The sequence below is a fragment of the Fusarium tjaetaba genome, assembly GCF_013396195.1.
Source record: "Fusarium tjaetaba strain NRRL 66243 chromosome Unknown NRRL66243_c0000300, whole genome shotgun sequence".
In the NCBI taxonomy this organism is placed as follows: domain Eukaryota; kingdom Fungi; phylum Ascomycota; class Sordariomycetes; order Hypocreales; family Nectriaceae; genus Fusarium; species Fusarium tjaetaba.
Window position 1 is genome coordinate 39486 of NW_023501496.1, and position 123446 is coordinate 162931.

At 49.4% G+C, this 123446-nt stretch overlaps 40 protein-coding genes across 40 annotated transcripts; 21 read left to right on the forward strand and 19 right to left on the reverse strand.

Annotated features, from left to right (window-relative positions):
* Positions 1-5461: 5461 nt before the first annotated feature.
* On the forward strand, positions 5462-7231 carry FTJAE_11740 (cell pattern formation-associated stuA; the record flags this gene model as incomplete). The annotated part of the gene is made up of 3 exons (XM_037344715.1): positions 5462-5801; positions 5854-5986; positions 6052-7231. The coding sequence occupies 3 exons, from the start codon at positions 5462-5464 to the stop codon at positions 7229-7231; spliced, it is 1653 nt and encodes a 550-aa protein (XP_037201186.1).
* A 1283-nt stretch (positions 7232-8514) lies between these two features.
* Positions 8515-10644, forward strand: FTJAE_11741 (kinetoplast-associated KAP; the record flags this gene model as incomplete). The annotated part of the gene is made up of 1 exon (XM_037344716.1): positions 8515-10644. The coding sequence occupies one exon, from the start codon at positions 8515-8517 to the stop codon at positions 10642-10644; it is 2130 nt and encodes a 709-aa protein (XP_037201187.1).
* Positions 10645-11117: 473 nt separating this feature from the next.
* FTJAE_11742 (amidohydrolase family) lies at positions 11118-12209 on the reverse strand (the record flags this gene model as incomplete). Its single annotated transcript, XM_037344717.1, has 2 exons — positions 11118-11509; positions 11561-12209. The coding sequence occupies 2 exons, from the start codon at positions 12207-12209 to the stop codon at positions 11118-11120; spliced, it is 1041 nt and encodes a 346-aa protein (XP_037201188.1).
* A 1045-nt stretch (positions 12210-13254) lies between these two features.
* Positions 13255-14220, reverse strand: FTJAE_11743 (GTP-binding protein; the record flags this gene model as incomplete). The annotated part of the gene is made up of 1 exon (XM_037344718.1): positions 13255-14220. The coding sequence occupies one exon, from the start codon at positions 14218-14220 to the stop codon at positions 13255-13257; it is 966 nt and encodes a 321-aa protein (XP_037201189.1).
* A 3414-nt stretch (positions 14221-17634) lies between these two features.
* On the forward strand, positions 17635-18258 carry FTJAE_11744 (ypgQ; the record flags this gene model as incomplete). Its single annotated transcript, XM_037344719.1, has 1 exon — positions 17635-18258. One exon carries the CDS (start codon positions 17635-17637, stop codon positions 18256-18258), a length of 624 nt encoding a protein of 207 aa, XP_037201190.1.
* A 477-nt stretch (positions 18259-18735) lies between these two features.
* On the forward strand, positions 18736-19263 carry FTJAE_11745 (uncharacterized protein; the record flags this gene model as incomplete). Its single annotated transcript, XM_037344720.1, has 1 exon — positions 18736-19263. The coding sequence occupies one exon, from the start codon at positions 18736-18738 to the stop codon at positions 19261-19263; it is 528 nt and encodes a 175-aa protein (XP_037201191.1).
* Positions 19264-19754: 491 nt separating this feature from the next.
* FTJAE_11746 (beta endoglucanase) lies at positions 19755-20607 on the reverse strand (the record flags this gene model as incomplete). Its single annotated transcript, XM_037344721.1, has 2 exons — positions 19755-20486; positions 20545-20607. 2 exons carry the CDS (start codon positions 20605-20607, stop codon positions 19755-19757), a joined length of 795 nt encoding a protein of 264 aa, XP_037201192.1.
* A 6228-nt stretch (positions 20608-26835) lies between these two features.
* On the forward strand, positions 26836-29889 carry FTJAE_11747 (uncharacterized protein; the record flags this gene model as incomplete). The annotated part of the gene is made up of 1 exon (XM_037344722.1): positions 26836-29889. The coding sequence occupies one exon, from the start codon at positions 26836-26838 to the stop codon at positions 29887-29889; it is 3054 nt and encodes a 1017-aa protein (XP_037201193.1).
* A 547-nt stretch (positions 29890-30436) lies between these two features.
* FTJAE_11748 (U1 small nuclear ribonucleoprotein C) lies at positions 30437-31521 on the reverse strand (the record flags this gene model as incomplete). The annotated part of the gene is made up of 6 exons (XM_037344723.1): positions 30437-30705; positions 30757-30825; positions 30877-31020; positions 31073-31244; positions 31311-31450; positions 31500-31521. The coding sequence occupies 6 exons, from the start codon at positions 31519-31521 to the stop codon at positions 30437-30439; spliced, it is 816 nt and encodes a 271-aa protein (XP_037201194.1).
* Positions 31522-31707: 186 nt separating this feature from the next.
* On the forward strand, positions 31708-32510 carry FTJAE_11749 (endoplasmic reticulum vesicle 25; the record flags this gene model as incomplete). The annotated part of the gene is made up of 3 exons (XM_037344724.1): positions 31708-31917; positions 31974-32097; positions 32188-32510. 3 exons carry the CDS (start codon positions 31708-31710, stop codon positions 32508-32510), a joined length of 657 nt encoding a protein of 218 aa, XP_037201195.1.
* A 1076-nt stretch (positions 32511-33586) lies between these two features.
* On the forward strand, positions 33587-35115 carry FTJAE_11750 (tryptophanyl-tRNA synthetase; the record flags this gene model as incomplete). The annotated part of the gene is made up of 4 exons (XM_037344726.1): positions 33587-33708; positions 33776-34273; positions 34325-34649; positions 34705-35115. The coding sequence occupies 4 exons, from the start codon at positions 33587-33589 to the stop codon at positions 35113-35115; spliced, it is 1356 nt and encodes a 451-aa protein (XP_037201196.1).
* Positions 35116-35514: 399 nt separating this feature from the next.
* Positions 35515-36229, forward strand: FTJAE_11751 (EMI5; the record flags this gene model as incomplete). Its single annotated transcript, XM_037344727.1, has 2 exons — positions 35515-35728; positions 35784-36229. The coding sequence occupies 2 exons, from the start codon at positions 35515-35517 to the stop codon at positions 36227-36229; spliced, it is 660 nt and encodes a 219-aa protein (XP_037201197.1).
* Positions 36230-36809: 580 nt separating this feature from the next.
* On the reverse strand, positions 36810-38485 carry FTJAE_11752 (kinetochore mis13; the record flags this gene model as incomplete). The annotated part of the gene is made up of 3 exons (XM_037344728.1): positions 36810-37245; positions 37296-37464; positions 37519-38485. 3 exons carry the CDS (start codon positions 38483-38485, stop codon positions 36810-36812), a joined length of 1572 nt encoding a protein of 523 aa, XP_037201198.1.
* Positions 38486-39810: 1325 nt separating this feature from the next.
* FTJAE_11753 (transcription factor atf1+) lies at positions 39811-41694 on the reverse strand (the record flags this gene model as incomplete). The annotated part of the gene is made up of 3 exons (XM_037344729.1): positions 39811-40126; positions 40176-41361; positions 41616-41694. 3 exons carry the CDS (start codon positions 41692-41694, stop codon positions 39811-39813), a joined length of 1581 nt encoding a protein of 526 aa, XP_037201199.1.
* Positions 41695-47138: 5444 nt separating this feature from the next.
* FTJAE_11754 (hexamer-binding HEXBP) lies at positions 47139-48841 on the reverse strand (the record flags this gene model as incomplete). Its single annotated transcript, XM_037344730.1, has 8 exons — positions 47139-47329; positions 47381-47557; positions 47606-47685; positions 47729-47771; positions 47824-48372; positions 48420-48550; positions 48590-48703; positions 48756-48841. The coding sequence occupies 8 exons, from the start codon at positions 48839-48841 to the stop codon at positions 47139-47141; spliced, it is 1371 nt and encodes a 456-aa protein (XP_037201200.1).
* Positions 48842-51275: 2434 nt separating this feature from the next.
* On the forward strand, positions 51276-52326 carry FTJAE_11755 (Fe-S cluster assembly DRE2; the record flags this gene model as incomplete). The annotated part of the gene is made up of 2 exons (XM_037344731.1): positions 51276-51963; positions 52019-52326. 2 exons carry the CDS (start codon positions 51276-51278, stop codon positions 52324-52326), a joined length of 996 nt encoding a protein of 331 aa, XP_037201201.1.
* A 382-nt stretch (positions 52327-52708) lies between these two features.
* On the reverse strand, positions 52709-54676 carry FTJAE_11756 (carboxypeptidase D; the record flags this gene model as incomplete). Its single annotated transcript, XM_037344732.1, has 3 exons — positions 52709-54019; positions 54070-54430; positions 54492-54676. The coding sequence occupies 3 exons, from the start codon at positions 54674-54676 to the stop codon at positions 52709-52711; spliced, it is 1857 nt and encodes a 618-aa protein (XP_037201202.1).
* Positions 54677-55856: 1180 nt separating this feature from the next.
* FTJAE_11757 (carboxypeptidase D) lies at positions 55857-56703 on the forward strand (the record flags this gene model as incomplete). Its single annotated transcript, XM_037344733.1, has 5 exons — positions 55857-56175; positions 56239-56256; positions 56312-56422; positions 56477-56595; positions 56647-56703. 5 exons carry the CDS (start codon positions 55857-55859, stop codon positions 56701-56703), a joined length of 624 nt encoding a protein of 207 aa, XP_037201203.1.
* Positions 56704-57441: 738 nt separating this feature from the next.
* Positions 57442-58718, forward strand: FTJAE_11758 (methionyl-tRNA formyltransferase; the record flags this gene model as incomplete). Its single annotated transcript, XM_037344734.1, has 4 exons — positions 57442-57703; positions 57760-57830; positions 57891-58006; positions 58055-58718. The coding sequence occupies 4 exons, from the start codon at positions 57442-57444 to the stop codon at positions 58716-58718; spliced, it is 1113 nt and encodes a 370-aa protein (XP_037201204.1).
* Positions 58719-58921: 203 nt separating this feature from the next.
* Positions 58922-60996, reverse strand: FTJAE_11759 (mediator subunit med1; the record flags this gene model as incomplete). Its single annotated transcript, XM_037344735.1, has 2 exons — positions 58922-60571; positions 60622-60996. 2 exons carry the CDS (start codon positions 60994-60996, stop codon positions 58922-58924), a joined length of 2025 nt encoding a protein of 674 aa, XP_037201205.1.
* A 360-nt stretch (positions 60997-61356) lies between these two features.
* On the forward strand, positions 61357-62193 carry FTJAE_11760 (uncharacterized protein; the record flags this gene model as incomplete). The annotated part of the gene is made up of 2 exons (XM_037344737.1): positions 61357-61560; positions 61621-62193. 2 exons carry the CDS (start codon positions 61357-61359, stop codon positions 62191-62193), a joined length of 777 nt encoding a protein of 258 aa, XP_037201206.1.
* Positions 62194-63144: 951 nt separating this feature from the next.
* On the forward strand, positions 63145-63854 carry FTJAE_11761 (palI; the record flags this gene model as incomplete). The annotated part of the gene is made up of 2 exons (XM_037344738.1): positions 63145-63344; positions 63401-63854. The coding sequence occupies 2 exons, from the start codon at positions 63145-63147 to the stop codon at positions 63852-63854; spliced, it is 654 nt and encodes a 217-aa protein (XP_037201207.1).
* A 268-nt stretch (positions 63855-64122) lies between these two features.
* FTJAE_11762 (caffeoyl-coa o-methyltransferase) lies at positions 64123-64992 on the reverse strand (the record flags this gene model as incomplete). Its single annotated transcript, XM_037344739.1, has 3 exons — positions 64123-64462; positions 64518-64695; positions 64782-64992. The coding sequence occupies 3 exons, from the start codon at positions 64990-64992 to the stop codon at positions 64123-64125; spliced, it is 729 nt and encodes a 242-aa protein (XP_037201208.1).
* An 801-nt stretch (positions 64993-65793) lies between these two features.
* FTJAE_11763 (cyclin-dependent kinase inhibitor 1c) lies at positions 65794-67272 on the reverse strand (the record flags this gene model as incomplete). Its single annotated transcript, XM_037344740.1, has 1 exon — positions 65794-67272. One exon carries the CDS (start codon positions 67270-67272, stop codon positions 65794-65796), a length of 1479 nt encoding a protein of 492 aa, XP_037201209.1.
* Positions 67273-68018: 746 nt separating this feature from the next.
* On the reverse strand, positions 68019-68784 carry FTJAE_11764 (ORM1-like protein; the record flags this gene model as incomplete). Its single annotated transcript, XM_037344741.1, has 3 exons — positions 68019-68066; positions 68183-68541; positions 68631-68784. The coding sequence occupies 3 exons, from the start codon at positions 68782-68784 to the stop codon at positions 68019-68021; spliced, it is 561 nt and encodes a 186-aa protein (XP_037201210.1).
* Positions 68785-70997: 2213 nt separating this feature from the next.
* On the forward strand, positions 70998-72899 carry FTJAE_11765 (AIR2; the record flags this gene model as incomplete). The annotated part of the gene is made up of 1 exon (XM_037344742.1): positions 70998-72899. One exon carries the CDS (start codon positions 70998-71000, stop codon positions 72897-72899), a length of 1902 nt encoding a protein of 633 aa, XP_037201211.1.
* Positions 72900-75561: 2662 nt separating this feature from the next.
* FTJAE_11766 (uncharacterized protein) lies at positions 75562-77541 on the forward strand (the record flags this gene model as incomplete). The annotated part of the gene is made up of 1 exon (XM_037344743.1): positions 75562-77541. The coding sequence occupies one exon, from the start codon at positions 75562-75564 to the stop codon at positions 77539-77541; it is 1980 nt and encodes a 659-aa protein (XP_037201212.1).
* A 193-nt stretch (positions 77542-77734) lies between these two features.
* On the reverse strand, positions 77735-78534 carry FTJAE_11767 (uncharacterized protein; the record flags this gene model as incomplete). Its single annotated transcript, XM_037344744.1, has 3 exons — positions 77735-78344; positions 78409-78429; positions 78488-78534. 3 exons carry the CDS (start codon positions 78532-78534, stop codon positions 77735-77737), a joined length of 678 nt encoding a protein of 225 aa, XP_037201213.1.
* Positions 78535-78815: 281 nt separating this feature from the next.
* Positions 78816-80084, reverse strand: FTJAE_11768 (splicing factor; the record flags this gene model as incomplete). The annotated part of the gene is made up of 1 exon (XM_037344745.1): positions 78816-80084. The coding sequence occupies one exon, from the start codon at positions 80082-80084 to the stop codon at positions 78816-78818; it is 1269 nt and encodes a 422-aa protein (XP_037201214.1).
* Positions 80085-82054: 1970 nt separating this feature from the next.
* Positions 82055-83057, forward strand: FTJAE_11769 (Sts1; the record flags this gene model as incomplete). The annotated part of the gene is made up of 2 exons (XM_037344746.1): positions 82055-82133; positions 82228-83057. The coding sequence occupies 2 exons, from the start codon at positions 82055-82057 to the stop codon at positions 83055-83057; spliced, it is 909 nt and encodes a 302-aa protein (XP_037201215.1).
* A 1515-nt stretch (positions 83058-84572) lies between these two features.
* Positions 84573-86236, forward strand: FTJAE_11770 (DNA repair and recombination protein RAD52; the record flags this gene model as incomplete). The annotated part of the gene is made up of 3 exons (XM_037344748.1): positions 84573-84580; positions 84635-85335; positions 85386-86236. 3 exons carry the CDS (start codon positions 84573-84575, stop codon positions 86234-86236), a joined length of 1560 nt encoding a protein of 519 aa, XP_037201216.1.
* A 437-nt stretch (positions 86237-86673) lies between these two features.
* Positions 86674-88289, reverse strand: FTJAE_11771 (uncharacterized protein; the record flags this gene model as incomplete). Its single annotated transcript, XM_037344749.1, has 2 exons — positions 86674-87862; positions 87913-88289. 2 exons carry the CDS (start codon positions 88287-88289, stop codon positions 86674-86676), a joined length of 1566 nt encoding a protein of 521 aa, XP_037201217.1.
* Positions 88290-88706: 417 nt separating this feature from the next.
* FTJAE_11772 (DAP1 Damage response) lies at positions 88707-89303 on the forward strand (the record flags this gene model as incomplete). Its single annotated transcript, XM_037344750.1, has 4 exons — positions 88707-88797; positions 88900-88934; positions 89009-89066; positions 89122-89303. The coding sequence occupies 4 exons, from the start codon at positions 88707-88709 to the stop codon at positions 89301-89303; spliced, it is 366 nt and encodes a 121-aa protein (XP_037201218.1).
* A 3698-nt stretch (positions 89304-93001) lies between these two features.
* On the forward strand, positions 93002-95543 carry FTJAE_11773 (Sex-determining transformer 1; the record flags this gene model as incomplete). Its single annotated transcript, XM_037344751.1, has 5 exons — positions 93002-93588; positions 93642-93914; positions 93990-94733; positions 94785-95373; positions 95430-95543. 5 exons carry the CDS (start codon positions 93002-93004, stop codon positions 95541-95543), a joined length of 2307 nt encoding a protein of 768 aa, XP_037201219.1.
* A 3352-nt stretch (positions 95544-98895) lies between these two features.
* FTJAE_11774 (uncharacterized protein) lies at positions 98896-99374 on the reverse strand (the record flags this gene model as incomplete). Its single annotated transcript, XM_037344752.1, has 2 exons — positions 98896-99147; positions 99342-99374. 2 exons carry the CDS (start codon positions 99372-99374, stop codon positions 98896-98898), a joined length of 285 nt encoding a protein of 94 aa, XP_037201220.1.
* Positions 99375-99589: 215 nt separating this feature from the next.
* FTJAE_11775 (PR domain protein) lies at positions 99590-101305 on the forward strand (the record flags this gene model as incomplete). Its single annotated transcript, XM_037344753.1, has 1 exon — positions 99590-101305. The coding sequence occupies one exon, from the start codon at positions 99590-99592 to the stop codon at positions 101303-101305; it is 1716 nt and encodes a 571-aa protein (XP_037201221.1).
* Positions 101306-101707: 402 nt separating this feature from the next.
* Positions 101708-103627, reverse strand: FTJAE_11776 (uncharacterized protein; the record flags this gene model as incomplete). The annotated part of the gene is made up of 1 exon (XM_037344754.1): positions 101708-103627. The coding sequence occupies one exon, from the start codon at positions 103625-103627 to the stop codon at positions 101708-101710; it is 1920 nt and encodes a 639-aa protein (XP_037201222.1).
* Positions 103628-104822: 1195 nt separating this feature from the next.
* On the reverse strand, positions 104823-106379 carry FTJAE_11777 (DUF124 domain protein; the record flags this gene model as incomplete). Its single annotated transcript, XM_037344755.1, has 5 exons — positions 104823-104867; positions 104919-105092; positions 105147-106204; positions 106264-106293; positions 106352-106379. The coding sequence occupies 5 exons, from the start codon at positions 106377-106379 to the stop codon at positions 104823-104825; spliced, it is 1335 nt and encodes a 444-aa protein (XP_037201223.1).
* A 10453-nt stretch (positions 106380-116832) lies between these two features.
* Positions 116833-118656, forward strand: FTJAE_11778 (WetA-like protein; the record flags this gene model as incomplete). Its single annotated transcript, XM_037344756.1, has 1 exon — positions 116833-118656. The coding sequence occupies one exon, from the start codon at positions 116833-116835 to the stop codon at positions 118654-118656; it is 1824 nt and encodes a 607-aa protein (XP_037201224.1).
* A 1747-nt stretch (positions 118657-120403) lies between these two features.
* FTJAE_11779 (calcium spray) lies at positions 120404-122727 on the reverse strand (the record flags this gene model as incomplete). The annotated part of the gene is made up of 2 exons (XM_037344757.1): positions 120404-120437; positions 120491-122727. The coding sequence occupies 2 exons, from the start codon at positions 122725-122727 to the stop codon at positions 120404-120406; spliced, it is 2271 nt and encodes a 756-aa protein (XP_037201225.1).
* Between the last annotated feature and the right edge of the window lie 719 nt (positions 122728-123446).

The following is a 123446-nucleotide window of genomic DNA, read 5'->3' on the forward strand; positions in this document are numbered from 1 at the left end:
GTGATTCATTCGCCAGACGCTTAAGCATGTGCGGCCGAGATACTTTTTCAATTTTAAAGAATCAGATTTACGTGAACATTCTAGATGCAACGGGCACGAGAGGCATATGGCAGTGTCTTGGCCGAGGTTTTCGGAAATCTATTACTGACTAAAACAGAATCTATCATGAGTGGGGTGTGAGGTTCATTCAGTCTTCGTCGTTGGGTTAGTTGCAAGTCTTCTCCACATACTCCGTATTCTCTAACGCGATCGAAATAAACCCCAAAGGAAAAAAAGACTGAACGAGCCAAGCCAAGCCAAGGGATGACGTTCCTACGGTTCAGCCTCGTGGCATTATGTGAATCATATGCATCGAAGAATATCATACATCCACTTATGCACATCCCAGGACCAGCTTCTTTATGTATGCATCGATATGCACCTTAAGAGGGAGTGGCAGCCTGGCCCTGTCACGCTGGCACTGGTTGGTTGAGCTTCTTGTACATCTTGCATAAGGTCCCGGTCAACGGTGCGTAAGGACCATGTAGACACACATACAGTACAGTAGTGCCGGCTTGGTGGCCAGCATAAGATCTACACCACAGACTCGCTAAGTTTGCATATCTCGAGGATGTTCGTTTCTAGACCACTCTTGTCAGATGTCTGGTTTTCAATCTCCATCATCACGATTATCGTGGTCGGGAAGTCGAGCCGCTCCGAGAAAGAACCATGAAAAAACTTGTTCTTCTCACTACTTAGGTACCTAGTAACAAGAGATCCCCGCCCGCCCACAAACGTACCACCCTGGTCAAAATGGTGTTAATAAACCCAGCTTCAACACCCTTTATCGGTGCCTCGGTATGATGTGGTAGGTACTTTTGGGTCTTGAACAATGGATTGTTGATAGTTTTAGAGTTTGCCAGCTGGATTAATACTCCGAGCAAGACCCTTGACCTTTTGTGTTGACTTTCGAGATATTCGCTGGGCACAAATAATGGGCCAGACGCAATTGAACGGAGGTGCCACTGCCTCTGTGCTGGGCTCGTGATAGTCATACGTAGGAAATAGTTGACGTAGGAGGCTGCTGGACAGTGGCATCGTATTCAAAGGCTTGATAACAAGTGTAAAGACTTGGAGCGAGGAAAGCAAACACCGGCGTCTTGACAGAGAGAGAGGCTAGGAGAGGGCAGGATGAACAAACTACGGTACTACTTAAAAAGTCACATGTCTTGGGGAAACGGGTGGCTGAGCCGGTGCCCAAGTTTTATTGATTGAGTGGAAATTATGAGAAAGACCATCGAAACTTTGTATCAAGCTGAAGCAGCCGGTCAACTGTCAAGAGCTCAACAAAGGCGGGAAATTCTGGGCCCGAGAGAGCTTGTGCCTACTTTGTCTGAGCGTCGGTAAATCTCGCGGGAGGCTACCTTTCCGCCGAGTCCTTTCCAAGGGAGAGAGAGGTAACAGTAGCAGAGATAAAACTGATCTCAAGTGAGACATGATACCTGGCAAGTGGCTCGTCGAGACCGCCACAGCGTAACTCACAGACCCGAGGACATTCGGCCATGGATCAGGAACCGTAAAGAAGCTCTTTTATGAATAATAAGAGACCCCGCTGGTAATCCGGCACTGTGCTCGACTGCGGCCCTCAGGCCCTTCATCGTTTTCTTGTGTGTAAGACATCCATCATTGGTGGGCCATGAAGCTCAGCCACGAGGACGATGACTTGATGTTCAGCTATGCAGAATAGAGAGAACGGAAACTCCACATATGCCTTATCAACGAATCAAACTCAATAAACACCAGCAGCGGATGCTTGTTCCAACATCCTAGTCAAAGAGGGGAAGTCCGGGCAGTTCGGAGAGCGGCGGCGACCCATGCGATTATGGCAACATGGGCCATGAGCCTTGCTGAACTTGCCGGGCTATTAACGGACTTTCGTACGAACGGCCGTGGGCTCGGGCTTGAGCAACTGTACAGTATGTATGTACAGAGACCGGGATGCTGATTGTGGCCATATTTCGCTCAGGCAGGGTTGGGAGGAGGTTGGCAGAACAAGAGCATTGACAACTGTAGACCAATGATCTTGGGCCGGAACCAAAGTCATTGAGCCTCTTACAGAAACTAAGTCTGACTTGGTGAGTCTCTGTTCAAGACCTCTCCCTTCATCATCGGTGGCTGTTCCTGCGTAAGCGAATCTCGTAGTTAGAACTTAGTGAGAGTACACAGCCTTTCCGCTCTTAGTCTGCATGATGCCCCCATTGTTGAATTCTCGGCACTATGGAAAGGTCTTTGGTCGCGTTTGGTTTCTCAACTTATCTCAATACGAGTTGGTAGTTGCACAGAAATAATGGTGCACAGGCTGTCCCGGCACTTGACGCAATACAGGGAGCCCAAAGCAACGGTCCCGTAGTGGTTTGGCGCACCGTTGAGAACTACGATTAAGTAGGTATGTAGTTAACCACCTACAGATCGATCATTCGGGGGTAAGAAGCAGAAATATCAGAAGCGCCGAGAATCTGGAAGCGCAAACTCTGATGCCATTATCCTCTCCCTTCCTTTGGTCTAAATCTCTTCTAGTTGGTGTTCGAAGTCTTTGATTGGATGAACCTAGTTGAAGAGCTCTAGAAACTCAATCGCAAATAATTACAGCCCGTACTTCACATGGGGAGCAAAGTCCTCGGGTAGTTTGCACAGTGCTGTGCCGCAACTAAGAGCTAGAAGGAAGGAGAGTGCGAAAGAACCGAAGTCAACCAAGAGTTGAAAGCCGACGAATGGCGTTAAAGCGACAAGAGCACACAATAACAAAGACAACACGGCAGCGCAACACACTACTAGCACATAACACGACACTGACACGACACGGCCACAGGAAAGCAATAACACAACCAGATAGACAAATGAGAAACGTCCAGCCCACAACAAACTGACGCGACACAAAGGCAACCTGAACTCTAGCGCAGCCGTGGATGACACCAGATAGACTCACAGCCGTTTTTTGGATGCTCTGATAACTGTTGTTCATAGCCTGAAGAACTACTGATGAAACAAGGGCATGAATGATTCCTAGCATCCGTAAGCCTGTCGGAAATACCCAGAGAATGCTTGCAGTTAAAGAACCTGGCCAGTATTACCTCAATTGTGTATGTATGTACATACACAGGCCAAGCATCTAACCAGGGATTGATGTGATTGAGTGGGAAATGGACAACAACAAGGTCCGGGAGGAGAGCAAAGACCAATCAAATGAATCCTTGTAATGTGATCTACGTAGTCAATCTCACTGTTTATGAACAACTTATGATCGAGGTGACTTGGGTTTTGGATGAATTGACGAGCCGAAGCCAGGTATCTGAGGCGCAAATTCAGAGATGATCATGAGCAGGGTATCACCTAATGGAGAATTTGAGTAGGGCTTCTCATGTTATGACTTACTCTCTAGACGTCTCAAAGTTGTATCTTGAATCGACGCTGTGTGCGGGCTTTTCCTGTCGCATCAAGCGGGTGCTGAGGTGCACTGTGGGTGCACAGTAACTGCTGGCGCGAGTAAGCGGAGTTTGAGCTGCCAGGGGTTAATGACACCAAGCATCGCTCCCGTCTGTTCCCCTCCCGGATCCTTCATCCTTGCACGCTGTGGCCTGGGTAGCCCTGCCGGCCCCGTGGCCTCCTGTAGCCACTGGGATTCTGGGTGACCGATCACTCTACCCAGGGAGAGACCCCAGTACGAACAACCGCTGAGAGAAAACCCATGATCAACTCCCTCCTCCGCCCAACGCACTTTGAGGTGGCCTGGTGCTACGCTGTTCTGGCTACACCCAAATGATATCCCTCTGCCCCTGTAGCCGCACCCCTCGCACCACCCACCAAAGTTGCTGGGAGCGCTCTTTAGCTTTCAACAACGCCCTACAGAGAGTCCTTCCTCCACCGAGTTTGTGTGCAGGTTGCGAGCTGGATGGTCCCCTGGTTCTGTTGTGCGTTGACAGGAGAGTGCCCAGTGCGCATACGACAAGCGGAGGGACAGCCTGTATATTTCTCTGGCCACTTCTAGACAATGAGATGAGGAGGACGGAATATTTCAGGAATAACACGATGCATCTAGGTCATGTCTGGTTGTGTGCTCATGGAAAGACGAGATATCATCAAAAGCCTTCAATCCTGAGGATAGCGGGTACCCAAGCATTGAGTCTCAGCTTCAAGTTGAACCCAAGCATAACACAGTATGTATCGTACCGTGCGTGGCCAGGCCAAAGATAGTATAGTCTATTTCATGATCCACGCCAGCACACACCTGAAAAAGTCAAGGGCGATGTCGGCTCGTACGGTGAGAAGGGTTTTCAAGTTCATTCTTGAGATAATTCATTGTTGACCATTTTGTATACCGGTATTTTGGAAGTCAAAAAGACGATAGACTCGCTACTATTCGTATCCACGAACAATTGCGAGGGAGATCAGCCTTAGAAATTAGGTGTTTTCTTTTCCTTTATCGCTTTGGACCTTATCAACCGTGACAATTCTGTGCCATGCACACAAACCTGTGAGGTTCAAGGTACGAGCAGAACATGCAAGTGGTCCACTGCACCCCAAATAGACTCATATTGGGTGCGTGTGCATACATAGGTACTGCATGGTCGTTCTTTTTAGTGCCACAGGCCGTTGAGCATGATTTCGTCAAATGAACAATACAATTCAGGCCTTTCAAAGCTTTTGCATACCGAAGACGCAGTCTTTCCTTGATTTTGGAATATCCTCTATCATTCTCCGCCCCCCACCTGCTCATAGAAATGGCTTTGGACTTCATCTGTGGATGATGTTCTTCTCCTGCCTCTCGTCTACTCTTGAACCAGACTAACTAAACTAAGGATCAACCCCTCTTTGCCCTTGATAGGATTAAATCTGTGGTGGATATCTGCCACACCCTTTCGTTCCCTTCTCACCAAGGATGGATTCTGATTCTGTTTCTTATGCCCCACACTCCCTCACACTCCTCACCAAGCCAAAGTGCACTCCCCCATCGTCTGTCTCCTCCCCCTCCCCCCGTCCCGACCTGCCTGCCTGAGGGGCGGGTATTGCTCAAGGCCCTGAGGGTACTGAGGGTACCTCTACCACGGCCATTGATCAAGCAAGTTGAGGGTACGTACCTCGCACCTGCCTCCTCTGTTCCTTTCTCTTCATTCTGCCCTCACCACCAAGATCCTGACCTTCTCGGGATTTTTTCCTTTTCCTTTTCTCTTCCTATTTCTTTTCTCTTTCTCTTTTTTTTTTCTTTGCCGGTCTCTTTCCCTTTTGCCGTCCACCTCCTCTTCCTTCGAGTTTGCAGTCATCCTTCCTCGACTGCTTCCTCTTCGCAATTGTGCTGCCATATTTATGTTACGACAGCCCTACCTCTCTCTATCTCTCGCAGAGAGTGATCAACCGCCGTATCTCGACTGTTGAGACCAACCGCACCCCATCATCCCCCATTGAAAACAACAACAACACCTCCGCGATGAACCAAGGCCATCCCCAGCCAGACATGTATTATTCACCTCATTATTCGACACCACAGTACGGCTATGGCTATTCTAACAATGGTGCTCCAACTACCGCGGTCTCCACTCCTATGCCAGCGCCCCAGAATGTATTGCCGGTACCTTCAGCGCTCAGCAACCAAGGAGCAATGCAGCAGCCAGGTTACAGCAACAGCAGTAATAATGGCGCTTTCGACACAACTGGCCAGCATAACCCCCCCGGAATGAAGCCCAGAGTCACGGCTACCCTCTGGGAAGACGAAGGCAGCCTATGCTTCCAGGTGGAAGCTAGAGGTATATGTGTAGCACGGAGAGAAGGTGAGAATTGTTGTCCCTAAGCGCCCTATACACCAGCTGACCTCAAGTATAGATAACCACATGATTAACGGCACGAAACTATTAAATGTCGCTGGCATGACTCGTGGTCGAAGGGACGGCATCTTGAAAAGCGAAAAGGTTCGCCACGTCGTCAAGATTGGTCCCATGCACTTGAAAGGTGTCTGGTATGTATCCCCATGTAGTTGGATCTGTAGGTCCATTGCTGGATGTTGAACTGACCATGGCCTAGGATTCCTTACGACCGTGCACTAGACTTTGCGAACAAGGAGAAGATCACAGAGCTCCTGTTTCCCTTGTTTGTTCACAATATCGGAGCACTCCTTTATCATCCGTCGAACTCGAACCGCACCAGTCAGGTCATGGCAGCTGCCGAGCGCCGCAAGCACGAAGGACTCGGTGGTCAGAGACCCCCTGCTCCTAATGCTTTGCCTTCAATTGGACAGCATCACCCAATGATGCCTGGCCTGCCAACCGGAGGCTACGTTCCTCAATCCCTTGCAAATGCTCCCCAGTCTCTCGCAAGCACTCCCCAGCCTCTCACAAATGGTTCCCAGCCCCCCATGCCTAATGGAGGTGGCATGCTTAAACGAGGACGAGAAGAAGAAGAAGATCTGCACCGACCAGTCTCTAATGGACATGATCATATGAGTAACATGCACGCAATGTCTAATGGTTACCCTCAGCAGCCTCCCCTTGCGAATGTACATCAGCCTCCTATGCAGAATGGAGGAGATATGCTCAAGCGGGGTAGAGAGGAAGACGATGAGGTTCATAGGTCAGCGCATAATGCACACGACACCATGAACAACATGCCTGGTAGCATGCCTGGTATGTCGAATGCATATGCTCAGCCTTTACCAAACGTTCATCACCAGCCTCTTGCAAATGGAGACGGAGGTATGCTCAAGCGAGGTCGAGATGAGGATGATGACGTTCACCGATCAAGTCCCAATGGGCATGATTCCGCAGGCAACTTCGAAGTAAAGCGGCGTAAAACCATAACATCGAATGACAGCATGGTTTCTCCCGGCGGATTCTACACACTGCACAACGGTTATGGCCAGCCTGGTGTTATGAATGGCATGAGCCCATACAAACGACGAGATGATGAGGCGGAGACGCCACGACCTGGCCCAAATGTACATGACCACTTGAACAACTTCGATCTGAAGCGACACAAGACCATGGAGACGAGTGTCCCTGCTCCCCAGTATGACGCCATGAATCGCCCTCATTCTAGCATCGGCACATCTCCCTCCTATGCCCCTGCTCCTGTTTATGACAACTTGGCTCGGCCTGCATCCACTGTTGCTGCGTCTCCTTCGTATCCTTCTGCTCCGGTGTACGATACTGCCGCTCGGCCTCCTTCTGCCATTAGTGCTCCCCGAAGACAGCAATCTTTCGGTTAGTTTTCAGGACTGATGATGACTCCCGGTGTTTCGTTGTCGACGTTTTACAAGGAACAGTGGCATCTCTCCCGTGCACTCATTGAACAGTGCAAGCGAAAATTATGATACGTCCCATCTCCGACGAACAGGGACATGAAAACACATTCTCTCAATTTCCTTTTTTCTCTAAAAGAACTCTTTTCTTTCTTTTTTGCTGGGCACTGGAGTGTTCCTCATCGGAAAGCCCTTGATCGCAAAGATGATGCCGACGAGTTCACGACACGACTTCCGATTTTTTGTTGATCTAGCATGCTCTGTCACGGATATACAATGACTAATGAGTCACGGTCTGCATGGAGGCTTAATTTCTGGAAAGAGTCTCTGCAGCAAGGTTTTTCCTTCGATGATTTACTCCGAAATGCGATATGATCGCATACTATGGGACAGTACTGCCTGTAATGAGCCCAGGCGGGAATGATGAGTTTGGACTGGACCCTTGTTTACTGAGCTGTCTTGGCTAGCCCAAATGTTGGAAAGTCAAGACGCCGAAGGGAACCTATGGGAAAGGCTCTGAATTATGAATTACGATCTTACATTTCTCATTTCTTCACTTCTTTTCATATGTGCTCGCGTTTCACTGTGGTTCGGAAAACGCGGGCACAGACGATGTGTGTGTTTTCTTTTTGGAAGTGTTGCTTTATTAGGTAACGAATTATGAGGGAACAATAAAAGCTGTTTTTTTTTCTCAAGAATAGATACAATTAGAGAGTTGGATCATATGTGCCAAGATTCCTGTGCAGATGTGTCATGGCGACGATTGTAACACAATGTATGGATGTGAGAACAAGTGTACGAAGCACTTATATGGGCAGAGGGGTGCTCAGGTTCCAAGCCATTCTGGCAATAACTTTGTGAGATAAAGGAACATTGACATGTCATAACGCAGCCAAGCAACGGTAAGTGAAATGAATGTTATGCCCTCTTGCCTGTAATTACTTACGCTGGTATTTATTTACCTTAGAAACCTAATATTAACATTGAAGGTAGGTAGTTGAATGATGATCAAGGTATGTATGCTTACCACGTGAGAGATCCACTATTAGTTGTTGTCGGGTCAACTACCTAAAGTCAACATATTTGGTGTTAGCGTGCGACCGTTGAACTTGACTTTCTAAACAATTATCACTGCTCAAAAGTGGCTTGAACCAGACTATCAAGTCAACGATATCCCCCGCCAACTAGAACAGTGACTACGCACATTGACTGTTTGATTATCCCATTTCCTTGATTCAGCGTGCTTCACAATGGAAACACCACTGTCGCCCGCCCAAGGTTCAAATCTCAATATCCAGACACCAGCTACTGCTCAGCGGTACGACTCCTATGAGGTACAAACAGTCTCTGCGTCCTCCGAATCACAGAGTCAGCCCTCTCAGGGATCATCCCCTTTCGTGTCTGCCCTCAACGATACTGCACTTTCCGATCAGGAGAACCATTCTCCCTCAAAATCACGACACTCCCGAGTCCTCTCCGGCGCAACTCTGTCACCGTTGAAGATCCTCTCAGACCAGCGAGAGGTGAGGGACGGAAGACCGACAGATAGACTGAGCCCCAACGCTCGCAGCCCTAGAAAGGTGTCTCCCGAGAAGCGTTTTCCTGTTAAGATTAGCAACCCCCTCGGCACAACCCGCGCTGCCTCCCAAGAGAGCACGATGAGTCTAGAGGATGCAGTGCGGCAAAATGAAGGCCTCAAGCGCGCAATTGAGATCTTTGAAGATGAGCAGAGCGTCCTGGAAGACGGCCTGGACGATATGGACGTCACTACCGGCACCATCAACGTGAACCCTTCTGGGGAAATGGACGTCGACGATTCTGTGTGCCCTGACGATACAGCTATCAGTACCTTTAGTACCTTCTCGGCTGTGCCCAACCTAACCATGTTTGCCAAACTCGGCCAAAGTCCTACCAAGCTGTCCGATATGGGTGGTCTCACGCCTCGGGCAAACACACGAGGTGATCCCTCCCCATCACGAACGTCGCAAGCCAGAGCGAGACACGACTCGGGAAACACAACGAATCTTTTGGACTTCACAGAGCAGCTGCGTTTTCCTCAGAGATCACCCCAAAAGTCACCGGCCAAGAGCCGGCTTTCTCCATCTCGCACAGCCCCTGATATGACTGCAACGCCTTCTCGTGGCGGATTTGCCAACCTCATCGACTTTGACATTCCCCCTATGCCCACACCTCGAAGCGTCCCCAGCATCACCGCGAGAGAACTCGAGTCTCTCAAATCAAACTTTCTGTCAGAGATCAGCTCACTCAAAGCTTCATTGAGTGGTAAGGAAGCCGAAGTGCAATCGCTCAAGGCTGCAGTTGGTGATGCAGAGAAGCGGGTGGGTGAGTCCCAGGAGCAGCTCCGCGAAGAACGATCTATCAAAGAGCAACTTACTGCCGAGAAAGAAGGTTGGGAGAACCGCGGTCGTGAGATGGAACATGTCTTGCGGAAGGCCAAAGAAGAAATCGAGGAGAGCCAAAGAGAACAGGAAGAGCTCGAACAGAAGCTGGAAGAGAGTGAGAAGCGACGTGAGGCAGCCGAGATGTTGCACCAAGAGGCGGAGAGTAAGATGGCGGGTATGCGTGCCGGGAAAGACACCGACAAGTCGTCGCCGGAAAAGCCCAAGAGCCCAAACGACACCAATCACGAAGTTGAGATTGCAGTCGAGCGGGTGGCTCGTGAGCTTCATGCTCTTTATAAGAGCAAGCACGAATCTAAGGTTACTGCCCTGAAAAAGTCATACGAGACGCGGTGGGAGAAGCGTGTCCATGAGCTTGAAAGCAAGATCAGAGAACTTATCGAGGAGAACGAACGTCTGCGTGTCTGCCGAGATACAACAATGGGCAGAGTCGAGCCCGACAACATTGAGGCCGACGAGCGCAAGGCCCAGGCAGTCCGAGACAGCGCAGCAATCAAGGAGTTGAATGCTGATATCCAACGACTTGAGGCAGTTGTCCATGCAGTACAACTCGACAACGAGTCACTGCGCAGTATGCTGGAGAAGGAGCGCGTAGAGAAGGGAGAGCTTGTGCAACTTGCCGAGGAGATGATGAGCATGCAGAGCTTTGTTGCGCAGACACCAAAGCCTCAACCTCAGCCACAGCAACAAGCTCAACAGCCTCCGTCTGCGTCTCGTTACCCTCATGAGAGACAACATGACCGAGAGCCTGAGACTAAGACGCCAAAACGAAGTGCAGATCACTTTAGAAGCAGTGTCAGTCGTGCGTCGGGACTACGCGCCCCAGGTTCGGGACTCCGAGCACCTCACGAGCGAACAAAGAGCGCAGGTGGCTTGCCTCGTCCAGGTGCTATGGCCCGTAGCGGCATTATGAACTCCATTGAGAAGATGGGCAACTACCGAGGACGTGGAGCAGAGTAATATTGGATGGGGAGAAACACGATGAGCCTCAAAGGGGCAGATGGACGCGAAACTAATGACACATAAAGCTGTATGACTGGAGCCTGTTTTTCTGCATAGCATATGCTCGGGGGATGCCGCGAGCTTGCTCTAGATCCCTGACATGGCATGGTTTATTGACGTTTCTACGACTGATGGTCATGGGAGCCCGGCGTTGCATTTTACAATGGATGTTAGTTGTAGATTGGAGTTTCTTCTCGAACATAGTTGATTTTCTTTTCCTTCCTAAGATTTAAAGTTTCTATCAAAAGGCCGGATATAAAGCCGTCTTTGAATTCAACCATGAGATTCGTTAATATCGAGAGTTGCGATTATTTTTCTTATGAGAATTTCATTTTTTTTACACTCACGTATCTCATTAATGAAGTTTTCTTTAGACTAATATATATATATATATACATATAGTATTTGCCCTGACAATGCCGTTCCTCGGCTTAGAGGCCATAAGCCTTCTTGGCCGTACCGCCAAAGATCATTGCGCGCTCTTCATCACTCAGCGTAGCCATCCAGCACATGCGTTCAACGATGCTGCGCCATCTAGGCCAGGCATTGTCGGTGTTGACAGTACAGACAGGCCAGTCGCTGCCAAACATGATACGGCTGGGGCCAAAGGTGGCGAGGACAATACCGAGCCAACCGAGAGTAGCCTCGAAGATGTGGTTGGGGTCTTGGTTTCGCAGGGAGTCAGGCATCTCGGAGAAGCCACCGGAGAGCTTCATATAGACGTGAGAGTCTTTACTGAGGGTGTAGACGGCAGTGCGCCAGGCGTGGAAGCTGGGGTCTGATGTAAGGTTATAGATGCTGAAGTCGGGTTTGCAGAGGTGATCTAAGGATAAACTTTTAGAATAAAGTAGGGGAAAAGAAGGGCTGCACGAACTTAGCACCAATGTGACCTTCTCCTCCTCTGGAACACTATCGTGAACACGGTCAACAAATTCGATCACTTCATCGAGCTGCTTCTTTCCACGTCGATGCTGATCAATGCCAACATCGAAGGTGAATCCTCGTCGACCGAGAAGCTTGACGGCCTCGATGAATTTATCGTCTAGCATAGTGCCATGAGGCTTGTCCTGCAGTAAGTAGCGGAACCCTTTGATCTTAGGCCAAGCATCGCCGGCCTCCTCTTTCACTCGATCAAGATAGCGCTCTAGAACCTCAGGGCCGCTTGGCAACGGCGCCCATGGCACAATACCAAGGCATAACTTTGCATCCTCGGGGCTGTGGCCCTCTCCGTCGCGCGGCTGGCCAAGCGCAACACGCTTGAGCCATGAGACCTCAGCCAAAGGCTGCTCCCAGCCGGAGCCATCGACTGCGCCAGACTCAACATCATTCTTGCGGTCTGTTTCGACAAAGACGAAGCCTAGGAGAGACGGTGCGGAAGAGGTAGCTTCGCGGTATTCTTCCAGGGAATGTTGGCCGGCCAGAGGCCCATCGGGGGTGTACCAGGCGAGGGAGTCGGTTTCGGCCGCTGGGTAGAGATGAATGTGGGAGTCGATGATGGGGAGTATGATTTGCTCGTCGGACATATTTGCGTTGGGTGATGCTATACTTGAGATCGTGTGAAGTGAAGCTCGACGAATGAATGAAGGAAGGAATGAAGGACGTGGAGCAAGGTTGAAGAAGAATTTGAGACGCACTTAATTAGATTTGAGACTAATCACTGGTGATCTCAGGCCTCGTCTTCCATAAACCAGAGATACAATGCAATGTTATATGTAGAAAAGACGTTACAAGTACGGTGAAGATGAGTTTGTGATACTACCGCTGGGCAATACATGAATGTCCAATAGATGATAGGGAGTTACCCCGCCATAAGATTGGACCCTCGCCTCCTGAAGGCCTAGAGGCCCTCCACTAGAGAGGTACCTTACCTTAGTACCTTGGCCTGTTAGAAGTATTAACATGATGGGGAGTAACATTGAACCGAAAGACCGAAATCGATAGCTTTACTTAGTACATCATCACGTTGCTCTATTACTCAAGGCCTCTCATCTCGTTTCATGAATAGATTCAATCGTCATCTATCCTAGACAGCTAAGCTATTTCATTCATTAAATCGTTGCTCATGACTGTCCTTGATCATCCACCCCATACTTCGTAATGGCTGGTCTAGACCTTCACCAATCGCCAGGCCCTGAACCACATCCAGATATTGTCTGCAAGAAAAGGGATCTCATCATCAGGACAGATGAGATTTCTCATGCGTTGACATTGTTTGCTTCTGGGGCAGCCTCTTTCGAGAACTCCCAGCTCACTCAGGAACCAACAGAGTGAGGAATAGAAATTACGTCTGCGCAGCCACGAGAGGACTGCGCCGAACGGCCGCAGCATCGACCTAGCTAACGATCAGCGCATCGTCGCGGTGGAACGTACGAGACCAGCTCGGCGTACCATCCACGTCTGACAGCGTGACGCAGGTCGGAACAGAAAAATGATTGCTGATATTACCACAACAACATAGGTCGAGTCATCCCGGCGCGAGTGTGCTGCCAGGGGATGCCCGATTTAAAGAATGAACGGCTAGAGGTTCTCTCAACCTGTTGCCACAGAGCCCTCCGCACACTGACGTATTTATGCGACCACGCCGTGGCGGCGAGAGCTGGTGCGCGAGACGGAGGCTTCTTCATACTCATACTCGTCTTCACTGCCACTAGAGCAGATGGAGTCACTGTCGTCATCGTAGCCACAGCGGGATCCGCCGCAGTCGAGCTTGACACGCTCGCCCTTGCGAGTGATGCCATAGCGCTCGCAAGTGCAAGAGCTGACGTCGGATCCGGGAGTGCTGTAGCCAGAGAGGGACGAGTTGGGTGAGGAGCTGTCGGAGCGGTAGGACAGAGAAGAGCCACTGGAGGAGATTGGCGATGTGCTGAAGTCAGTGATGAACTCGTCCTCGATGTTGGCGCTGCCGAAGCGGTCGGCAAGCTCCTCAAGTTCCTCGTTGTCGTAGTAGGAAGCATCCAAGATGTGCCTAGTCGCATGGGGAGACATGGGCTTGGGGGCCTGGATCTGGGAGATTGATAGGGGGCGGCCCTTGGGGATGTCAACTGAGAGCTTAGAGCTGTGGCGTGAGGATCGCGAGGATCGCGACTCCTTGTCCTTGGAGGAGTGAGAAGAGCTCTTGCTGCTGGAGGAAGACTTGTGCGACGATGACTTGGATGAGGACTTGGAAGAAGAAGAAGAGGAAGACTTGGAGGAAGACTTGGAAGATGAAGAGCGGTGGGACGAAGACTTGTGGGAGTCGGTGGGAACGTCAAGAACGTTCAGCTCACGGCCAGTGGTGGGCTCGATGGTTGAGGTGACGCTGGGGTTGTGGGCAACATGGTAACCATCGATGATGTAGTAGTACCAGTATCGTTGGCCAGCCTCAAGAGTTGAGTTTTGGAATCGAAAGGTGCCCTTCCAGGAGCCGGACTTGGAGGAGGACTTGTCCTTGGAGAGAGGGAGCTGACCGACGTAACCGTCCCAAGAGCCGAGAAGGTGGACAGTCTTGACGCCAGAGGAGACGCGGAGAGAGAAAGAAAGTTGAACAGCCGACATTTTGCTTTGAGTTGATTTGATTCAATTATGCGTTTGAGTTGTTTGGTGAGTCGATGATGCGAACAATGAAAGTTTGATCAATGCAATATTGTTTGATAGTTGGCGCGAGCAAGTGAAATCCGTGATTTCTGTAATTAGATGATTATAACAGGCGGGACGAGCAGTAACAAAAAAAGTAGGATAATCGTTAAAAGGTTGATGTCTCTAAGCTGGCCAGCAACTTATTGAGTAGGCTTTGGAGTTGACGGATATCTTTGATTAGAGACAACGAAAATTAGAAAGATAGTAGTAGAGACCGGCTCCACGGTGAACAACGAAAACACAAACGGGGGGAAGGGTAAGAGACCCAAGAACAAAAACAGGATTTGCGATTGAAAAGGACTTGCTGAAGAAGAAGAGAAAAAAGAAGAAGAGAGGCTTTGGGGGTGGGTGTTGGTCCTGTTTATAAGGAACGGCCGTGTACAGCGGCCACAGCCATTCTGCATGGATCCATGGATCCAATATCCATCCATCATCATGTGGATGGATAGATAATTGTGATGGACCCGACGGGATGTATTGATTGACAATAACATCTGTTGCCGTCCGTGTGAATTACGAATTACGCACACACATACACATACACATACACACAGATTTACAAGAAGCAAGGACTCTTCAACTACAGAGACAGCCAATCACGGGCTGCAGACAAGGAAATGCCGAGTTCATGTCATCTACTATCACTCGACCCATCACAATTGAACGGTTCCCTCTTCCCTCCCGGGACAAGCGTGGGCGGTTAAGCAAGTGTGGATCAAGTAAGTGCGTGCATCAAAAGTGGGACACAACCCGGGCATGGATGCTAAAATTCAAATGCTGCGATATTTAGAAGCAGCCCCAGAGCGGGGAGAAACACTGCGCCAATCAGGAGCCCATCACCGCTAAACAGGCCCAAAGAGCGACCCCCGTAGAGCGTCTATTCCAACGCCGTAATTGGCTTGTGGCACCGCTAGATTCAACCTCTCGTCACGCTGCAGGCCCGGCCAATTACCAACAGTCGTCAACCACATCTCACATCAACCACTTGCATTTCAGCCATGCAAGGACGCAACATCAGTGTCATTTCTTGTACGGCCTAGACACCAGATTTGTCGGCTCTCGTGGCCTCAGCAGCACATTGTAATCTATGGATCATGCAAAGCCGACTTACTGTATGCTCATCGCACATCGCATCGCATCGCATCGCATCGCATCGCCTTGCCTTGCCTTGCCTCGCATCTGCCGTAATGTTCTGCCTCTCTGACTTGCACCGCACCGCTTGACACCTCTGGCCATTATTGGGCCGCTCTCTAGTCGGGCGAACTGTAGTGCAACCCTCGAGTTCATGCGGCCGGCTTGAAGAATTGGACGAGTCAATAATTGACTCACTACCTCCCTACGTAGATGGATATGCTCTCAGAATCACGGCGGAACTGTATGCTCCGCTGTTGTCGTATTGGCGGTAGTATGTACGCCATATCACGCTTCAGATGCAAGTCGACAATGGTAGTGTGGATTTGCCGCGTCTGCGCTACGCTTACAGAGGTACTGTACATGGCCCAGAAGAGAGAGGTATGCGAATTGGCGGTGGCCTTCACCTACAAGGTACATACATATCGAGGCCTCGTCTATCTCTATCCCCCTACCTACCTATCCAGCCACCTCTACTCGCATCCCTTAAAGGCTCTTTATTTGTATGCAGACTGAAATCTCTGATAACAAGCCACGGGCCATCATTGAGGTGACCTTGGCTCACAGAAAAAAAATGAAATATGCCAAGCCAGGTTCCCGTTCGATAAGCATAATGGGTCTAAGCGTACTATCTCCATCTCCCCCTCTACGGCCCGTCCGCGTGTGCCAGATGCCTTCTACCTTCCCGGGTCTAGCATCGGTAGCATCGGTCCTCTCTAATCCATCTCCATGCATGCTATGCCTTTTAGCTTCGGCGGGTATGTGAGGTCCGTCACACTTACACGAAGTCACCCACCACCGAGTGACTCTATGACTGAAGTCCCAAACGACAAAAAGGCTCAGATTGTATGAATACAATCCAGTATGGTTTCAGCAGGCACTTTGGCCAGTTTATTTCTGCCCCCTGATATAATCACCAAGGTACTTATGTAAGTCTTCTGACACCGCGAGAGGCCAGGGCAACCCAAGTTGTTCCCCGTGATAGCTGCCTTTTGAAAGAGGGGGACTCCTCGATAGGCACAGCTGAAAGTTCCCCGTTGCGGAACCTCGGTCAGAGCGTGACCTTTCCTCTCCTTGATCGAATGAGTAATCGGTCGGTATGTCGAGCGGTGAGTCTGGGCTCTTGTCATTCTAATTGATACTGCATCGACAGTATCGTAACTTGCTTTTCCACAGCGCGTGGCAATCACTTGGCAGAAGGTTACACTTAGATGGCCTTGCATGCCACGAACTTTCTCTCAGATAACACTTTTTTGCCTGTATCGATATGTTTTTGTCCTGGGTGCATGAAGAATAATACCCACACATGGATACGCTGCATGGCACAAATTCAGTGTATCTAGCATACATAATCATAACAGCCTACGAGTGACGAGTAATGTTAGACTTTGACAGTATACTGGATACCTATTATTAGACATTTGAATCATGTTTCAGTTCAGTCAATGCCTATATCGTGGCACGAGCTGATATTCATGCACTCATATACAGGACCTGACTTGGTACATATAGATACCTACCTGTAGTACCCAGGCCGCCAGGTAGTAGGCATTAAAGCAAGCGGTGAAAGGTGGTCAAAGGGCTGCAATTCCAAGCAAAAACTTTGTCTTCCTGTCGATCATGTTTCTCAACGGAAATAGAAGAAATAATAGAGGTGCTAGTAATCGTCAGAGAGACCTCTGTCGAATGGTTTGTCTGACGGGAACCTTATGAAACACAGGTGACTTCATTCATGAGGTACCTTATATCAGAGAACTTCTTAATGCAATAATGAGTCCCGTTTTGGAATTTCGGTGGCCTGTCACGTGGGACCCGTTTTGTATCCAGATTATCTTTCATTCACGGCGGGCCATCGCGTCCTACATTCTCTAGACAAGCGTCATATATTCGACCTCAGGCATCTGTTTGGACTTCGTCTCTAAAGATTGCGTTATACGATCCTTACAGGAGATACTCAAATCAGAGTGCTGAGCTACAAAGGCTGGTAGGAGTTCCATTTCGTGTCTAGGGTCAATTTTCACGGCATAGAATTTTAGGGTCTTACTTTCGATCCTCCACTATTCCGTGCTTCAGTCATCCTCAGGACAATTCCAGGTCACCATACGGAGTAAGATATTGAGACACGTTTCCTCTACTGGAACACCAAATCTACCGTCTTGCTTACAGACATACCTAGCCATCTCCGATTACAGACTTCACATAATGACTACCCAAGACTGGTCAGTTGATGATGCCCTTATTGGCAAAGTGACAAATTATGTTGAGGAATATATGTCCAAGTATGACGCATCGCATGACTTCAACCATATCAAGCGTGTCCTCCGTCTCTCGCAACATATCCAGTCTCATACCCCCTCAACACGCCAAGATCTGGTCACGCTGGCCGCACTGCTCCACGACGTTGGTGACAAGAAGTACCTCCGCCCTGGTGAGGACCCTTCTCGCATGGTAGCATCCGTGCTCGTGTCCTTTGGTGCACCGCAGGCCCTTGCCAACACCGTCCAGGCCATCTGCCTCGGCGTCAGCTACTCCTCCGAAGTCAAGGACCCGGCGCGGACACAGGCGCTTGTGGGCAAGTATCCGGAGCTGGCCGTTGTTCAGGATGCCGACCGCCTAGATGCCATTGGCGCCGTAGGCATTGCGAGGACGTTCGCATTTGGAGGTGCCAAGAGTCGGACATTGGAGAACACTATGGAGCATTTTGATGACAAGCTCCTGTTGCTTGAGGGCATGATGAAAACGGAGGAAGGGAGGAGGATGGCTAAGGAGAGGACGGAGAGGTTACGTTTAATGAAGGCATGGTGGCAACAGGAGACTAGCGAGTAATGTGGTTTTTTTGAAGAAGTTATGAATATGACCCGAAGTCAAGGAAACAAAACACCGCCTTAGTCGAGTACAGTACAGTTAAATATGAATGGCATCTTACACTTCTAGACTTCCCATACCTAGGTATAGACTAAAAGCACAGTCAGTCTGGTCGGCTTATGTCCCCGCAAGCCTTACGAGAACCCTTACGAGAGACCTTGCGGCTTACGAGCCAATTGGCTCTCTTGTGCTTGACCAAATCGGTGGATCTACGTTGACTGTGTTGGCTGTCTCACTATGAGAACCTTTACGGATTGGGAGTTTGCAGGACAGCTAAGACATCAGGTCGGAAGATTATTAGCAAATAGGAAGGTAGCAAGACATACCTAGCCATTCATTATCGTGAAGGTTACCGCTTCTGTTTTTCATCATCCTCGTCTTCACTCACTCCGCATAAGGTACTTGACGACACAGTACCTACCTACTGAACCCTTTACGATGGCTCTCCTGCGGCCCGTTACAATGGAAACGCTCCCCTCAGAGATCGTTATCCAGATCCTTGACAACCTCCAAGCCCCGGCTCTTAAGCAAGTCCGTCTGGCGTCCCGGTTCTTCAACACCATACTTGCAAAGAGAACCTTTGAAGTACTTGTGTCATTTCTTGATCCGGTCGTTGCTCAAGACACTCTTATGACGATCGCGCGAGACCCAGAACGACGCCGTCGGCGACCGTCTATCTGGTCACCAAGATGCGGCGTGCCACAGAACCTACACATTGACGAATCATTCCTAATGGCGCTGTGGGCTGGCTTGCGTGGACAGTCATGGGCTGTGGAAATGGGTGCAAATGGGGTCAAGTTGGATATAGATAACTGGCAGATCGGAGTGGGGAGAAGGATACGCAAAGAGGAGTTGAGGGAGGTCCTGTTTCGATATGCGCTTTACTTGAGTTACATGAGCGACTGTGAAAACGAACAAGACGTGCCACAGGCCTGGGTTTTCAATACGTTCTGCAGCAAAGCATAGCACTGAGTCGTTGGCGTTTTAGGTTTCATGTTTACCGAATGCTTGGACCTTGGACGTAAAATACGAGACAGTATCCTCAGACCCAGTAATGATTTTATGTTTCAGATAAGTTTTGCTTTAGTGCAGCAAATCAAGATCAATGGAACTGTGGAAATAGTATATGTGTCTTAAGCAACCGTCTATATTTTAAAAAGCACCCTTTTAGGTATAATGTGAATCAAAGTCTAGTCTAAATGAATGGTCGCTAGTATTAAATGTAGAAATTAGTATATAAGTCGTGTGCATGTGCTTTCGGATCTCATATAATGCATCCCCAATCCCGTCATCGCTAGGCCCAATCCATTGGTATCCATAGCGGAAATAACCCCAGTGTGTAAACGCCGTTCGCTTTCGCAAACAAAATCAAATCATGCCCAAATGCTATGCTTTCATGCATCATGTAAGGATCGTAAGAAGTTTGTAGAAGAAAAGGTGTGGTGGTTAGAGCCATCTTAGATCAGATAGGCGGCGGCGAAGCCAACGATGGCGAGAAGGCCAGTGACGGCGTTCATGTGAGCTCCAGCAGTTTGGACAGTCTCGGGAACATCAGAAGAAGTCGAGGGCTCGTGGTCCTCGGATTCAGAGCCACCGTTGCCTCCCTTGCTGCCGCTGCTGCTGCCACCATGGGATCCGCTGTCAGTGCCATCATCGTTGCCGCTCTCTTCACCCTGAGGAGTCTTTCCACCATGGTTACCGGGATAACCGGGCGTGGTTCCATTATGGTAGACGGGAGCACCACCAGTAGGAACAGGGTGATAGGTATGAGGAGGAGGGTTGACAGCAGTAGCGTTGTGGCCATGGTCCTTGGGGACGGTGTAAGTGATGGTCTTGGTCACGCTCTGGCCAGGGTTGGTAGGATGAGGGTAGGCGTATGTCTGAGTCTTGGTGATAACTTCCTGGCCCGGATGAGTAGATACAGGCTCATGAGGCTTGGGCTCAGTAGGGTTGGGGTAAACAGGCCCATGAGGCTTGCTGGGCTCAGTAGGGACCTCAGTGACAGGGCAGACAGTTGTGGAAACGGCGATGGTCTCGGTAGTGACATGGCCCACGGGGCAGTCGACAACAGTAGGGCGGCACTGAGTGATGGTGTAGGTCTTGGTGCTGTAGACCGTGCTGGTAGTGTACTCAGTAGGCTTGGTGACGTTGGCTGGGTGGGTGTAGACAGTGGTGAAGCCAACAGAAGGCTAGGTCATGTAAGTCAGTACAAGTTTCGAAGCCTCAACAGTATCCATTGCAACTTACGTTCTCGTAGTGAGCGTTGGCGACAGCAGCCGCAGCAGCGACGATGATTCCTGAAGACCTCATGATAGTGGTTGGTGTTTAGTGGTTGTGGTTGTTTAAACGAATGTACTTTGTCAAGGTATCTAGATCCTAGATCGACAGAGCTAATCTTTGAACGAAAGACGATGGTGTATAAGATGATGAGAGAAGGGGCTGAAGGCGAGGCAGAGCATTTCTTATATCTCGTCGACCTGGTGGCCTAATTTGTTGGGTAGGTAAGCGAGATAGAGCGGAGCCGACTAAAGTCTTCGTCAACTCGATTCTATTCCAAGCCAATGACGGGACTAGCTCTTGTGAGCAGGGCTGATGATAAGCCCATGGCGAAGTGGCTGTTGAAAATGGCGATATGGATACGAGGTGTGGGTTGTCCGGTGCCAAGACCCTGGATCTCCGTATTGCTGACAGCTGTAAACCACCACCATTCACGGCACTCCCCCCATGTCCCAAAGAGGAAGACAGACCCAAAAGAGCCATGTTGCTTCCTTGGCTCTCGTTATCGTCGTCAACCAGCAGCGGGCCATGCCATGTCCACAGCTACTGCACCTAGCAAAGTCTAGAGCAAATCTCTGCATACAGGACCCACGGTGATGGCTGTTGGGCTCACCAAGCTTACAATTTCAAATTCTGTCTTGACCTGACCCGTCAAGAGCAATCCAAACACTTGGCTGGCAATGCACCCCGGTTGGAGAATTTCGTATGTACAGTACAGCGGTCGGAGGGTCCAGAACGGAGTGGCATAACCAGAACCCTACGCGCATGTGTGGCTATGTCAGTATGTAACGATTCGATCTCGTGGGAAAGCTTAAACATCCAGTTGACGATAGCGGACGTAACGTCGGGTCAATCAGATGTGTAAGGCTGCCATCACGAATTGACAAGGGCTATTCTTGGAAAATGGCGCTCTGTTGCCCAAGCTAGCGGTCCGCCACATGCCCTATGCCCAGCGCCGGGGTTGCCGGGCCACGAGCATGGAGCCCGCCCATCTAAGCTGAGCCTCAGAGCAGGCTGGCAGGTCCCCGGATTGCTGGTAGAAGCAACCGAAATAGCTGGAATGTTTCAACGGCCTCCAGCGTCCGATGACTTCATCGTGGTTTAACCTCCGAATCTCGTGCTCTCCGAATCCAAAATTGGATTCTGGATCCCCCAAACAGATCTCCATGGGTGACCTAGGTATGTTTAATCGGGTGATTGAGTGACGCAGTCTGGAGATGCATCGGTTCTTGTCATCATCCATGCAAATCAATAACACGACCAATTGCTGAGTGATTGTGACTCAGTGGGCAAGTGACCATTACCAATAGCCCAATAGCCAATAGCCCTCTCTTTGAAAACCTCTCTTTGCCCTTCCCTTTTACAAGGTGCGGCCGTCTATTCCATCTCCATTCGGACATCAATTCGATATCAGTTTGCTGATTCGTATTGATCACACCCTTTCTTTCCCTTGCAGTATCTTTAGAAAAAGAAGAAGAAAACCGGCGACGGTCGGCAACTCTCATTGGCAGGGGTGCGCAAAAGGCTAGCAAAAACTTTCCCAAAGTAACGTTGCCAGGGTTGTGCAAACTTACCAGCTTCAATGTTACCCGTCGGGACCTAGGGCTTTGTGGCTTGCCCTTAGCATCGTAGCCACAGCCTCATCGGCACTCAGCCTCAGATTCTAGCGTCAGGCCCCATCTACCAGTAACCTTTAGGGAACTGGGCCTGGCGACGTTGATAAATATAACGTGAGCCTCCGTTCGGGTTCGCAACAGGGCCTCCGGCTCTATTGTGGGAATCGGCCCATGGAGAAATCCGTGATGAACAGTAGGTTTGACTTCACCATCGGTTCGCAAACGCCACATAACGTGAGCTGTTCGTCTAGCCTTTATTCAGGTGACATCGGCGCGTCAACATTCTGCGGGTATGGCCAGGACAGAACTAGACAACAAGGCATGATACATACTAAGTTGAGGGAATTAACAAGGCTGGCCATACAAATTCGACGGCGGCTCGTATCTTTGTCGCCATCAGCGCACCTCGTCCCCGCACGCAGTTACTGCAAGATCAGGCTGAATGACCACTCACCTCGATTCTTGCGATAATCAGCCCATTGTGAGCAAGAACAGATAACGAACGCGACGGTGGCCATCATAGTGGTCGGTGACCCTTCTGGATCTCAAGATCTCGTGGGAGCGAAATCCTGGCCAGAGCCCTTCGTTGCGGGGATTTGCTGTTGAGTCCCAGCGACTGGAAAAGCTCTGCATGTTTGCACTCTATGTAAGCTTATCGAGCTGCCTGTCGATTTGGCCCAGGCTGCATCAGTGAGTGGGGGTCTATCAACCCGAGCAGCCCTTTCGGCGTACTGTCATGACGCTCGAGCCTTGCAAATAGTGGGTGGTCTGAGAGCTGGAGCAAGGAAGTGTTTGGCTCAAGTGTAGATCTACGGTGCTGCAGAAAATTGTGCCGCTACTCTACGGTGAGATGGAGCAATGGTTTTCTCATTCTCGCACGTGGGTTATCAGCATGTTTGATTAGGCAAAACCGGCAGATCATTTCTCATCCCAAACTATTGGGGTTTGTAGACTGTCGCATGGATGCCGGCGTGAAGGCTGGTAGGTGGTATTCTGGTCTCCAAATACAGTCAACGGGAGGCAATTCTCCTTGTTTCGTTTCATACACTGAGGGATCTATTGCTCATACATACAACACAGCGATTTGCACTGCTTCTTTTATCAGTGACTGTTTAGTCCAGAAACCTCCCGGGCTTACTGGATATTCCAAAATGACGATCGTTCAACTACAAGTATATGACTACACATGCAAACTTACAGGTTGTCGGATGTCTCGCCTACTACGTCGTGGTGCTAAGTACCTATACACGTTATGTTAGTATGTTGAGACCTTCGCAAGCTTTCAAGGAAATGCGAGGATCTGGGAATGGCTGCAGGGTAGTCTGCTCATTACCGAAATGATAAACAATGCACTGCTACCCGTAGAATATTCATAATTATTATGGATAGCTTGAGAAGGTATATCCATCCTAGGGGAGGAAGAGAACTCGGGACCTTGACACTAAGCGATGAAAATATTAGGTAAATTTAGCCTGATCTTAGGGTGCTCTTGGCTAGATTTATTTTGACACCTTATATATCAAGGTTTGGTGTTATTACGTTGTTCGACCTATGGGAACAGCTATGATCACTTATGTCTTTCAGCAAGGCTGTAGGTTTCATGTACTGACTACCTATTCATAGGCATATATGACTCTTCAGTAATATCCTTCCAGTACCTGGGGTTTATTGGTTGCCGTGATGCATTATCTTCGCTCTCTACATAGTACCTGGGCAGTAATGTATTCACAGGCGCGAAACGACGACTTTATAATATCATGAGGACTGGTTTTGGGTATATTCTGAATCCCCACCACACACACACACGCTACTGTAGCGTCTCATCCTATCGTGACGTTATGTTCTTAATAATGTATCAAGAACAAAGCTTCGTATGTCTGTGGTAATATCGCTCTTATATGTTCCAGGGTAACCGCCTCTCATAGTCGTCATTCATCCGAGGCTATAGGGGCTTTGATCAACAAACACCGCTTGCAAGACGCAGGGGCAGGAACTAGTCAGGCACAGAGAGTCCTTGTGATATCATATCGTCAAAACCATTGGCATGCGCTCATGAATCAGCTACGCCGACGTCCACTTGCAGGGCTGGATCTGAGACGTGTGAGGCCAACGTATTGAAACCTGTCGAGACTGTTTGTTAGAGCCTGCTCTCCTAAGGGGTGCATCGAGCATGTCTGGGCCCTGTCAATAAAATGGTAACTCGGTCACGGCGAGTTGACTGAGAATCAGTTATTCGTTGAAGTTCACGTGTAAAATCAAGTGCAGGCTCAGACATTTGACAATCTACCCAAGCAAGAGTCGATGGATGGAAGCAGTAAGCCGAATTACCGGCCTAGATATCTTAGTGGCCCATGATAAGACGCAAGACTGAACAAAGAAGAAGAAGAAGAAAAAAAAAAAAAGGCTGGTAATCGCTCTGGTTGCACGACTTGTAGCAAATGATCCTGATTCGATTATTGAGACATGCAAAGGCAGGTGAGTGAATGGGGTGGGAGAGGTGCTTTCGATCCTGAATGGCTGGTCAAGGCAACACTTATGCTGTCGTGCAGAAACTCAAGCTGGGTTGTCATTCATCCATTGTGGCTCTGTCACAAACTTGGCAGGGTTGCGCTTCAGCACGGCGAATTTGTCCCCGAAAGCATGAAAAACTCGGTGCTGGTGTCATGCGAAGCACTTAAGTTGACTTCCAGAATTGCGATTTAGTCGGCATGGTCCGTTGAAAGGAATATAGAGGACAAAGACAAGAATGCTAGGGCAACCGACGTGAGGATATCCAATCGCATTGGATCGCCATTGATGAGTCCCAAATCAAGACTTGTATGTCAAAGAGACATTCAGCCAGCCATCAATCGATCTGGACACCCTTAATTGGGGCTAGGTACTTATTCCACCACACAAACGATATGAGCAGGCAGGCGGGGCACTCTGCCATTCTTCCAGCACTCTTGATCAAGCTATGATCCTTGCATTTTTTCGTTATTCGGCAATCAAGGAAAGGCGTGTGAATACCACTGACTGTACGTCTTCCAACTAATGACAAACATCGGCCCTCAAGGAATATGTAGTATTCAATGTATGAACTGCTCGTTTTACCACAAAAGGATACTGTTCCTTCAAGGTCTCCTCCGTATCACAAGCCAATGAGGTTATTTCGAGTGCTCTATTATTAATACTGTTAGGTTCAGTCCCACGATGCGTCCTATCGTTCTTTTTGGCCCCAAAGGTGCCTCTGAGTTATGAGGCCGCATACTATGTATACCATAATTTCATCCATTCAACTTTCAACTCGTCGCACTGTCTCACAGTGTGAGGAAACGCCTCAAGTTCTAGGCTTTGACTGAGACGCCTGACTCTGTCCAATAGAACGTTCATAACGGCACAATCCAGCCAGCCAGCTTTGCCGAGCTATAGACAAAGAACTCAATACCATCCCTTGCGTATGTGGAAGCGCCCTTGAAAATCCAGACGCTCTAGCAAGATCCTATCCGCTTATTCAGTTGACCCCTCGTAAGACTCGGCATTTGCGCTACGATAATGTGGACAGTACAGCCTCCATTATTGCATTGAATTCCCCTGCGCACGAACCAGTAAGCCAAGAGACCTCAACTCGAAATAGAGGTCCCAGATTTAGCTAACACTCAGGAAACGAATTGGATCAATCCAATGGCTCCTCAAATGGTCCCCAGGGGCATCTTGTGGTTGCGTCAGTGGTCCAGCGTCAGAAACCAGAACCGCCAATCCTCACTGAGAATGGAAGGACTCGACGACTCGCTCCTTCCTGCACTGGGTGACTCGACCTCATTGAATGTGGAGTGGAGTGGAGAGGAGGGAGGGAAGGAAGCGCGCCTGTTGGCCCGGGCCGCTGGGCCACTGCACGCCGTGAAATGCATCACTGGGGCCACTGAATGTGTCTTCGAGACCACTGAGGGCTGCTAGAAACTGGCCCGTTAGCGTGTCCCGCAGCTGCCCCCCCTCCCTTCTTCTCAATCCTTGACAGGCTACCACACGGGACTTGCTTCTTCTGGGCTTCTATGGCTGGGTTTCTCCACTCTCCCGTCATCTAGGTTAGGTAGTGGGCAAGGTCCTCCTCCAGGCTCTCGGTGCTCCTGTTCCTCAACCAGCGCCTCGTCAATTCTCTCGTTATCTCACCTCACCTCATTTTCTCGTCCCTGTTCCATCTTTGGCATTCTTCCTCTGATCTCCGTCAGTAGTGACTGGAAGCTAAGATCATCCATCATCTTATGTGCCGACTTTGACGTGATTCTAACTCGAGAAATTCTTACGGCGCCCATCTCGTCCCAGTATGCGCACTCGACTGTCGCGCTCGACACTCAACGCAACTCTGTAAGCCACGTTTGCGATTATGTTCGGGTGCTAGTTCGCGTTTGAAGCTGCTCCCAACTCTGGCTCTGCTTAAGACCCGTCGTTCTTCAAGCGCGTCGCCTCCCTACTTGCATGTCTCGGACTACCGTCTGACCTGTTCCTGTTGTGTTCCGCAACTGTTCCAAAACCCTGCTTCCTGTCCGATGGCAGCCAGCATGCCAACACCAAACCGTTCCAACATCGTTGCCGCGAAGTAAAAGTTCTAGAAACCTTTTATCTAATAAAAGACATGCTATCAGCACACTCTATTCCATCGCCAGTCATGATGGCACCTCCCGCTGATCATCCGCTCCAAACACAACATGAGACCAGCCCAACCAGTCAATTACAATTCAAAAAGCACAAGATTCTTCCACGACCTCGATCTGAAAGGACCTCCGAATTACCGATTCGAGTTTCTAGCCCTTCAATCAGATATGACCTGGCTACCAATTCTTCTGTTTCCGGCAATGGAAAGCATCCATCGAGCCCACGAACTCTCAAACATCAGTCGCGAAGGATAAGTAGTGGTCCAGATCTACCACCAACCCCACCGAGACATTCGCGCCAGCCCTCGGAGAACTCTTCTGGCAAGACAAATAGTCCAGCTGCGACCGATATCGCTTTACGAACTCCCCAGCCATCACATCTGCGTCCACCCACCACGCCTCCTAATCAGAAGAGCCCGCCTACGCCCGATGTGACGCCGCCTCATTCCACAAGTCGCCCGCAATTACTACGGCCTATTGCTAGTGACCGTGCTGGTTCAAGTACTACAGCTGGTGAATCCCAATCTGGTTCCTTCACAACTGCGCGAGAAGAGCCTTTATCATCCGAAGATGAAGACAAGCCTGTTGTCAATCAGAACTCACGACCAACTGTACGCAAGATCTTTGACCCAAATTCTCGTATTGACAGGCCTGGAAACCTTGGACTGGCTTTGGGCAACCTGGCACCTCACTCGGAAGGGAGCAGTACGTCCAGGTCACCAGCAGGGGATTGGGCTCATAACGACAGCGACTGGGGCTCTGTCAGTGAGGTAGAGCAGGAATGGGATCACAATTTGCAAAGACTGGTGACTGTGAAGAAGCGACCTGAAGCACTTATTATGCCTCGTTTAAGCCCAAACAGGGCGAGAGTCGTGGAGCCCAACACAGTCATACCGACACAAGCAGCCAAAGCTGTGCGAGGCATGCCTTTGTACCCAACGACAGAGACACTGACGGAGACACTTCCGCGAGGCACCTCGAACCGTGATATTCCCCCCTCGGCGACATCGACAACAATCGCGACTTCTGACCCACGTAGGATGTCGGCCATCTCTACTAAATCCACTACCTCGACTGTTGTGGAGGCTTATCTTTTGGACACAGTCCCCAAGAGGCAGAGGACACTGCGTCATGTGCGAAAACAGACCATTCTGAGAGACTCGACCAATGATTCCTCCACCTCAACCGCAGTCTCTCTGAAGTCGGACAGATCGTATGCTGATTCATGCGGTCGAAACCGTTCAACTGCTCCAAAGTCAGAAAGTCAATACTCGAACGCGACACATAATTCTATCTCTAGCGGCAGGGCTCGACGGGAAGTCTGGAAAGCAGGGGGCATACCTGTGGTGGTTGTTCCTAGTCGGCTATCATCACACAAAACCAAGTCTAGAGAGCCCTCACTGAGGTCGCACTCTAGCCGAAAGTCGAGCCGTACCACCAGCGCCAGCCCTACGCTGAACGACAAATCAATGAAAGATGAGCCTCCCATTGTGCGGCGTCAATTGAGAGGTCGATCTTATTCCATGTCCGAAAGCTCTGATGAGAGAACTATGGACTACCCACCTATGGTGCCTGCTCGCTCGTCCTCTCTATCCGCTCCTACTAGCCGTAACGGTTCAAGAGCCAGTTCCCTGACAACTGAGAGTATGAAGCTTCATAACGCCTTGCAGGAATATCTCAACAAGAAGAAGGAAACACCCAGGGTGCCCGACCTTCGCTTCTCAGAAGACACGCCAGGGGCACGAACGTTTTCCAATGCCTCAGAAAGCCACCGTCGGTCAGGTTCCGATCGCCATGACGACTTCTTGAACACAAAGGGATATGGCTCACAAAACACTCCGTTTTCGTTGGCTTCGGTCGACACAAATGGGACCAATCCTGTGGTATCAGAAGCGCTCGCAGTGCAGATGTACCCACACCAGAACTCGTCCCTATTGATGATAGATCATTCGACAAAACCCTCTGAGTCGCCAGATGAGACTCAATCGGAGACGGAGGGAGATCTGGATGTGCCAATGCCGACAGATTCCTCGGAGGACATTCCAACCACACCTCCTCAGCCAAAGTTTTCTCTTGACGATGTCGACTCTCCTCTCCGAAATCCGCGAGCGCCTCCCGAGCCACCTAACCACCCACCAGTCATCAACTTCATTCCTGCCACCCCATCAGGAACGACTCCAGCTCATGAGAAAATGGTACAGATGGGCAACTACTTTGAGTCAATGAACGAAAAACCACCTCGTCGTCCTTCTGTGGTACGCCGTGCTTTCAATCGTACACGACGCCACTCGGTTGATTATACACCGTCAACCCGAAGACCTTCGAGCTTCTTGTCGCGCACTCTGTCCCTTTCGCGCACTGGAAGGATCAGAGGGATGCCCACTATGGAACGTGAACCAGCGCATCTTGGCTCCGACGACAGCCCCGTGGAAGAAAACAAATTGCACCCTTTTTGGCGCCCCCAATGGTCTAGTGAGGACTCAGACGAGTGCGATGGATACTGTGACGATGACTGTGATCTGCACTGGCCGGATGAACTCGGTGATCAGACCTACCAATATCCTCCGGTAGACAACCGACCGAAGGGACCTCAGAGAAGCTTCAGTTCCAGGATGAAGCGCACATTTGCCGTCCTCCCGCCTCGTGACGGTTCCTACTACACCAGCTATGATTGGCCCACTACTGAGCGTCGCACTATTGGGCGAACTCCAAGTGGTAACCTCAGAGTCATGAGACATCGGTCTAGTCTTGAATCTCTACGACGAAACTATAACGATGATGACAGGCCACATTCGGCGGATGGCGAAGTTAAGAGATCATTCTGGCGAGCCAATAACATCCACAGGCGTGCTAATAAAGAAAAGAGAAGGCTTTCCCTGGGAAGCAAGTTAGAGGAGTTGCAGAACCTCCCGCGCAAATTCAGCGAGAGGCGGCGTGAGAAGCGATCACAAGAGCTTCGCAAGAAGATAAGCGGGCCAAAGGAAGTTCGTGATGGGGTTGGAGAAGTCATCAGGTCGAGCGCAGCTCGCGATCATTACAAGCCTTTCGATAGGACCTCATCACGCTGAGTAACTGATTGGGTTTACTGGTGCAGCTGGCATTATTGGTGTACCAGGGGAGGTAAACGATTTCCACTGCTCGTTGCAGGAGATATAAGACAAAAGGCTCATGACTGATGATTCACGCTTTACGACATGAATGATGGAGGGTTATGAAAATGATATTGCTTATGATTTGCTATCTGGGATTTGTTTTTGAAAGAGATTCTATATGGGAACTAGTTGGAGGATACTTTGACATTGAAGAGAGTAACTCTCATGTATGATAATTACCAGTACACACGCACGCACATGAATATACACACAATATTTGCCTGACTAATGCGGCAGTAACGGGACCATGTATTCCTGTAGCCATCCAAAAAATCGAAATTGATAGACGCCCTTTGCTCATCCCGTGCTCGGGAGCCCACATCATATTAAAGAAAACATATACTTCGCAGTATCTCCAACTGGGAATACTTTCCATTTTCCCAGTTCTTGTCTAACGCCCAATTCGCCAATGATGCTATGGCTGTAATCAGCCCAAACTTCATCCTTGCCATAGGAATGTCACTCATCGCTTCTCATGTCCGGAAGCTCCGGCTCCGGGAGGAGCGAATCCGTGTGGTGGAAATCCTTGGCCGGGCGGAGGCATGCCAGGCATGCCAGGAAAAGGAGGAGGGGCACCACCGGCAGCACCAGGTCCTCCTGGGGCGCCCGGAGGAGGGAACGGGAAGCCGCCTGGAGGGGGAGGAAATGGAAGACCGTTAGGAGGGACAGGCATGCCATTGGGCCCGGGGAATGGGGGCATTGGGGGCATGCCTCGACCACCGCCAGGAGGGGCTGGATTCTGTCAGAAATGGCTTCGTCTTTGAGGGTAAAAGGTGTGCTTACGAGGTAGTCCTTGAGGGAATTGTCCAGGAGGCGCACCTGGCATCCCCGGGAAAGGCGGAGGAGGGATACCTATTCATGTGTAAGTACTCTGCCTAATCATCATGGTATCTGCATTCTTACCACCTGGGAACGCGAAGGGAGGTGGCGGAAAGCCGTGTCCAGGTTGATTTTGAGGAAGCATAGGATTTGCGTGTGCTTGGCCTTCAGCAGCATAAGAAGAGGTGATGGAGTCGATGACGGATTGAGCCTTCTCGTGGCCGATTTCTGCGAAGGACGTCAGTTTCGTACTATAACATGACCTCCAGGCTGGACACACGTTGGTAATAGTCAACCACGTTTCGCAAATGGTTTCGACCACTGTTGTGAGCCTTGCGCACGCTCATGGAATCGTGCGTGAGGTAGACATCGCAATAATCGCCTGGGAGCAAGTTGTCAGTTGGAGGGGCCTTTGTTGATTCGGGCGCACGAGGGACGGGGCGTACAGAAGACTGTAATATAAGTTAGCGAGTGTTTCCTCTTGGAGGCGTGAAGTTGGTGAGAGGGTAGGCTTACACTTGGGCATCTTGGAAACCTGTGCGATCGCTCTTGTTGAGGTAATCAGCCGGTGGTAGTGATGGTTTGTGTGTTGAGACTGTGATGTTCAGGCGCGAAAACGGACTGAAGTTGACGAGGCTGGACCCACACGTGATGGAAGCTACAAGGCAGGTGCCAAATTCATATCATTGGTCGCAAGTTAAACTTACCTAGGGGGGGCGTCTCCCGCATGTGGGCCACAGCTCAACTGGGACACCTTTCAGTTTAACTAGACCCAAGTTCAGGTGCAAGCCCCTTGTCTGTCTTCAAGAACTACTTTACGTAGCCTTTCCACTCCGACTTGCCATCCACGATCCGATAGAATACGATTGTTGGGAAGGGAGACCAACTTCTACTACCAAGTGTTTGACCACGGCAATGGCTCTCCAACAGAGATTGGTGCAGTATATCTGCAGCGTTCTGCTGCTTGTTAGCGCTGCCAGCGCTCTGAAGTTCGACCTGATCGCACAAGCAGAGAGCTCAAAGAGGGAACGCTGTGTGCGCAACTTTGTCGGAAAAGACACACTTGTCGTGGTGACAGCGACTGTCGATGGCTACAAGGGCGACGGCATGGTGGTGAACCTCTACGTACGTTGCGCATAGATGCATGCAAGTGACAAGGCAAAACTGACATAGCTTTACAGATTCGAGATGCCGTTGGCAACGAGTACGGCCGACCCAGAGACGTTGTCGGGGAATCCAGGACCGTCTTTACATCACATGCTGACGCTGCCTTTGATGTTTGTTTCGAAAATATTGTTACTGGTTGTATGTGATGGTCCCTGATCGTAGCATGTTTGGTGGTTTCATTGCATGCTCTGCTCTATTCTATTGTTTAACATGCTGACAATTCTTCAGCCCAGCGAATCAACAACCCTACCCGCCATGTTGAGCTCGATATCGACATCGGCGCCGACGCCAAGGACTGGTCTGCTATCCAGGCCACCGAGAAGCTCAAGCCTGTTGAGGCTGAGCTCCGCCGCATCGAGGAAATCACTGGCGAGCTTGTCACCGAGATGGAATACCTCCGCGCACGAGAGCAAAAGCTTCGAGACACCAACGAGAGCACCAACAACCGTGTTAAGTGGTTCGGCATCGCCACCACTTGGTTGCTTATTGGTCTCTGGGCCTGGCAGATCATGTATCTCCGTGCCTACTTCCGATCAAAGCATCTTATTTAAGAGACTGGTTTTGTATGCGTGCCATATATTGGGTCGGGAGCCTTCTTCGAGCCTCGAGCAGTCGGCCATTCCGGCCCTGAAGACCTGTTTAGGGCGTTGGAGCTACCTATATGATCATGTCCCTCGGTCTTGATTTCGAATGTTAGTGGTTTCCAGGCATGCTCTTGTTGGAATCCGTAGCATGCAGGATTAGGACTGGGAAGCCTAGGCAAGGGTTGGGCCTTGGCAATTTGGGGTCTCTGTGTTTTGAAGAGTCATGTGTAACAAAAGTCATGGAAAGAGCAATAATTTTACGTACGTACATGAGGCATTGAGCCAACAGAACTGCAAGCGACTCATTGATTCAATGTTGTGAGGTCTGTTCAGTTGAGTAAACACTATTGGTATCATGATAAGACAGTACTTAAGCAACACAGTACCAAGCTTAGGCACCATGAAAACTGAGCCTGTAATGAATGCATCACCTCGGCGTTTACGCCATTAATTCTATGCTTTTTTCACCGGGACTTTCCAGCTGGCATCCGTGCAGTTACTTTCAAGGTGCAATTGTGATAGCCAACTAAATGATCCAACCTACCATAATAAAGCTTTGCCGGCTATAGGAGACATATCTGTTTAAACTCCTTTAAGCTCTGAAGATGTATGGATATATATTTTTCGAAGTTGCCTAACTTATACTTTTGTTTAAATACCTAGATAGAAAGACCATTAAAAATCAACCGATCCTTTTTAGTCACATATATACCTAAGATAGCTGTACTTCCTTGAGTGACTGTGATAGACGACTAAAGCCTCTCATCTTCACATATCTAGGTGAGGTACCTACCGAGATACCTTTCCTACTTTAGATACCTAGGTAGCCATCTTGGGAAGGAATCGAGTTTGCGACATGTACGAGATACATAGCATGTCTGGGGCATCATTCTGATTGGTGCGCTGTCATTTATCCCACATCTGAGGATGGTGCCCCTCCAAACCCACTCCTGTCATTGTTAATTGCAAGACCCCGCGGTGCCTCCGATCAACTTGACAAAGAAACGAGACCAACTCGAAACTACTGAGGTAAACTGCACAACATGGCGGACCTCAACCCTCCCAAAACCGCCGTTCAGGACCAGGATATCAATCCTTGGTCAGTCGAGGGAGCTCAGGGTGAGAATGGTGAAGTTGCTGCCATCGACTACGATGCCATCTGCTCGTATGTGCTACCCCTCTTAGACTTGACTACCTAGGTTCCCAAGATGTGACTAACACTTTGAAAATAGGAAGTGGAATACCTCAAAGATTGACCAAGCGCTCCTCGAACGATTCGAACAGGTGACTGGCAAGAAGCCTCATCGCTGGTTACGACGCGGCCTCTTTTTCAGCCACCGCGACTTCGACAAGATCCTTACAAAGTACGAGCATGGCGAGCCCTTCTTCCTCTACACTGGCCGGGGACCTAGCACTGGCAGTCTTCACCTTGGCCACACGATTCCTCTCGAGTTCACAAAGTGGTTGCAGGATGTCTTTGACGTGCCATTGGTTTTCATGTTGACGGATGACGAGAAGGCTTTATTCAAGGATAGCCTGTCATTCGAGGACACCCACAAATACGCTCTGGAAAACGCCAAAGATATCATTGCCCTTGGCTTTGATGAAAAGAAGACCTTCATCTATAGTGATCTCGAGTACCTGGGCCATCATTTCCTCATGAACGCCTACGAGTTTTCCAAGCTGGTAACTTTCAACCAGGTCCGTGGAGCCTTTGGCTTCGACGGGAGGTGCGTCAAATCGTCCACATATCTACTTACCACAACACTAACTGAATACAGCGCCAACATCGGAAAGATCTTCTTCCCAGCAGTGCAATGCAGCGCTGCTTTCGCTACATCATACCCCGAGATCTGGTCTGATGACCCTTCTCCCGATCGCACCAAGGCACTGGGCAAGATCCAGTGCCTCATCCCCATGGGTATTGACCAGGACCCCTATTTCAGGCTCATCCGCGACAACGCCCACAGGATGAAGAACCCGTCGCCAAAGCCCGCTTTGATCCATTCCAAGTTCCTCACCGCACTGCAGGGTGCCGGTGGCAAGATGTCATCCTCAAACCCCAACTCAGCCATTTTTATGACTGACACAGCGAAGCAGATCAAGGTAAGGCCCCATGCCATACAATTGAGGTGCAGAAGCTAAATTTAATTTACTATAGAACAAGATCAACAAGTTTGCCTTCAGTGGTGGCCGCGAGACGCTCGAAGAGCATCGTGAGAAGGGAGGAAACCCCGACGTAGATGTGGCCTACATCTACCTCACTTATTTCGAGGATGACGACGAGAAGCTACAAAAGATCTACGACGACTACAAGAGCGGCACTCTTCTCACTGGAGAGTTGAAGAAGATGGCAATTGAAGCTCTGCAGTCTGTTGTAGAGACCTTCCAAGACCGAAGGAAAGCCGTCACCGACGAGGTCCTCAGGTCGTACATGAAGCCTCGAAAGCTCCAGTGGGCTGGAAACCCAAACCCAAAGCCTAAAGAGTCGAAACCAAAGGGAGAAAAGAAGAAAGAGAACGACGAGAAGAAGGCCGAGTTGCCTGACCGTACTGCAGAGAAGTCGGCCTAGACATTATGCCAATAGCAGGTGATTGTCCGTTGTAGAAGAAACAAAGCTAGCATTGTCAAGGATAAAATGGAGTTACGTTTATCTCTGTGTATATGTATTAAGGCCTCCTCTTTGCTGTGAAAACTCTTGTTAGTCATTTCTTCATGAATGCATTCCCTGTGTAAGTCAACTACCGAACCCTGTTCATGACATGTTTCCCGCGGACCCACCCGCTCCGGGTTAGAAATTATCATTCGGCCGCGGCTCTTAGAGTCTCGGAACCTCGACGTCAACGACAGACAAGCGCTTCTTATTTGCCACTACTCTCCCGATTTATAGTCCTTTGCCGACTTCATAAGACAACAGCATCACCCTGCTATATTTCCGTCGCCTGACAAAACTCTCTTGGAAAAACCCGCCATGGCCTCCCTCATTTCGCGCACCATGCGCCCGGCCGCCCTACGCCGCATTGTCTCCGTGCCCGTTAGACTACTCACCACAACAGTCTCACGGCGATCCGATAATCTCTCATCCTCGGAGCTCAAGGTGGGTGAGCTTCAGGGTGCCAAGTTCAGAGTCGAACCTCTACGCAGGGTGGGTGAGGATGACGCTACCAAGCGGGCTCGCCTTGTCTGTACGTTTTCAACAGTCAATTGATCAAAAGGACTACTGCTGATTCCACTCAATAGACCAGTCGCGAAAACGAGGTACCTTGGAGTCTGATCTTCTGCTATCCACTTTCGCAGCCGCCCATCTGCCCACGTTGTCCCCAGAACTTCTCGATCAGTACGACTTACTCCTCGACGAGAACGACTGGGATATTTACTATTGGGCGACGCAAAAGGAGCAATTGTCCACGACGAATCCTTCGTCCGCCCAGTCACCATCTACCGCTGACATTGACATTGACGCAAAGCCTGAAAGCGATCAGATTACCCGGCATCCCCCTTCGGGCGAATGGGCGCAGACCGTGGGCAATTTCAAGCCCGCCTACAGGCCCGTGCCTGCGCGCTGGAAGGACAGTGAAATCCTTGACAAGTTGAGGGCCCATGTGAGAAGCCGGAGTGTTGACGGTGGCGAGGGTGGTGGTATGGGTTTCATGCCTCCTCTTGAGCCCCCTGAGGTCAAGAACTAGAATTTAAATGGGACATTCAGGAAGAAGTTGCCGAGAACTGTATTTCAAAGAATATCACGCAAAGTCATTGTACTATACGTCTAGCATCATGTATTATCATGTCCATGGGGTCCAGATTTTTAAATCTCAAGATAGGACCTCCATGTCGCTTGGAGAAGCACTGAATACAAGCAGGGAACGAAATGAATGTGCGAATTCTAGTGAATTTTCAATCCGCTGAGCCACGTACGCGTGGCATCTCATCTGCATACTCGCAACTAATGAAGCAAGTATAGCCACTCCTTCCAAACTCCTCATGCCTCCAACCAGGTTCGCCAACTCCGTGGGATATCGCCTCATGACCTCAGCCCTAGAACGAATGCAAAAAAGAATGAAACCACCAAATGGGAATAAAAAGCGGCGCAACAATTACCTGAGGGCCATGACAAGAAAGAAACGGGAATGAAGAAGGGGGCGCATAATCTTGTCTTTTCTTGTCTCGTTTCGTCTCGTCATCAATATCGTAGGCTGAAGAAAAGGGGTTCATGAATAAAAACAGAGGGTATCAAGCCGTTCATTCCAAATTCAAGGTGTTGCACCTTCACCCACCTCCTTCAGGCAGAATGTTCCCTAGACTCCTCAAAACTTCAATGACCGGCATGTCCCTTGTTCCCACACTCGCCTTCTCTCGTTCCTCGCGCTGTCGAAGACGGAGGGCGCTCACACTGAGAACCTTGTCCGCTTCTTTGCCCGCGACTACAACCCGCTGCTCGAGCTTGTGAACGTTATCGGCAAGTTCGTCAATCTGAAACTCGAGTGATGACTGGATAGTGCGCAACCTTGATTCTGTCTGTAACCTAACAGCATCGAACGATGCTTTCTCATCTGCAAGAAAGCCTCTGATTTTGCCTTCTTCTGAGTCCAAGAGATCAAAATCGGGCAGAACAATAGGTCCGATCTCGTCTTCAGGGAAAAGAGGTGGTTGTTCCGGCTGAGGTTTCCGTATTGCTTGCCACGCTCTCTTCTCATCTTGCAATCTGTGAACGAGGTTAGTCGAGAGTCCGGTCAGTTGCCCAAATAGATATACCTCTTAATGTTGATTTCAAGCTGAGCCAATTTCTCGTCCAACTCCATGTTTCTGGGATTGGGTTTCAGCACAACAGGCGCTTTTGGGGCATCGTCCTCTCGGCTAAACCAGTCCGAGAATTCGGATCTGGCCGCAAAGTCTTTCAATAGCTGATCCTGAATGGCACGAGCTATTGATAGTCAGTATTCAAGCATAACATAAATTATCTCAGAATGGTACTCACCACCGAGAATGGCGTTAGAATTCGGTGTGCCATGAGGAGGCTTCCCTGACAGCGCGCGCTCGCCACACCATGTTAACAACTGCTTCATACGCCGAGGTTCTGTCAGGCCTTCGGCTTCAATGTGTTTATAGAAATCCGCCGGGTTGACCTCTCGATGAGGTATTGCTGTTTGTCCACTCTCGATTAAGGAGCTCGCCCTTCTTCCACGATTACCAAGGCTGCTCCGCCTGTTGGAACTGCCTCCCTTCTTTCGCATCTCTTTATTCCGGTTAATAATGGGTGTGTCGCTCATAGGCAGGGCGATCGTGGCCGACTGCGCAGGTAGTTCGCGTTGCGGTGACCTGTCCCAATCCGGGGGCGGTCGAGTAGACTTTGCACGGGTCCCCCGTTTCTTGGATGCTCCGTTGACACGGGGAGCTGGTGCCGGTTCAGGCATTGCCTCTGGTTGGGGCCCAGGATCGGGTTCTTGTGCTGACGCTGCTTGAGGAACTTCTTCATCCTGAGAATCCCCCGACCTCCGCGTGCTCCTCCTTGTCGATGGTCTTTTAGGGGCATTAGTTTGTCGCCCTTCTGACGCGTCAACACTCGCTTTTCGTCTACTACTCTTTCTTGTCGCAGGTTTCGTCGTAGCGCTCATTTCGCTCTCTGCAGGCGCCTCCTCCGCAATAGTTCCATTTGTTGTCGGTGCCTTAGCAGCGCGTTGCTTCGGAGGTCGTCCCTTGGCATTTTTCTTGACAGGCTCCGCCTTTGGCTCTGGCTGTGGTTCTGGTTTTGATTCATCTGACTTATCCGTCTTGGGTCGTTTCGATTTTCGAACAAATGCGAAATCATCGTCATGCTCATAATCTGTCGCCGCCGCTGCATTTTGACTGTCAGCGGGTCGTCTCTTGTGGGCGCCATCACCTTCGTCATCAATCAACCTACCAGCGAGACGCTTGCTCGATCGTCGCCCGTGCTCGTTGCTCATGCTCATTACTTGAAGCGGCCGCCGAGTCGTCACCAGAGTCGTCATGGGTGGCGCATTCGGGACCGTCGACGATGCGATTTTTTTTTTTTTAAATTCTGGGGTCGTGATGCTGGGGATTCGTCGGTGCGGGTGCGGCACTGATGGAGATGCTAAACTGTCGCGCAGGGTCAAAGAGGCGCGTCGCGTCGCGATTCTCGTGTACTGGCTACTGAAAAAACGCTGTGTGGGAAGGCTTAGGTGCTATCGCAATGCAATTCGTGACGGTTTGATCTGTTTATGGCTTCATAGATGGTGATGGGTGGTTCGCGACGTGGATGTGACTGTTTAAGCGCATCGCCTTGTTTACATGAGAGGTGATTTGGTTGTTCAACGCTAGACCCGATTGGACTGCTACCAGACCCCACCTCGAAATCCTCTCACCAGGAGGTTCACAATAGAGCCAGTGGAGCAATTTCAAATAACGTCAATGCATTTATCTTTTACTACTGAGTAACTCGAACAGCTTGGGGCTATGAATTATCAAGCTGGCTCTATCTTCCAAATCTGGACGGGGGGGGGGAATACATCTAAAAAATGGCCTTACCACCACTTATAGCATCTTCAATATTAGTCTCACGCCTCAATTGGCTTCAAGAAGCGACCATTCAAGTAATGCTACTGCCTGTGTGTAAAGCAAACATATCAATTCACAAGTGAAACGGCATCATAGTATATACTCTTCGTGTTTCATGTTGCAACTATCGTTCATCTCAATCGCAGCTTGTGTTGCTTGCAGCTACGTATAAAAGCACAAAACCAAAACACCAAAGAATTTGATCTCCAGGAGCCGAATTCCCCAAAACGCCCTCCACCCAAGTTGGCAAAAAGGTCAACCTGGCCAAACACCTTTTTGAACTGCGCGTTCCGTGTACCTTGCTGGGAAATACTTTACGTACAAGTTAAAAGTTGTAACGGGCGCTGCCTCTAGTAAGAAACGCTCAAGATAGAGCGGCCTCCTCGCGCAAAATAAGAGCGTCAAGTGATCTCCAAGTGAAGCTCGACGAACTCCTGGTCTCAAACATCGCCTCCGTCTGGATGCTATGTTGCCTCCGATCAAGTGTTGTACAGCTCAAACGTGAAATGAAGTTGTGAGCCGATGGGCCTCCGGTGGAATAAACCTAAACCTTGTATATGCATATAATAAATAATTACCTCGGCGAGGTCGAATGGTGTCATGACTGAGGAAAGAAAGGGTCGTCAAGTCCCTGTATTATGTGGTTCGATGGAGAAGCGTGGTTAGGTTGCTCTACCTCGACAGACTGCCCTAACTGGGGCTGTAACTCGTTCTATGAGAAACGCCGCTGGACACCCTGGCCAGCCATAACTTGCTGGTTTGGCATAGGTGCTGCCATGCCATAAGGGTTAATCTGAGGGTTGAAAGGCTCAACAACCTGGGACAAAAATGCACCGTGTATTCCCTGCTGCTGAGTAACTGGGCAGTCCTTGTGGGCAAGAAGAAGCGTCTTCAAATTGACGACTTCTTCTCTGAGTTGTGTTATCTGCGCCGTCAAGGCGTCGTTCTCAGTGCTAAACATTTCGACCTTGGTCTGTAAGTTGGCCAACCATTGTTTCTTTCTCTGGCGGCATTTAAGGGCAGCGACACTGTACAAAAATTAGCGACAAATAATAAACGATACCATCATAGACATACCGGTTACGTTCAAGAAAGTTCTTGCGTTTCTCCTCGTCGGTCATCTTGGACTTGGAACCACCATCTTCATATTTCATCTTGGATTCGTCATCAGACATATCCATATCCATAGGCATGGAATTGTTAGCCTTGGACTTCTTATTAGCGGGAGCCTTAGAGGGAGGCTCATCCGCTTTCCTGCGACCGTTCGTGGCTGGGGGATTCTTCTTGCCCCGGCCACGTGTATTAGGTCGTGCCTGTTCACTCTCATCCGACATCATGCTTCCTTCACTCATACCACGAGCTGAGCCGATAGAGCCACCGTTAACGCTGGACATTTGAGGTGAGGTATTCATATTCTGAGGCGCGACAGGGGCAGGATGAGCGTGGCCAGGTGCACCCGACGTCACTGCGAATTGGTTCGCGTTTTGAGCTCCGTTTCGACCCTGGGCTAGCATAAAAAGGCCGTTGGCAGCGTCGTTATCGTGAGGGTCGAAGGGCCCGGACGCAGGCTTCGCTTCGGTCTTATTGGTTGAAGCACCGTTGGGCATTTCTTGGGGTTGGGAGGTGACAGAAGGCTGTTGGGGTTGCTGTGCTTGGGAAGTTTGCTGGGCTTGAGGACGTGGAGCAGTGCCGTTTTGGTCACGTTTGGCCGCAGCACTCATCGCAGTGCGATGGAAATCGAGTGTGCTGGGTGTTGCTCCGCCGCTGGCAAGCTGAGCGAAGAGTGCTTGGGAGTTAGGGCTGGGAGCAGGGAACATAGAACCACTGCCACCTGGTGTCAAACCCGTCCTCAAGGAGGATTCGTTGGGAGTAGGAAATCCGCCACGAAGATGATGTGTATCGCCAAAATAATCATTAGCCGGACCAGAAAGCATTGCCGGACTCAGAGGGCCGGTACGTAAGGAGCCTCCTCCCCAATTGAAAGGTGTCGCGTTGCTACCAGGCAGAAGAGAGGACGGTGATGTCAATGCAGCAACTGAAGGTAGCTTTGTTCCCCCTGGTGTCTCTGGAGCGCCCCCGAAGGACTGCTCGAATGGATTAGGCTCCAGACTGAGAGATCCGCCGGCCTGAACCGCGAAGTAGTCCGGGGTGTTGCCTTGTTGTTGACCAGGTCGAGGAGGAGGGGCAAGAGGTTTGGCTTGTTCGGCATTGGCAGCCTCTAATTTCACGGGAGGATCGGCTGCCTTCGTTTCGGTCGTAGTTTCTGCGACAAGGCAAGATGTAAGCAAGCGTTACAGTCAATCGAGTGCGAGTGAAGGGGCCTTGGTTTGACGATGACGGAGTACAAGAGATGGAGAAGGAAAGCGATGACGGAAGTGGACAGAGATGAGGATAGAGAGGGATGATCGATGTCAATGACAAGCATACGTCATGCAACAGGATAGGGTAAGGCACAAGGCATGGAGGTGTAAAGTCGACGTTGTGATAAACAAGAGGAGGGGAAATTGAAGAACATACCAGGCCGAGCAGGAGAGCTGTTGGATTGCTTGGGGGACTTCGACTCACCTCCAGCAGAGGCTTCAGTTGTAGTCCCCATGATGACGATGATGTATTATATCTGGGGCTGGCAGGTTGAACAGTGCTGGCTGGATTGGAAGTGTGGGGGTGGGTGGCAGTAGAGCAGCAAAGATGGAGGAAGACGAAAAAGTCAAATGAGGTCAGAGGCGAAGAAGAACAGAATAGCAGCGCGGCAGCCGTCTGAGACTCTACTATAGGACGGGCACGGTTTTAAGAGTTGGACCAGGGGCGATGGCCGCTTTTCGACAAGTCAATAGCGCAGGCAGCGCACAGCATACGCTCTGAAACCTCTTCAACCAAGGGAATGCGTCCTAAAAGCTCGAGCGTAGATGTGAAAGGGATATTTGCTTATACTCGGCACTCGGCGTCAACGAGACAGAAGCAGGAGTGAAGAGGCGCGCGCGTGTCTCTGCTGTAGACAGAGACAGACGATGTACTAAGCGAAATATTGGTTAAGAAAGGGGATAAGGATAAACAGACGCGAAGGGCGTTCGTGGTGGAGTTGAGGCTCGTGCCTCTCGAAGCAAAACACACACAAAAAAAAAGGATACGATGGATTTGCGCCGTGTTTCGAGGAGCGACAAAGCGGGCGTTGCTTTGCTTGCGGGATTGCGTCGTTGGACGAGGATTGTGAAAGGATTAGATTGAGAAAAGACGTCAGAGATGACGTTGTGGGCAGCGAGGAAAGAAGGCGCAAAAAAAAAAAAGACGGCGGCGGCTGGGCTCCTGAAAGCAAACTCAAGAAGGCCTGGGGGGCGAAAAAAGAAGGGAAAGGACTTGACTGAGGGGACACTAGGCCGGCTGACAAAACCGACAGGCACTGGCCTCGCACCTGGATACTACTGGATACACCCTAGGCATTCTGCTTCACACTGTAGGCACTGTATTTGACTGCATCGTTCGATCCTCCCCTCCAGAAAAAGGTCCGGGGAACCAACCAGACGAGTGCGTTTTGGGCGAATCATTTTGGTTGAGTTGCAGGGGGGACAAGGGGCAACGTTTCACTGATTAGAAACGCAGCATTGAATCTGTAAACAGAAGTGCCATAGAAGGAACCCAGAATGAAAGGAAAGAAAATCGATCGTGATGGCCGAGCATCATCCCACGAATCGGTGATTGCAGCTTAATGCCGCCGAGCTCTCTCCGCATCATGTGGTTAAGCCATAAGTTATAATGGTATTCTGCCGGTAAATTGTCTTTGTTTCCCCTCATGGCTTGGAAATGTCGGCAAAACAATCTTTCAAATACCTAGACTTAACGTTGGAAGTCGTAATTGATTACATACTTTTTCCAAGGTTTCAAAACGGGTCCAAATCATGAAATGAGATAACCAGGCTCCAGTACTGACACTGTGCGGATGCCAGACGTGCTAGCATTTTCTCTGTCTCCACACCCCATTTCCAGCAGGAGCCAGTAAAGCAAGTGGGCACTTAGACCGGAGCATCACCGTCATTCCCACATCAACCAATCCAATTGGCGCATCTTTCTGTGATGACGCAAGGAGTGGCCTCGTCAAGCTCATCTTGACAACAACAATAATTCCTTCACCACCCTCAATCTTGGAAATCTCGCGACTGGATCCGTTTTCAGTTCCCTGACTAAACCCGAATACTGACTGTCTCAATCTTGATTGATATTTTAGATCAATTAGATTTAAGCTGAGATTGGATATCAGAGCCAAGCTTGAAGCCCCATGTTGCTGATTGAAAAGCTCCGTGCTCTTGGAACTCTGTGTTCCAGTCTGGGGGCACGCTCCCGAGTCCCGCCCCTTGTCTGGTCTTTCATTCTGGAAACCGAGGTTCCAAAGTCACGTTGCTGTATCAGACTCTTTGCTCTAGGCCGGTACTGACCCCACGAGTCTCTCATTTCTGCAACTTTCTACTTTTTGAGTACATACAAGTAAGTTACTTCAGAACCCCTCCCGACTTTCATGGATTTATAAGTCGGAGGCGTCGTTGAGGGATCGACGCTGGTTGCAACACACCCCCTGAACTCTACTACACACCTAACTCGCGACGAGGAACTGGTTGTCGCGAGCCTCTTCTGATCAGACGCGCTCTTGTTCGTGTCATTGTCTATCTCGATCAGCACCCAGCTTACAGGACCATTCTCTTTCATCCGCCCGGAAGCAAAGCCCTTTTCTTCGCCAGGGGCGAATTAGCAATGAAGAACCTGGACATACAGGTTGACACACTGAAGCTTTCACCAGCCGACGTTCCACTTTAGAAATCAAGGCTGCACGCTAATGGCATGACCCCCTGGACTGGGTTGGGTCCTCAATCCCCTCTGGCCATTCACAAGCAATATCGCATTGTGTTCGCGCACAAGTGTGCGTTGTCCTGTGAAGTCGTCTGTGTCTAGAGGTATTCTCGCATCACGTCAAACTCTGATGGCGTTCAAGTTTTCGGGGAGATACAAGAAGTGCTTCGGCATTTTTGTGAGGGCTACATGCGTAAGTGAAGACTGGGCTGGTGATAGGCTTTAACAAGACAAGAGCAGGCGTGATAATAAATCCCATCATGCAAAACCTGGCGTACGGAGGGGAACAAAGATACACTGTGTCACCTTGAAGTCAGACATGCTCGAGGACAAAACACTGTGTCAGGAACTCGTACAGCAGTCAGGTAGGTGATTCAGGCGCCATATGACTTGCCCATGACGTCAGCTCTTTCAGCCAGTCACAGTTCAGATGTTCGGGTTATCAGGTACTCAACGGCTTCGTTCCTGTCATTGTTAGTTGCATTTACGCACGCATCAAAGTCAACGGATTCTTGAGGCAAAACAACACACACTGGACATCAGCTGCGTCGACGAACTAGAGCACTCACTTACTTTTTCCGACTTCTCCACGGTCTAATTTGACAACGGGAGATATGTTAGTCTGTTCCCTACTCGTCCGCAGTTAGACCACCATGTTGAACATATAAGGAATGCTTCGTAAGCCTCCGTTACCGTTACTGTCCTATTTCAGTTGAACTTCCTCCCATCCTGTTCAAGATTGGTTGTTCTAAGACCTGGATTTTTTTGAAGGCTGGTCGCCGGGTACTACCTTGCATTTCTCGACATCCATTTCCAAGCTTTTCCACGGTCCCTAACACTAATAAAGCCCCAGTCGACTTCATAAGCTAGCACTGGCGCCGATGCGCCTACCGGGGTCAAAGAAACGATGGATGAGAACAGCATGTGGTTGCTACTCGTTCTCTTCTGGCTTGCAATACTTGTAGAGGTAACGAACAGACAGACTGATTTATCCATATACGATGGATTACTCGTACACTCACACGTTCATGCAATTCATCGGCCCATGCAAGGGCCAGGGATAGACTTGTAAGTATTGAGTTATGACGAAAACGCAGCCTGTATGAGTTCCCTCAAATGTGACTTGCAGACAGGTAACCAAGACAACCCTATCACTTAGTAAACTTGAAACTTGGCCAGTAATTGACATTGTGTATGTCAAAATGGATATGTAGCTCTAACCAATTTTCCGGTAAATATTGAGGTTGAATACTCCGGGTACCCAGCAGAGCCGCTTCCACAACTCTAATTTGATGCCCCATGTCCTAGCATGACGTTTAAGTGGACTCGGCCGAGCCAAGTAACTACCAACCATTTCAGTGACACAACAGCATCCTGCTTCGCCTACTCCCAATGTCTTCATCTCATATCAATAGCTTCGCGAATTGCCATTTCTCTAATAACCTGACAACTACGAGCGAGGTGGTCATGGAATGAATGCTCCGTCGTCACGCTCTGCCCCGCCAGACCGTCAGGTACTGAGTCTACTGACCGCCCTTGGAATAATTCCATTTCATAAAGCGATCGACAATTTGGTGATAATCGAGATCCAGATGGACTGTTGAGATATGATCGAGATTGGGCCTTGCATTCAATGTTGGGGGTTGCCTCCTGTTTGCCAAGCCTGGTAGGTATGTTGCTTAACGTATATACGACGTCCATATATAGTAACTTTGCTGTGATTCTGACGTATAGCAGCCGTCATGATATATCATAATGGCGGGAATTCCATACAGATCTGCTGCCCTAGGATAACTCGGGTTTTTTTAAGCCCACCTACCTTAGCTTGATCCAACAACACCTTAGATCTTGGATCAGATACCTAAGATATTATGGTTGGTTACCCTATATGATGACTTTTCAATCTGCATTAGTAACCATGAAATAGGAGACAGGAGACAGAATAGCAGCCATATCATTGACAGGCTCCAACCTATTGGTCTAGTGTCTTGCCCATCGTTAAGATGTGCTTTCCTAGCTATCCCAGGCACCTTCGGAGGAAGTAAGATGCAAAAGACATCCTCGTACATCGGATGTGGATTGCAATACAGCACATGTTTTCTTGACTCAGGTGTAGAAGCCCATCGTCGAACAAGGAGAACAGTGCTCCCCACGGTTATGGCCTACCAGACACAAAGTTGATTATTCAGTTTATATTTTGACCATAAGGTACAGGTAGTCATAATGTGTATGTAGTTCGATTTGCAAGTTTAGTAACAGGAATAGAAACACTGCCGAGACGGTTATGACATGTTGAAACATTAGTAGATCTTCAGTGGTAGGGCTGAGGTACGCCACGTCTTTATTCTCGTGTTATTTCCCACCGCAGTTCACAAATTCAGCTCAGCCATAACCATCAAATGGCCGAGTCCTCCAAATAACAACATTGTCAGGTATCGCCAGAACTGGGCTGAGCTCCGACCATGCCGAGCCCAAGACAACATATTCGCTAACAATATCCCCGCAACCATCAAACAACTGAAAAACAGACACTGGTACTGGCTATTTCCAGGTACCATCGAGCTGGAGAGATGCCCTTACAGCCCCCCGTCACCGGAGGCTTATGAGGCATCATTGCTGCCAACAACACCGTAAAGCACGAGTTGCCACACAGTTTCGACCTGTATATGAGAACAGATCGCGATCAAAAACCTTTGTTCCCAGCCTCCATCGCAGCCTTGGGCTGAACTAGTATATTGAGTAATGAATACCTAGCAACACAAAATATGTCCGACTTAAGGCCCTACCGCAGCATGATACCGAAAACTTGAGATTATTTGTTGCACACGAGAAAATGTGAAACGAATTAGCTATCAATGGGAAGACTGGGGATATCTCCCAATGGACACAATCCTAACACCTCAATGGGTCTCCATGATTTGATGATACCTGATCTCACCACATTGTAACCATTTCAAGCATGTCACGAAAATCTTAGCTAAGTGATCAAGACGGCCAATATTAACGATTACGACCGCTCAATTGATTAGGCATTTATATGGGAGCATGGATTAATTACTTCCAACGGCCAACTTTTGACTAAATCGCTTCCAACGTCACCCTTTTACTACTTCGTTTCGTCTGTTAAATGCCACCCACCGACCATACGCATCAAAATCGCAGAACAGTCTGCCTTGCAGGACAGGTTCATGCCATGAATGGTGTTTACCACCCGTCGTTGCCACCAGTGTTCTGGTTGCTGTAGCCGTCACCACCTCCCACGGCATCAGCGTTGGACCATCCACCGTCCCCGTCACCAGCAACGCCAAAGCCGTCAGCCTCATCGACAGGAGGGACCTTGCATCGAACTTTGGTGTGGCCGTACTCCTGACAGTTGGAGCACTGAACTTTAGTCCCTGGACACTGGTCAGTCACGATTACGACAATAAGCAACGCAAGTAACTCACAATCCTTCGGCTCGGGGCACTCCTTGCTGAAGTGTCCTTGCTTCTCACAGTTGCGGCAAGTCACAGTCGACATGTCGCGAGGCTGGTCACAGTCTTTGGCGATGTGGCCCTCCTGACCACAGTTGCGGCAAGCACGGCTGCCACCGCCCTGAGGACAATCTTTGGCAAAGTGACCCACTGCGACAGTTAGAACAACGACAGTGAAAACGTATCATAGAGACTCACTCTCGTTGCACTTGCGACATTCGACATTGGCGGGGTTGGGGGGCTCCTCACAGTCAGCGGCCCGATGACCAGATTGACTACTGCTGTCAGTTCACAGTTCCAGATTCTTTGTACAAAGCTTACCCGCAATTCTTGCAAGCATTCTTGTCCACACGAGGCTCAGGACCTGATGGATTAGTATCATGTTTAGTTGACGGACTACCAGTAAGTCGACTCACAGTCTCTGACGCGGTGGCCATCTGCACCGCAGTTGAAGCAAGAGATCTTGACCGCATCGGTACGTTCTGTCTTCTCCTGAGTACAAAACTTGGAGATATGTCCAAGTTCCTTGCAGTTCAGGCAAAGAGGAACACCTCGATCCACGACTTCGCCAGCGTCATCCAGACGAGAGAGAATTTCGTCCCGGCTCTTGGGCCAACCTTCGAGCTCACGAGGACGATCAGCATGCTCGACAAAGCGATAAGAAACGGTGTATTTCTTGTCGATATGGCCCTTAAGGTCCATGTTGGTGAAAACAGGGACGAGAGTTCGCTCAGTTGCAATGAGCCAGAGACCAATGCCGTGGTCGATCAATGCTTCTTGGAGTTGGCGATAAGTAATATCACCATCGACGGCCTTGATGTACTCTTGGACCGCCTCCTTAACGTCGTCGACGTCTCGATCACTGACGGCCAGTTTGATTTTGTTCCAGGCGTCATCAGCGCTGACATCAGCGATGTGGTCGCGGTTGATCTTGCGAGGCTTTTCGCAATTCTTGCGCATGTGGCCTGGACATATGAGCATAGAGCATCACGCAGCAATAGATGAAACTGACCTTCTTCACCACAGTTCTCGCAGATCATGGGGGGCTTATCGGGGCACTCCTTGATCATATGACCAGGCTGCTTACAGAAGCGGCAGGTCATCTCCTGAGGATTGGGACACTCGGCACGGCGGTGACTGAGCCTGTTAGATGATGTGGTTCCCCGGAAAGTTGGCTCTTACCCAATCTCGCCACAGCTGAAACACTTGTCATCACCAGCGGGCTGTTCGCCTACAAAACCATCGCCGTCGTCAAAACCATCGTTAGCGAAGCCGGTGTTGTTGGTGGATGTGTTTCTATGAATGTCAGTATATCGGGTTCTAGGTAAGCATGGTTGAGAGCACATACCCAGCCTGTCCTCCGCTGGTCCAGTCATCTTCCCCAAAGGTGTTCGCTTGGGCCGAACCACCCTGGTCGTTGTTCCAATCGGACATGATGCAGGAGATCGTCAGCCTGAGTCTAAACGCGGTCGTTAGTATATGTGAGCAGAGATGAAATGAGTGTTTAGTGACGGCAAATGCAGAAGGGAATGGAGTAATGACGGCTCCCTGGATTCCGAGAAGGGAGAAGATAACTCTGGAAACGGATGCCAATAGCAAGCATCTGAAAATATGTCTCGAGATGAGAGGGAGATCGCGGAAAGCGGCTAACGAGTACCACGAAACGTGGAATAGCCAAAATCAGGCAGCAGAACTTCTCACGATGGTTCCACGACGACAGGTAAATTCGATGGATAGAAGAAATATGAAATGAGACAGAAAGCTGACGTTCTACGTACCTTCAGGATTGAGTATTGTCTGATTATCAACAGAAGCGTTGACCGGCAAAGACAACAACAAGTTGTTTCTTAGCAAGAGGGTATGAAGAGTTGAAACGAGTAGAAATAAAGCAGAGCCTTATATCGGAGATAACTCTGAAAGGGCAAGCGCAATGTTCTGTGCCTTTTTGTGCCCGATGAGAAATGTTGAGGAATGCAAGTGTGGTTGAGGAAGGAGAAGACGAAGAGAAGTGGGAGGAAAGAAGTAGCAGGAAAGAAAGAGCAGGATCAAATGAGGCAGTGAATCACTGTTGCCTGGCGCAAGAATTTATTAGAAACATCTATGCGTTTGTTTGTTCTATAATCCGGTGAAATCAAGAAGGAGGCATAAAAGGACGGCCACTGACAGCTGCACAGCACTGGCAATCACTTGGCTGCAGTAAAGGCATTAAAGCACCGGAATATTGCAGACCTTGAAATAGAACGTTAATACAAGAATAGAAGAGGAGCAGGAGTATGAGCATAATAAAGAGCATGCGATGATGATAATATGAAGAATGTTCTCGTGCCAATATAATATTAGGTACCTCGTAGTTGAGTCCTAACCAGCAACCTATCACTCATATATTGTTTAAAGGAACCGAGTGAGATTAGAGAATTACCCGCGACGCACAAATTCTAATCAACTGAGACTACTAAAAGAGAGTAGAGTTGCCTTCTTGCTGCTCCAATATGAAATCAAAAGCTAGAAATCGAGACCTTGTCACACCCAGATTGTGTAACACGAGATCAGATCAAGTTGTGTGTTCAACCAATAAATAGTTACCAGCGACCTAGAAACTGTACGGGACTGAAAAACCCAACTCAGAACGCTTCGAGTACAAAAGATCAGGCGAGATTTGCGCTGTATCGAAATTGTTGTGCAACACCAGTCAGTCACCTTTAAGCCTCACAATTGCGAAGGGGGATAACTTCATACGCACTCCAACGTTTGACTAATACCCCAGAAAAAAGACTCTCCACTATTACACAAGAGATGGGAGGCCACGAAGGCTGCAGGCCACAAGCTGAGGGCCGGGATCGCGGCTCCCATGCCCGTGTCATCCGCTCACGAGATTGAGCCCATGAGCACAGTGACAGACAACCTATGACAATGGCGCATATCGAAACCAAACAGCAATCGTACTGTTCGGGATTGGTCCGACATCGCCCACCGCCCGTTCCCGACCCGTACTGCAATATCTACGGTAGGTGGTTCCGAGCCGTTGTTCCCCCCACCCTTGGCTCGGATTACCAATGATCATATCCATGTCAGCTACTATACCCATTGCTCGGCCTCAGGGACCAAGAAAACATGGACTCTAGAAGAGGGTGCCAAAATAACTTATTAAAGAGCCCCTTAAGATGAGGCTAAGTTACCTAAATCTTTTTGTGACCTAGGATCGAATTCTTGAGTTTCCTTTCCTCGCCTACCTAGCTCGGGTACCTAGAATTGAAGTGTGGAAGAAAAGAAGAGCTCGGAACCAAACAGGGTTGAGAAAGATCAAGTCGTATGGTTTGACGGATAACTCTTAGCTACCAAAGACCACAAATTTCTTGCATCTCCGGGAAATGCAAACGGCAACACCAGACACCAATTCTTAGAGGCTACTTCCTTATCAACTTATCAGCGACAACTGATTGTGACTGCATGATTGTAAAAGCCATTCCCAATATGATGGGCTCTCGTAATGACCTTTCAATTCGGTAGAAGTACTCGGCGTCTCCGCAGTCGGAATAAGGGCCCTTTCGAAGAAGCCAAAAAACCCCCGCCGTGGAAAAGCAGAAAAATGACCCCGCAACCCTGATATCAGATGCAGTACCGTTCATCTGATAGTCAGGCCACACGGTACAGTCTCTAGTATGCTAGGGCATATTGCACAGTTCATATTGGCCGTGCACGGTACTGCCGTTCTTTGACTAATCCAGGACACCAGCGACCGCCGAGTCAAAAAGTCTGGGTCTAACATCACCTTGGAGAACTTAAAAACGTCCTGTCCGTCATCTTTCCCTACTCTCCCGTTTCCCTCCCCTCCCATTGATTTTGTCTTTCTGCTGTCTATTCACTCGCCATGGCGCCCGCGACCCTCATGATCGATCCCAGTGACGACTTCGTCATGCCTGTCACAAAGTCTGTCCAATCTACCTCGCCACCCAAGCGAACGCTTCTTCTGGCGCCTCCTTCTCTTGCTTCCAATTCCGACGCGCTCACATCTATCCTCGCCGATTATGATCGCTCCGTCACCGATCTCCAGATGCTTGACCGTCTCTCCTTGGGATTGGTCACATTACCTCCTTCCACCTACGACCTTGTCTTGGTCCTGTCCGATGCCTCTTCTATGTTAGGCGAATCCCTCGCTTTGATGAACCGAACTGTCCTTGGATCTCTTGCCGAGTCCCTAAAGCCTAGCGGTCGTCTACAGTCTCAAGATGGCAACAGCCTAGAGGAGTCCACTTTATCAAAAGAAGCAGTTTTGGCCGGGTTGATATCATCGCGGGGTGGTTTTGAGAAACCCGACTACGGTGAGAATGACGGAGCCATTACTCTGAAGTTCGGCAAGAAGAAATCCCAGCCCGCTCCTCTCGCAGATGGCTCTGTCCCTCTAAACCTGAAGAGGAAGCCCACTGAGGCGAAACCGAAACCAGCGATCCCTGCCGGCGTCGGCTTTATCGATCTTGAAGACGACCTTGAGGACGACGATCTAATTGACGAGGATACTCTCATGACTGAAGCGGATCTGGCGAGACCCATCAATATCCGTAAGTAACCCCTGCAAGTGCTTCCGTAGTCGAATATATCCTGACAACATACTAGCTGCCGAATGTCTACCCAAGGCTGGCAAACGTCGTCGGGCCTGCAAGGACTGCACATGTGGTTTGGCCGAACGTCTTGCTGCCGAAGACGCCGATAAGCGCGCAACCGCCGACAAAAAACTTGAGAGCATTAAACTGGCAACAGACGACTTGGCCGAGATCGACTTCACCGTGCAAGGTAAGGTCGGCTCATGCGGCAACTGTTCCCTTGGCGACGCTTTCCGTTGTGACGGATGCCCTTATATTGGGCTTCCTCCCTTCAAGCCAGGTGAAGAAGTTCGCCTGCTCAATAACGATGTGCAACTCTAAAGTTTGACTTATACAATCTTTCTTTCTTCATGGGCAACGATGGCGCAGCACTGCAGGCGTAAATACAAGCTTTACTTGATAGGTGGACTGTTTGCTTTGGAACATGGAACACGATACACAGGCTGCAAGCCACACAAGGATCTCGGGGCAAGGTTTCAAGGAGGGCTCAGATCTAGATACGGAGTTTGTCGGCGTAGGATTACCAACTTAGATGATGACAAAATTGATTTGATTCGCGATATGAATGAGGAAAACGCCAGACCTCCCAATTGTGACAGAACCAACCACTTTATGCAAAAGAACCAGGGCGCCAGCTATATATACAACCAGAGAAATCGTATTCAGGGTGGAATCGAGGCCCGTTCATGACCTGGGCTGGAAATTATTCGGCGTACTTGGTGACAAACTTCTCGCTACTGTCATGATTCGCTGGAAACCTAGCACTGTTGCTGGTTCCCGGTGTTGTTACATGCAAATCGTCCAGTTCGCTTTCATCAAAAGCCGCCGACTCAAGATCACCAGGCTGTGACTTGGCTCGGTGGACGTTGGGTTGACTGGAAAGATCGTGATCAGCCAAAGCAGAATAGGCAGCGCCCCTGCGACGTTCACGCCAGATCCAGTATCCCCAGACGATGACACCAATGACGACGATGACCAGAACAATTTCGCCAGACTTGTAGTATGCTGCCCACTTGGCCTCATCCAACTGCTTTTGGTGTTCCTCGTCGGCGGTCTTAGTACTGTTCTTGGCGTCGCCAACGCTGGTCTTTGGCCCCTTCTCGCCATCAATGCGACTGTCAGCAGGGTCGCCACCAACTCTGCTGATATCAACGCCCATGAAGCGGTCCAGCATATCTCGGCTTCTTCGTGGAAGGTCGAAAGGGACCATATGGGAGGAGTTGTAGACAAGAACATATGTCAAGTTTCGGGCCTCTTGCCAGAAACCAGCTGTCTCGTCCTCAAAAGTCCAGTCACGCCGAGGAGCCCAGTTGCCGGGTGTTACTTCGAAACCCTTCCCACCGTTCCACTCCATCTTGCTAATCATGTTTTCGGTTCCAATGTGGTTGCAAATGAGATCCTCAGCTCCAGAGAAGAGCATGATAGGAACCTCTTTAAGGAGAGCGGGCAGGAGATCAACCGAGGGTTTAGACTTCCTTGCGTTGAAGGCACCTCCAACAGCACCGTTACACTCAGTCCAACCGACAGATTTTTTAATGCCATCGACGTGAAGGGCTTTCGTAACCTCGGGCTTTCTCAAGTAAGGAGTTAGGTGCACCAGATCCGGAGGCCAGTTCATGCCGCAGCTAGGGTATGAATCTTTCAGTCGCACATCGTACATGTTAACGCATGCATTATCGCCGTCACCGTTCTTGGTTAGTCTGAGCATGTTTGACAAGATAGCCTCGCATTCGCCGTAATCAACATGGCCGACATCCGAGGCCATTATTCTTTGACAATTGCGCAGATCGCCTTGCAGTTGCTTGTGCTCGTCGGAATCCTTCTTGATTAGACCCTTCTGTATGGCAAATGTAATGTAAGCGGGATACTGTTCGATTGGGTCGATCCAGCCATTGCCAATCAATAGTCCTTTCAGGTTCCATGCGGTTGCAGGATTCTTCATATTGCGATCGAGAATAGCCCTAGCGATATATGGGATATGCTGTCCGGCGTAAGACTCGCCTGCGATGTATATCTGCGTTGTTCTTAGCAAACTGAAATGCCCAAAAGGAAGAGGCTGCTCACATCATCGCGATCGTACTGGGGAAACAGAGCGAACCACTTCTCAAGGAATTTGACAAATTGATCCGCCATTTCTTTGAGTTCGTGTATATAGTTATTGGTGTCAACCGAGCTGAAGCCGGTGCCTACAGGGTTATCGACGAACAGTAGGTTGGCGAATTCGTTCCACGAGCCATTGTTGTAGACCAAATGGTCTTGATCCTTGAGTCGATAGGGGCCAATTTCCATCATGGAGCCATCTTCTGAACTACAGCCTGGTCCACCATTGATCCAAATAACGGTCCGTTGTCTATCAGCGATGTGTTGGTTCTCAAAATGCCAAAAGAACAAGTTTCCATGCGTATCTGGGGTGACTTCGATGTGACTAAAAGACACGCAGATGCGTCAGTAAGCCTGGAGCAAAGGGAGGAAGCAGTTTGACTAACCCAGCGTGCATCTTGACATCGGGCCCATCGGTGGGCAAACCCGGAAGGTCGCGAACATAGTAGTCGGCAGCTGCAGCTTTTGTTGCGGTCGCGTCGTTTAAAGCGATGGCTAAAGTTGGTGCGAGGCAGAAGGAGACAAGGGCGGCCCATCGTCTCGGGGGCGGAATCATGGATTTGAGGACCATGATGAAGTTGCGGACGAAGGACGCCGCGGGTGATGTTAAAGAACACAGAAAGGAAGGGCGAGTACTTATAAGAGGACGGAATGTGAAGATCAAACAGACAAAGAATTGAAGGTCCTCGTCGTCGTCGAAGACATGGAAAGCAATCAGAGTTGCTGTTGGAATGAAGGTGCCTTGGTTGATAAAGGGACAATCCAGCCAGTACTTGGGACCTAAGTTAAGGTACGTTAGTCCAGGAGAGATGAGGTGGCCCCTCGGGACCCCGGGACGGGTTCTAGTGGGGGCGATGCTGTAGCTTCGCCTTAGGTTCCGTACTGTCGCTGGTCGCAGCTGTGGCTTGGCGCTTTAATTCTGGTTGCAGTGGATGAGGTAGGGAGGTAATTCCTCCGGGCAAGGGGTCTACTGCCCGGGCATTTGCCTCTAATTTGGACTACCTACTCCTTTGATGTCCATAAGTACCACACAGTTTCTTCTTCTTCTTTTTATTTTGTTCTACTCCGACGCAATCAATAATACATCATCTTTAATTTCCTTATGCCAGTTCCTGTTGGCCGGCATGTTTGTCTCTTTAGTATCGTGGCGCTGTTGACTTTGCTCCTACTGGTACTCAATAAGAAATAGCTTCGTGAACGTCGGACATAACAGCACCAATAGTGCGACACGGTACTAACGTCAGATAAACGGTATGCATTATTCAATGTATCGACGGCATGACCTCAACCTAATGATCAATCGTCACTGGCTTACTCTGTTGTTTTCCCTGATATTCTTCCACATTTATTTATGACCAAGTTCAAAATCAATAAGATGTAGCGGTATGCAATATTGGCAAGGCGAGAGGAATGGATAAAAAATCTCGGTGCATCTGCTGGATAATCACTATTGCTCCGGCCTATTTATGAACTAACTTTCAAGCTATGGAGTACCTACCCAGGCAGGTAGACAGATAGATAAAGGTGGTACCTTAGGTAGGGAGTTTCACAACCCTCCAACTAAACCAATCAGAGTCTCCACCACATTCACTTTTGTGAAGTCCTATATTCAAGGTGCAACTGAACGTCTATCAATATCAGAAGACAGCAATCAATAGCACAAGCCTTCAGTATTTACCACCATTACTTGCCTAGCGTACGCGCCACTGACTTTTCCTCAGCATTGCCCCTCGCCAGAGAACAAAGAAGAAATGGCAGCCTCTGGGAAGACTTTTATTGTCGAGCATCTCGACCCAGAGCTAGGCCCTTGGTCCGAACTCGAGTATCTGGCCATTGCACGCGAGACACAAGCGGCTCATGGTTCTTTCATCCTCTCCAGTTTGCCTTCTGCGTTCCAGGTTCCAGCAGACCTGGCCAGCAACCCCGCCTTCACTGCTGAGCAGCGTGGTGTTGAGGAGCTCTACGCCGCCAACAAGTCGCGAGTTTGTCTGCTAGATCCATCAGCCGCCAAGGATCTCTCTCCTGAGGATGGTGAGAGCTTTGATGCCTTCTTATTTGGAGGCATCCTTGGTACGTACAATGCATGAGGAACGGTAGACGTACTGTCACTAACGTTTCATGTTTGTGTGATAGGCGATGATCCTCCTCGAGGTTTGTGACGCTGAGGAAATTTTTTTGTTTGATACATATTGACCAGAGATCTTAGACCGTACTTCAGAGCTTCGAAAGAAAGGCTTTGAAGGTCGCAGACTCGGCCCCAAGCAGATGACAACAGATACGGCCGTCCGGGTTACTCGTATTGTTGTTCAAGACAAGGGTTCGTTATCCGCCTATTGGCCCCTGTAGCTCGGAAGCTTATGATAACCACCAGTGCCACTTGATCAGGTGCCCTACCTGGACTTCCCTGAGCTCAAATTCAACGAACACGAGAGCACCGAGATGCCCTTCCGATATGTACAGGGTGAAGACGGCAAGCCTGTCATGCCCAAGGTTTGTGGAGCCACTTAACCATACTCGCCAGAATCTAACAGTCTCCTCTAGGGTATGGTCGAGTTGATCCAAAAAGATGCTGATAAGGCCGTGGATGATCTCTTCTAAATAAATCAAAATAAACAAGCTATCCACTGTCTGGACCCAGTTGCTGGGTATAAGACTTGACTATTCTTTGCCATCACCAAGGACTACCTAAACATCGCTCCAGCAAGCGTGATTCTTCATAGCAATGCAGTTGAACTGCCAACTAAAGACTTGTGTAATGAGTTATTAGCTAGATAACTATGTTTTCATGCGGATGAAGATAGCAATAAGCCTCAATATCTAGCCTCTGAACCACGTACATTACTTTTGGACGGTCTTGAGTTTTGGTTCGCAGTTCACAATTACCTAATAATACCAGGTTCTTCCAGCTTCTGCCGGCTACCTACTAACCTATCTAGTTCTCAAATACATGATAGCCGAGCCCATGAGTTCTGTGCTCGCTTCCAAAACTGCGTGTATACAACACGCGCCTTTACATGAGTGGTGACTTTGCTCCATAGCCGCCTATTCAGCAAATAAATAAACAAAGAACAAATAAAGCACAAAAAGAACTTGATAGAATTGCCAGGTTTCATGGCAAGGGCTTTTGTATGGTGTAAAGTTCCTTCTGAAACCTCCTCAGGCTCTGCTCGGTTCAAGCAAGTGAGACAGGTCTTTCTTCATGCCAAAAAAGCCAATGCAGATAAGCGGAGATGCAACAAACGCGATTGTTTTATAGTGTCACTTCAAGCTGCTAACCTTATTGATACGCCGACAAATAACGAACAGAACCAAGTGACTCGATACTAACGTGAGAGCATGATTCTATTTACCGTTGCCAGATCTAGATCATTGTTCGATGTGCGAGTTCCTCGATGGCGAAGGCTCTTCTCGCAAAATGTGACTCGAAAATCGCCAGACCCGCTGCGCATTCTCTTCTGCGGATCTGATGAGTTCAGTTGCGCTTCTCTGGAAGCTCTTCACGAAGAGCATCGCCACAATAAGAACCTCGTAGAATCGTTGGATGTAATGGTTTTGCCGCCACGACGCATGGGAAGAGGTTTCAAAACACTGAGAGAAGGTACGCCAAATCTATGAGAAAAACACGATATTGTGCTTATTTATATATCGATTCAGTACCTTGTAAGTTGCTGGCAGAGAATTTGAGATTGAATATTCACCAGCGCAAAACCTTCACAGGATGGGATGTAAGTTTGCGTGCTTCCTCACTGAGCACTTCCCGGGAACTCAGTGACTAAAAACGGTAGCTCCCTGAAGGAACAAATCTTGTGATAGCAGTGTCTTTCGGACTATTCGTCCCGCCCAGGATCTTAACTTCGGCCAAGTATGGCGGACTCAACGTCCATCCTTCTCTGCTACCTGAGTAAGTCTCATGCCGCATACTTCCACCAGAAACCTAAACCTAAACTAGTCTTCGTGGGCCTGCTCCTATCCACCATGCGATTCTCCAAGGATATGACTACACGGGAATCTCATTACAAACATTAGACCACAGAACCTTCGATCATGGAACTGTCCTGTCTCAAACCTCCCGTCCCGGAATATCGATACCTCCAGGCTGCACCGTCCAGGAACTGACAAGTCTCCTGGCACCAATTGGAGCGCAAATGTTAATTCAAGGTCTACGAGATGGAGTCTATGTGCCGCCTCGCCGGAATGCAGGATGGAGAGCAGAAGAGCTGAGCGACGAGCATCTCGTACACGCGCCCAAGGTCACAAAGGCTGATGGACGTATAAAATGGACTCAGTGGACAGGGGACGACATTGTGCGAAGGATACGAGTTCTTGGGTCCGTATGGACTCATGCTGTCAACAGGAAGGGAGATAAAAAGCGTTTGATTTTCCAAGATGTCGAGACCATATCCTCAAGGGATATCGGGAATCATGGAGCAAAAGTCCGCCTCCTCGAGGACACTGGGGTTGTCTTGGAGACTCCAATTTGGGATCAAGGCGATGGCAGCTGTGCCATAGGCGCTCTGGACGGCAGCGTAATTCGTGTGAAGAAGATTAAGGAGGAAGGGAAGTCGCAGCGTGATGCAATGGTGGGACTGAGGGGATACATCGCTGATGACTAGATCTAGGCCTAGGCTTTGAGATCTATTATGTTCATGTTGCAACGTTGAAGTCAGGTTTTTTGTCGTGTAATGAGGAAAAGTATGGTCCATACCATGGTAGCATAAGTCGTTCAGTTTTCTCCGCCTATCCATTTTGTATGACACTTAAAGGGTATCGTTCAACTCCTAGTTCCTGTTCAACCACCATATCAAGTCTCAACGACTCATGCAAGTCTTGTCCGAATCCATTCTGCCCATTTGCAAAGATCCTCCATATATTCTAGCAGCTTTCCCAAATCTGCCCGCGTGAGTTCTTTGCCCTTCATTCTACTATCCTCGCCACGGGGAATGACATTCTCCTCGACAACTTCCACGATTCCGTCCTCGAGTACCTTCAAGGTAATATTGGCAGTGGAATCTCGGAATGGGAAGACAACTTGAAGGTGAGGAATCGGATGAACCCACAGCGTAACGTCAAGCTTGACCTCCGGCGCAGCCGCAGGATGCTCGTCAGTCACAGAAGCTGAGCTCATAAACTCCGCCAACTCATCTCTGGTAGTTAAATTGGATTTCGGCCCCGGCGATGCGGTGTCTCCTTGTTTGGGTAATTTCTCAAGTTGGTTCGTCTGTGATCCAAAGCTGTTCTCTAGCAAAGTTGCGACAAACGCATACTGTCGAAGCAAGGGGAGCATTTCGATGAGCTGCTGAGGATGAGAGAATGGAATTTCAGTCACCACTTGTGAATATATTTGCTTATAGATATACAGTGTGTTCTGATGAGGCTTGATGATAGCTTTCTGATCTTTGTTGTAGATGCGGACATCACGGCTGCGAGAGATTGCACGGAGCTCGCTAGGATCCTGAGCACTTCCGGGGGGGATAGGGAAGAAGAGACTGTCAAAAGTTGGTGAGTACCCAAACAATGGGTTTGCGTTAACATTGGCGTATGAGTGCAACCGGAGCCAGTCGTTCTGGGGCAGGATGACAGGAGGGTCAAAGGTGGCGACGAACATAACCTGTGGCACCCTGGCTGTTGAGAGATCTGGCTGGAGCATCTCCATGCTAGCATCCTTGTTTTCTTCTGAGTGCGGAAGCACGACGTTATCGGGTTCCTGCCAGTCCAGATTGGGACGCTTAGGGTCCATCGAGGGCTCTGCCTTCACAACATCCTTGGAGATCCAGTCCTCAGAGACGCGAACAGGCATGTGGCCCATGCCTCCTGTTGAAGCACACCCGATGAGAAGGGACCAGACCGGTTCATGAGAAGAAGCGAATGAAGCCAACTTGGTGTTGGTTGGCTGTACAAGGCGAAGGGCCTTCCAGTACTGGAGTGCAAGGCCCACTCGGTCTTTCGAATGCATAACGGGGTAGCCGTGTCGCGTGCACATCGCCATGGTAGACAGCTCACTGTCCGGCTTGCCACCGATTCCGGGCTCATCACGAAGTCGAGCAACATCCCATTGGTGAAGCCTTTCTAAGCTCACATAAATACCAGCCAATGCCTCATGACAGTCGAGACCAGGGATGATGCTAAGCTTGTCAAGGACGGCTAGTCGCTCGAGATTGGCCGCAAACTTGTCAAGAGTTTTTGTCAGTGGGCTCTGGTTGGGAAGAAGTTGCAAGTCCCTCAAGAGAATCTCGCTTGCTCGGGTAACATGGTCGGTAACGGAGCGAGCAGATTCTGGGAAGGCCAGTGATATATTCTCGACAATATTATTGTGCAGGGTGATTTCCAACTGAATGGCTGAGCCCGCTATCACAAGAGTTCTTTGCTTTCGGCCGTCGGGTGCTGTATGATCCTCCGAAAGGCAGTCCAGCCCTATTCGCTGCGCTAGGCGCTCGAGTCCTGCCTCGCTCACAAGTCCCTTCTTCTGCTACACTGAATTAGTAAGACGTCCGATCGCATAGGGGGCACTATAATTACATCCAATGTGGCTATGATCGTTTCCAGGCGCTTCAATTTGTCGTCCTCACTCGCCAGGGCACCCAAAGAGCCCAGGCCACCAACGCCGACATTATCGAGTCCCATATCGAGCCCATTGGGTATTCCAAGGGCGCCCATTGCGGCGGCTGTCGAAGGGCTGTCGAAGTTAAGAGGAGCATTAGATGCGTGCGCCATCAAGCTTGATGCGGCAGGCGACTTCTTGAATTGTTGAGGGGACGATCGTGGTCCCCTGGGCGAAAAGACAACATGGGCAGGATTTGAGAAGGGAGTTGATACAGGAGGAGTCGCGGCGGCGAGTTGCGAGGGGGTACGGCCCTGCTGCGAAGCATGCTTTGCGGCTGTTGGTGTCGCCATCGCGAAAGTGATGATGCCCTCTTGTGAGGGCGCGAATAGATTTGTATCTCTTATATAAGGAGGATGTAAACTGCGCCGTGTCGACAGATAAGTTGCACTTTCGGAAATGGCTTCAACACGCGGCAAGGAATCTGGAGATTAACGACAGGTCGCCCTGGTTCGGCTCGAAATGTTTGGAGCTCCAGGTTGAAAGCAACAAAGATGGATCCGATAGGTGAAGAGCTCTGGCCGTACCTGAGTTGGAGTCCGGCCCCACCGAAGCCGAGCCGATAGTGGAGGAGAAGTCGGGCTACTGTACAAATTAAATATGAAATGTAGCCCAGTGGATCGTCTCCTTAACATTGAATTCTTCACATCAACATGTCTGCTTCGAAAACCTACCGAGCAGCCCAATCGGCCGCGAAAACTGAGCTTATGGCTACGACTCATCTCAAAAATATAGAAATCGGGAAGCGCTCCATACGTCTCTTCGTCTCGCCCGCGCCAGTCAATTTTGCTGAGAGACGCTCTGTTCTGAGAGCGCTTGAACAATATGGCCCAGTAGAGTTCTTCAAGCTCATGCCGGTATGGCTGAAATCGAACTGTGTGGACACTAGCTGTTATCGCTGACTATTTTAACTGTAGGGTCAAGGTTCTGCCTTCATATCACTGATGAAAGAAAGTGAAGCTGCCACCAAAGCCGTCTCTTCAAGCCCAGTCAACATTACAGTTCCTTCATCCTGCAAGGAGCCAAGGTCTGTCGTGAAAGTTGACGGGCTAAAACCGCGTTTTGAAAAGCAGCCTTCGCAGTCTTTTAGGTCAGAAGACAACAAATTTGTCATCGAAATAACAGAGTCTCCCGCATATAATCATAAGGGCAGCTCCAGCTCCTTTCTCGCTAGCGTCTGGCCAGACTTTGTCACAAAAAATAAGACTCTTGCTTCAGAAACTCTACAACAGTCGCTCCCTAATAGTATCGCAGCTAGGGGCTTGAGCCATTGGGCCGTTGATTTCGGACACGAACCAGCAATGGATTCCAGAAAGATTGACAGATTAGAAACCCGCAATTGGATTCCAACGAAGATAAAAACACCGCCTAGAAACCCAATACCGCAGGCAGTGGGAGAATGGGTGCGTCGAGAACATATACTGCCCCGCCAGCAATTAAGGATGGATGAGCAAGCGACGCGTACCACTTCCGAAGACCAAGACATCTGAATCAATCTCAGCTTCATTGCCCAAGGCTTAGGCGGCACTTGCGCAACACATTTCTACAATTCTCCACCTTGTTAACTCAGCCATGTTGACGATTCGCTTCATTCTCTGCACCAGATCTTGACTACTTATCGCAATATGCAGCGCAGGACTGGGACAAAGGATTACACATGAACCCAGGCACAGATATAAGGACACTGTCAAATGCATGCAAGACAGCTAGACAAAGAACGGGGTTCACCGAGCAGTCTGGCAAGCGATTTCTCCATGCCGTATTGATGTCTGATATTCACCCACCCTGCTTTTCCGAACCACATTACAGTTCACACTAAGATAAGTGTGACGCTGATTGGGAAAAGAAACAAGTAGAGCTTCCAAGCAAGGATCTTGGTATGATGTGACCTAGTTGGGTTAGTCTTGTCTGAAATGCAGGGTCAAAGGGCCAAGATTGATCTTACTAACTTAATTGACACAAAAGAGACACCCGAATCAAGAAATTCGGGGCGGTCCACACCCCGGTAGATGAGCCACGATTCGGCCAAAGCCACCAACTCTACGTCACTACGTAGCAGAGACGGCTTCTTGCGACGAGGATGCTATACAACGATATAGCCTGTCTTGGCCTTGATCATGACGGATTTCGGCACACACGAGACCTGGAACAGGGCTTAGTGATGACGTCTCATGTAACGACTCTGCACAATGTTGGTTCGTAGCATTGGCTCCATGAATCCATGACACGGGAACCCTCATATGACCGAGTGACTATATATCTCGGCCTGCTTCTTTCGGTTTCTTGCCATTTATTTTCGTATTGTCTTACTTCGTACATCACTTCCAGACGGCAAGCGGATTCGTTTCCTCTTCATAACTGCATAATTTCCTGCAATCTTTGAGGAGCAGACGCTCAACACTACCACTACTTCCATACCATACCATACCATAACCATCAAAATGGGTCTGGGACGATTCATTCACCATATTGGTGCCTTTTTTCTCTTGGCAGCAACAGTCATGCTCATTGTCGTGAGCATTACAGCCCCTGTTGTCAATGACATTGCCCTCCTCAAGGTCAACTTGAACGGCAACTCTGGAGGAGGAAATGGTGTGAATTTCGGAACTTTTGGGTATTGTGTCACAAGAAGCAGCGGGAGGTAAGTTCATACCACCACCGTGTCTGATTTCGTCGTCTAATAACCCGTAGCGATAGCTGTACAAGCGCTCGCATTGGCTACGATCCTTCCAATGCTGTCGCCGGCACCGACTTCTCCAAGGCTGGTTCGGACACTGCAAAGGCCCTAACATATGTCATGGTCCTGCATCCTATTGGTGCTGGACTTTGCTTCATTGCCTTCCTTCTGGCTCTTGGTGCCGGCATCTTTGGCTCCCTCATGTCCACGCTTGTTTCGCTCCTGGCCTTCTTTGTTACTATCATTGCCCTGGCTTGTGACTTCGCTGGATTTTCCATTGTCAGACGACGTATCAACCGAGACACCTCTGCCAGTGCTCGCTGGTCTGTTGGTATCTGGCTCGTCCTCGCCGCGGCTATTCTCTGCCTTATTGGCACTATCGCCGTCTTCGTTACCTGCTGTTCTGGCCGCCGTCGCCGCAACCGCGAGAACAAGAAGATGGCGGCCTACAACTCTTCTCCCACCCGCTACTAATTAATCAATTTACGTTTCGGTAGTGTTTGTCATAATCAAATACTTGCCGCCAGCCAGAAGAAGGGGGGGTGTAATAGCAACATTTGGAATACGACAATGGCCAGACATGGTTTTCCAAATACGAAATCATGAAGTGTGAATATTAATGGAGACGGTACCAGCCTAGGATGTGTCACGACGACTTTTTTCTTGTCTTTATATTTATTCAGGCCTAATATATATAACCATATACCATTCTGATCCTCCTCCAGTTGAGACAGTGCTACCACTAATCCAGAAGACGGGAAACATTTACACCATCCCACAACGGCAGGAGAAGTGTCTCAAGTCGTGGGCTCTGCAGTGCCAAATCATTGAACTGTCTCACAGCTAAAACGTTTTTCAATTGATCACCTTTGAGCTCGTCATCACCGACCGCTTTGTCGTCCGCAACCAATCCTCGACGCAGCACATTATCTGAGACGATGAGAGCGCCTGGCCGAAGGATTCTGTTCGAGTTACCAGGCTCCGACAACTCGAGCAGTTGCTTCAAGTATCCCGGATAACCAGTCTTGTCTGCATCAATGAAAACAAGATCATAGGGCTCCGTAGGCTTGAGTTTGGGTAGACTATTCGAGCATCAGTAATTTAGTGTGTAAAATGATACATATCTGAATAACTCACGACTCAGAAGCAGGGCCAACGATGATCTCAACATTATCGACTCCGTTGGCTGCGAAAGCCTTCTTGGATAATTCAGCGTACTCAGGCTCGAACTCCAGGCCAGTCACAAGTCCACTCGGTCCCACAGCGTCAGCCCATACGAGGGCAGAGAAGCCAACGTAGACCCCGATTTCTAGAACTATTGGCTGGTGATCAGTAGTGCTCTCCTGGCTGATGAGAAAAGCCTCAGGGAATCTTGTTCCATGTCAAGGTATCTTGACCTACCCCTTGTAGCACGAATAGATTTTGCGAGAAAGGTATTATATTGAGACTGAAAAACAGAGCTCATATAATAAGAGTCCTCTCTGTTGGCAGAGATATGCGCATGGTAATCACTGATGTGCTTGGGTAACGGGGTCGAGTGTTGCTCTGCGTAGTCAGTGACTTTTTGGCCCAGGTGCGGCGAGGTATAAAGAGGAATGCTGTTGTCTTTCATCTTGGCTTGATTGCGAGAAGGATGTTTTCTGAAGGCTTTGGATGTCGGAGGAAATAAATAAAGCCTGAAAGCGTTGTTTTATACTTTTGTCTTCGGTACTGTAGCTCGGAGATAAAACTGACCACGAAGGAGGGGGTTCTGCCAAATGGACAGAGTGCAGCAAGATCTCAGACTACAGCCAACATGGAGGGAAACGAAAGCCAATGTAACAGGAGCATGACTTGACGGTTCAGCAGATTCTATTTAAATCTAGGTAGTTTATGGTATCTGGATGCCGTGTCTCCAATAGAGATTCTATGTCAGATTATATGAATCCTACCATCGATGAGATGGTCGAAATCGTGCTTTTCCTTAAGGGGAATATGCCACAACTACCTAACTTAGGAGTATACCTACCTAGGTACTAGGTAGGTATGGGAGTCCCCATCTACAGCTTCCAGGAGATCCCATCCTGCCCCGCATTGTTAGGTAAGGACATTGACGTCAGCTTGGAATGACAAAGCATTAGGTCGGCGGTATGCCTCTCGATCCGATCCTTACTCCGACTAAATTCCCGCCGGTAAACGGGCATTCAATGGGTGCGGTTCTCTTCATTAAGTGAGAGAAGTAAACAAAAGGAGGGGACGATCAATTGAAAGCTACTAGTCATCTATGAATCCAAAGATAATCTCAAAGGCCCTATTCCAAAGATCTTGCAGACATGACACCAATTTTTTCTAAACACCATCTTGCCGCTTCAAACGTATCCCTTTCGGTGGTTCTTCGTTCAGCGCCCTTTCATTACAAGACTAAATCCGAAGCTCACAGAAGCATCATGCTGGCAACACCTGCAAAGACGGCGATACCAACAGAGACGCGGTTGTAGGTGGCTCCGGACTTGGGCACTGTTACAGGAACTGAGGGAGCATTGTAGTGTTTGCCCTCTCCAGGCTTCTGCTCAGGCTGTTGGGGAGCAGGAGCAGGGATGGGGACAGGCTGAACCTCAGGTTTCTGCTCGGGGTAATGAGGGGCCGGAGCCGGAGCCGGCTTCACTTCGTGGTGAGGGGCGGGAGCAGGAGCTGGAGCTGGCTTCACTTCGTGGTGAGGAGCAGGAGCGGGAGCGTGATGGGGATGGCAACCCTCAGGCTTCGAACAGATGTCCTCCTTCTTGGGCTCGTCGACCTTGTGGTGCTGATGCTTGATCCTGTCACAGATGCTAGGCTGGCCATGGTGATGGACCCTGTCACAGATGTCCTCCTTCCTGTCCTCCTTCTTGTCCTCCTTCTTAGGCTCCTCCTTGGGGTGCTCATGCTTTGGCTCCTCCTTGGGGTACTCATGCTTTGGCTCCTCCTTGGGGTACTCATGCTTGGGCTTCTCATCAGGGTACTTTTCTTTCTCCCCTTTCTCCTCTGCAGATTTCTTCTCCTCCTCGGGCTTCTTCTTAGGTTCCTCGATGACGATGACCTTAGGGCCCTCTTTATGAGGCTGTTCAATCTGAGGAGCCACAGGTCGAGTAGCTTCAGGGGCCTTGGTCTCCTTAAGAACAATGATAGTCTTGTCTCCATGCGTGTATGTCTTTGCGTGAGGATCCTTTTCCTTTTTCTCCTCTTCCTCCTCCTCTTCTTCTTTGGCCTTGGTTTCTTTAGGAGCATGCTTGGTGGTCTTCGCTACTTGTTCAGCAACCTCCTCACCAGTGGCTCCAAGGGCCTTGCAGTGCCAGCAGCCAGGCTGTGCCCAGTTGCCGTGGCATTCCTTGCAAGGCTTGCGAACACACTTGTCACCGACACATCCAGGACTGAGAGTAGGTGCATGGGTAGTGTAAGAGGTGTGGAAGTGGACCTTTGGTTTATGGATATAGTCGTATTTCTCTCCATCAAGCGTGTAGGGGCCCTTTTGGAGGTGGCCTGAGTGATGGTGATGATATCCAGTAGTTTTTGTGGCAGGATCGTAGGTAGGATCAGGGGAGTATGAGGAGTGGCTGTGGCTGTGGTGGTGATGGCGGTTTCCTCCAGCCTGTGCAGCCTTGAGCTCAAGCTCATCCTCTTTCTTCTGCAGCTTCTCCTCCAGCTTCTTGGCCGCTTGTTCAGCTTTCTCCCCCTCCGTCTTTAATTTTCCAGCCTCAAGTTGGTCCTTGTTGCCAGCACTTTGACCCTCATTCACCTCCACCTTAAAGACAGGGGCGGCAGCGTCCTTGTGCTCATGCTTGGCAACATCAGCCTTGGACTCGCTCTGCCAGTCGAAACGGTTGGCCTGAGCGAGGCCGTTGACGAGGGCCATGAAGGCCAGAGCGTTGTATCTCATGCTTGATGTTGATGTAATGCAGTGTTTAGAAACAAAAAGTAGACGCAAAGGAGAGCGGAGAACTTCCCTTGGAGTGTGCCTTACTAACTAAGGAAGCAGGAGAACTCCAAGGAAGACGAAAGCAGCCGGGATCAGATCCTTGATTTATACTTGGTATGCTGTCAATGAACTTTCCATTGAAAGAGGGGAACTTGAGTTTTTCACTGCAAATATGACTCCGGAATACGACAGGAGAAGCCAATTGCCTGGGTGACGGAACGCCATGTCGCCATGGAATCATCTCTAGGCTTGTGTCCTCGTACGATCAAGACTCCATGAGGCGGTAAGCACTCGTTTATGCTTGAGAACAGTCCAATGACTTCTTATTTATGAGCATTCCCAGTCAACACGGAGGGGCCGACCGATATCCTGCTAGTGTAAGAGGCGGATCAATCGAAGGATAATAGATGAGGAGCGGCCATCGAGTGGAACAAGGGATGGCAAACTGTTGGGAAACATGCCGATTCCAAATCCAATTGCTGTTTTGAAGCTACCGCTGAACGACCGAACACTCCGCCCACCAGCCGCGTTGTAAATACTGCTCGCTATCAACTTGCACAATCTCGGCCTCTTCTTGTTTTTGGCAATCCCCCAATTCTCTTTCTCGCCAAAGATAATCTTACCCTAACGCCCCTGATACTAATACAGTAAATCGGTCCCATGGTAGTTATTTTGCTTCTGCCTGTTTCTGCTCCCTATTCGGTCTCCTATTCCTCTGGTAGACCTGAGAACAGCCCAAATCGCATTCGGTGGCTCTGAGCTTATGTTAGCATATGGCGCCAATGAGAAAGTATGTTGTGTAAACAAAATGAAGAGAACATGTTATAGATGCGGAGACGCAAACAAATAGAGGGGTGGCATGGCAACATACGAAGGGTAGCTTGGGGATGACGACTCCCAGGACAGCCAATAAGTTAATAGTAAAGTATGTCAAGTCGTAATGCGTATAATGAGTGCTGACGAGAAACAGTGCAATCGGAACACCAAGAAGAAACTTCTTGGTGGGCGTGTACTGCGCGCCATTGTCAATTTGCTCCCACATGTTAAGGTTGTCAAAAGCGCCACTGTTGAAATCGAAGGGAACGCCACGAACATGGTGGAACATGATGTAAGAGAAAAACATGTATGACATATTGACAAGCGTCCATGAAGTCTCCTGCGAAACACCCGGGATGGCGTCAAATATGATTTTGGCGCATACGATCAGGACGAAATGAATGGTCCAGGCACCTAAGGGGCACTACACTTTAGCATATGGCTCTCGGGGACTGTTGTGCAAGTGAAGATACAGATGCGCAGCAAAAATGGGCCAGGCATACCTTTAGCATTTGTCCAGTTGGCGTTAAGGTTAGGCAGGGAAGCTTGGTCGCTGATCTGTTCAAGAGTCTCGGGAGGCTCATGGTAAACTTGGAGGATACTGCTAGATCTCCTCCTTCGGGCTCCAGCCCCCCCTGTTGCGTTTCGTTCGGGCATGTTGAGATAGATGCTGCCTCGGCGCGGAGTCTTGTTCGCCGCGTCGTAGGAGACGGTGCGCTGGAGTAAGATTGGGGAAGACAGCTTGGCGGTATTGACAGGTCAATTTGCAGAAGGCGTAAGTCGAGTGGGAGGAGGAGAGAATCGGCGAAGAACAGCACGGGTGCAAACACCCAGAGTTTGCGTCGTCGATAAAAGATGGGACGGTTTGAGTTCAAAGGTAAGTAACTTGCTCCCCCTAATGATGTCACGGCGAAGGCGTTCAAAGGCAAATGGGAGGCCAGTGCAAGGGCAAAAGAGAGCAGCCGTGTATGATTGATGCTGGAGATAACGGGAACGGATATAGTCGGCCAAACACGATATTAGAGCCAAGTAAGAAGATGTAACGCGCAGAATAGAATAGTTGACAATACTGGTAGCAGACAGCAGAAAGTAGTTGGATCAAGAGAATGGATATGGAAGGACTGGACGAGATGAGAGGGGCCGCCGAACCGGAATATTCAATGTCCCCCGTATGATGGTCAACGTAGGGGGAGCCACTCTCATAAGATGGCAGGATGGAAAGGAGCAACAGCCTATCAGCCAGCAAGAGAAAGGGACACGCAATGCAACCAGAACGAGGGATGGGGCTACCTAGGGGAGGAAATAAAACTCGGAGCCTTAAGCCAGCTGATAAAAAATATTTAGGTAACTTACTCAGTATTAATTGTAGCTTTTGTGGGATTTATTTTGTCATCCTATACTTGGGTCTTGTGTTTTCTTGCTCCCTAAGGGCTACTTCGCAGGGTCGGTCGGGTTAGGCGGAACAGTGGAGCCAGTGCTGAAATTAGTGGTCGTGGTGGGTGAGCTTGCAGCAGTAGTCCACTGGAGCATGGTTAGTCCGGGGGTTTTTTTTATTCAGGACCTCCAATAAAACGTTCGGACCTAGGAATCCGCGGGTTTTCTTCAGGGGATTTGACAGTCAATACGGTGTGTGATGACAGCCCTCCAGAACAGTCTAGGTGTCTATAAGAGCCACAGGACGTTGAAAACTGGGATCAAGAGTGTTATTTTTTAAGTGATATAGGTTTGTACAGTGACCTCACTGGTGAGGTTTGCCAGGGCAATCACTTTTTTCTCTCGTGGACTGTAAAAACGATGCAACATAAGCGAGATCTGGCAAAGCCTCGTGGGTATTGGATTCACCAGCGAGATTGCATTGCAATATATAGCACATGTCTTAATACCCGAGATGAGGAAAAAGCGCTATTATCCGGGGCTGGCCTGCGGAATGATATGTCAAAGTTGCAGAAAACGTGACGCTGGCGCGGATTATACCGTGACCAACTGATGGTCCTCGGCGCCATAGAACGACAACTATGGCCACGAAGCAGAGGGTAAGACAGCCGACAAAGACCCACGATATCTTGATCGGTGTGTGTGCATATTTGGAAATCGGCTGATATCGAACGTCTTTCAGAACATCCAGGCTTTCGTGGCAATTCATCTAATAACCCCAAGGCTAGCCATGGCGGAGTGGTTACCCTAGAGGCATGGATAATCTTCGGGGTTTAAAAATAGCCACGGAACTTGAGGATGAGACAGACATCTTTCTCCTGTGGGCCTGCATCTCCTATTCGCTGGCTGCGGAATTTTCTCCCAACTGGGCTCTAACTTAACATAGCCATCTTATCGATATCATCACAGCTTTCATTTCACATCTCCCCTGACACCATCAAATAAACTCTTCGCACCTTGCCTTTGCGAATCTTGAAGTATCAGCCACGATACTATCCCAAGTTGCAGAAGCCGTGCACAAACGATTTTATTGCTAGAATTTTTCGGGAGTGATTTTTCACTCGCGACGCTCAGGTACGTTCATAGTTGCATTCGTTGAATCCTCTAGCTTTCAGCAAGCCAAATGGGAGGTTGTGTATGATCAATCATCGCGCCACCTTATGACTAGAGTCTTTTCGGATGCATTCGCGCTCCCTGTGCTCATCGATGAGCAGTGTTGATTAAGTTTCTTTGACCAGGAAAGTCACGAACAATTTCGAGGAAGCCAAGTGGCCCTCAGAAATTTGCTTGAGGTTGAGTTTCACGTAAAGTCGGATGCGCCAAGGTCTGAAACACACTTCAGACTCGATACTGCGTTCAAGCTGGCACGTTTCTCAGCTCCGATAAGGACTGCCGGTACCGCATAAGTGTCGCGCTGAATTTTGTTGCGCATCGGTATGGCAGTTGAAGAATTCGACCCAGGCGAGGTCATTTACTTATCCAGTGGAGACGAAGCAGCGGCAGCTGCTAGAAAAAGGCCTCTCGAGGATGATTCAACACCTGAGCCCAAGCGCTTGAGGAGTCATGCGCGTGCTGCCAAAGTCCCCAGAATCGAGGAGCAATCTGTAAAAGGACGGAAGCCCACAGAGTCGACAGCCGTTGGCAAGTCCTCAGCACAGTCATTCACATCAGGTGACTCCGCACCCGAAGATTCTGGCGAAATCCCTGACTACAAGCAAGGTAGTGCCAGCTTCAAAATTCCCAACCTCGTCGATAAGAAAGGCGGCTCCTGGCTTAAAAGGTTTAAGGACTGGGTCAAGGCATTCCATGCCCAAAATCCGGGAAAATGTGATGCCATTACCTCATCATTAGCTTACTCTGCTTATGGCTACTATATTGACCACCACGCTGGCTTGAAGCCCAAGAAGAGGAAGAACGCAAAGCAAGTTGCAAAGGAGCTCGAAAGCACCGGCGAACTTCAAGCTCTTATTGGAAATCTCCATTCTTTGGGCGGCTGTGGGCCTAATCAGCCAACTCTCGACAGCTGGGTGACAAGGCAACCCCGACAGGAACCTGACAAGAAAAGTAAAAACCTACGCGCTTCTAGCATAAGCGAGGGAGAGATTGACGAAAGGGACGAGGATGGCTCCGAAAGTGAAGCTGAGTACGAACCAACCTTAAACAAGAGTGAAAGGACTGGAGAAGACGGCGCAGATGAGTACGCATCAGGCATGAAGATACCTGCAAATGGCAACTCAATCTCCAAAGTTTCAGACTCCCAGAGCTTACCACCGATTAACACTCACCGGAATGTTCCCACCGGTGATAATGCATTAGAACAACAGCGCAGATATTTCCCGTCGGCCATGGATCCTGCCGAGATGTGTCTTCTCTGTGGGCTGAATACACATCTAGCACCGAGCTGCCCATCCCTTATCTGCTCTTCATGTGGAAGTTTGGAACACTCAAGAATCTGTTGCCCTGGAAAGGAGCGATGCAAGAAATGCCGCCAACTTGGCCACCAAGCAGGCCAATGCACTGAGAAACTGGCTCTGACCAAGGAAGAAGGTCTTGCATGCGTCTTTTGCAGCTCAATAGATCACCTTGAGGAGCAGTGTACACAGGTGTGGCGATCGTTTTGCCCGGATGTATCTACAGTCAGAAAGGTTGCGTTTATTCCTGCATCGTGCGCTGTGTGCGGTAGTGATAGGCACTTTTCTTCGGACTGCAATGCGCACCGCAATGCCGTCTCTAATCCTACATGGTCTGTGAAGAACCGCGATCAATATATTGACCCGGATTGTGGCTCAGTGCCGATCGAAGGGGAGGCGGGAGGGCAGCAGAATGCCAGAGCCACAAGAGCACCCGACCTCAAGATTCGCGGCCACGCTGTGCGGACGACCAACATTCATTACTCCGAGAGTGACGACTCCGAAGCGGAGTTTCTAGGCCACAAACGCGTTCAGAAGCCAGCGATCGGCCAAATTCGAATGGCCAGTAACATCCAAATGCCAAACATGCAGAATGGAGGGTCGAGACGAAACAACGGACAGAATGGCGTGCCGGTCCAACCCCCTCTCCCTCCTGGACCGCCTCCCGGACTACCGCCCATGCGAAGTTCCTTTGGACACCCGCCTCCACCGGGTGCTCCGTCTGGACAATTTTCATCGCTACCCCGGAAGCCTCCTACCCAAGACTATAGGAACGTCCCCCCGCCATCTCACCACGGCTCTCAGGGACCCGGAAGGTCGCATGCTAGCAATGGGCCTCAAGGATCAAAGCCTAGAGGAGGTGGACGTGGAGGTCGTGGCGGTCGTGGCAGTCGTGGACGGGGCAGGGGCAGAGCGAGGGGCAGGTGACTGCTTCTGGGTTGAACGAAGCACCAACACATATGCATTGCTTGGAATCGAACTAGAGATGATGGAGAGTTGTGATGCCCTTGGAGCAGGGCATCCTACGAGTTGGTTGGTGCACAGAAGCCGAGCTGTCCGCCCACAGGGGGGACTTGCCCCTACTTGGCGAACGGGCTTTTCGATTATGATACCCGCCAGCCTGTGCCTCATTAGTAGCACCTGGTACTCATATGGCAGATTCCCCTTGAAACAAAGTGGGAAACGACGAGACTGAAACAACTGTGAACCACGAATACCAATAGTTTTTAAGCTATGAATAAACATATGGAACGAAAGAGGGCTCGGATATGCCAACAAGCTTAGATGGCAACGCGAGTCGAAAATATCTGATTCACAGGCTTAATTACACAGTTTCTTGTCAATGCATATATGGACCAGGGTCATGCACGGGTAGGGCCCGCTATTGGCTGTAATTTGTAGACACCACAAATCGGTTTTAAACAAGAGGTTTTGCGCCTGAGTGGATAAATCACTTCTTCTCCTAAGGGCCAGGAAGTGTCCGAGATAACATCCAACTGACTATCTTACCCAAGACCGCCGAAAGTGAAGCTGCATCTCCAGATAGTTAGTCGGGGACAGCACCCAATTAAATGATGTCCTCTCAAGCAAAAGACGGTCGGCTGTCTGTGTGACAAGAGCTCGCAACAATGCAGCATCACATTCGCGAAGCATAATCACTCACAGTGCCCCGAGTGGAGGCAGCGATCTATTGCCACGAGTCTGGACGCGACAGGATTGTGTCGTTTACTAGTCTCGTGTTGAGATGGAGTCATCTCGAGGACCCGTTCAAGGTTCATACAGGGTTGTGCCGAGGAATTGGTGGGGAGAGAGCAAGAAGCTTAATGGAGATGCATGTTTTAGGGTTGGGGCTTTCTCGACCTTTGCTTTCAATGGATCTTCTTGAGAGCAAGGTTGTACCAAGAAGGATGTGATAGGCTGGGATGTATAGTAACGAATGGATGACATGCTAGCAGAATAATGTGATGTATGCATTTTAGGTGTGTTGTGCAGTTGAGTCTCCCTGTGTCGGTTAGGTCGAGGGAATCCTGCATGATTCGTCCTTGGATGAGTTTAGGGCAGACATGCGAGTTTCGGCGATGAATAGTTGATGTCCTGTAATGGCACGATTCATACTCAAATGCTAGATTGAGCGACGTTAGACTCTGACAGTTTCCAGATTGAGATCTTGCAGTCCAGGAGCCCGCAGAACAGCGCAGAACTTGACTACCACGTCCCGTCCCGCTTTGGTTGAGAGTCAAGATACTAACCTAACCTGCTGCCAATGACTTACATCGCGATGGATGGAAGTTGAGTGTTGTCAGAATAGCCAATCATGGCGCGACAGGCATGGTTGAAACAACGCGACTATCGCGTTCATGTACACGCAATTGATTGGTTGAAAGATATATGCATGTTTCCAAGGCGTGGCAGAGGGACCATCTCCACAGTCCAGAAGCGCTATCGATAAACACCCGAGGCATGGGATGCACTTCCAAGATACATCCATACTTACTCCGTACTTGCGTTCAAAATGTGGGAGGCCTGAGCTGAAGGATTAACCGAGCCTTAAAGGAGTGGAAGGGTGTAGGAGTGGACCTGATAGACGTGGCGAGATTTAAAATAGGAAGCATCTGCATTGAAAGAGTTTGCAGCTGGTCTCGCGAGTGGTTGTTGATGCAGAGGCCAGCAAAGTACTCTCCAAGTAGGGTGCCATCGTGCCCTCGCGGCAGATCTGCAGCAACAAGGATAGCGGCAGAACAGACCACGGTGAGCCAACCAATCATGAAGCGATCGCAACGCGTTGTCGGTCAGTCATACAACGTCCAGTCCAACGCGCACAAGTATGGATACCTCGATCTAGACACGCAGGTGGGTCGAAAAATAATACGCACGCACAAAGAGGCTGACAGAAATGTATCGTGGAGTTGAGGGCTAAAAATGACCTGCTTATTTATGTCAGCAGCCCTGTCTTACTATGGTGAGAGAGCTTTGGTGTGCGTATTATTCTGCGATCCACCTGACACGACCAGGGTGATCTGAGTTCTGAGTCACCGACAGCCAGTCGTCGCTGGCAGAGGGTGACCATCTCGCGATAGGACCAATGCAAGAACCTGCAGCCGGCAGAGACGCTAGAGCAAGAGAATGGAGTTGGAGAAAGGGGAATTTCCATTTTTCTCTTTTTCCTATGAAGCCAAAAAAGAACGAGGCTGATCTCAGGGACCGTAGCGAGACAGACAGAGAGGGAGATACAGATATATCTCGACCGCCCGGACCCGGCGCTCATGGTCTGACTCGATCCTTTCGTCCTTTTGATTCACAAACAAATCTGCCTAGTATCATTCTATAAATTGTTGACTTATCAGACCATTATCATTGTCTACTATCCTCATCTACCTGCTTGCTCTTTTCTCTATTGACTGTCGTTGTTTGAATAACACCCCGTCTCAACTTACAACAAAGACTCAACCTCGTCTTGGATTAGAATATTGATATCACACCGTTTTGCATCATCATAAACATTGTTACGCCGGCACTTGACAGCAACCGCAGTTATCAAGTATCAGAGACGGATCTACGAGGCTAAAGTCCTCCGCGACATGCGATTACAATGGCGTCCTCAACAGAACAACTATTTCTCGCCATCCTGAGAAGTGACCACATCAAGGACTCTCTTCTTCCTCACCTCTCATCCAATGATCTCTGCAACATCCGTCAATCTTCGTCGGCTTGCTGCAACCTCCTTACCAAGCGTATCTTCACCCGCCTACACATCTCCTTCTCAGCCTCGACGTTTACCAAGTCAGCTCGAGTGGCTGCTCTCGCTCGTATCGGTCATCATATTGAGCATCTTACCTTCTACTTCCCCCATTCTGAGGCCACTTTCCTTCCTCCTCTCATCCATCCAGTTTCTGGCAACGAGATATGCTTCCTATACACTCCTCACACAAGCATGGGCTCTGTCCTCTCTCGGCCCAAGTACGCCAACGCTGAGCTTGGTGACATCCTTACCCAGCAATACCCTCCTCTCTTCCATGCCGCCACCAATGTCCCTAGCTTTATCAACGCCATGCGCAGTCTAACCAACATGCGCCATCTGACTATCAGATGTCCTGGCCAGGATCCTAGAGAGCGATATCGCCGTGACATTGTCGACTATGCTCTCATCAGCTTGCGTATTTCCCTTGAGCGTGCTCCTCTGGAGAAGCTTCGCAAGCTGTCCCTTTCCCAACTGCACCCTGCGGCTTTCAACTACCTTCGTCACGTCAACGGCTTTGGAACAGTCCCATCAGCCGGAAGACGCTGGCGCCAGATCAACAAGCTCTCCATCTCGGTAGATGCTTGGGACTTTTATGGAACATCGCCAGGTCGTGACCATTTGAAGATCTTGGACGAATACGTCCGCACATTTGCCCCCAATCTAGAGAAGTTCGCCTTCACATGGCTTGGCCGCAAAGGGCCTTGCCCAGTTGCTCTAGCTTCTGACCCCCTCTTCTCACCGCCCCGTGCCTCCAAGAAACTTTTCCACGAGGTTACATCTCCTATGTCTCCCCTACCTGAGACTCCTGGAAAGGGGGCTATCTACTTTCCGAAACTGCGATACCTTCAAGTTCGCAATGCTGTTATGAATGCCCCTCAGCTCAGCAACTTGATCAACTCACACCGCCCAACAGTCAAAGAGTTCGACTTCGAGAGTGTCGTTCTTGCTGATAATGGTAACTGGGACGATGTCCTTGCGCCCATCGACACCGATGATTCCTGGTCTCGAAGCAACAGCATGGCCGCCCAATCAGAATACAGTCTTGTCACGAGCCCCAGCTCAGAACATCTTCCTAGCCCCAGTGCTGCTGTAACTGCCGCTAGTCGTGAGCTTTTCGATATGGACCTCGGTGGCTTCCCTTTCGGCGACACTGAAAACGAAGTCGTTGATGACCCTGCTGAAGAGATCACTGCCAGTGAACAGTTTTCCGCCCCTGCATATGAATCAGATGCTGGATTCAGCACAAAACTTAGAAAGAAACGCTCTCGTCGCCGCAGACGCAAGCATCGCAGCAGTGTTGAGGATGCCCTTGAAACGCCGTCTCCTTCACCCAAGTCCTCTCAACACTCCCTATCACGCCGCCACAAAACCTCTCGTCCTCGACTCCAACCTTTTGTGGAGGAACAAATCCTCCGCCCCTCAACTCCTGTCCCCAACATCACCGCCCCCATCTTGATCAGTGATCCCCAGCCTGTGCTGCTACAACCCACAACCTATGACCCAACAGCAAGGAGGAATGCCAGTCGAGATCCGGATGAAGGCATTTCTCCCGTGCAGCGCAACATAGAGCAGGAAGAAGCCCACCGTCTTCTGGCTGAAGATGCTGTCGCGAGAGTGAGCGCCTTGCAAAAGGCCAAGGCCGCTGTCCTGTCCAAGCTGAGCCGCGAATTCTGCAATAGCAAGAAACCCCGCGTCGGTGAAGCTAACGCATGTCGCTTTCTGGCAGGCCGGGATATTGGTACGGCATTTGGCCCCAGCATGGTCATGGAGGATCGAAGAGCACTGGAGAGTCGGAGCGTATTAGTACCCTTGATGTTCAGTCGCTCATGAACTGAACGCAGTACGAGAAACATGAATGAAATGATGGCGGGCTCCGGGAAATAGTGGGAACACTCTTGTAATAACGATACCATGTCCTTCGTTTCTTGATGTATTTACTATCAGTATTTCTTTCCACTGACAACGAATATTATGCTTTGTTATGAACAATGCCTTCGTTGCCTCTCATAATGTGCTTGCTTAATTATGAAGTTTCCTTCCTTATTGTCTCCATTGCCTTAATATACTCTGAGACTTCTTTCAGGCCCGTGAGCGTCAAGTCTCTCCTTCGCCCTTCAATGACTACAGTCGGCACGGCATCGATGTCCATACCTGTACTTCTGATCTTTTCTTTGGTATCCCTTTCACCCCTGGACTTGTCTTCCACCAAGCTCTTTGCCATTTCCTCATCTATACCAGCCTCAACACATGCCTCAATCAACATATCGTCAGCACCGGGATGTCTGCCTTCCGCAAAATACAATCTAAACACCGCGTCCACGAGCTTGTTCGCTACTTCAGCTCCCTTGGACTCCTGAACTTGTTGAATGACCCGATGTCCAGGAAATGAGTTACCAGTTGGTCCCGTAAAAGCTATGGGAAGTTCCAGTGGTTGCGCAAGTGAGAGCATATGCTCTTCGAAGATTTTCTGGGCCTCTTGATTGTCATTATGCTTCTTATGTAGGGCATATGCAGCTCGGTCCGTGATGGTTTCAGGGCGGTCTGGATTAGGCTGATAAGATGCGAAATGAAGCTTGAAGGAGATGGAGGATGAAGAATTCGAGGAGCGGAATTGAGACAGAGCCTCATCAAGTCTGTAGTCAAAGCGTCAGACGGTCATTAAAGTCAAGGTGAGCCAATAAAGATGGGAGATATTACCTCCTCTTTCCAAGATATGTCCTGAGATGTATTAGCCATGACTCTGCTTCTCTTCAACAAGCTAGGTAAGGTATCATACCAAGGACAAATCGTGTCCATGACGAAAGTGATTTGAGACTGGTACATAATGAAATGCGATAGGAGACGAATAATTATGGCATCTCTTGTATATGGCACCCATTGAATGACTGAGATCGATGCTGGAATATAAATGCGGGGAAATTGCACCAAGCCTCCAGATCTATAACGGAACGGAACGACTAATTCGAAAGAGTCTCCACGCGTAAGGATAATTCTCATGGTAGTGGAGGTTTCACTTATGATGTATACAACTTTTCACATTGAACATAAGGAACCATTGGAACTAAAAATGGGTATCTCGGAACATGGAATGTATATCGCTGTACTTAGTCAAACGTCATCTTGGTACCCGTATGCTTCACAACCGCGCCCGTCAGTCTCGCAACAGATATATCCTCAGCCTCCTTGAGCGGCTTCGCAGCCTCCCCATGAGTATCATGACTCTTCCGCACTGCGCCATTCGTTTGATCATACTTGCGCGGCGGAGGTCGACCTCGTGGGTTACTGTCCTTGTCGGGAAGTGCCTTACGATCCTTGCCGAACCGCTTCTTGTACCGTACTTGATCATCCTCGGCCAACTCCACCTTGAGCTCGCGACCCAGCATTCGGTTTACCCACCACTTGCGTGTCTTGAACTGCTTTTGCTGTGACTTGTCCTTCTCTTCATCGTCCTTGAAATCGTCCTCTGTGTCGACTGCCTCTTTAATTTTGACAAAACCTTTGACGGCCCATGCAGCAGCAGTAGGGTCCTGGAACTTGACCCAACCAAAGCCCTTGCACTTCCCAGTATCCTCGAAGGTCGCAACCTTGGCCCATTCGATCTCGCCGCACTTCTCAAAGTTTCTGTATAGATCGTCCTCGGTTGTTTTGAAGCTCATGTTGCCCACAAAAATCTTGCGACTGGCATTGACATCTTGCTTTTGCTCCTTGCTGGTCTTTCCCTCATTGGTATTCTCTTCTGTGGATTCAGCCTCCTTTTTGGGCCGACCCTCAAACGATGTCGCATCCTTGATGAGAAGTTTTCGACCACCAAGGTCACTCTCAGTCAGAGAGATAGCGGAGACTTTGGGACCGAGTTCTGTAAAATCGACGTAGGCAAACCCCTTGTTTGCTGGCTTGACACTCTTATCCCGGCCAGGTTCCTTGTTGGTTGGTAGCTTGACCCGAGTGATCATCTCTTCAGTGATGACGCCTCCGGAGTTATCGACGAGCCACTTGCGAAGTTCTGTAGCCGTGACATGAAATGGCATGTTGCCGATCCAGACACTGTGCTCTGACCGAGCGACTTTCTTATCCTTGCCATCTTTATCGCCCTTTTTCTCGTCATCGCTATCCTGTTTCGAGGGCAATGACTTCCCCTTTTTGAGGGCACGCTTTGCACGCTTAGACGGGGGCTCGGGTGCGTCTACGTCGACTTCGATTTCTTCGAGTTCGATCTTGCGCTTGGAAGAAGATACGGCGGCTTCAGACTCTGCCATCTCGGCAACTTCTGTCGATTCGACCTTCTCATTTTCGATAGTCTTCTCGGAGCTCTCGGTCTTCAATTCCGACTTGGAAGCTTTGGGCTTCTTCTCTTTCTTTTCCTTTGTCGCCATTGTGGTGATGATGGTTGATAGACGTGTCTAAGGATAAAGTCGCCAGAAATTTTCTGCCTGTTCTAATGCGATAAGAGATAAGAAACTCGGAGATGTGGGTCCGCCGCCGGACCCTTGAAGATGATTTCCTCCGCCGATAGTGGGCCTGTCAAGTACCGATTATATGCGTTGTCCGTTGTCCGTTGTCCGCCGCGTTGAAGAAAACCAGCCCCTGGAATTAGGGAGAAGCCTACAGATTGTTCAACAAGGAGAAAGACTTTATTAGTGAGATTTTGCTGAGCACTGACTAGGGAATATTAACTTCTCAGCGTTATGTCAACCCCAAGCACCGTACGGTAAGCTCAATCAACCTCTGGAAAAGGGATGAGAAGGACATACAATGGCAGCTATTGAACTGTGCTGAAACGTGATACTGGCAGTGAGATGAATAGTAGCCTTACTGGGGGTTGACAATTTCCGGGTATCGATGCTTGTGGATAGGCGCAGTGTCGTTTGGTGCTACAAAGGCAGCGAATGTTCCAGGCTGATGCCATTACAGAGGATCTATAGTTTGCTAACTTGGCTGGAGATAAGAACTTATAAGGGGAAGTGATTGAGGCTGGTGTTAGATACGATTTTGCTATCAAGTCGTATCTTGGCAAGCGAGACGAATAAACTGGTAATCATCAAATATCTCACCGCTTGACGGCACTAGTCATCCAATATACCTAGGTAGTAACAGGGGTTTCGCTGTCTCAGAAACATCCCAAACACCCAATGGCAGAAGTTATCAAGCAGAATTGTCAGTGAATCATCCATGGAACCGAGCTTACTATAGGCCCTGTATAGTTACCAGTACCTTAGGGACCATGCCAGCCCTGACTTTCATCCCTAATTGTTATCATTTATCTGCGGCCCAACCATAAGCTATCACACGACCAGCATGCCAGTCTATCGACATCGTTGATAAGAAGGTGATTAATCAGAATATTCGCACCTGTACATAGTAACTTGTTGTTCCGGGGCCTGAGAGCTACAGGCCCGAGGCCGTCGCCGGCCGAAGCCTGGTGGTGGCGGCCGAATTAGGGAAAGGACCCGTTCCGGCCCCGTCAAGACGGCCCGGGCTTAGTTAATCTTAACTTTGCCGTGGTATTGATTGGTGGGTATGCCATGAAGAGCCCCGGCGGATTCCTAATCCTATACCGCTTCTGACATATAAAACACTTGGAATGAGGCTTGAAGAAAATTTGCAAGAGTCATGACATAGAATTGTACTGTATACCCGGCCAGCGCGGTGAAGGAAAATTGAAACCAACCAACAGCCACTCGAGCCCATAAAGGTGCTAAATCAATACTGGGGACCATGAAGATGCCCCTCAACCGGTCCCTGTTCACGTGTGGCTACCAGGCCTGGGCGGCTTGCGACGGGGGCCTCAGGTGTGGCCAGAGCGAATGAGATGCCTCGTGACCCCCCTTCGACCTAGGCCCAGGTAAAATTCACTAGCCCCAGACAACGGACCAAAAACACTGGAACCTTGGAACTCTCCCTCATTCAAAGCCTGACCAACCCCAACTTCACCAGTCCCGTCCACCTCTTCATCCTCCTCCACCTTTTTAAAACCCTCTTCCACGCCATTCACCCTCCGCCACGATTCCTTTATTCCACTCGATATATCGTATCGCTCGGTATAGCAATTTTGCCAAGCAAACGCTTCCCTCATATATTCACAGTGCTTAACGCTGACTCCCGACCCATTTGTATTCACGCAACCGGCGATAGAAATTGGAACTTCGGTTCTTGACGTCCAGCACTACGAGACCACCGCTGGTGTCTTAACGGCCAACACACAAACCATCTTTGTCGGCAAACATATTCGTCACCGATTTTGGCTTATTCAGCTTGCACTGTCTTTGAGTGATTTATTCATTCATTGATTGTTGAAAAGGATCGTCCCCGAGTCCCATTGGATGCTTTTGGAACTTGCGACAACATGAACGTTCTGCTCTCGCCTCAGCCTCCTGTCTTCCCCCATCAACACGAAAACCCTCGTCTCTCCCCACAGCGATCCCGTAAGTGCTATCGTGCCTCGATCTTTCCCATTCGAGATGCAGATAACTCGCTCAACTCTTCCACCAAACTGCTCTTTGCCACTAACACACTCAGTGCCTCCCTTTCACAGTATGGCCTCTCGAAAGCGAAAAGCTGACGAGGATGGTGATGAAACCATGTCACCCAGGAGTTCCCCTACTATCTCTGCTCGGCCTCTAGCTCGACCATCGAAAAAAGTTCGATCCAACGAAGTCATCGGTCGGCCTCTTGCACTTCCACGACTTCTCGAGACTCTCGATACCTCTCAGCTAAGAACCGTTCTTGAGCGCATATGCGAAACTCATCCCGATATTGGTCATGAGGTTGTCTCACAAGCTCCTCGACCTTCAGTTACGTCTGCCTTGCAAGTTTTGCAAGGCTACGAGGCGAAGTTGAAGGATGCTATTCCATACGGCGAAACCAGCCCGGAATACACCTACTATCGGATCAAAGAGCCGCTGGTTGCTTTGATTGACGCACTATCAGACTTCACCCCTCAATTCCTCCCGCCAAATGAAACCCAGCCTACCAAATCACTTGAGTTCTTGGACGAGGCCACAAACATTATTCATAGACTTCCCAATTGGGAGCCGCAGACATACCGACACCATAAGGAAACTGCATATGAAGAAATATCGAAGGCATGGGCACTTGTTATCAACGAGGCTGGCAAGAGGGCTGGAGGACTCAACTTGCATACTGGAGGATGGGATCAAATTTTGTCTCGACACAATGAACAATCCGGTGATCGCCTTGCCTCAGCAATCAACGCCATGTCCACGAGCGTTGGATGGATAGGCGCCAACGCAAACCCAGGAGCTGGAGGGCCTTCTGACCCTAATTCTATTCTCAACCAGCTCATGTCTGGTACCTATGGAGCTCCCGTTAGAGTTGGGCCCTGGTAGGGACAGTTGTGACCTGGAGCTCTCCAAGATAATGATTGCATATCGCGGCGCACCGGACCAGGCATCTTCGCACATATTACGACCAAATCATCACGACGACTTTCATTTGGCAGCATTGGCAGCATAGACTTGAGGCACCCATTTCTTTGTTTCACGGCAGGGTGGTTGGCGTTTTGCGTGTGTTTTTTATATCCCTTTCCTTCACTTATGAACCAGTAGGGATAACTGTTATACGGTTTGGTTGATTTCCCAAGCAACCCCAACAGCGCAGACAGACTGCGTGTGCCTGTATGTAGTAATTTGATATATCTTGTTTGTTATCTTGATAGTCTTTGCAGAAGGCCTGCAGACAGTTCTCCATGAACCTCATTTAATCGTTCCTTGTGACGACCAATACTGTAAATGTGTCGATGAAACCTGTTAATATACCTGGGTGTAACCTTTTTCTACCAGCCAGATATGTCACCCTCACCAGGACCTATCGTCGATTGAATAGTATACTTCTTTCAGACCCGGCTCTATCCCGTCTATATCACTAAACGGAAAGGGAAAGACTGACAGCCGCAACTAGGTGACCTAAATGCATTGGATGAACGTTTATCGGATAAAAAAGTTGAAACTTTGTTATCCTCAAGTAGAAACATCTATACCTAAAAGGTCCAAGACGAACGCTACGTGATATGAACTCAATAGGTAAGCCCTCATGGGCATGCATATTCCAATTGCGTCTTGAGCTTCGTGAACTTATAACTCTCCTCTTTTAAGAAATGGCATTCCTCTATGGGATGTTCTCCCCGTCATGGAGATCCTTTTCTTGAGCCTGAAGTTGATGACCTCGGTATAAAATCTAACTTACTAAGTGACACATGCCTCAGGGAGCAAGAATTCTTCTGGCCTGAACTGAAGATACCAAAATGGTTCGCCATCTAATTCAAAAGCCGCTGATTACATACCGAATTTTCTTTTATCTACACGAAATTTACTGTAATCCTTTTGTCGTCATGTAGCATAGAGGCCTTGAGTTCTCTCGCCTCCCAAAACGAGGTATTGAATCCGTGATGGAGGTACGAATGTCTACTACCTACCTACCTTATGTAGGAACAAAAAGTTGTCCAAGTCATTTAATTTGAATAGTAGGTAGGTAGGTAGGTAGGTAGATTCAGAGACATGAGGGGCAATCATGGACCCTCGACAATCTGGTTACAGTTGTATAGCACTCGTGTACCTATTCCGTACCAGGTTAGTCCTGACGGGCTACCCTACCGATGATGGTGCCTCACGAGTGGTCTTGCCTAGGTACGCAGTGTCACGTGCTCTCCCGTCATTCAGAAGTGGAGGCGCGACTGCCTGGATTGATCGTTAACGCGCTCTTGCTCATTTATCAATATCAAGCCCGCCACTGCTGGCGAAGTTTTGCCTCAACTCTATCCTATCTCAATTTTGCTCTATTACTACAAATTCTTTCCCGAGTTCTTCATGTGCACATAAATTTTGTTCTGTGTTCAACCATTCACCATGCCTGCGTATGTCCCTAGACGTGTCGCGTTTAATGTTCTTGTCACTAACGGTTTCCCCAGCCCAGGCGATCAGCACACTACAGTGACGAATCCCTTTGAGGAGCCACGTATACGAGTCGCCGAATGGGCTGCCAAGGACATTGCAACTATCTCAGCGAAACTGGATAAACAACTTGGCCCTGAGTACATTTCTGCCCGTGCAGGTCCTGGTGGTACCAAAGTCCATTACTTAACTGCCGAGAAGTGCATCACCTTGGCGAATGAAGTATTTGGTTTTAACGGATGGTCGTCCTCCATTCAAAACATTCAGGTTGACTTCGCGGACGAAAATCCTCAAACACAGCGCGTCAGTATCGGTTTATCGGTCATAGTCCGAATTACACTACGCGATGGCACCTACCATGAGGATATTGGATACGGATCCATCGAGAACGCAAAAGGAAAGGCAATGGCTTTCGAAAAGGCTAAGAAGGAGGGCACCACCGACGGATTGAAACGCGCCTTGAGGAGCTTTGGTAACGTCTTGGGCAATTGCATATACGACAAAGACTACGTGAAACAAGTCACCAAAATGAAAGCCGAGCCTGTTAAAAAGTTTGATCAAGACAATCTCCACCGTCACGCCGACTACATCAAGCGTGATGTTGTAAGACATGAACCCGCCGCTGCCGCTACTTCTGCCGCGCCCGCTGCGCCTGTGGTTAAGATAGAGCCGGTGCCGCCACTCCCTGTTGCAGAGTCATTTGACGATTATCTTGGAGGTATCTTGTCCTCCGATGGATTTGAGGAAATCGAGGCTGAATATCTGTAGAGCTCGACGAGGCAGACTTCTGTGTTCCAGAAGATGGCCACCCGGACGAAATTATGCTTTCAACATCAATCCTGGGCCAGTCTGCAAATGAGAAACCCATCAACAGAACAGCAGCCCAACAAGTTCAGCAGCAAACTAGCAGGCCGAATTCTACTGGACCTTCGAATCGAGCACCGCAAACTCCGATACATGGACAGCAACGTCCAGCCCCCCCGAATGGTGCAGCCACACTTTCCAATCGCCCACAAGGTGGACCTTCGGGACGAACAACTCCAAATCAGATTGGCAACCCTCGTCCGCCACCCAATGGACCTCAAAACATGCCCGAAACCGTAGGGTTTTTCTCTGCAAAGGCCGTGAATCAACTACCGGAATCCACTCTGGAGGGTTCGAGTAATGCTCGTCTTGTTTTGCCACAGGGACAGCAGGCCTTCAACCCCAAGGCAGAAAGCCCATCTATTCGAAAAACCCCTGGCATCGACCACTCTTCATCCAAACCTGTTGCAAAGAATGGCCAACATGTTGCCCCGACTAATAGCCAAGCAGCAGTGGCACCTGCTACGCGCTCTAACACGAATAGCTTTACCCCGGTGCGACCTTCGATGCCCAGCTCCCAGAGCGCACGAGGAAATGTCATAAACCCTTCGCTCGATCAAACTCGTCGAATTGGCGCACCTTCCGGTCCAGGAAGTCCACTCGCAAATAGGGGCAGCTATCGACCCCCAGCAATGAAACGACCTCCTCCAGTGGATGGTAGAACTGCATTAGCCGACCTCCCTGCTAACGGAAATGGAGGGACAGCACCAACTGCGGCAAGCGGGTTGGATGCAAAGCGGCAGAAGACGGGGTAGGCCTTTAAGGTCGAAGTTTAGGTTCAGACAAGCAATGAATGGCATGATGGTAGGCGTAACGGTATTTCCAAGAGATGCTTTTGTTAGGAGCTCAGGTCTGGGATATTTTTTATGGAATCAAATAATGATCGGAATGCAACTTGGGCTCTAGAGTTAAACGTCAGATACCATTCCCTGTTTGTACAATACGATCTGACTTGGTGCTTTTCAAACAAGTGTAAATGTCGAGTTATGTCCTTGGCAATCAATAGAAGTTGCTGCTCTGTGGAATTTCTGGGACATGTCTCTAATCATCATTGGTGCGTTGTTATTTCATCTATCATCCTATTGTTACATGGCTAAGCCTACCTAGTTGGTGTACATGTGCTTCATCCCAAAGACATTCGAGATGCTCTATTTAGGGCGGAGAAAGTGTTTTATATGTATGCTTGCTGCTTTCAGTTCAGCTTAGCAAGCCCTGATTGAGCCTGTTTCACTGCATGTGGAAAACCAAGCTTGCCCGCCATTTCGATACACTGCTTGTACTTCTTGCGAGCCAAGTCATTGTTGCCCAACATGGCTGCGACATCGCCCCAGTTACACAAAGCAACAGCGCAAGCCTCGTCACATTCCTCTGTACGCTCATCGCCACTAACATCCTTTGCATGCTTATAAGCGTTCTTGGCCCAGTTCTGCGCAGCTTCTAAGCACTCTTTTCGAGTCGCGGGCATGGCAGGGTCATGCAGCTCCTTAATCATCTCGGAGGGCTCGCTGGTAGGTGGAACAAATATGGGGTGTTGGGCGAAGCTGGCAGCGAGGTTGTTCATAATGATGGGACGGTGGCAGGGCGCTTCGCAAAGACGAAGAGCTTGGAAGAAGAGAGGGATCGCGAGGTGGAACTGGTTCTTGCGCTCGTAGTCACGACCCAAAGATTCCATAGCGCCACCCATTTGTTCTGGGCTTAGCCAGTCACCCTCTCCAGGCTTGATACCCTCCTCCTTGCGGCGACGAAATTCTTTTAAAGCGGTTTCAACAGCCCAAATGAGGTGCTTCTGAGAGCTGTCAGGGTCGAGAACGTGTTCGTCTGCGTAAAGCTCTCCAAGTTTGATAGCAATCCCAACAGTCTTAGTAAGAAGACGTTGCCTCTTATGCCATAAGCTTTCGGGTACGAAGTCCTCGTCAGTCGCTTCTTGCTCATTGGGAGAAGCGGCATTGTTCACGTCATGGGTCGAAGAGGCCTCAGACGTCTCGGATGCAGGCTTGACAAGTCTGCCCTCATCGTTGACTTTGCCTTCCTTGACTGAGTGCTCCATGACCCGAATCCACCTGTTACAGTCGGCGAGGATGCCCTCGAGAACCTGCAAGCAGCCGTTGTAGTTTCCGATCTTCTGCAGCCAGTGTGAAGTCTGGATACGAATACCAAGAACTTCGTCAGAGTAGGGATCTAGGCCATGCTCTGCGCATTGATCCATGGCGCGCTTATAGTACTTGAGAGCGAGTTCGGAATCGGGACTGATGTTGGTATAGTATAGAGCTCGTCGTAGAGAGTTTGCGATGGGCTTTGGATATCGTGTAAATTGGTAGTGATAGAAGTAGTTGAAGTAAAGGTAGACGGTGTATGCGCCAATGACCGACACCACACCGAGGCTAATATCGTTAACACAAGGAAATGGCCAAAGGTATGTTCTGGAACTCACATGAAGATTCCTAGTGTTGTTGCACCAGGGCTCTGTCGGAACGCTGTCTTAATACCGGTAGGGCTCATGGCGACTACAAGACTACGCAGGCCAGCAGCAAGAGCACGAGCAGCGAATTGGCGAAATGTGATCTGTGGTGGTGTCGGTTGGCTTTTCTTGGGTAACTGGTTCTTCCTGGCTTCAAGATCTCCATCATGGCGATTATTTGACGAATTGCTTGTTTGGAATCGACGCTGGACCGACCGGAGGTCAACAACGGCGCAGAAGTTGACCGTGGCTGTTCGTGAACGTAATTGGACGGATAACAGGCCGGAAGCTGGATGCTGCCAGCATCTCCGGCGGAGGGGCCTCAGCGATGCAACTGCTGAAACCGACATGGTAAGCCGGTTGACGAGTCCCTCGGCGAGCGATGGCCGGGGGTTCTTTTTTGTATGGTTGTGGTTGTAATGACAAGCGTAGTTAGAGGTTGAAAAGCTGTAAGTGGATGCTAACATGGAGCTCATCATGAGGGCCTTGCGCACAGACCATTTCCCGGACGAATACTGGCCTGTGCGTTTCCAATCAAAGAGGTTCTTTAGTGGAGGGCAGATTCGGAATCCGCTAATAATACCTACCTAGAGCTGACTTGGCCGAGGCTTTTTGGGCTGGGCGGGAAAGCTCAGGGTCGTCTTTGGTTTTGGCGGGGGGAGGGGAGAGTTTGCATATGACGGAATCTGGACAAACGTCCCAGAACCATTCAAACTTGTTCCCTTGCTACTCAATCTTATACAATAATCACAACTGCAACCACAATAATGGCTGGAAAGTTTGAACCCAAGGTTCCTGTGAACCTCGACCCCCCAAAGGACGACATCATCTCTCGAGAAGAGCTCGCTAAAGCCAACGGTACGGCCCGCCCCTCATGAGGCTCAGTACGGGCATCATGTTGGCTTTGACTTGATCTTGTATCTGGGAGTTTTGGATTGGACGTTGCTAATCTGAAGAAAGGTGCGGATGGAAACAAGTGCTACGTAGCCATCAAGGTATGATCTCCCATAGCAAGCAACTTGCCGCATGATCCATCCGATGTGAGTGCGACTGATTGCGTCAAACACAGGGCAAGGTTTACGACGTTACCGGAAACAAGGCTTATCTTCCTGGAGCTTCCTACAATGGTAAATAATCGAATTACGTGTACTACAACACAGGATACCTAACTGTCACGACTAGTGTTTGCCGGTAAGGATGCCTCGAGAGCTCTCGGCAAGACCTCGACCAAGCCAGAGGATGCACGGCCAGAGTGGCAGGATTTGGATGAGAAGGAAAAAGGCGTATTGAATGACTGGATCACTTTCTTTTCAAAGCGGTACAACGTCGTTGGTGTTGTTGAAGGTGCCACGAACATGGACTGACTAGCCGAGTGCCCTCCGAGTACTCAAGTCAAGTTATAAAACCTCCATATTTATTCTAATCTGTTCTTTTGTGGATCACAAGCAGTGATTAGAATTCCCGACTCTCCGCCGTTATGGGCCTATGGAAGCTCGAAGGATCTAGGGATCTAAGATGCAGTATCTCGCTCAATGACTGGTCCTATACATTGGCCGACATGCTGAGAAACTATCTCAAGACCGATGACACAAACGACCACTTCTCTGGCTCAAGCCACAGTTTGCCCTTGTGTACTCAATCGAGGCAAACCTGATCTTAGGCAGTAGATCCTCCGCTTCAAGTCCACCCGTCCCAGCTTTCATGCGTCGTCAACTTAGTGCTCTCGCACAAGCAGCATTGCACAAAACGGGCCCGCAGCGGTTCTATCTTATCCTTACCAGTTCGACCCATCCTGCCGTCTGTGGCGCTGTTTGGGTCCGGTTTGTAGCCTGTCTCTGATCGGAGAAAAGTTAGAGTTAGCATCTACGCCTGACATCCCCGTTTCACACGAGTGTTAGTTTCTGGACAGACAGACTTGGAGACCGAAGCTTGAGCACTACGTGTCACATATGAGATCTTTGGTGACCAAAAAGAGGTTCATGCATACTTGATTCATACGTGTGCTGTGACTATAATTATCTCAGCGGTGATTTCTACTCATGTATACGAACTGTTTGACAAAAATAGAGGTAATGGCCTTTATGGTCACAGAAGGGGATGAACAAGATGAGGATCTTAGCCAACAGCAATAATAAGGCATTGATAACCCAAATTCATGACTACTTGAAAACCTCCAAACTTATCCGCCATGTCTTTGCAAAGACCGTTCCTGATCGTAGTTATGTTGTGTCTGAGATTCACTTGCCCGACAAGCGAGAGCACAGTTGTCGCAAGGAACGCATTGTCTCCATGACTTGCGAAGGACCTTGACTCCAAAACATTGATGATTGGGGTCGTTGCGAGCGAAGTGGCAGTATGACTTGAGGCGGAGGGTCGAGTGATTGCATGCAAAGAGAAACTCTTCCCAATCGCACATTTCTGTTGTTATGGCAATTGCCTTTGACTGGGGTGATCCTGATGTAATTGAGTTACTGAGGCGAGCTTCGATAAAGGGCAGTAAATTCTTACAAGAGCTTCCTAAATCGTAGTAAGGAGTCTGAGTTATGAAGTCCAACGTGTGAGTAAGTGATTAACAAACTAAAACCGTAGATGGTAGCGAACAAACTTAGTGATAACGACTGATCAGTGGCAAAGGATGCACGTTTTATAGTAAGAGAGCCGACGCCGGTTTCGAGGTTTGTTCATTGAAATATACTCTCTTATCGTTTCCCCAGTTCCTGGATCATCCAGCTGTCGGGCAAGAGACAAGGGTTCTAGTCTTCATCATCCAATCGACTTCCAAAGTATTTGAGGAATCGGCCTATGCAATGGACTATCTGCAGCCCAGGATGACATTAGCTGCACATTTTCCTTGCAGCGCTGAAAATAGCTGGCTGCATAGGACAAAAAGTGAGTATCCGAACAAGGGGCCAGTGAGGATTCGAGTCTTGTGCTACCCAGTGCGTCTCATGGGAGTTTTCTGGTGGAGTTTTCATCGTGTTTCTTCTGTTTCTTTTTTAATATTCAAATTGAACTGGATAGCTTCTTTGGCGATAGCGAGAATGCAGTATGAACGAGGAAGCATCGTAATCTAAACATCGAACGAGAGCATGAATGCCAACTCTCACTTGAGAGTCGTGGGGTCTTGGTTTCAAATTGACCGAGGGTTCAAGCTGAGATTGACGGGCAACCTAATAGCCACTGGCGCTGCCGTTGTCTTTGCCAACCCAACGGGTCTCGACATGAGCTGAAGTTTGGCCGATGATCCTCGCACAATATACATTCATCCTCCAACAGACTATTGCCGCCACTTACACTTGAGCCAGATTATGAATAGATATCTTGAATCCTTTTCGTTCAGCCACATTCGGCCTCGAGGGCTTTGATCCAGGATAAATAGTGGGATTTTCGGCAAGATGCAGATATTACCAAGGCTAATGAAGAACCGCATGAATGCATGTGGCCGAATCGAGCTGGGCCAAAAAGGAGTAGATGGGGGAAGAGACAACGGACCACATCGTCGAGTCACGAAGAATGGTGCGATCCCCAGGTAGATAAAGGAGTGAACTAGACGCTATTGGGTTTCTAGGGACTTTCCTAGAGGGGCATATGATTTTGATAGGCTCAGTATCCCATAATAATTCGAATACATCAACAATTGAGAATAATTGTCAAGGCTATCATGTGAAAAAGAGCTTAGCGCACTTGCAATATGGCGTTTTCCGTAGGTTGAATAGGTATGAGCAACAACATGCAGCTGAGAATCAATGCGGCGTGGAGCAACCGTAGCAGCTGAGCTTTTATGCTTTGATTTTTCTTGTGAGCCAGAATAGTCAGTCGTATAGTGTAGACCGTACGCTCTAATTATCGATAATGATACAAAATGACGGCAATAGTCGTGGCCGTGGGCGACCTGGTAAGTAGACAGATACTGGTCCGAAGCGCCGAATTGTGAAAAACACCGAATGTTCTTATACGGAGACGTTCTAACGTTAATCATATGCTGGTGACGTATGTAGACACAGTATGACCCGTTGCAAATTGAGCCGCATCGTTAATTGATGGTTCGCAAAAGCGCACTTTCAACCAAGTTTCGTCAGCGGGCGAACGCAGGTTGCCTCGCCGGATGCCTAGTATCTTGGGGGTTGAAAGAAGAATGCTGATTGGTTCAAATACATCGCAAAGCCTCAAAGTGAGGCGGTTTGGGGAAGACAGAGTCGCTCACATCTCACCCGGAATTGTACTTTGCCAAATACATACAATACCTACTTTATTTCATCACAGTGACTCTTCCCTCCTCTATTTCCCCCATCGTCCCCCCGCCATTTTCATCTTCTTTTTGCGCTTCTGCATCCATCCTCCTTTGCCTTTTGCCTTATTCTAAGCCAGCCCATAGATCTCAATGCCTGCCTACTAACCCATGGCTCATACTACTTTGGCAGTGACACCCTGACGCGAAGCACAACACAACCAGCACAACGCAACCAGCACAACACAACATAACATATAACTAAGGCAATCGACTATCACTGGTGTAGCTACCAAGTAGCTCGCTCAACCACTTGGGGATTTCTCTGGGTTCGACCTGTCTCCTTCTTCAGACTCGGTGCTGGCTTGACAAAGACCTCACGCTAGTATCTGTCATCAGTCGTCCGACCTGGATCCCTTGTTGGACCCTGGACTCAACGCTTGTTTGCGCTGGATAGCTATTGATCTCAACCCCATGTATGCTTTTTTGATTCCTTTGGTTCTTCTGGTTGCCGTGTCTCTCCTATGTGTCCTACCCAGTCCCATCGACAGTGTTGGGTCGAGACCCTTGCTGTCCCTTCCAAAGTCGAACAACCTTAGCCCTCCCGTCTATCAACTCGGGCAGAACATGATGTACTGCTATAAGACAACAACTAACTAGAGGACCTAGCCGCCCTTGAATCGCCGTGGCGTGTATTGTTCATCTACACGATCATTCCTGGGCTCCCAATTAGTGCCAGCAGCGGTCCTGGTCAGATACACTGTACGGCTCGAAATCGTCCATACTTAACGCATCCGTTCACTCTGATAGCTACATCAACACTCTGCCCGCAGAATGGACTCCTTTAGCCCTTCACAGGAACAACGAGGCGGCGCCAATGTATCCCCGCAGGCGGCTCAACAGCAGAGCTCAAACCTGGCTGCTCTGGGTCAGCAGAGACACCAGACCACGAGCCCTTTTTGGCAAAACTGGGCTGGAGATGATCCTTGGAACCCTCTTGCCTTCGGTGCGCCTAATGATGGCCAGACCCGTTCGCAACTTATTGGATCCGCCAACTTTCAAACTTCATATCAAGACTATCGGAGCAAACCACTTTTATCAGAATGCGATACCAACCCAGAGGATTCGGCTTACGGCAGCCGCTTGACTCATAGCATTGGAAACCCTTCTGCATATGGTGAAGATATGGACCCTGATGTCCAAAATTTGGAACCTCAAAATTCGGATGCCCAGCTTGTCAACAGAAACTTAGAAACTCTTCAACTGCAGTGTCAACCAGCCTCCAACAATGCTCACTTATATCAAGACCAATGGGTCAGACCTTACCCGCCCGCAAGCGTTGCAACGGCCCCGGTTGGTGGAGAACGACGTTGGATTTGCGGTGACTGCCAGAAACGATGCCGTACACGTTCCGAGCTAAGGTGAGCACATGGGTTTGGCCTCCATTGATCACCCCTTTGCTAATAGAATCTAGAAAACACGAATTGAAACATTCTCTTCCTTGGCACTGTGACGTTACAGGCTGCTCACGTGAGAAAGGCTTCACGTCCAAGAACGATCTCGACAGACATAAGAGAACTGTACATAGCGACCGCACTGTTTCTGGTCGTACTTTTGTGTGCAATATTGGCAATTGTGCGAAGAAAAGTAAAATCTGGCCAAGGGCAGACAACTTCCGGTCACATTTGCAGAGAATTCATGCAAAGACATACTCAGCCAATGACGATCTATCTGAATATGTGCATCGGTATGCCTTTTCTCCCCCTTCCTTTTTAGCATCATCCCTTGCCCTGGTACCCAGAAGCTAGCTAATAAACTACAGTCCAGTTCCGTCACAAGATCTCGAGGGCGTGGGTGGGAGTGCTATGGCATATCTCCAGGCACAGGAACAATTACCTGGTCTGGCGCATCCCTCAACAATCCTATCCTTCCGTGTGTCTTATGGTGAACGACGCGCTTCACAACCCCAGTCCGTTACCAGTAATACTCCTCGAGGACCACCCTCTTTAGCTTTTGATCGAGATGCATCAAGCCTTGCAACGGTACGAGAAGGTGATGAGAGCTTCGCTCACCCTGACATTGTCCATGGGCGCAGTGCTCTGCCACCGAATCAATGGCCGGCATCTGCTTCTGAGGAGGATGCCCCTGGTGACGATGTCACCGCTTCTGAAGCCGAACAGCCTGACGATGATGCATTAGAAACTATGGACGGCGTGCAGCAGGGTGAAGGAGCAACTGCAGATGTCTCTCATGACAATGGGGACCTAGGAAGCCAACAGGCTGATGTCAGAATGGTTGACGCTGACGAAGCCCAACGGACTCCTAAAGCAATTCCCCCACACGAGAAAGAAAGTGAAACACCGTCCGATCTGAGCCCAGAATCAGCATACGATGACCTTCTTGATAAAATACCAAAAGAACTTATCGCAAGCTATCTGAAGAAGAAGCGGTTCGCAGGCCTCGGAGAGGAGGCCTCAAAATTAGACACAGTGAGCAGCAAGAACCAAACACATCCTCACAAATGCCAGGAGTGTGACAAAGCATTTCCTCGTCTGTGCGAGCTGAAGTAAGTGTTGTCGTTCAACACGCTGAATACCTTGGCTAACATTTTCTATAGAAAGCACCAGAAGAGGCATTCAAAACCATACGGTTGCACTTTTGCCGATTGTAAAAAGACATTTGGAAGCAAGAACGATTGGAAGAGACACGAATCGATTCAGCATTATCAGCTTGAGACATGGATATGTGACTGCGCCAAGTCTGATTCTGCTGAGCCTTGTGGCAAGGTTTGCTACCGCCGCGAGAGCTTCCGGAACCATCTATCGAAGGAACATGAGATTACAGATACCAGTAAGCTCGAAGAAAAGGTTGAAGGTTGTCGAAAGGGTCGTCACTGCGATGCTCACTTTTGGTGCGGCTTCTGTCGGGAAACTGTTGAGATTAAAGAGACGGACAACACCTGGGCAAAACGTTGCGACCACATCGACGACCATTTTTCTGGCCGTCGTGTACCCAAGAGAGACATCAGGGAGTGGATACATGAGAAGGACCACAGTGTTGTCCCCTCGGCTCCCCAGATGGACGAGTCTGGATCCTCATCTGAATCATCCCCATGTGACCCGATATCTCCCCAGAGCACTGTTTCTACAGAAAACAGTGGTGAAGATCGCCGTGGTAGAAAGAAGGATATGTATATGTGGACATGTGTGAGTAGAGCTCCGGCCCAAATACCAATCGCAACTAGACTGACACACTCAAACAGTGTAATTGCGCTGTTGAAAACAGTTTCAGCAACAACACGTTGTGCTGCGAGTGCAACCAACGTTCGTGCAAGAACTGCACTTGGCACACAATTCCATCTACAAGCGACACTTAGCTTATTGTGTTCAGTGCGTCAATGTTATACTATAATCTACGGATATTCCCTTTTCTGTTATTGTTGATGCGAATGATATACCCCCGTCATGTGGCATGTTTGGTTATTTACAACTTATAAGATTCAGAAGGTCGTTTTTGCTTGGGAAACACCTGTATTCATAATAGAAACAATTCGATCTTAACTCCGCCTTCTGCAGCTTCCAACAAGGCTAGGATGTGCGGAAATAAAAGAGCATGTTGACTCATAGCAATGCTATAGGCCCGGCAGTGGCTAGGGCAATTGTAAGCTGCTGGGCAACTTTACTCCTGGTATATCACGAATTACTGGTGAGAGTCTGCTCCGGGATATTAAACGACCCCCGTAAGATCAACAAAGTCAAGAAGACAGGGGTATCGGCTAACTTCGAGTGCCGTCCACATCCTCGAATAGTGCCCTGGTGCATACGACGTATTTCCACTTTAGTTGACCACCGACTGGCATGGCGCGGACTATTGTCTCATTTCAAGCCACTTCAACAGGCGCCCCGGATAAGCTCCCGCGGCGTGATCCAGAGCAGCCATGAGGTCCATGTGGATGAGATGCTTCAAAGCCAAACCCGACCCACGAGTTGCATCGCCGGGCATCTATTCTATGTGTGTCACAGGCGCATAATGATCCATCGACGACAAAAGGAACTATTGGCATCGGAAGGGTCAGCCAATGCACCGCTGTGAGTTTCTGGTAGTTGCTCATTTCCCTAGGAGCCGCTTTGGGTAGTCTACATCACTTGTCATGTTACACAAGGGACCACTAACATGACCCTTGCTCTCCCAACAGGGGCATGGGGTTGAAGAAAGTACAACTGTACAACAGAGTAGATAGGCTATCTCGCAGGGGTTACCCACGGAAGATAAGATCTGCACCACAGTTGGGGAAGGGTCCGATCCTCCCGACGCTCGAGTGAGCCCAGACATACATCTCAACGACTGGTATCATCAAGTGTAATACAGGGGCCAAAGGTTTCTGCACCACCTTGACCATCCCATGAAGCAAGATGGCTATGAGAGGGGTATATCTCGATGGCTGTGGAATGAACAAGCCGAACGACTGAGAGCTTTGGGTGCCCTTAAACTGCCAGATTACTGGTGACAGGTGAGTTCACGCCTACAACGGCGGCTAATGGTTCCGCTTGACATCCAATCCTGACAAGTTGCATTTCCGGTACAGAGCTGACTCTGACTCAAACCAGGTTGTAAACTTGTAAAGAGGCTGAAGGGCTGGCTGTGTGCATTGAAGTTGACCTGAATCCACGCACTCGGTTCATCCAGTCAGATCAAGATATCGAGATCCCAGACGTAAGTTTACGTATTCGTACATATACATGACTCAAAATAGATGAATCCAACATCCAGCTCGCTTCAGCTGAAGTGTAATACTCGACATTCATTTGGCATACAATATTACAGGACAGTCCCATGGCTTATGTTGGGGGCTGCTAATTCTTCATCAATGTAACATCGCCCTGCAGACATCAATCTTTGACCTAGACGGCCCCCATGGTGCGTGCATGCGAAGGGAGGTGTATGTAGCTGATGGACTCAGCCCTGCTGCTGTATTGTGATGATTCATAATTGATATCTGTCATGAAGAACAATGCTGACCTGCTCCCCGAACCAATATGGACTTACACCAGTGCGTTGTCCCGAGTCCAGAGCTGGATGATAACCCAATTGTTTGATCAAATCGCTGTACTCTTCACATACATTTCCGGTGATAATTACAATGCTGCAGAGATTCTTCTCTCGAAGAAGCTACAAGCATGCTCTCTTACTCTCTCATGACATTGATAACATACATAGGCTAGTACCGAGTAGACGCTGAAGAAATGGGGACCTGGACAGGCATTCTCGAGATTCTGTTGTTGGACTCTTGCAAGTCTTGATAGTCTTGATTATCAGACTGGAGATTGGGTGTCATTGAGGATCGACATCGACAAGGGGTCTTTGTGCCGATAGAATGAGAGGTGAAAGCCAAACCCGTGCGATAAATCAGACTGGCCTGCCTCTGTCCTAATCAGTTGCACCGTATGGGCGTATATACGGTGCATGTACACCAAGGTGACGTTGGTGTCAGACGGGATGGTATGGGATGGCATGGCATGGGGCGGGAACCCACAAACAGTGGAGGGACAAGGGAGTGACAGCGAAGACCCAGGTCGGGCGAGGTAATGCTTGTAAGTCTGTTGGCTCTAGCAATCCACTAGCCTCCCTTATAGTACTCGCTATTGGTCAAGATCTAGGCGATGGCCGCCTACTGTTTTAAGGTGCTCATCTGTGGTAGACTTAGCCCACAAAGGTTTAGTGCTTGGGAGGCATTTCCTCCAGCTCCAGCTCCAGCTCCAGCTCGCTGTGGAGGACCTCAACTGTGAGTGATTTCGTTTCTTGGGGATAAGGAAGAGTTCTTCACTACTGCCATTTGAAGGAATGCTTCACACTCTCATCAAGGTCTCCAAATTGTCAGCATCTTCAACCCTGACTTAGTAGGTACTACAGGTAGACACACATGACACAGCACCTACTCGTCATGATATGGACGTTTCAAGGGTCATTCTTGGAAAATATTAGCCGCCACTAATCGCGATCCTAACCCGCTGACGCGGATTTTACTGGGTTTATTAAAATGCTACAGGCTCACTCTGACTTGGCGGCTATCCACGCTCGCGCAATGATGGCCCTTACTCGAGATAACCATCACCAAAAAGAGACGTCGACGTCTTGCATCAAACTGTCTTAGGCCAGCAGGCCAGCCATCAGCATCAGTTTGCCGGAGGATGCTCCGCTCATCCCTAGCCTACTCATTCTCGGGCACAGACACAGTTCCTGCTCTCTAGGCCTATCAACATTCAACGCCAGCAACGCATCGCCATCGCCATCGCCATCGCATCACCGTTGCGGCTGCAAGGAATGCCTGGACTCACTCACACTGGCACGTATCCATCCACATTGGTGCAGTACATACTGACATGGCGGCTGAACGGGCCTTACCGTCCTCTTGCGTGGCGTTAAGCTCACTCACCCCCGTGTGCCCTGGACTAACATTAGCGGCCATGGACTTGGCCGCCAATGACTGAAGACAATGTCAATACGACTTCTCTCAAAGATGCATACCCGCTTTCAATTCGACAGTGTCTGATAGTTGTTCGGATTCAAGTGCATATCGACCTGAGCAGAGCCTGGGGGATAAAATCCACCTCACCCAGCAGCTACAGCTCACAAAGTCATCAATCTCCCGTCTCGGCCACCAGATTGGAATTTGGGCATTGTTACTACCTACATCAAGGTACCCTTCGACCTGACGGCTCCGTCCCGGCTCACACACCATCTTCTCCCAAGGATGACAGGGCGAGGCCGCCAGGGCCAGGTCTGGAGTCCCATGCCGCTGCAGGTCGTCCTGAAGAGTAATAGATGGGATCAGCGCAGCGCTCCACTTCCACCGATGCCTCTTCAGGCTGAGGTACGTACTTGAGGCTCTGCTCGACCAACTCAGGGAGTGCCCAATGCCCGCGTCGGCGGGACTCTCCAGATAGGCTGGCGAGACCTTCTGGACATACAAATCTTGGGGTCTTTATAATCTATTAAGATGTCTGCCCTCGCCCTCCACCATGGCGACTCTTCTCTATTGTGGTCAACAGGTTCCAGCAATCCTTTTCTGGTCAACTCTTTATGACCTTCCTTTTTTTTTCCCCCAATCCCTACTTACACAAAGCCTCCCACTCACCCTGCCTAGTTCCCCAAGCTTGCACTACCGGTGACTTACACGTCCAACGTCTTGCGTTACCAAGTCGCACATTTTGCACTCTTGATATACATGCCCATTCGCCATTTCAGACCTAATGGTTCTTAACTTTGGCGCTAGAACTTGAACAGCTCAGTGGTTCTTCCTCCTCCAGGTTTTCTTTCGCTTTGAAAGCTCTGGCATACCGTGCTCTTGTTCTTCTTGTTTTCTTTCGCCGCAAAGAGCCTTACTTACAGTGCCTCTTTAACAAAAGGGGATCTGTTAACACCATGACTTTCCAATCACCCTATGAGAGGAACAACGGAGCTAGGTGTTTATCTGACACATGTTATTTCTCCTATTCCGGCCCTGACTCAATCAATCACGAAGACTTCACCTGCCAAATCGATCCCCTTCTTCAACATATGGCACCCTATCCCAGCCACGAGATCACCTACTATGGTGCCAACAGCATGCAGAGGTATCTGCAGGAGCCTCAGAGCAACTACTTCATCGCTGCGTCAAACATTGATATCCCAAGCACTCGATATGCCGGAATTTACCCCGATATGAGTTGTCCTGCTCATCAAAGTTCACAAGTTCGCCAGGGCTCTCCAATGTCCTACCAACCATCATCAGCTGCGAGTGGACCACAAAGTCCCAATTGGACAGACAATGATGCACATGTCAGCACTCTAGGTCCTTCTACGCCGTCCGATGTTGCAGTCTTGTCTCCGAACATCGTTGGTTCAGGCTCTCTGTCACCTAGTGTCTCTCTTTATGGGCTGTCAAGTGGTCCACCAGGATGTGTGAACCCGGCTGTCATTGAACCAAGTCAACCCTTTTCAGAAATCACAGAGGAGCAAGAGATCAATGCTTTCACCCTCGACATGAATACTGAGTTTGACGGCGCCACTCCCAATTCCATCTACCAAGGTGCCGGCTCGAGTTCTCCATCGAATTTCGACCCTTCACCTCCAGATTTATATCCTCAACCCGATACAAAGGCGACCTACCCTGATCCTGACGACACGGATCTGGACGTAAATCTGGAAAACGACGCTGAGACTATCCATGTCGACGACGGTGACGACCAATATAGACCCAACTGTAGAACCAAGCCACCTCGAAATGCCAAAGGTGGCAGTCGACGTAGCCGCGCCAGGCGACTAAGTTCCAGTACCAATGCTAGCAGAGGAAAGGTTACCAAATCACGGCCTGTTACCCACGGTACCCAAGCGCGGAAATTACTCTCCTCGTGCGAAAGCATATCGTGCATGCATTGCCAGAAAGTGTTCAACGACGACGTATCACTGCAGAAACACATCAATGCCATGCACACTCGCCCTTTCATCTGCGTCTTCCATTTTGCGGGCTGTAACCACGCTTTTGCAAACAAGAATGAATGGAAAAGGCATGTTTCCGCTCAGCATTTGAACCTACACTACTGGCTTTGTACAACTGGTGCCTGCGGATATCCTTCAACCCCACTGAAATGTGTTCTGGGCAACGCTACGCATTGCAGGGTCTTTAAAAGAAAAGACCTCTACACACAACACATACGCAGGATGCACGCACCTGAAGAGGTTGCCAAGGCTGACAAGAAAAACAAGACCTTCCCTCCTGACTGGTTAGCCCAGGAGAAGAAGCTACAGGAGGAAGCATTCCGACAGCGTTGCAAATTGCCAGACTACATGCATTGCCCAGCTAAGGGCTGCACAACAGTCTTCAATAACGGCCATAAGACTTGGGATGACCGAATGGAGCATGTCGCTGTTCACCTTGAGCGTGCCGCGAAGAACGAGGAGCCACATGTCGTTTTCGGGGGTACAAACGACAAGGCTCTCACGCAATGGGCTTCTCACCCCAACGTTCGTGTCATTGTGTCCACCAACGGACGCTGGGAGACATTTCAACCGCTGAAGGCGGCTAAGACAGAGTTATCAAGGCTAACCAGTGTTCATGGCGAGGGCCTGGATGAGGATGCAGAAGGTGAGGAATGCTAGAAGTCATACGATTGGCTTCATACAACCTGTGCATCATTTCTCTATCTTTGTAAGCTTTGCATTTCACAAACTGGTGTCGGAATGCGTTTTGATATATCTGCAAATTGGGGTCGTAATACTGAAGAGTCGCGAACAATGCATTGGGTATTTAAGGGGTTTTCTTGGCGTTTCTTCAATTATTATACCACTATCGTACCTATACAAGTTCCTAACTTTGATAGTTTCTGATAAGAATGGGTTGATGTTCTGTCTTGCACAGGTAATGGATACAAGGAGGGAATGAATGCGAGAATTTATAGTTTGATCTGGTCGTGCTTGGTTTGCACAACGACAGAGTTGCTGATATCAGAACATCTTCGTTTTTTGTTCAAGTTTCTCTCCACATCTTATCATCCAAACTGATCACTGAACCATTTGGGCTCCTTCGCACGAAGCGTGATGCATTGATCCAGGTTGCGTTGCTACACCACGTTGGGCACGGCGTTGTTGCCGACCTTTGCATGCAAGTGCGTATCCAGGCTCATGAGCTTTACGCCATTCAATGTATTCTTCATATTTTTGCTGCTGAATTGGGTCGGGGTTGGTTGGTTTGGGAACAGGGTGTGGGTGAGGTTGATAACAACTACTTCCCGGCGTTGGGTTGAAGAAAATCTGAGGCGCTGCAGAAGTGCCCATGAAGTGACCTGATGCGACAGGATACTGTTGTAGAAGAGGATTAAACATTGCTAGGCTCGGCGTATTACCGAACGTGGCAGGCGTTGGCAGGATTCCAAGTCCCAGACCAGGTAGCACTCCAGGGGTGAGGATATTTCGCACTGAAGGGCCACAAGCACCCCCTGGGGATCCATAATGGGCGGGCGGCGATATATTCGATGAGTAGTTGATCTCTTCTGAGTCCTGTTTGGTTGAATCGGCTGTACTTATCACTGGAACAGATGTACTCTCTGTACTGTTGGCACCAATGTCTGACTGTAGTGCGGGAACAGAAATGTCGTCCATGTTATGGGATGCAGTGCTGATGGTGTTTCCAACGATGTCTTCGCTTCCATTCTCAGTTTGACTTAACAATCTACTCTTCAAAATCTCGTCTTCTGAAAAACTGACAATTCCCAGAGTTTGAGGTGCTGCCGGGAAACTTCTTTTGAATGACAGGAATTCCCTTGCCCTAGGGTTCAACCCATGTGTGAGGACATCAGAATCAATTCGGATTCCGGAGTCATTAGATGAGTCATTATTTCTCCGTGGATCGCTATAAAGAGAGCCAATACCGGAATCAGAGCTTTTTTGTTTAGATTGGCTCGGCTGCTGGCTTGATTTTGGGCCCCAAGGACAACCATGGCTGATAAAAGGCCTATCTATATATCTCTTGCTTTTTTCAGTCTCATTTTTTGACCCTTTCTGAAGCTTTTGCAGAATTTTCATGAAAGCAGCTTTTCTGCGTTCGAGTTCTTCACTCTTTCTGGTTTGCTCAGCTGATGATGACGGGCCGCTGGGTACTTCCGGTTGAGATTTTCCATGTGTGCTGCCGATGTTGGCAACAGCTGTGTCCTTCAGTACAGCTTGCCTGGCCTTTTTAGTCCTTTCTTTGTCGAGTTCACTCTCGTTTCCGGCCTCTGTGGGGAAAATATGGCGATGAGTTCGGCATCGTTCCGCATTGGAGCTATCAGTTCTTTGCATAGTTCTTCGCTGTGTTCTGACAACACGTTGCACGTAGGCAATAGGAGCCTCTTGATCAATGTTAGGGACTGCCGCTCTATGCTCCTGTGGGCTGGCAGCGTAAGAAGGAAGGGGTGAAACTTGAAGAACGCGGAGTTGGCGGTCCTTGCTGTGGCCACCGGCCAGGTCGACGTTAAGCCGGATAGTACAGAGCCCACTCATGGCACCAGCTGCCTGCACATTATCATGTTCTTGGTTGGCAAAAGACACGTTTGAATCCTTGGTATCAGTCTCAGAACCGCATAGACAAGGTTGGAATTGATTGGAATTGTCAATGAAAGTCCATGGAGATATGCTTCCATTCCTCATATGGGAGATATATTCTCCTTCTGTACCATTGTTGGGAGTCTCTCGACTATGTGGCCTGGTTTGATTTATGCTGTTGGTTGTGTCTATATGGTCAGAAGCACTGAATCCATCGCGTCGACGCCAGTCGGGGTTTTTCATTGCTTCAGCAAATTTTGAGCTACCGAGGTTATCTTCGGAGTATTCTCTCCGCGAAAGAGACGGTGCCGAAGACAGTTCCTCAAAAGAATCATCAGCGGTTGTGTCGGTTGTAATCATGGATTGGGCCTTTCGGCTTCGAATCCTCTTTTCGAAGGCCATGCCGAAATGTGAGTCTTGAACGTCTCAATGCGTTGATCGGGGATTGCCAGATGCACCACGAATCCAAATCAAATTGGATCATAGGAAGATAGTCTTCCAGTGCCTGCCAGTGTTACAGATGCCGAATGCTTCTATATAAACACAGAACAAGTGCTTGGTGCCGTATGCCAGTGATTCTTCTGAGTATTTTCTTGACGGTCAACAGTGCATACGTCTCGAGTTTGAAGTTTTTAGCCTGTTGATTCTATTTGTCGTCAGGCATTTCTTTCAATTCATCAGAAAACCAAGGTGAGTCTCTAACCCAAAGTCGTACCCCCGACGGAGGAAATGTTGAGCGGTGCCTAAATCGGGTGTCAGTGTCGATTCTTGTATCAGACAACCAATATCCCGAGTCATCAAAGTGAGCCGGCCGGCAACTTTTAGGGCAATATACCTATATGGAGATACCAGTAATCCAATCGAAACTCGTATATGGGAAACTGCGTGGTCAGGCGCTTCGCAGCAAAGGTGCTAAGCTTGCCTCACAGATGGGGGTGCCAAAAAGGGGAACTTGATAAGCTTCGGGGACGATCGCTGACAAGTAAATTCGCTTTTTCTCAGGCGTCTTTGCCAGACACAGTTTGTTTTAATGCTGCGTATAGCGGGATAGATTGTCCAAAAAGGGGCGTTTGGCTGTCTTGCAAATGAAGGCCAAGCTACCTATGGTGGTGAAGATGGAAAACAGCAAATACGTGAGGGCGAGCGTGAAAATGACTGCTTTGATAGTAATGCTGAGAATATGGAAGGCGCGATTAGATGAATTACAGAACGGAGAAAGAACTAAACTGCAGTGCCTTTGTCAGTTCTTGCCCCCCTAGAAGGGCTCTTTCCCTGAGACTCAAAACTCGACTGGGTGACAGAACTGATTCAAGAAGGAGGGGACAGCGAGCTCCGACACGTTCAGAAAGGTACAAAGACTTCGTACCATAGTAGAAATCAGGAATTTATGGGAAAATCTGATAGCACGTGTTTGTGAGCGGAAGTAGGCAAGGTGCTTAGATAGCTACTTTGGTATTGAGATAGGTAAATTAGAGGTATCCAGAGACGGCCGGCAACCAAAAAGAAAGCCCGAGATATTTCAAGAAGAATAAACACTAAGGTACATAGCAAAGGTAGGCACTCGCTTTCACATGCTCTTCATGGTTCCACGAAACAATTATCCCTGATACTGCTGCCCACCCATGAAAGCAGCAAACGCCCTCTATAACATTGTTAGTGACAGAAAGGACCACAGACAGAAAAGATCACTCACCGAGTTCCGGGTTTGCATGTAGACCGTTCCCGGACCAGTAAATTTACAAACCAAACCCTCTGCTGAAGCAATGCCTGAGATGATACCTCCAGAGGCAACACGCTCCATTACATACTTGCAGTTCCAGGCAATCAGATGTCCGTTATCCACAATGTACTTCTCCCCCTCGACAAGCTAGTCCATAGGTTAGCCTCTGATAACAAGAGAAAATACGTTCAAGAGACCTACTGTTTTGTGAATGATGGCACCGAAACTCGAAACCCACAACAACCCTACACCACTGATCTTATAGACCCAAAGACCCTCACCACTGAACATAGCCTTGCTCAATCCTTGTCTCTTGAAGTCTTTAATAACACCCTGGGTGCAAGCTAGGAATGCATCGTGGCCTACGGACCAGGCTTCCTTGCCTGTAAGACGAAGAGTAGTAATATCACCAAGGCTGTGGGGCGCAAGAAGAACCTCTCCAGGGCCAATATATGTCGAACTTGACATGTCACCTCCGGTGATCATCTTCTTCATGCTGAACTTGATTTGACCCTTCAAAGTAACCGAGGGAGACATGGCGATCATCGCACCAGGCTTGCCAGTCATGGGGCAGCCCATTGCGAGCTGGATGGTGAGAATCGTGTTGGTATCGCGGTGGCTAATACGGTAGCTGCCACCATTGAATGTTCCAACGTCATCAGACGTGGCCCCTGCCCCAACAAAATGACCAGCCTCGGGTGCCCCAGACACAGTCATTGCAACCGCTGTTCCAGGCTGTTGTTCAAGCTCCTGCTTGGGCTTCTCAATGGGATATTGGTTATCATCCAAAGGGGATACTGGCGGTGGCGGTTCAAAGTTCTGTTGAGTAGACTGAGGAGTCGCTACTGGAGGAGTTGGCCCAGGCCTCATGGCCAAATTGCTCTGCTGGCCCGGCGCATGATACTGATTTTGCGAGGGTGGAGGTGTCGCCTGAGGCAGGTTGTGCTGAAAGTGCTGTTGATACGCTGGTGCCGAAGTTGGAGGAGGAGGATAGTAGCCCTGAGAGGAACTATGAGAGTGATGCTTGGCTTGTGGAGAGGGAGTTTGCTGCTGAGCCTGGGGAGGAGCCGGATAGTGAATCGGTGTCGGCTGGTGAGGAACTTGGGGAGATGGCGTATGTTGAGGAGGAGGAGGGTAGTTCACAGCCTGTCCGGGTTGAGATTGAGGCTGAGGTGGAGGAGGATAGAATTGTGTGCGATTAGCCGGAGGAGAGGTCGGTGGCAGCGCATATTGATGTTGCTGTTGCTGCGGTTGAGGAGCTATTCAGAGATCGTATGGTCAGCTTTGCCAAAAGGTCTTTGTGGAGAGCTTTGCGAACCTGGTGAGCTCTGTGTCGCGCCGGGCGGAGCTATTGAGGTGTCATGATCAGTTTCGTTGTCATGATACAAAACTCGATGGGGACCTACGAGGATAGTAATGCTGCTGGCTAGCCATAACTAATAGGGGCAATACCGCAATGAGAGAAAGAATACAAGAGCTTCTGGGCCGGAGGATAAAATGAAGAGGGAAAGAAAATGTTCAGACCCTGAGAGAGCCTGGCCTCTTACGACAGCTCGACTCTGCTTCCTTTAGCCGCCCGTAACATGTGCCAAGCTAGGGTAGCCCCGCATTGATATCAGGTTCCATCTACCACGATACTTGAGTCTTGGAGTTTGATGATGGAGATACCTGCACTGAAAGAGCTACAACACTCTGGAGAACATCCTGCCGTCTACATATTTCTTGCCAAATCCCTTTCAATATTGTTTCGGCATTTGCTTGCCTCACCATCGAAACGAAACGGCCGCGTCCCAAAAGACCAAGTTCCCGCTACTCATACAACAAATGCAACACAAGCTGCAGTATACAGGCTGTTTCATTCAAGGCCATGCCCAATCACTGAGTGCCATCAAGTCATCGATCGGCCCCTGGTTCAATGAGCTCTGTGGCCAGTTCAACGTAAGCGCCTACGCGGGGCAATAGTCAGCGCGTAGCTAGCATCTCCAAGACCCTATTGGTTTGAGAGAAAATTAGCCCACGACTTTCTCCTCCATTCGGAAGCTCTGGGTCCAGCTGTGACTCTATTGAATCCATGGAAAAGAGCCTAACCTCAGACTTATAGATTCGCCATTAGGTAGGTATTCCATCTCATCACGTGGTGGATCAATGAATTTCCTATTCTTGGCGTATAGCAGTAGTGAACGACGTTTTACACGTGATGTGACATGATACGGCTTTGACAAGAGAACGTGAGACCCAACGTTAGCTTTCAAAAATGGAAATCCTGGACCAGCTTTAGATGATCACGTCCTAATACACTTCAACCGTTTGTTTTTGGTATCTTAATCAGATGCATCAAGTCTCTTTGCATACCGACCGCGAAGACCTTACCCCAAGTTCCATTTGTTTACAGCATGCCAAGACTCGTTACCCATGGTGCCCTCATTCCATCGACATGGCCATTTCCTGGTAGTTTCTGGGTATGTGTTTATTCCCATTGCCAAGGATATGGCGGTTTCAGCTCTTGTGCATCACGAAGTTTAATGATAACAAGTATTTCCAGAGGTCAAACCCGCTGTTCACGCATACAAACTTGTTTGGCTTAGCGCCACAATTCATCCAACATTCGTAGCTAGGCGTCTGCGTGATGAATATTTTGTCTTGCTCCTAGGGTCCGAGAGGCAGTCTGCAAAGGATCTAATTTGAAGAATGGCATCTCCAAAGGAACGAGATGTCAGCCATGACGCTCAACAAGTTTAGGCATGCAGCACAACAAGCCACTTGTGAGAGCCTTCAGCTTGGTAAGCGATCATGTTAAGGGTGCCAACTGATGAAATCATCTTGAACCTAAAAGTTGATGCTCAGGGTATTGACCGGCCATACCAGATCTGACAGAGTGTCGTGGAAAACAGGACGCACGATCTAAGATCGACATCGTGGAACATGCTGAAGGTTGATTCACCCAATGACACTGAGATGGCACATGCTAGTGACGTTGATATGGCTCCATGACCCGGGAATACCACGCCCCGGTAGTGGCGTCTATATCTGATATGTAATTCGTCTTGTGCTTCTCATGAACAGCTATCTTTTGGCTGGCCTATGGCAGGCTGCTCTGCGAAGATGGCTCTTTGTCAGTCTGCCCTTCTACAATGGCCAAACCACCTCTGTGTGTCCCATGATGGCACTCCAGACGCCACAATGCAGTGATTCCTACAAATTGGATGGACGCTCCGTTCCGTTCCGCTTTGCCTTGCAGGACATGCTCTCCTGCGGTAGCTGAAGAAGCACCATGGGCCTTTGTGGTTGCCACAACAGCCTGGGGCGATTCGCAGTGGCCTATGTATTTTGATTATTTCTAGAGTGTAGCAAGAATTATCCAGACGTTTGAACAACATGGCCCTTGCGTCAAACAAACCAACACCACCGTTGATTCCTTACGCCGTTCAACCTCGTGGCCGTTGGCCTCGACATGGCAGGGCGAGGCTGGGCCAATACCGCCGTAGGTAAACTTACGAGATACCCGAAAGAGAACCAAGGCGTCGTAGATGTATTTTAGAGTTTGACTATTGAAAGCGCTGTTGGAACCGATGCATGTCGGAGAGACTTTGTCCCTAACTGACAGGTTTGATAACCGAAGCCTAGACGCCACTTGTGCACAAGGATGGTATTTGTGGTTGGTGGTGTTTCAATAGTAGCCTAGACGTTCAAGTTCGCCGAACCACCTCTATGGCGCTGTGGATGTTGAGCTGCGGCTACTGTTGATGATAACGCTTACCAAAGTTTGGGTGCGAGGACCCAGTGACTGGAAACAGCTTGCACTAGAGAATGAACACCAGTGTGCATATTATCAGATCGTATTACAACCTGTCAAATGAACGGCTTTCAGCCTCATGCAGGGACATCATCCACAAAGGATCAACATCGTAGCGCAAAAGCCATGTAATCTCCGTCGAGGCGAGAAGCATGCTTTCCCGTGACGGCGAAAGATCAGCACTGTTCTCGTAGAGGTTTAGCATGTTATCACCAGGGCTCCAACAAGTCTTTGGATGGAGAATCCATCTCACACTTCTCTGAAGAATAAAGTATGCATGTTTCAGGGAATCAAAATGTCACAGGAATTTCATCGTCAGGGTGGAACGAAAGCTCCGAAACATCCCCATCAAGTCAGCGATAAATATTCCCAAAGAAGGCGACTAATATGATATGTCATAAGAATAGCTGATATGTAAGGCTCTTTAGCAATGTGAAAAGGTGACCTACCTGCTACCCAATTTATGTATCAGCCCAGAGGCGTGAATAGTTGCCTGTTAAGCTGAGGTCCAGGCATGATTAATAAGAATCGTATAAAAAACGTTAATAGTTTGGCCAGCACAAACTCAGCAAATCGGCTTGCCTTCCTGAGTCGAGGAGCAGCCTTTTTTTAGCCAACATGGGTAGCAAGATCGAGATGCCAATTGCGAAAGACTTATCACTACAGAGTAGAGAGTATCCGCAAGATAACAGACGAATGGCGATTTTCACAGAAATCGGTCCCTATCAAAAGGAAGTTCTCTGCTGGGTCTCTGGGTCAAACATTTGCATGGTATTTGCGCCCGCTGTACTTCAGCCAGGTCTTCCCATGCGTTGCATCGTTATACCTACTCTACTGCTCTCCACAGAACAGCCTAGCGTCGAGATTCATGTCACACAGTAATAAGCTTAGGTGGCCTAGAACGAACTTCCCGAGAGAGATCGGCGGGCTAAAGTGGATAGCAGATCGTAGATGAGTTTCTTCCAGATTAGCTCAAGTGGTTGATAACTTTACTTCCCATTACTCTCACTCTAACGTTAGAGGACAGAAATCGTAAGACTGGCCTCCACTAAGATCCAGCTTCCTGCCACCAGTCTGATTCTTGAGTTTTGTGTTCCCCCCCTTTGCATTCATCTTGCGCATCATGCTCCCACCCCAGTCAGACAAACGCCTCTGGTCTTAAGAAGCCTGAAAAATCAATCCTGGGTGAGACATGATCGGGCATCTTAGCCCGTGGGTTAATAGCCGAAGCGATCTGATTTCCTCTTCCAGATGAATTGTCTAGCCTACCTAGGGGAGGAAAGAAAGTTCAGGACCTCGATCCTTAGTGATAAAAAAGACTCTGGTAACTTGGCATAAGCTTAGGTTACCTTTTGCTGAGTTTATTTCCACACCGTCTATCAAGGTCTGATGTTTTCTTGCTCCCTGGGGCCGGCCAGCTCATGCTGACTTGTGGGCGTCTGAGAAGCTAACTTTTTTGGGTCCGAGTAACACAAAAACCCGTATACCAGTAACAGTGATAACAGCACGTGGAGTTAGTACGTCAAAGCAGGAACATTGATTGTGACAGCGGCCGCTCACTTATTACTGTCCCTTAAGTTGGGCGACAAGCCCAGACCTACAACCCGTTCAAAGAATTAAGGGCGAAAAATTAGCCTAGCCCCTTGCGGGCTCATTCTAACTAAATGTCACATATGCTCTTGATGATGACACACAATCCGATCCTTTGACTCGGGTTTGTCTTTAACGGCAGCATTACCAACACCGTGGCCCGGAGATGGAGCCTATTTGTGTATCGGTCGACAATACAGTAGGGCTCCAGGGCCATGTCTTTGGATCTGTCCCAGACCGCTGAGACTGGCATTGGTGTTGGTTGGTTCACAAAGGGCAGAAATAGGTCCTACCGAAGAGCGCTCTAGAAACCGCCTCATGCGTTTCGAAATGCTGACCTGCGTAGACTGACAAAACACCACCTCGTGAGGCCCCATTTGACCACAAGCACGTTTTCGAGAATCTCAATCAATATGGTTTGAGTCGTGTTGTGGAAATATCCATCCTGCGGGAAGCTCATCCATATGCAGGTATACACTGATCAGCATACATATACCGATCGTGATCAGTATCTGGTCATCGCGGTGTATGCAAACAGGGAATCAGCTCCTTCGAAGCGCGGTCACTTAAGCGTACGATTTGGTCCTGCTGCAGCAGAGGATTGCCAAGTTTGATCCCGATCGAAGTTGGTTCCTGCTCCGTCACAGGCTTTCAAGCGATCGGAGGGCTGATTATCAGCACGCCAATTCCGACTTGCAAATCTATGAGCCAGATCCACGGATTTAGAACCTAATTAAGCCTCAACAACCCAGGTTATTTTGAACTCTGGGAATCTTACGAGGCTTGACGAATAGCTGCTGTGTGGTCGCTGCTCTTCTCCTGACTCATTAATTAACACTCGGCACCGAGACGATTTATGGCTTCGGAGGTTCAGCTTACAAGAGTTTAGCGCTGAGTGCTAATGGGAGCCAAGAGCCAGGCTCTTCCCTGGTTCTCCGTGTCAAGGGACGTGCTAGAACTTGGGGCTAATAGACACTGAATAGCACATCACTGTTTCAGGTAACTTATTAGTGAAGTTGCCTAGAAAGATGGGGATCCATGAAAGCTTTCTGAAGTTATCTTGGTTTTTGATAAAAGCGGATGATCTGTTGAGGGAACGGCGGAAAGCTGAAGATCTTGGCGGGGACCCAAGGAAATGGAAAGATGCGATTGGACGTGGAATCGGACATTTAGTGTCTGCCCTACGAGGACGATGCATCTGTTGGTTACCTAGTACCTATGCTAGGTATGCTAGATCGTGAGCAGAAGACACTGGGGTATCGTAGCATTTGCAACTAACAATATGCATCAGACGCCCGAGCACATGGGATCATGGATGTCTGTGCATCCCAGTGCCGTATCATGTATCACGTAGCCCTGTCAGATACTGTACCGGTTTCTGTTGTGTCATAAGCGATAGATGCTCGCCGGTCAAACATTCCAACACCTTCTGAGTCTCTTCGATTGAAACATCAGAATCACCTGCCCAAGCCAAAGCAAAGGGACCTCAGACTGGGGGCCTTGGAAGAGGGTGGCACTAGGGTTTTGAGATAGTTGAATTGCTAGACAACGCCGAGAAATAAACCCTTTTCCCGCTGAGATGACGGCGAAGGGCAGACGCGAGGTGGTATGGATGGAAACAGCTACAGTATAGCAAACACAGGCGGTATTAAGGGCTCTCCTTGGGTCGAATCCCGCGTCGTGGTGCAGACGCTGACGCCAGTGGGCGCTCAATACTCAAGCTGACAACCCTCCAAGACGGTCAGCCCTTTTTTTTCATGTACATATGTATGATTTCAGGGGTGAGATTGAGATCGGACCCGGTAGCAAGATCTGCAGTACAATTCATATGTGAACGAATCATGACTGCTATTTCCGACAGACTGGACAGCGATATTACCGGACAGAGTGATTGACGTTCAATTGCGAGAGCTGATTTGACTTGATTCGATTCGAGCGTGAACTGCATCGAGGCGTGCAGAGACTCCTGATAGGCTCACCCTTGGCAAAAAGGACATCAACATGGGCTGATGTGCATTTGCATCCATGTCAACTCGCACCAACAGTGAGAGCGCCAAGGAATCGCCAAGACCACGATGAGCCAATCGCACTTGTACGAAAGACCGGAGCTCCACCTGCACCGCAACTGGGACCACCCTAGGACACGCTGTCGGGTTTAAAGACCCGGCTGTCGGTACAACCTAGAGCAGGCCTAGCAGTGGAGGAGGCTTAATTGCTCCAGCTGGACGGTCACTGGACGGGCGTAACACCCAGCCAGTTATGTACGCCTTCGGTAGAGACATCCATGGATGCAGACAATCTGCCAGAAACAAAGAAATACAGTACAGATACGTTACAATAAGTAAGTACTTTGACAAGCCGAGTTACGTGCAGTACCCAAGGTCGTTTGTCCAGCGATACCCTCCTTACTCGATGGGCTGTGCACTCTAATAAAACCCCCGCCCCTACTACCATCTTGTCGGATCATTAAGCTGAATCCAGTAAAACATGACCTGCACAGAGTTAGCAACTCAGATAGCCTACTAAACCTCAAGTACCTACTGTTCCAAGGCTAACCTCAAGGTACTAAGTCTACTACCACCACCATAGAGTAGTCCGCTCCACGGCCCACCCCAGCAATGAAGCGGCGTCAACGCCGCCTGCTCTTCTAGCGCAGCGAGGATACCTTCATATTACCTGTCCTGCCCTGGTTCCCTTTCCGTCTCTGTTCCTTCTGATCTTCCTTTCATCTATTCCCGTCTTAAATCTCGTCTTTCATCTCTCAAGTTCTAGGCACTTTACCTTCTCTTTCACTCAAACTCCATGGGGCAAGCCATCATCCCCAGCTGCCTCTAGCGATGTGCGAGCCTCACACAGGAAACCAGTGGAGAGACTCGCCTTCAGAGGCACCCCAACACCAACACCAGCAGGACATTAATACCACTGCTTCATGCCCAAGTGCAACTACAATAATGACACCTGGAAACGCGCGAATAGTCCGACAACCATTATCACCCCCGAATTCACCACCCGCCTCGTCATTGATATCATCATTAGCCTCTGCTTGCCAGTCTACTCGGCCTCTTCAATCTCAATCAATTGATGTCCTTGCTTCACAACTTGGCAGCTCTTCCTTGGAACATTTCCATTACGACTCTTCCCGCTCGACTACACGGCTCCCAGAAACCGCTCTCTCGCCTATTTCATTACCCGACGATGACTGCATTAATGTACAGTCGATACTCAACCATCAAGGTTCCGACCCCATGGAGCTTGATCCCCACAAAGACATGAAGACTTCGAAATCCCGTAATTGTCATCCGAGAAACGCCCAAGAGGATTTTACTTATGCCCATGAAGGACCTTTCAGTCCATTTATGCCCATTGTTGTTGATCCGACAACTCTTAGTGAAGGTCTGGGTGATGCCTCAAGGTCATCGTACAGGCCCAATGCAAATGGCGGCTTTCAAGTGGATGAAGGATACTGTGAAGACGATGATGATTTCTCTTGGCTTCAACTACTTGTACCGCGAAGGACGACTGGTACGCCTGACGGAATTAAGAAGCGTTACGAGCTTGGGTATCGAAGATCCGCTGATGCTGCAAGTCGTTGTCGCAACACGATTCACAGTGTACCTCGAATGCGACGACGCGACAAAAAGAGAAGTAGGCATTCGCAAACCCACTCTGCGGCAACCTCCGTCAGAGGCTGCTCAGATTCACAAGCCTCCCAGATGGCTATTTCAACACAGTGAAGTGCCCAAATTTCTGCGGTGCTTTCTTCAACATATATATATATTTAAACGGCATACATGGTTGGCGCAGGCTTCATGTTACAGAGTAGTCCTTTCAAGGATGACTGACTCACGCATCACGGCGTTACACGGATGGAGCATTTACAAGAGCGAAGCATCTGCCTTCTGAAACAAGGTCATGGATGACTGGGCAAAGGCGTTGCATTTTTTTCTTCTTCTTTTTATTTGTTTTATCTTTGGAATCACAGCCTGGAGTTATGGTATCACGGCCGGGGATATTATGTTCTTTACGGGTCATGTAAGAGGCGTTCAAGGTTTATATGCTTGGAAGACAGGACCAGCATGTGGCGCATTATCATCTAGGGAGCCCATGACCAAAAGGTTCAAAGGCTATGGCCAGGGAAGCAAGACAAGACTGTTGCTTAGTATTGTACGATGGACAAAGTCGATATCGGTATTTAGTACTATTGTACGTTAGTAGAGCACCACACGGCGTCTGATCTCGATGAGCAGACGAAACTGTACACCGTGGGATACCACGAAGGAAATCAAGCAAATCGTATACAATTTACACTAGACAAACTGTCAGGCAGGGAAGCTGCTTCTGTGTGAAGCTCTGAACCAATGGGGGTCACTTTGACGAAGAGTGGAAGAATGATAAGAAGTACAACTCAATTGTGGGTCAGGCTTCAATCGGACGACTTGTAAACTCTATCGAGCACGGCTGGTGAAGCCATCACCAACTGGGGCTGGGTGGATGACGCCGGCCCCGCAAGGCCATGAGCGTCCACTGACAAATCGCCAAGATACGTAAGCAACGGGTGTCTAAGGTACTATAGCGTGTCATTCGGCAAAGGCGTCTTCATTTCCCACGCATCACAGCGAGGGATCTCTGCCCATCGTATGAGCGACTGTCGCATATAAATCGATTCATCGGTGCCGTCGACAGCCGCACGCCAGATCAGCGCAAGCCTCTGGAAAGAGTTTCATCGGTCTGGGCTCGCCAATGACGCGGGTAATAATAAACGGGGGAGGGAACCAAGTCCCCTAGGTACAGCGATTCCGCAATCTAAGAGGCTTCAGACGAAACAGAAAGTTCATTTGTTTACAATTGAGAGTCATGAGGACTGGGGCGTTGATGAGGCGACGAGGTCAGACAGGCTGAGGGAGCATTCTTGACATGAGACATGAGACATTCACGGAAGAAAGATCCATGATGAAGATGTACAGTATGTATTTGTTTTAATTGAATGTGTCGGGTGAGGGCGATGATCGATCGGAGGGGGGACTGAATGACAATCATAGTGGAGGGGAGACGGGCCTAGGGGGCCTAGAGCCTGTCAGATCTGATCAACCCCCCTGTATTGGATGTCATGTCAGATGCAACTATGCAATGCAACCAATTTATTTTGCCCGGGCTGCAAGGTACAGTGCACGAAGCCAGGATCAGGGCCAGGACCAGGGGCACTAGAAAGCTGCCAGGGGCTTTGTTAGTCTGAACGAGAATCAATTCAATATCAGAAACTAAAACCCAAGATAGATGTGATGTGCTGCAAGAGACGTAATGTGATGCTGTACTCTGGTGGAAAGATCATCACTGGACGTCATACCGTCAATCCTTTGATCAATTTGAACGAGCTCTTAAACTCTATACATCTGTACCTGTGCCCAGTTGAGAGCAACGCTCCGCTCATGATCAACCGACCCAACTCAAACTTTCACACGCTCTCCTCTCCTCTCCTCTCTCCCCTTCTCCCCTTCTCCCCTCTCGCTCCTCGCCTTCGCCCTTCCCGCCCATAAATACTAATACTAATGCTAGGCTAACGTAGGTACACCCGTAAACTCTACTTTAGCCCATCCCAGCGCCTCTACCACTTAGTATTGGGTGTCTTCGGGCGTCCAGAGCATCACCACTTGCCGTCTCAGGAGAGTCATGTCAGCCATGACTCTTCACTCACGCTCAATCGTCAACTCATGGCGAATATCATTTATTTCGTCAAAACTCATGTCAATTATATATAAACATATCACTCGTTCGATTAATTAACATTTGCAACACGGAAGAGATCGTCCTCTTTAAATTCCCATTTGGAACAGACAAAGGGGGGTCAATCATCTGTCAATGACACGAGAATCTTTCTCAATGGAATGCTCCCTCATAGCCCCGTGCATTCCTCCCACTGTCGCACCCAAATCGCCCTCATCCAAGTAGCAACCCGACCCAACGGTCTCGTTGCTACGCCAGAGTGAATTCGCAGTCCTCTCTTTCTTACTCTCATGACCCTGATTCTGACTCTGTTCATCAATATCTTGCTACTATTCTCAGCAAAGACCAACCTTGATTTTTGTCCCTGTGTCTTGCCCGTTTCTCTGGTACCCGTTGCTAGCTTGTCCGTTGCTCCATTGACTTGACTTCGGCCATCTCCACGCCTTGCCAGGTCTCGTTCGCTTACCGGCCGAGTCCCTTGTTGCTCGTCTTGAACTTTGTTTTGCTGCCTCTGACTGGCCCAGGCCTCTCGCCTCTCTTCTCACTATCGCTCAAAGACTCCTCAGGCTCCGGGTCTGGCTCCTTCTTTTCATTCCCTCCGTTGCCATTCTTTTGGCTCTCACCTCATTCATGCCATCAACCTTCACTTCCACTTCGACATCTTCGTCGTCTTCCGTAACTCTCTCAGCCAGCCCTAGGTGACTCGCTTGGCTGACCACGCCTCCATTGCATCCTCACCCATCAGCTTCAACTACTATTGCAGAACAACAGTCCAGTATCCCAATGGCCTCTTGGACCTTGCCCTATCGGGTTGAGGCTGTCGACCGCGACCCAGGCTTCTACTGGCAGGATATCGACAATGGACCTAACGATGGATCAAACGACTTCTTTGGTCAGTTTCTCAACTTTGATGGCGAAATCCCGTCCTCTATGGCCGATCCACACGGTCATAACCCATCAATGCCGGCCCTGGCCAATGGACTTATCCTCAACCATCCCGCCGAGTCCACTGCGTCTGCCTCATCAGGCGTTTCGACAACTGAAGATGAGTTTGATTTCTTCTCCTGCAGTTCTCAGGTCGACGCGACAATCCCCTCTCAGCCAGCCTCATCCGCTGTCGCAAGTGCATCGCATGAGGTCGATCCTCGAAGCCTCGCACTTGCGAGTGCCGTTGGACTGGCAGAAGAGAAGCCCCCCCTGGTGCCTCGAGTTTCCATGTCGGACCCAGAACTACCCCGAGTTGATGGCATTTCATTGCACTCTTCGCCTGGAAAGCGGGTGCCTATTTCACAACCATCATCGCCAACCCCACCCAACACAATGGCCAGGAAACCCAACAAATTCGTCGAGGCACTGTCATCCACGATTCGTAAAGCCAGTAAACTTCGCAAACCCAAGAAGCTCGTTGCCATAGACCGCCCAGGCTCTCCGACCATGGACAATCCTCCTCGAGCCTTGCGACTGCAGCATCACGAATATAGCAACGGTAATGACGCATTCCCCCCATCGCCGACATGCGGGCCGGATAGCACCAACTTTGTTCATGGGTTTTGTGACGATCCCTTTAGTGAAATTCCTCAGCCGCCTCCGAACAACTCTCTCCGCTTTTTCAGCACCAACGGCATCCACACACCAGCAGAATCCCCAGGAGTCAAGACTGAACCTGGTCTTTACCACCCCGACATGGCAGGGCAAGTTCCTCAGTCAGCTTGGCAGCATCAGCAACACCCGCACTCACACCCTCATCCACACCAGCATCCCCATCCTCATCCTCATCCACACCCACACCCACAAGCCCATGGTCATCCTCACCCACAACAGCAACCTGTTCCTGTTGTGGGTGCTGCACCCGAGACATGGCCGGGGCAAGAGTATATGGCTCAAAATCCTCATCAAAGCGGGTGGTGGGATCTAAATCTTTTAAACCAGAATGGCGAATATGTTGTAGCCGATCCGCAACAGCAGAAAAACGCCAGCCTCAACCTTGCCATGCATGCCCAGCATGCGGAGTTGCCATACGAGTATCAGGTTCATGATCCCAATTCGGCTGGCCTCATGATCCATATGCCACAACCGCGAAACGCCTCGGCTCCCGGTCACGACCTTTCGTTAAACACCCAGACTTACCTCCCTCCACCGCCTATCCCTCCAACATCAGAACGCCATCGCCCGCCACGAGCCCCTTCTTCTGGAGCACGACACTTGTCTTGCTCTCCAATTCGCAAGACACGCCAGCCGTCCATTCCACCCACGCCCGCCACAGCGCACTCGCGCCACAGCTCCAACGGGTCCGTCGCATCAGCTCGCAGCGCCTCGGGTCGAGGCATAGTACCGGGAACTCCCACGGCAATGCGCAAGCAACGGCGGTCTCGAGATGCAAGCGGCAGCAGTGGAGGCGGCAGCGAGATCGGGTTCGTCAATTTTACTCCCAGCGACGGCGGTCTCCTCATGACAGGTGTTGCGCCGAGCGGCAGTTCCAAGACCAAAGCGCGAAGAGAGCGTGAGGCGATGGAACGGAGGCGACGATTAAGTGAGGCGGCCATGAAAGCGGTGCAAGCAGCAGGTGGCGATGTCGACAAGCTGATGGAACAAGGCTTTGCGTTTTAACCCCTCAAAATTCAATCCAGATCGGGTCTATTGAATTTTGGTTCCTGGTTCCTGCATGAGGCCACGTATGTGGCTGTCGGGACTTGCCGCAGCCTTTTTTCAAATGCGACTTCACATTTTATGCCATCAATAAACATTTGATGATGCAGAGATGAAAGAAAGGAGGGGGAGGAGAAGAATATGAATTGACGTGGGAGGACTAAGAAATCAAGTGGCAGGTGTTGGTGTTGGCGGTGAGACAATCCCAATTTGCATCGGAGCTAAAGGGAAGGGTGGGCGTTGAAAGGGGACATCCATGGAAAGGGGGTATGGAGGGACCTGGAGCCTTGCCTCTATGAGGTTAACAAACATTTATCACGACAACAAACGACATCCATCGCCAACTGCGATAGGCACTGATCTTTTCATTATCATAACTCTCGACGACGGTGTTTCTCAATAATCTTCTATCTCTCTTTTTTCCACCATCTTCACTTTATCTCAAGCCTTTGCGCACTTTTTTCATCGGACTCGAATCTAACGAACACGGGAGATACTCACTCAGTCTCATCAGTCCATCGACTATATCTAGGTATCTACCTACCTACCTACCTACCTAGGTCTTCCATTTGGCAAACTTCCCTTCAACAAGTCTTTTGGCTCTCAAAGCCTACTAGTCCAGAGACATTCGTGGTCTCACAAAATTCCATTTCTTTGAATTTGCTCTTTTTTGCCTCGCTTGTTTGCTGATTGCCTTACCTATATACCATTCGTCATGTACCAATAGTCATACCACAGGACTTAGAGTAGTCTTGTTTTACCTCTTCCTCACTATATCTTAAAGCCTCTCGTTTAGACGCAAACTCTTGCTGTTCCTCTCAGATATGGAATAATCATTGTATTTGTACGGATGGTTGGGGAGGCTGGGTATTTGGTGTTTCCCTCTTCAACGTCCGAGGCGTTTCATGGAAGTATGGATGAGTGTTCAAGGCTTTCAATCCCTACGATGGCTGGTTTTGCATCATCCATACCGAGCACTGAGCTTAGATACAATTGATTCAGCCTCCATGGATAATTACTTCTCCCTTAGCCACGGAAGTGCCAGTCACTAGAAAACCCTTATTCAATAGATAAATAATGCAATGCACTTACATGGAATGTCAATGAATCTCAATCTCAAGCTGACTTAGGAGGCTAGGTATTTCAGGCCACTGTCATTCACGTGGACAGCGATTCGATTATTGGAATTTTTTGGTTTTGATTTGGGTACATGTAATGGGAAGTCAAGCTCCCCACTGCCGCATCTTCTAAGCTGTGGCATACTACCTCGGATATCGAACGTGGATTGGTGCCTATGCCATCCCAATCCAGTGAAAAAGTGCATTCCTCATCCCTTCCCGATAATGTTTATATATACAAAGCAAATACTCGTAAGAGCACTAGGGTTTCGATTATCACCAACGCCATGTCTCAACGCAGACGCCGTCGTCATGCTTTCGACAAACCATCCAAAAAGAAATTTGAGTAGGACGAAACAAACAAGGAAAAAGAAAACACGATCTTGGCGTGGTCAATATCGATTAATGGCTTCAGTCGCTTAAGTCGAGAGCTAACTCTCATCGTCCATAGCAGAAAATTCGATGTGTTAATGCTATTGGGTCGGCTCGCTTTTGACAAAAGGTCATCAAATCCGAAGCCTTCGCTGATGATAGGGGACTCGAATGTAAGCTTGTCATGAGATAAATGGATAGATCCTCGGTTACATCGATTAGTGATCGTAACCAGCACCACGCTGCCAAGGGCTAAAGAGGGATCAGCATGTGCATCACTCTACTCGTCAATCGTGAAAGCTTACCTGGCATTGTTCTGTGATCTGTAACCGCCTGGGCTACTGTCACCTGCCGACCGTTGTTGAGAGAGATTGGACGTCGACTGTTGGTATGGGTTTGGTGACGCATTGCGGAACGGGCTTGCCGGTCGCTGTCCGTCAGCGGGGAAAAGTGGCATGGCGGGGTTCACAGGAGAGCGGGGAGGAACATCGCCACGCTGAAATGATGTTTGGGACTGGTTGTTCATCTCCGCCCGTCTTCTCAAACTCTCTGACGACACCGAGTCCTCCTCGTCGAGATCGAGGTGCTTGTTGCTATAACCAGCCTTGTCACCTCGGGCCGTAGCGGCAAGAGCATCAAGCTCAGTTGTGGCGTTGACCTGGGTTTGAGATTTCATGAACGAGGCACGATCATCGGCCATGAACTGGTATCGTGCATCAGGGTTCTTGCGGAAGAAGACCAAGGCCGTTGAGACGATAAGCATGAGAAGAAGAATGAGTGCGAATGCAGCATTCAAAACGAACAACACGACGCCAACAACCCCAACGACAATCTTGGGCAGCCCAAACACGTTAGAAAAGATGAGAAGAAAGATGGCGTTGATGAAGTTGATCGCAGCAATCGCGATGTTGAATGAGTTGGTGGGTTTATCCATCCAGGGTCGAAGAACCGAGGCCGCAATTAAGAAACCGACCTCAATGATGATAAACCCGACTGCCTGTGCCACATCGTTCTTCTGAGCCAATGCAACAAACATTGCCTTGACCACAGTATAGACAAGGACGGGGACAATGAAGTAGTAAGCAGAAGCTCGGAATTGAACGTAGAGGAAACCCCACTTGTTGAGGGCCTGGGGATCCGAGAAGAGGATGTAGGCTGGGTTGCGGTGCATGGCAACAGAACGGCGAGCGATGCGAATGACCTTGCTGGCGCCCCAAGCGAGGGTGAATGTCATTCCCAAGAGGAAGAAGACAGCCAGAACGACCTCAGCAGGCGAATCCTGTTGAGTGAATTCCCACAAACAAAGAATGACCATCTGAGGGAAACCGATGAGTGTCAGACGGAAGAGAATGCCCTTAAGGACAGTCATCCAACCGTTTCGAAATTCCAAGAATTTGTCTGGGGCCATCCACCTCTGACGAACGCACAGTTCGCACACACCCTTGAAAGCAGCAATAGCCAGACATGTGATAACCACAAAGATGCAAAAGAAAGTGAGGCCGGTCATGAACAAGTTGGTGGTTTCGATCCTGGACTTAAAAGCAACTCGCTGAATACCGTACACGATATAAGTGCCATCCTCAGTTTGGATATTGGCGCGCTTAGCGAGTGCCCCAGCAGCATGGCCGATGGGCTCCGTGATACTTCGAGGCATCATGGCGGCACTACGTTTGAAAAGATCGATACTGGTAGAGGCAGCCTGCAAGCTTCGCTTCTGAACCTCGACCGACACTTGGCGAACATTGTACAGAATAGACTCGGGTGTACCGCCGGTTGCTCGTTGATACCACGTAAAAATGTCCTGCATGAAACCAACACGGATGATTCCCATTGACCACTGGAAATCCTGAGTCCAAGAGGAAACGATTGGGGGAAGTCCGACGCTGGTGAGACCAAGAATGGCCTGTGCCTGGAAGTAGCCAAACAAGGAAAGCGAGTTAGAAGCGACATGAGCAGCAGTGTTTGCGTGACCAACTCCGGAAACAACGGCAGAAGAGATCAGACCAAGGCCAGCAATGATGGCAGTAGCCCACTTGACACCTTTGAGATCAACTGTTTTTCCGTTGGAAAAATCAGCTTCGACACAAGCGACGCTCTCGCCAGTGCTAGACATGTTGACATAAACACGGACGGTAGCGTCGAGATCGGGAACACTGTAGGCGATTCCGGGTACTTGTTTGAGATTTTCTTTACCGACTGGCAAGTTGAACTTAAATGGAATCTTTCCAGAAACCATGGGACAGAGACCAGCAAGATTGATTGTACAAGGGTCTACGGTTTGTTGAAGGAACTGGTAGCCATATGCCGAGAGTCGAATGTCGAAGATAACCTTGCCCTGGATGGATGAGGTTGCCACAGCCTTGACAAAGGCAGAACCGTTGTTCGGTGTCAGTGCGACGTTGAAGAGCGTAGCTTTGAAACCGTTATCCTTCTGGCAACTGTTGAGCGAGTTGGAGTAGAGAATCTTCTCTCCAGACACGGGCGAGGCCAGGGCAGCCACTGAGGCGAGAACCGCCAGTGGTTTCATGATACAAGACCACATCGTGACCACGTATCCTATTGATGATCGAGTTCCTTGTCGATCGAGTCGTTTCGTTCGGTGGAAAGTTGGTTGTCGTCGTTACAAGTCCAGGGTGCTTTTTTGACAGTGCACTTCCAATCCTTCCAATAGTCCAAGATTACTAGTATGAGTCAAAACAAAGCCGACGATAGAGGTAGTCGACAAAGTATCGAAAATAGAGGCGACAGATTATGGCTTCCAAAGACGTGAATTTCTTCCGGGTTGACTTTGGATAGATGGATAGCGAGAGTGAGGCCGCGGCAATTGGCGTAGAATTAGGAACGGAGTAAGGCGATAATAAAGAAAGAAGTAAAGTTAATTAGCGAAAGGCCGAGGCGAGAAATCGTCTCCGCGACGAGGCGTGGCTGAAAGAGACAGCGTCTGGTCGTCTCGTCGTTGTCGATATGGGCTGGTTTTTCCCGTTGTCGCGGATGATGAATGAAATGAATTTGTTGTGTGGGGGAAGACGAGAGGGAAAAGGAAGACCAGCGGCAACAGCCAAGGGGAGGAGTGAGGTGGACGGGCTAGAAGGGAGAGAGGGAGGGATCGGGAACCTGGGTAGCATGGCAGCGGCAACAGGAAAGCAGGTACGACCTGGCCTGGTCAGCGCTCGTAATAGCGGCAAGTACCTTACCTACCGTAGCGAGTACATAAATTGATACGTACGCGGTGCAGGTCGAAGGGGGCCAGGGGGCGGGCTG